This window comes from Saccoglossus kowalevskii, chromosome 4 (assembly GCF_978046115.1).
Source record: "Saccoglossus kowalevskii chromosome 4, keSacKowa6.1, whole genome shotgun sequence".
NCBI lineage: Eukaryota > Metazoa > Hemichordata > Enteropneusta > Harrimaniidae > Saccoglossus > Saccoglossus kowalevskii.
In genome coordinates, this window is record NC_140644.1 from 2789081 (window position 1) to 2930010 (window position 140930).

General features: G+C 34.7%; 6 protein-coding genes across 8 annotated transcripts; 2 read left to right on the plus strand and 4 right to left on the minus strand.

The window, feature by feature from the left end:
* Positions 1-7062: 7062 nt before the first annotated feature.
* On the minus strand, positions 7063-50701 carry LOC100375957 (delta-sarcoglycan-like). Its single transcript, XM_085497658.1, has 8 exons — positions 50658-50701; positions 28043-28252; positions 20581-20682; positions 18968-19055; positions 10871-10990; positions 9113-9185; positions 8130-8253; positions 7063-7438 (listed from the first exon to the last, which is right to left on the minus strand). Exons 2-8 carry the CDS (start codon positions 28241-28243, stop codon positions 7265-7267), a joined length of 882 nt encoding a protein of 293 aa, XP_085353784.1. The 5' UTR covers positions 28244-28252; positions 50658-50701; the 3' UTR covers positions 7063-7264.
* Positions 50702-50790: 89 nt separating this feature from the next.
* Positions 50791-63600, plus strand: LOC100376103 (dolichyl-diphosphooligosaccharide--protein glycosyltransferase subunit TUSC3-like). 3 transcript variants are annotated; one of them, XM_085497660.1, is made up of 11 exons: positions 50791-50931; positions 51454-51623; positions 52129-52246; positions 52356-52438; positions 54577-54634; positions 55135-55275; positions 56075-56164; positions 56557-56620; positions 60937-61011; positions 61365-61455; positions 62430-63600. In XM_085497660.1, exons 1-11 carry the CDS (start codon positions 50827-50829, stop codon positions 62443-62445), a joined length of 1011 nt encoding a protein of 336 aa, XP_085353786.1. In that variant the 5' UTR covers positions 50791-50826; the 3' UTR covers positions 62446-63600. The 3 variants fall into 3 exon arrangements, with proteins under 3 accessions (XP_085353786.1, XP_085353785.1, XP_085353787.1); XM_085497659.1 differs by lacking the exon at positions 56557-56620 and adding an exon at positions 60199-60262; XM_085497661.1 differs by lacking the exons at positions 56557-56620; positions 62430-63600 and adding an exon at positions 60199-60262 and having other exon boundaries at positions 61365-61459.
* A 2775-nt stretch (positions 63601-66375) lies between these two features.
* On the minus strand, positions 66376-73720 carry LOC144348397 (polyprenal reductase-like). Its single transcript, XM_085497662.1, has 5 exons — positions 73542-73720; positions 72064-72218; positions 69449-69637; positions 68272-68409; positions 66376-67003 (listed from the first exon to the last, which is right to left on the minus strand). Exons 1-5 carry the CDS (start codon positions 73718-73720, stop codon positions 66756-66758), a joined length of 909 nt encoding a protein of 302 aa, XP_085353788.1. The 3' UTR covers positions 66376-66755.
* A 6128-nt stretch (positions 73721-79848) lies between these two features.
* On the minus strand, positions 79849-83335 carry LOC100376256 (phospholipase A2 isozymes PA3A/PA3B/PA5-like). Its single transcript, XM_002733035.3, has 2 exons — positions 83138-83335; positions 79849-80702 (listed from the first exon to the last, which is right to left on the minus strand). The coding sequence occupies exons 1-2, from the start codon at positions 83220-83222 to the stop codon at positions 80242-80244; spliced, it is 546 nt and encodes a 181-aa protein (XP_002733081.1). The 5' UTR covers positions 83223-83335; the 3' UTR covers positions 79849-80241.
* Positions 83336-87558: 4223 nt separating this feature from the next.
* On the plus strand, positions 87559-99689 carry LOC100376410 (OCIA domain-containing protein 1-like). Its single transcript, XM_002733036.4, has 8 exons — positions 87559-87667; positions 89338-89410; positions 90209-90262; positions 91018-91065; positions 91573-91696; positions 91902-92074; positions 98608-98826; positions 99315-99689. Exons 1-8 carry the CDS (start codon positions 87578-87580, stop codon positions 99353-99355), a joined length of 822 nt encoding a protein of 273 aa, XP_002733082.2. The 5' UTR covers positions 87559-87577; the 3' UTR covers positions 99356-99689.
* Positions 99690-107790: 8101 nt separating this feature from the next.
* On the minus strand, positions 107791-125297 carry LOC102805961 (uncharacterized). Its single transcript, XM_006814316.3, has 4 exons — positions 125128-125297; positions 116783-117078; positions 115430-115490; positions 107791-109682 (listed from the first exon to the last, which is right to left on the minus strand). Exons 1-4 carry the CDS (start codon positions 125285-125287, stop codon positions 108355-108357), a joined length of 1845 nt encoding a protein of 614 aa, XP_006814379.2. The 5' UTR covers positions 125288-125297; the 3' UTR covers positions 107791-108354.
* Positions 125298-140930: the final 15633 nt, after the last annotated feature.

Here is a 140930-nt window from a genome sequence, read left to right on the forward strand (position 1 = left end):
GATTGAATCTAATCGTAAATTAAATATAACAAGGAATATGAGAATCTGTAAATTATGTAATTAAGATTTCGTTGACTCAGAGGCTGAATACCATTTTGCCTTGTATGTCCACGCTATGAAAATCTTAAAAAGAAATATTTACCTATATTTTATCAGTTAAATCAGGCTTATGAAAAAAAATCGTTTAATGCAGTTTGACAACTTATCTGTACTTTTGAAATTTTGAAATTTGTATTCTATGCTTCTAAACATAGAGACAATCTACTTGACCACTTGTGACTAGTAGATTCAACAATTATTTAAAGGAATCCCTCTTTATGTTTTTTTTCTATTTCTGATTTATTATACCACAGACCTGAGGCCGTTGTACTAATTCAATATAATTCATGTATTCATATAAGTAGTTGGCTAGAATTAAAATAAAAATGATAACATTTTCTTTAAATTTGCAATTCGGCTTTATTTTATGCTGTTTACAATATTCAAATAAAAATATGTGGCCACAAAGTTCTTTTCGAGCATGACACGAGTCAATCTGCCATGACATGATTTTTAGGTAATTACCGTTGGTTAAAAAAGTTTGACCATATCAAAATCTCGTTTTGTTACATTGTTTTGTTTAGTACCATTCTCAGTGTTTGAATTGACAAATAAAACAACAAAAACAGAATGGAGCTCTTTTCTTGGTTAAACATTATAACAGACCGTTCTGACATTCCGTGGACGAGTTGAAATATGTCATGTACAATTATAATGATATTTTATGGTATCCCGCAAAAACCAAGGTGGAAGTGATCGTAATTGAAACCCGCTGAGAAGCGAGTATTCTTGGGACAGATAACGGTAAAATATAAACCAACAGATATTTAAATTCACAATACCCATTCGCACATGTGTACATGACACCCGCCAAATAAACGCCGCCAGCATAATTGTACTACCTTTATATTATGAAGTGACATGTATTAAAACAAAACATATTTGAAGTGATTATTTTGAATGAAAAAATAACTCGACAACTACGTGTTCAGTGTGCGGACTATTCGCTTATCTTACGTTCATTGTACAGTAAACTTAAAACCTAAGTGACGATTAACTAAGTATTTTGAAAGTTTGTTAGGACTTAGACAAGGCTGAGTACTGAGCCCAATTTTGTTTACACTGTTTATTAATAATGTAATTGATTATAAGAAACAGTCGTGGTGTGATGGTACTGTGTTTGATTACGAGTTTTCCAATATTTTATAGAATATTATACTGCATATCGCACAAGTTTCTGATATAGCCATACATCATCAGAGTCAACTAAATAATTTGCGCAAGTGTTGCTTAGACAGTTAATGCAGTTTCAACTCTCAGACAACTCTCTTTAATAAACAAACGGTGTATGACACGTCTACAACTGATCGCCATGTGACACAAATGACGGATAATTTGCCGGCACTCTTGAATATTAATTACGTAATGTCGCTCATATACGACACTCGTACGACTTTCTCTATTTATCCGATACGGCAATAAAATTGACAATGAAATTAAATATGAAAAAAGCAACACAATATCTATTTAGTATGTATGTTTGACACGTATATTTCAATCAAAAAAAATCTGGCTAAATATTATCATTGCTGCTGTCACGACTCGGTTAGCCTTGCTCAACTGGTTCGTAACCAGTCCTGTTATTGGTTGTTGACAAATGCTGAACAGGCCACGCCTCCAACTGTGCCGGGCGTTCGGCCAAACCGTTAGGTATTCATAAATGGAGTCAATTTGTTTAGTTTTCAGCTGAGTTTTCTTGATTTATTCTACAAATATCGGTAAAATATAGGTAAGGCTTTGGCGAAATTTGAAAGAGCAACTAATATTCCCCAACCTGGTATTTTTTATAGATTTAATTTTCATTATGTTCGTTTGTTTTTTCCAGTTTAAAAAATATGAGCTGGCTTGTCTATTTTTTACACTAGATATCAGCCGATACCCCCCCCCCCCCCCCCGCTCATAGAGAGTGCGTACAGTTGATCATAGTTCCTGGGCCTCGGGCGCCCTAGAAACCTTTCCTCGAGTCAGCTCGAGGTGCCTCGAGGCAAGGAAATAAAAGAATAACTATTAAAAAAAAGTTATTTAGGACTACGTTTACCAAATAGTATCTTCTATATAGCGTTCAACAGCAGCTCGCGCATACATAGTACAGTGACGCGCGTCTTAGCAACGTAACGTTCTTTGGCGTAGCTCCGCTCCCGGGATCAGTAATTTAAACGCAACTGCTGTAATCTCTGTGCAAACAAATTTTGGCACGTGCATGAAAGTAGCAAATAGCGCCCTCTTTCCTATTACCTTTCATGGATAGACAAAGAGCAAAAAAATCACTGTGCTAACGCGTTCGAGCCCAGTACGGAGATGACCTATGTCAAATGCACCGGGCCGAAATCACGCCCTTTTTCAAATTTTGTTCCATTCAAGTTATCCCAGAAGTCGACATCTTTTGTCATTTTTGAGGCGATACTGTTTTAAAAAATATATCTATGTGGATTTAACAGAGAATTCAGCGAGATTTTTTAGTGCTGTTTGCGGTCGCAAACCGAGGTTCAAAATGTCCCTATTTTAATACGGGACTGAAGTACATGATGTTATTTACTATATAACACTTCGTGTTAGTGGCGCTTCTGTCAGGCTTCAGGTTTCGTGTCAAATGTATCCAGAAATAAAAAGGTCGAAGCCAGAGAGATAAACATAGTTGAACTCTGGTGACCTTGCCCTTTGTTATATAATATAATTCCCTTTATCATAGTTTGTTTCAATATAAATATGCATTGTCATAATTAATTTTGAATACAAACAAGTTTTGGGGTTGAACCAACAGTGGGGAATCAGTCTACCGAATGTCCTTAAAAGATGTAAATATCTTACAAAAACATTGGTGCCTTATTTGTTTAATTATTTTAAGGAACATAATTTCCAGCTTTATTGAAAGTAATTGAGATATTTAGAATAAAAATAAATGTTTCATTGCAAAAAAAAGTGCTGCATTTAGATGTGAATAGATTCATAAAACATGCAAGATAACAGAAAAATTTAGCTGGCTTTAGTTCAAGTATTTTGTACAGGTGTCTGTCAAAAATGAATGATTCACTGAGACAAATATGAACTGCCTCATTGTGTGACTACTGTATTATATGAAAAGTAAAAAAAAACACCCTTTATGAATAGCTATCATGTTGCAAGCTCTGCTTTGTATGCAAATCAACTTAAATAGTTGGTGTCCAGTGGAGGGAGAAGTCAACAGTACTGTTGCCTCCTGAGAAACTACATCTTCAAACACTGCAGTCTCTGAAGTGCATTTTTAAACTAGTATTATAAAAACTCTATCATTCTGTTCTAATAGCTGAAACATATTCCTGGGAGTTTTCATTTGTCGAATGAACTGTTTGTCAAATACAGAATACATATATTTTAGAATAATTTTCTTTTTAAAATGTGGATGAAATGTTTTGCTTCATGTATTTTTTATGTATTGTTTTTGATTTGATAACTTTTGACTAAACAGATTTTCTATTAGCTTCAGATCTTGATCAAAGTTTGGCACCCAGTTCATAGCAGTGCTTATATTGATTTTCTGACATCTTGTTTTCTGTAAAGATTTTATTGGTAGGTTTGCAAATGTGTATCCGACTGTGCAATCTCTCCATGAGTTGGTTTTGAAACCCAGTATGGGATTCTGAGATACATTACCAAGGATATTATTACAAGATAAATCATTTGCTTCATTGAACACATACAACAATGCATATTTCCACTGAGATCAGTGACCTTTGATGTGTATCACCAGTGATCAGTCAAGTAGAAACAGTCAAAATATTTTATCAGATTTTCTCAATTTTTGCATGATAGTTTCATACAGGACATCTGTTGTTCAAACTCAGGGAAGACTTTATACTGATGAATAAGGTGACCAAGTTTGGAATAGAATTAGTAAAGTTATTATGCACACAATAACAATTATTAACGACGACAACAACAACGACGATGACAACGCTGGACAAAATTTTTCCCTTAATATACCTTTCCCTTCCATCTTTGATGGTACGAGCAAGGTAAAAAGGAATATAGACTGGTCCAACCCACTGTTGGCAATTTTCTCCAGACTGGAAGTCGAGTCTAGCATTTACTGTGGCTGGCTAAGAAAACTGATTTGCTGTCATCAGGGAGCTTAAAAAGTGGTTGCTCAGTCAAGCACCAACTTGAAAAATTCAAAATTAATTTTTGTTCACCATTTACCATGGGAATATTGTATTCACCCTCAGCCTCAATATTGTCAACATGTACTGTTACAAGTGAGCAAATATTATGTACATAGTGGCTTCTTTTATTCAAATATTTTCATCAGAATTCTAACTCATGAGTTTCATGTGTTTCATAGCAACAGTTGCTGAGGTTACCAGGTGATGCACAAAACACCGATTGGTTCAACTGTGCAAGATATACACCAAGTCAATATGTCATACAAATGATACTAAGAACAAGTCAAAAATTAATGATTTATTAACATAAAAGAAGGCAGGAAACTCACAAAATTTTGATTAAAACCTTCGTTTCACTTTTACATAGGATTTCTCAACAACTTTGAACCCAACCCTTTTAGTACAAAACTCAACAACAATTTGTTTTGTTTAAAAAAGTACAATATTTATAACACTGTAAATCGTGTTATTTGTGAGATGAATTTATGCAGAAACTATTGCAAAGTGAAGATTGCAGCAGTGACAATTTCAGATTGTCTTTGATGAAATTTAGTTCCTGCGATATTAATATTCCTGGCTGCAAAATGGTTTACAATAGACTCTAACACTATTGGTAATTGGTCAAATAGAAAACAACATGATGGTGAGTGGGTCAGTCGATGTAAGCAGTGCCAGTGTATAACCATACATCAGTTGGTGTCGGTGTACAGCCTGAAGTTAGTCGTGCCACCGCGCAACCTGAAATCAGTGTTCAGTGTACAAAGTCAGCAGTATTGATTTTTGCGTGAAAGAAGCTACCAAATATGCACCATCCTATTGGTTGATTTGATCAATTACACAATACTGCAGTATGTATGCTTAATCTGCATTAATTGTGCGCAGTCTTTTACATGTTGTCATTGTCATACCATGGTCAAGTTGTGTTTTGCCAATATCCCTGAAGTAGCACATTAAGTACATACAGCAAAGATACCAGTATTCGGATTGGCAGGTCGGCTAGCTCTAAAGTTGGCCGATAACGGACAACTTCCTAAAGCCAAACTACCACATGTTGCCATGACTATTTCTGTTACATACAATGAACGCTGGAATGGATCAAATTTGAACAAAATATTAAAAAAAAAAATTTCCACAATTACTCGATTTGTAGAAATTGTTACATGTTTACTGAAGTTCAAGTCACTTGACACACTAATTAAATGAACACAATAACATCAATATTCATGATTGCTAGTATTTTAGAAAAATAACCCTCTCTATCTTCTATATATATATGAATTTTCCCACCCACCCCATGTGTTAAATTACAAAAACAGAAAATATATTGAAAAGCTAGAGTTGTGCTATACATGTTAGGCAGTGACAGAAACATCATTTAATATTTAATAGTAGTAGACAATGGAAATGAACTAAATAATAAAGCAAAGACTTGGTGAAAATGCTGAGGACACGTTGAAATGCTTTATACTGTGTACTCTATGGATATTATAAATGTACTTTGAGGTGAGAGCGCCCTCTATGTTAAGTTTACTAGACTGTACAAAGGCAAGAAACGATGGATTATTAAAAACAAATAAATATATAACCAACTGTTAAAACTAAGTTATAAACTCTTTTTTTTTTAGATAACTTAAAAATGAGGTAAGGTTTTCACAAAAGAAAAAAAAAATCATGCAGTAAAAATAAGGTTTTGAAAACAAGAAAATAAAAACCTTGTTTTGTTTTTTTTGACAAGGCCAGAATCTGTATTTGCTGCTCACCAACACAATATCAGAAATCATGTTTCTATCAAATAATTTCCAGTTATTTTTCAGACCATGTCCATTTTCGACACCAAACTCAGGATAGTCTTGTCCAAATTATTGACAATCTGCAGTTGTGGTCTCTAAAACAACATGTCCAATTGTGTGCGCGTATGGAGCATGGCAGATCACAGATTTTTTTTCAATTCTTTTTGATTATGTTTAGTTCTACAATTGCAAATATAAATTGCAACAAAAACATATGTTTTAATAAATTTAAAAAAAAAAATGAATCAGAATAAATATGGTACCAACTACAAAAATATTGAACTAATATAAATAAAAATATTGTTAGTATGTTTGATAATAAATCAATCTAAGCATTCTTGTCTCGAAATCACCACACCTTTTTAGTCAGCATAATGCATTAGTAACCCCTGCTGCCCAGATTGTCAATCACATGACTATGCACCATACAGGGGATTGGCGGATGCTGGAAGCTCATGAATATATATATAAAATAGCTTGCAGCTGATTGGTTCACGAGAATACAGAATGGGAAACTATAACAATATCATAAAAAATGCATTAATATTTAAATTTAAATCAATGATATTGCCATATTTAGTTTTTTTTTGTTCAATGTGCTACACAATAATATATTAATAATCAAAAGTATAATAGATAACAAATATCAGTATACTTGCCAAATATTCATGAGATAGACATAGATTGCACTTTGAGATGAGACAAAATAAGTCAGTGCATGACATTGGCACAATATAACTGGTACAAATTCAGTCATGTGACTAGATAGTTGACTGCCATAGAGGGCAGTATAACAAATCTCACTGCTAACTGTATGATCCAAATGAATGAATGAATTACAGTAAATATAATAACTAATCAGAAGATTAATAATTATTTCTGATCAAATCCTTCACATATTAGCATTAAGGAATACAAAAGGAATAATTTTTCTTTTTCCATCATCCACAATTTGTTACACATTAAAGCAATACAGTATTTCAAATATTAGCGTCAGTGGCACACAAACTTAAATTCACGTACCGGGTAAGCGGTTATTTTGGCATAAAGGTTGGCATGGCTGAAAATTGCAGTAGTGCAGACACTGTTCTTACCACCTACATCAGTCACCTAGTATCACAGTTTATTGTATGGCTTTGTAGAGTGTGTACAATGGTGGACTTTTTAATAGGGCTTAGTTAGTGTGACACCATGCAAGTGTTATATGAGACGTATTTAGTTCCACTAATATCTGGTTTAATTGCATATATCTTCGGATACTCGACAGCCAGACTCTGCATCAGCTATGAAGAGTTTGCCACTTAAACATGTACATAGTTCATATACATCAGGGTAATATGTTCCTCCTGTGGAGCCGGCTGAGGATTTCTGTAAACTTTTGAATTCTATATTTTTTGTATCTAATACAATCTGTGAAAATATATATAAATGATAATTGGTTTATACGTCTACACCATATATTTATACCTGTGCAGTATATAATTTATACTCCTAGACCATATATTTATACACTTGCACAATATATTTATACACTTGCACAATATATTTATACACTTGCACAATATATTTATACACTTACACCATATATTTATACCTCTGCAGTATATAATTTATACTCCTAGACCATATATTTATACACTTGCACAATATATTTATACACTTGCACAATATATTTATACACTTGCACAATATATTTATACACTTGCACAATATATTTATACACTTGCACAATATATTTATACACTTACACAATATATTTATACACTTGCACAATATATTTATACACTTGCACAATATATTTATACACTTACACAATATATTTATACACTTACACAATATATTTATACACTTACACAATATATTTATACACTTGCACAATATATTTATACACTTACACAATATATTTATACCTCTACAGTACATAATTTATGCTTTTACACAATATATTTAAACTCTTACACAATATATTTATACTCATACACAATATTTTTATATATATGTACACAAACAAGCTCAAACAGAATTTTTCCTTATGCATCTTATGTTAGCAATACGACCACGAAACAAAACCATCAATAAGTAAAGTAAATTGTATACTTACAGAGCCTTGTTTTGACTGAAGCCTGAGATCAGTACGGCAAGTAGCTGTGAAATCACCACCTTCTGCATCTAATTCAATACCCTCAGGGGCTTGCATGTATAAGGATCTAGTAGTGGATTCCAATCTAGTAATGACAATAAACAAAGACAATCAAAACTAACAATATCAAGATTTATCTACTTTGTAAAATACTGATTCAAATAGTAATGATAAGAAATTAACTTTTGTTGATTCATGTATTCAAGTAGAACCAGGTTTCTACTAGATTCAACCAGAACCAGGTTTCTACTAGATTCAACCATAACCAGGTTTCTACTAGATTCAACCAGAACCAGGTTTCTATTAGATTCAACCAGAACCAGGTTTCTACTAGATTCAACCAGAACCAGGTTTCTACTAGATTCAACCAGAACCAGGTTTCCACTATATTCAACCAGAACCAGGTTTCTATTAGATTCAACTAAAACCAGGTTTCTACTAGATTCAACCAGAACCAGGTTTCTACTAGATTCAACCAGAACCAGGTTTCTACTAGATTCAACCAGAACCAGGTTTCTACTAGACTCAATCAAATCAGAACCAGGTTTCCACTATATTCAACCAGAACCAGGTTTCTATTAGATTCAACTAAAACCAGGTTTCTACTAGATTCAACCAGAACCAGGTTTCTACTAGATTCAACTAGAACCAGGTTTCTACTAGATTCAACCAGAACCCGGTTTCCACTATATTCAACCAGAACAAGGTTTCTACTAGATTCAACCAGAACCAGGTTTCTAACAGATTCAACCAGAACTAGGTTTCTACTAGATTCAACTAGAACCAGGTTTCTACTAGATTCAACCAGAACCCGGTTTCCACTATATTCAACCAGAACAAGGTTTCTACTAGATTCAACCAGAACCCGGTTTCCACTATATTCAACCAGAACCAGGTTTCTACCAGATTCAACTTGAACTCTAAATATGTGCTTATATTAATACCTGAGTTCTTCTCTTGCTTCTGCTCTGATATGTGGTGTTTGTATTGCTCCTTCAAATACTGCACCTTCAGCACCTGTAAAGATATTATATTTTTTGAAGTCTGCATCAACAACATTTTTTCTCTTCAGTAGTTATCACATTAACAAGTTCCTGTGACTGAGTCTCCCTGCATGACAACTATACCATCTTCCATGTTCTACCTGTGTTTCTAAGTCTGTCTGCATAAAAACTATATCATCTTCCATAGCTTACCTGTGACTCTAAGTCTGTCTGCATAAAAACTATATCACCTTCCATAGCTTACCTGTGACTCTAAGTCTGTCTGCATAAAAACTATATCACCTTCCATAGCTTACCTGTGACTCTAAGTCTGTCTGCATAAAAACTATATCACCTTCCATAGCTTACCTGTGACTCTAAGTCTGTCTGCATGACAACTATATCATCTTCCATAGCTTACCTGTGACTCTAAGTCTGTCTGCATAAAAACTATATCACCTTCCATAGCTTACCTGTGACTCTAAGTCTGTCTGCATAAAAACTATATCACCTTCCATAGCTTACCTGTGACTCTAAGTCTGTCTGCATGACAACTATATCATCTTCCATAGCTTACCTGTGACTCTAAGTCTGTCTGCATAAAAACTATATCACCTTCCATAGCTTACCTGTGACTCTAAGTCTGTCTGCATAAAAACTATATCACCTTCCATAGCTTACCTGTGTTTCTAAGTCTGTCTGCATAAAAACTATATCATCTTCCATAGCTTACCTGTGACTCTAAGTCTGTCTGCATAAAAACTATATCACCTTCCATAGCTTACCTGTGACTCTAAGTCTGTCTGCATAAAAACTATATCACCTTCCATAGCTTACCTGTGACTCTAAGTCTGTCTGCATAAAAACTATATCACCTTCCATAGCTTACCTGTGACTCTAAGTCTGTCTGCATGACAACTATATCATCTTCCATAGCTTACCTGTGACTCTAAGTCTGTCTGCATGACAACTATATCATCTTCCATAGCTTACCTGTGACTCTAAGTCTGTCTGCATAAAAACTATATCATCTTCCATAGCTTACCTGTGACTCTAAGTCTGTCTGCATAAAAACTATATCACCTTCCATAGCTTACCTGTGTTTCTAAGTCTGTCGGCATAAAAACTATATCATCTTCCATAGCTTACCTGTGACTATAAGTCTGTCGGCATAAAAACTATATCACCTTCCATAGCTTACCTGTGTTTCTAAGTCTGTCGGCATAAAAACTATATCATCTTCCATAGCTTACCTGTGACTATAAGTCTGTCGGCATAAAAACTATATCACCTTCCATAGCTTACCTGTGACTCTAAGTCTGTCTGCATGACAACTATATCATCTTCCATAGCTTACCTGTGACTCTAAGTCTGTCTGCATAAAAACTATATCACCTTCCATAGCTTACCTGTGACTCTAAGTCTGTCTGCATGACAACTATATCATCTTCCATAGCTTACCTGTGACTCTAAGTCTGTCTGCATGACAACTATATCATCTTCCATAGCTTACCTGTGACTAAGTCTGTCGGCATGACAACTATATCATCTTCCATAGCTTACCTGTGACTATAAGTCTGTCTGCATAAAAACTATATCATCTTCCATAGCTTACCTGTGACTCTAAGTCTGTCTGCATAAAAACTATATCACCTTCCATAGCTTACCTGTGACTCTAAGTCTGTCGGCATAAAAACTATATCATCTTCCATAGCTTACCTGTGACTCTAAGTCTGTCGGCGCCAACAACTACCTCATCTTCAGTGGCTTGTAATAAAATTTTGCCATCTGGTGTTTCTACAAGAAATTCTTGATGATGCGACACAAGATCTTTAGAACCTAACAAACAGAGATAAAAAAAATACACTTAGTCAGTGACTTAATACCTTTAAATCAACACTAGTTTGCAGCTACTCATTTCAACAATTCAATGTGTCACAAATAATTCATGTAAACTGGCAACGTCAAAGCTGGTCTTTGAGGGAAATAGTCTGAGTAGGATATTTTTGACTTACACTGGAAATAATCTCTAATTACTCCTGCCAACACCAAGTTCATTTATTCAGAGACCTAGTGATTGTTGCCAAATTCTCCCTTTATTATTTATTTTTTACTTTCTTTGTTATAGCATATGCGCTAAAGGGTCTCACAGTCTGATGACATCACTGTAAAACCACTACCCAGAAAGCATTTGAGCTATTCTGTTATTGCATGTATAAATTTATCATGCGTTTACTATGACATCAAATTTAAATTAATTTTAATGTTATCAGCGGTGAAGTAACCAGGGAATTAATGTGGTCTAAGCTAAGCTTACAGTCTCAAACCAAAGAATTAATGTTATAATTAACATTAATAAATACTTTACTGTGAGTTGGTGTTTAAAAGATGATGAGTTTGCACAGTGACTCAAATCAGTTAAAAAGTAACCATGCTCAAGGGAACGGTCTCTTTGCAATGGTATTACACAGTCTGCAGCAATGGCTACAACACTTACACTGCAGCAATGGCTACAACACTTACACTGCAGTGAACTTTGCAATGGTATTACACAGTCTACAGCAATGACTACAACACTTACACTGCAGTGAACTTTGCAATGGTATTACACAGTCTGCAGCAATGGCTACAACACAGTCTGCAGCAATGGCTACAACACTTACACTGCAGTGAACTTTGCATGGGTATTACACAGTCTGCAGCAATGGCTACAACACTTACACTGCAGTGAACTTTGCAATGGTATTACACAGTCTGCAGCAATGGCTACAACACTTACACTGCAGCAATGGCTACAACACTTACACTGCAGCAATGGCTACAACACTTACACTGCAGTGAACTTTGCAATGGTATTACACAGTCTGCAGCAATGGCTACAACACTTACACTGCAGCAATGGCTACAACACTTACACTGCAGTGAACTTTGCAATGGTATTACACAGTCTACAGCAATGACTACAACACTTACACTGCAGTGAACTTTGCAATGGTATTACACAGTCTGCAGCAATGGCTACAACACAGTCTGCAGCAATGGCTACAACACTTACACTGCAGTGAACTTTGCATGGGTATTACACAATCTGCAGCAATGGCTACAACACTTACACTGCAGTGAACTTTGCAATGGTATTACACAGTCTGCAGCAATGGCTACAACACTTACACTGCAGCAATGGCTACAACACTTACACTGCAGCAATGGCTACAACACTTACACAGCAGTGAACTTTGCAATGGTATTACACAGTCTGCAGCAATGGCTACAACACTTACACTGCAGCAATGGCTACAACACTTACACTGCAGTGAACTTTGCAATGGCATTACACAGTCTGCAGCAATGGCTACAACACTTACACTGCAGCAATGGCTACAACACTTACACTGCAGTGAACTTTGCAATGGTATTACACAGTCTGCAGCAATGGCTACAACACTTACACTGCAGCAATGGCTACAACACTTACACTGCAGTGAACTTTGCAATGGTATTACACAGTCTGCAGCAATGGCTACAACACTTACACTGCAGCAATGGCTACAACACTTACACTGCAGCAATGGCTACAACACTTACACAGCAGTAAACTTTGCAATGGTATTACACAGTCTGCAGCAATGGCTACAACACTTACACTGTAGTGAACTTTGCAATGGTATTACACAGTCTGCAGCAATGGCTACAACACTTACACTGCAGCAATGGCTACAACACTTACACTGCAGTGAACTTTGCAATGGTATTACACAGTCTGCAGCAATGCCTACAACACTTACACTGCAGCAATGGCTACAACACTTACACTGCAGTGAACTTTGCAATGGTATTACAGTCTGCAGCAATGCCTACAACACTTACACTGCAGTGAACTTTGCAATGGTATTACACAGTCTGTAGCAATGGCTACAACACTTACACTGCAGTGAACTTTGCAATGGTATTACACAGTCTGCAGCAATGCCTACGACACTTACACTGCAGCAATGGCTACAACACTTACACTGCAGCAATGGCTACAACACTTGCATTGCAGTGAACTTTGCAATGGTAGTACACAGTCTGCAGCAATGGTTACAACACTTACACTGCAGTGAACTTTGCAATGGTATTACACAGTCTGCAGCAATGGCTAGAACACTTACACTGCAGCAATGGCCACAACACTTACACTGCAGTGAACTTTGCAATGGTATTACACAGTCTGCAGCAATGACTACAACACTTACACTGCAGCAATGGCCACAACACTTACACTGCAGTGAACTTTGCAATGGTATTACACAGTCTGCAGCAATGGCTACAGCACTTACACTGCAGTGAACTTTGCAATGGTATTACACAGTCTGCAGCAATGGCTACAACACTTACACTGCAGTGAACTTTGCAATGGTATTACACAGTCTGCAGCAATGGCTACAGCACTTACACTGCAGCAATGGCTACAGCACTTACACTGCAGCAATGGCTACAGCACTTACACTGCAGCAATGGCTACAACACTTACACTGCAGCAATGGCTACAGCACTTACACTGCAGCAATGGCTACAGCACTTACACTGCAGCAATGGCTACAGCACTTACACTGCAGCAATGGCTACAGCACTTACACTGCAGCAATGGCTACAGCACTTACACTGCAGCAATGGCTACAACACTTACACTGCAGTGAACTTTGCAATGGTATTGCACAGTCTGCAGCAATGACTACAACACTTACACTGCAGTGAACTTTGCAATGGTATTACACAGTCTGCAGCAATGGCTACAACACTTACACTGCAGTGAACTTTGCAATGGTATTACACAGTCTGCAGCAATGGCTACAACACTTACACTGCAGCAATGGCTACAACACTTACACTGCAGCAATGGCTACAACACTTACACAGCAGTGAACTTTGCAATGGTATTACACAGTCTGCAGCAATGGCTACAACACTTACACTGCAGTGAACTTTGCAATGGTATTACACAGTCTGCAGCAATGGCTACAACACTTACACTGCAGCAATGGCTACAACACTTACACTGCAGTGAACTTTGCAATGGTATTACACAGTCTGCAGCAATGGCTACAACACTTACACTGCAGCAATGGCTACAACACTTACACTGCAGTGAACTTTGCAATGGTATTACACAGTCTGCAGCAATGGCTACAACACTTACACTGCAGCAATGGCTACAACACTTACACTACAGTGAACTTTGCAATGGTATTACACAGTCTGCAGCAATGCCTACAACACTTACACTGCAGCAATGGCTACAACACTTACACTGCAGTGAACTTTGCAATGGTATTACACAGTCTGTAGCAATGGCTACAACACTTACACTGCAGTGAACTTTGCAATGGTATTACACAGTCTGCAGCAATGCCTACAACACTTACACTGCAGCAATGGCTACAACACTTACACTGCAGCAATGGCTACAACACTTACACTGCAGTGAACTTTGCAATGGTATTACACAGTCTGCAGCAATGGTTACAACACTTACACTACAGTGAACTTTGCAATGGTATTACACAGTCTGCAGCAATGGCTACAACACTTACACTGCAGCAATGGCTACAACACTTACACTGCAGCAATGGCTACAACACTTACACTGCAGTGAACTTTGCAATGGTATTACACAGTCTGCAGCAATGACTGCAACACTTACACTGCAGCAATGGCTACAGCACTTACACTGCAGTGAACTTTGCAATGGTATTACACAGTCTGCAGCAATGGCTACAGCACTTACACTGCAGTGAACTTTGCAATGGTATTACACAGTCTGCAGCAATGGCTACAACACTTACACTGCAGTGAACTTTGCAATGGTATTACACAGTCTGCAGCAATGGCTACAGCACTTACACTGCAGCAATGGCTACAGCACTTACACTGCAGCAATTGCTACAACACTTACACTGCAGCAATGGCTACAGCACTTACACTGCAGCAATGGCTACAGCACTTACACTGCAGCAATGGCTACAGCACTTACACTGCAGCAATGGCTACAGCACTTACACTGCAGCAATGGCTACAACACTTACACTGCAGCAATGGCTACAACACTTACACTGCAGCAATGGCTACAACACTTACACTGCAGTGAACTTTGCAATGGTATTGCACAGTCTGCAGCAATGACTACAACACTTACACTGCAGCAATGGCTACAACACTTACACTGCAGTGAACTTTGCAATGGTATTACACAGTCTGCAGCAATGGCTACAACACTTACACTGCAGTAATGGCTACAACACTTACACTGCAGCAATGGCTACAACACTTACACTGCAGTGAACTTATTGATATTACATGTACACAGTCTGCAGCAATGGCTACCACACTTACACTGCAGTGAACTTATTGCTATTACATGTACACAGTCTGCAGCAATGGCTACAACACTTACACTGCAGTGAACTTATTGATATTACATGTACACAGTCTGCAGCAATGGCTACAACACTTACACTGCAGCAATGGCTACAACACTTACACTGCAGCAATGGCTACAACACTTACACTGCAGCAATGGCTACAACACTTACACTGCAGCAATGGCTACAACACTTACACTGCAGCAATGGCTACAACACTTACACTGCAGCAATGGCTACAACACTTACACTGCAGTGAACTTATTGATATTACATGTACACAGTCTGCAGCAATGGCTACCACACTTACACTGCAGTGAACTTATTGCTATTACATGTACACAGTCTGCAGCAATGGCTACAACACTTACACTGCAGTGAACTTATTGATATTACATGTACACAGTCTGCAGCAATGGCTACAACACTTACACTGCAGCAATGGCTACAACACTTACACTGCAGCAATGGCTACAACACTTACACTGCAGCAATGGCTACAACACTTACACTGCAGTGAACTTTGCAATGGTATTACACAGTCTGCAGCAATGGCTACAACACTTACACTGCAGCAATGGCTACAACACTTACACTGCAGCAATGGCTACAACACTTACACTGCAGCAATGGCTACAACACTTACACTGCAGCAATGGCTACAACACTTACATTGCAGCAATGGCTACAACACTTACACTGCAGTGAACTTATTGATATTACATGTACACAGTCTGCAGCAATGGCTACAACACTTACACTGCAGCAATGGCTACAACACTTACACTGCAGCAATGGCTACAACACTTACACTGCAGTGAACTTTGCAATGGTATTGCACAGTCTGCAGCAATGACTACAACACACTGCAGCAATGGCTACAACACTTACACTGCAGTGAACTTTGCAATGGTATTACACAGTCTGCAGCAATGGCTACAACACTTACACTGCAGCAATGGCTACAACACTTACACTGAAGCAATGGCTACAACACTTACACTGCAGCAATGGCTACAACACTTACACTGCAGCAATGGCTACAACACTTACACTGCAGCAATGGCTACAACACTTACACTGCAGTGAACTTATTGATATTACATGTACACAGTCTGCAGCAATGGCTACCACACTTACACTGCAGTGAACTTATTGCTATTACATGTACACAGTCTGCAGCAATGGCTACAACACTTACACTGCAGTGAACTTATTGATATTACATGTACACAGTCTGCAGCAATGGCTACAACACTTACACTGCAGCAATGGCTACAACACTTACACTGCAGTGAACTTTGCAATGGTATTACACAGTCTGCAGCAATGGCTACAACACTTACACTGCAGCAATGGCGACAACACTTACACTGCAGCAATGGCTACAACACTTACACTGCAGTGAACTTATTGATATTACATGTACACAGTCTGCAGCAATGGCTACAACACTTACACTGCAGCAATGGCTACAACACTTACACTGCAGCAATGGCTACAACACTTACACTGCAGCAATGGCTACAACACTTACACTGCAGTGAACTTATTGATATTACATGTACACAGTCTGCAGCAATGGCTACAACACTTACACTGCAGCAATGGCTACAACACTTACACTGCAGCAATGGCTACAACACTTACACTGCAGCAATGGCTACAACACTTACACTGCAGCAATGGCTACAACACTTACACTGCAGCAATGGCTACAACACTTACACTGCAGCAATGGCTGCAACACTTACACTGCAGCAATGGCTACAACACTTACACTGCAGTGAACTTATTGCTATTACATGTACACAGTCTGCAGCAATGGCTACAACACTTACACTGCAGTGAACTTATTGCTATTACATGTACACAGTCTGCAGCAATGGCTACCACACTTACACTGCAGTGAACTTATTGCTATTACATGTCAACAGTCTGCAGCAATGGCTACAACTACTTACACTGCATTGAACTTATTGATAGACTCCAACTATGAATATTTTAATGAGCTGCGTATAGTTAAATATTTTTAGCTGTGAAAATAGAATTCTAAATGGAAATATTTTTTGTAGTGTCAATTAATCAACTGTCACCTCAACTATTGGGACGATCATTGAGTGAATCTGTCAGCAATATACATTTAAATAAATCTGGAATCTCATCTTTATATTTGAATACAACAATACATATTAGGTAGGCTGAAACACAAATAAATATTTCTGGTCACTCGACACAGCACAGCGCCCTCTGTTGGTGAACCTGCAAAATGTATACACTATTGCATATTTTAGCCAAAAAAAAATTGCCTCACAGCCCAATTTCAAACTCAGATTTGTTCAGTTTTGATTTAAATTGATTATAGACAGCATACTATGCCAGTGCTGTATACTGAAACATATCAGACAACACAGACATCCCTTTATAGATTAAATTAAATCACAGTATACATCATATCCACAATCCAAATATAAGGTTTCACATGAAGCTGTGCATAACATAGCGACTAAATGGTTGACTTATTGATATAATTACACTAAATATTTAAGTTAGATTTAGCAGTTTTAAAAACAGAGTAACATACATGCATCTACAATGGTATAGTTACTGATATCATAAAGATGCGATTCAGTTTAAGTCTAGTGAGACACCAACACTGATACTGATCTACCAATGACAGCCAGGTTTTGAAAACTACACCATGTACTATTTTAAGCCGTTGAGTAGACGCAACTGAACTGTAACTGAACTCACTTACCTAGAACAGTCTTACAGTAAAGTCATTGAAATGATAACAATATATTTATATGTTGTACAATTAAGTGTACACTACACATGCAGAACAGTGATATTATAACAACCTATATATTACCTGAAAGCTTAGATACATGTTTAGGTGAATAGAAGGGAGCCTATGCTATACCAATGTTTATATAAGGGATTACACAGTGGCCAATTTTACTACTGTAATTTTTTGACAAACACGCTACTGACAGATTTTCATGATTTGACGATTTAATGGCATTTGTGATGACAACATTTCTGAAAAGTCAGGATGACCTTTCATCTTTTTAGGCACCCAGTGTAATTTTTACTTTTACACAATGAATTGTGAAAATAGCAAAAATTTGTCTTTCAAAATTAAATCCATTGACAATATTTCAAAATATCTTTTAAATAAGTAGTAGTTTGAGATCAACTTCACAGAAATGTTTGAAGTGCACTCTCACTACAGCATTGGCTATATAGACGGCGCCCTCTGGAGATAATATTACAAAAAAATGCAGTATAATAATCTTGGCTTAAGTTGGTAAACATTGACTGATCACAGAAGGGATAATTTGTGAGTTAAAATCTTATAACCCCTGAATAGAAGACAAATATACATTTGTATTTTAGTAGAAAGGATACATACCTACAACAAGTCTACCTAAAACGTCACCATCTCCATTACGTGCATTAAGTGTAACATTACGCGCTGATTCTAGAGTTAAAGGTTGGTCCTAAAAATTGAAAAAGACAGACACTTAGTGATTTGTTCAAAACAATTAATTTTCTGTGAAGAAAATTTACAAATCCAGGAGGAAAAAAACAAATAATCAACAATACATTACAATACATAGTCCAATCAGTGAGAGAAAGGAATAACAATCGTAGTATACAGCTAAGTAGAGAAGTAAGAGTTTGAACGATTAAAATAGTCTCACTGTTTCAGCAGAGTCTTGCCATAATAAGTACATACATATTGACATAAAAATTATATGGAGAAACAAATAACCTTGGCTTTGTCTGCATCCTATTTAAATTTTGAACTTATCAGTGATACCGGTAGGGATAAATATTATATTACCCAAATTTTGGATTCACCAACTAGGATATGCTTCTGAATTAGTGGAGTGTTCCCCTTATGTCATGAAATGAACTAAACAGAGTTACACCCACGGTGCATGTACATATATACCAAGTATTATATCAATCAAACCAGCAGTTTTCAAGAAGTCAGATAACATTTTCACCAAAAATGACAAAAATAATCACTAAAATTAAAGAATTCAAGATATTGTCATAAAATTTTCAAATCTAGTAGAGGTTTGACAAATATACATATATAACAAGCAATCTGAGTAGAGGTTTTTAAAAGCAGAACATTTAAGACTAAAAATTACAAAAATATCGTCATGGAAAGGGAGTATGGTAATATTATTCTAAAGTGGTAATAATTAATTATGGTAAAAATAAACTGAATTAAGTAAATGTATAATGGCCAGGAGACCACACATGAAGGCATGACAAAAACTAAATAACATTACAGTAGCAACAGTAATAGTGATAAAATAACTGAAAGATAAAACAAAACAAATAAAAGACATCTGCTTTTAGCAAGTAACCATATATCACAATACAATGACCTTGATTTGAAAAACACATCAACAGACATAAATACTGATGGTTTTTAACCATCCAGCAGTCATGTGTCAGAATAAGTAATACTAGATCAGAGTAATTATAAACATAAAATGGTGACGTAATGTATGTGAACCATCAGCAGGCATGATTGATTTCTACCATGGATGGCTGGTACTTCAACTCCAGGCTGCCCTTATGAACTGAGGGAGAATTGGAGCTATAGCTCACAGACAGACAGACAGACAGACACAGGCATATAGATGCATGTATCATTGGATTTACACAGAATTTTAACAGTATAATGACATTTTGTCGGTAAAATGAACCCTGTAATTCCCATACTCCAATGAAATTCACTGCAGTGCTTATGGTTTAAAAATGACAGTGATTTGATTTATTGAACAATCCAAAGTAATTAGAGCCGGTCATGGTGCACTGAATAGAGGGGTTGCTGAACCCATCCACAAGGATCAACATTACATCAACAAACAGAAAAGCTAAAAATAACTACACTAGTAATCTCCCACTTCCAACACAGAATGATTCAACTGGAAAGAATTAAAGTCTTGTCACAATTGAGATCTTTTCAAAACCAATAAAGCATATATGGGAGACACTTACTTTTCTGGAAATAATCTCCGCAGCCGATAGTGGCCTCAGAAATTCACTCTCCCCCTCCAGACGCAGTCCTTTATCGGTTATTCTGAGTTTACCCATACCATCCTGTAAGATTAATAAGTGTAACACAATCAATAGTCTAGCAGCAGTGACAGTACTCAAACACTGCTGTATTTTCTTTTTTAGAATGTCCTGCATTTTGTGTGTACTGCAACAGATTAAGTAATTCCAGGAATATGAACATTTTTCATATCTGTCTACTGTAGAATATATGATTTTCGCTTGGAATTAATTGTGGTTATTTTCACTGAAGGAATGATTCAGTGAAAATAAAATCCAGCGAATATACCTTTTTTCCTATATTTTACATTTAACCTGTCAAAAATCAGTGAAAATAAATTCCAAACAAAACGCCCGAAAAATAAATTTAGCGAAAATTAATTCTTGCTAAAATAAAGTATTTTACAGTATTAGTGTAACAATCAATATCATACACATTATCGATTAAACGGGCATGGTTCACATTATTACAATTTTTTTAAATTTTTATTTTAACATTTTAAATCAAAAATTCACGTCATACACATGTAGTACAAAATAAAACACATGGTGCTCAGTGATGTAATGTGACATAATGAAAATTAATTTAGTTGTTGACCAAAACCTTCTTTTTCCAGCATTCTTGGTGCAGTCTACATGTGTCACATGATCATCTTTATTGTACCTCATGCGTGTTCAGTTTAGCTCAGTAACTAGACTGTCGACAGTCTGCGGGCCTAATGTAATTGTGTATCCTAGACATTCGAACGCCGAAGACGTTTGATGGGAAATGCGAACACAATATTTATTATCGGTAATAATAATAACAGATTAATATTAGATACGACCGACTGTCAACAGTCTACTGAGTAACATATGGATTAAAAAAATATGACAGAAAAACACAGTTTTGATTTCTTAACTGGTTAGAACTCAACAAAGTCCTAAAATAAAATTCTGTTGATGATTTCATGTTTATTTTGATAATTATGTAAATAGACATACAAAATATGGGGACCCCACAGAAAGTCAGACACTGCGGCATAACGTCTATTATAACCAATGTAATTGGCTTGATACACATTCCATGGCGAATAGATACATAATCATAATACAAAATATTTGAAATAACAGACCCAAAAATGTCATTTAGGAAATAAAAGATTGGTATACTAAGTTGAAGGAATAGAGCTTGACAAATTAGATATTGAAACAGGTTTCCTATTCACATACGAAACAGACCATAAGTCTATATAAAATAAACCTATTTCATTTTGTATGATATATTACAGATATAATAGTTACACATGACAAATAATATTCTCTGAACAATGATGAATATTGTAATAATTGTATTTAATCTTTCCTGATTAATTACATAACTCATATGTGTTTTAATTATGATATACATAGCCTAGAGTTTAATTGGCGGTAATAAATCATGTGTCTTAACCATACAGCTTAGTCCCTTGTGGTTGTACACGGCTCAGTGGTTAACATGTAATTTGTACAAATCAGTTTAACTCAACCACTGCTGTAGCTAATGCACTCAACAATCCCTATATCCATACAAATCTTCATGCCTTCAGCTCAGTGCACTATTTTACATAGGATGGTCCAATACTGTATGACACTGTGAGTTCAGTGTTGTTATATTAGAACTACCCTGAACCATGTTAGCCAGGCAGGCAAACCTTTAGATGCTATTCTGCCATCACGGTATGTACTGTGAATGCATAATTATCCACTGGGTTTTAATTATGCTATTTTCGATGATTAGTGAAAATCACAAATTTAAATGAACAAGTAAAATAAAAATAAAACTTAATGTTTCCTTGACAAAATCGTGAAATTAAAACACATTGAATATGCTCAAAACATCAAAATAGTGAAATTAAATGTCAGTGAAAATAAATGGTTTTACAGTACTGAATGTACTGCATAGCCTCCTACATTTCGAGCTGCGGTTAACAAAATATGTAGAATAAACGCCATGGAAACAAATAAGCACAAGCCAAACATGATAGGAGCAAACATGAAAATTTAGGAAAATATACAGAATATTTTAATGACAAGTAAAAATAGCTTGTTAAAAATACTTTTTTTAGATTTTATGATAAAACTTTACGGTTACCTTCTAATTCTCTATTTTTAAAAGTATGGTTCGCTGTGATATCCAATTTTAATGTCTGGACTGTCTCAAAACATGGCCTGTGATTGGTTGAATTTGACAGCTAATCAACACCACCGTTACCAAATGTCATGGTTTTTCAAAACAAACATGGTGGCCAATCCATGTACAACTAATAAGGTTTACAATTACGTATTAATTCATCGCTTCCATGCTCGTAATTGCAAACCTTTAAAGCTGCGATTCATATAATTCCAAAGGGTTGGATTATTGTTTACGTTTTCGCAATGTAAACATTTGATTCCTTCATTATATGGTCGCCCACAAACTGCATATACGTGAATGAAAAGCGTATACTCATAGTTCTGGAAAAGGTGAAAGCATGTGATGAAGTCTGACCATGTCAAAGTATGATGAAAGGCATTCCAGTAAACACACGAGTTTGTTAGGAATTATTGAGAAATGTGTTCTGTTTTTCCCACCCAGACCAAGTACAGTACACAGAAAAATGTATGTAGCCAGCTGGCTACATAATTCTTGGCTTGGCTCCCAAATTAAATAGCCTGGGAGCCTAACAATAAATTCTAATGTAGAGCGCTGATACGAACTGATGAGAGCTAAAATATTTCTACACAACATTTTCACACATGGAGTTGGATATTTCCTTTTTCACAACTTTTCCCTTTTAATCACTTATAATCAGTGAAATATTTTAAACTGATTGAAATATTAAATTAATTTATAATTAAATCTTTAGAAAAGCAGTAACTAATGCAAAATATAGATAATAAAATTTGTCTTAAGATTGTTGAAATCACTGGGCACTAGAAAATGAACGATATGTATAGTATCAAAACAATCAGACTTGCGGTTTTCAACAAGAAGTGGAAAATATCACTATTTACCAAAAATTACAAAAATATTCACCAAAATTAGAGAATTGAAGATATCATCATGAAATGAACAAATCTGAGTGAGAACCACATGTAGTACCTATATATGTAATATCAAAGCAATTGGACTTGAGGTTTTTAACAAGAAGTCGAAAATATCACTTTTTACCAAAAATGTCAAAAATATTCACCAAAATTAGAAAATTAAAGATATCATTACAAAATGAACAAATCTGAGAGAGGTCCACATGTAGTACCTATATATGTAATATCAAAGCAATTGGACTTGCGGTTTTCAACAAGAAGTCGAAAATATCACTTTTTTACCAAAAATGACAAAAATATTCACCAAAATTAGAGAATTAAAGATATCATTACAAAATGAACAAATCTGAGAGAGGTCCACATGTAGTACCTATATATGTAATATCAAAGCAATTGGACTTGTGGTTTTTAACAAAAAGTTGAAAATATCACTTTTTACCAAAAATGACAAAAATATTCACCAAAATTAGAGAATTGAAGATATCATCATGAAATGAACAAATCTAAGACAGGTCTACCCAAGGTACATATACACCAAGTATCAAAGCATTCAGGGTTGTAGTTTTCAAGAAGAAGTCCAAAAAGTAAAACATTGACACGGACGACGACGACGGACAATCACTCATATGATAAGCTCCGCTCGACAAAGTCGACAGCGGAGCTAAACAAGCAGCCTATCGGCTGAGATAGCTCCGCTGTTAGCAATGCACATTTCAATTAAAGAACTGAAGACATCATTAGAAAATGAACAATATGAATAGTATCAAAGCAATCGATCGGACTTACAGTTTTTAACAAGAAGTCGAAAATATCACTTTTTACCAAAAATTATAAAATATTCACCAAAATAAATAGAGAATTGAAGATATCATCACAAAACAAACAAATCTGAGAGAGGTCCACATGTAGTACCTATATATGTAATATCAAAGCAATCGGACTTACAGTTTTCAACAAGAAGTCGAAAATATCACTTTTTACCAAAAATGACAAAAATATTCACCAAAATTAGAGAACTGAAGATATCATCACAAAATGAACAAATCTGAGAAAGGTCTACATGTAGTATCTATATATGTAATATCAAAGCAATTGAACTATTGGTTTTTAACAAGAAGTCGAAAATATCACTTTTTACTAAAAATTACAAAAATATTTACCAAAATTAGAGAATTGAAAATATCATCACAAAATGAACAAATCTGAGAGAGATCCACATGTAGTACCTATATATGTAGTATCAAATCAATTGGACTTGCGATTTTTAACAAGAAGTCGAAAATATCACTTTTTACCAAAAATGACAAAAATATTCACCAAAATTAGAGAATTGAAGATATCATCACGAAATGAACAAATCTGAGAGAGATCCACATGTAGTACCTATATATGTAGTATCAAATCAATTGGACTTGCGGTTTTTAACAAGAAGTCGAAAATATCACTTTTTACCAAAAATGACAAAAATATTCACCTAAATTAGAGAATTGAAGATATCATCATGAAATGAACAAATCTGAGAGAGGTCTACCCAAGGTACATATACACCAAGTATCAAAGCATTCAGGGTTGTAGTTTTCAAGAAGAAGTCCAAAAAGTAAAACATTGACACGGACGACGACGACGGACAATCACTCATATGATAAGCTCCGCTCGACAAAGTCGACAGCGGAGCTAAACAAGCAGCCTATCGGCTGAGATAGCTCCGCTGTTAGCAATGCACATTTCAATTAAAGAACTGAAGACATCATTAGAAAATGAACAATATGAATAGTATCAAAGCAATCGATCGGACTTACAGTTTTTAACAAGAAGTCGAAAATATCACTTTTTACCAAAAATTATAAAATATTCACCAAAATAAATAGAGAATTGAAGATATCATCACAAAACAAACAAATCTGAGAGAGGTCCACATGTAGTACCTATATATGTAATATCAAAGCAATCGGACTTACAGTTTTCAACAAGAAGTCGAAAATATCACTTTTTACCAAAAATGACAAAAATATTCACCAAAATTAGAGAACTGAAGATATCATCACAAAATGAACAAATCTGAGAAAGGTCTACATGTAGTATCTATATATGTAATATCAAAGCAATTGAACTATTGGTTTTTAACAAGAAGTCGAAAATATCACTTTTTACTAAAAATTACAAAAATATTTACCAAAATTAGAGAATTGAAAATATCATCACAAAATGAACAAATCTGAGAGAGATCCACATGTAGTACCTATATATGTAATATCAAAGCAATCGGACTTGCGGTTTTTAACAAGAAGTCGAAAATATCACTTTTTACCAAAAATGACAAAAATATTCACCAAAATTAGAGAATTGAAGATATCATCACGAAATGAACAAATCTGAGAGAGATCCACATGTAGTACCTATATATGTAGTATCAAATCAATTGGATTTGCAGTTTTTAACAAGAAGTCGAAAATATCACTTTTTACCAAAAATGACAAAAATATTCACCAAAATTAGAGAATTGAAGATATCAACATGAAATGAACAAACCTAAGAGAGGTCTACCCAAGGTACATATACACCAAGTATCAAAGCATTCAGGCTTGTAGTTTTCAAGAAGAAGTCGAAAAAGTAAAACATTGACACGGACGACGGCGACGGACAATCACTCATATGATAAGCTCCGCTCGACAGCGGAGCTAAAAATGTTTTGGCTGTATTATTAAATGCCTACCATATTGAATGCCCATATTGAATATTGAATATTGAACTATTTTTATGTGATATGCGTCAAATCATTGGAGAGAGGACGTCAGCCGGAAGTCTCAATTGCTGTAGATGCTATTCTATTACAGGTCATAGGTTAACATTTTAATCACTGAGCTTACAAGAAAACCTACCAAAAACTCTATTTGCATAATTCAGTTTTATTAAGATTTACTAAACTGCCAGTATTACTGTATCTGCTCTGATCGAAATGCATACAAATTAAAAATTTCATTTGTTGTAGGTTAAAATATTACTAGTTTTGACGATACAAACACCTTTGTAATTCACATAAGACCATGTAAGCTACTAATACATAATTTTTCACTGTATTAGAAGCATATGTCAACATTTTCAACACCAGAATTTCTGGCCCACATTTGTCTGCACTTTCTTTTTAAATTCTTCAATATTTCTGGAAATGAACCTTAATTTTGGAGCCAACAGAAAAAAATTAAGTAAATTTTTAGTTTTTACTAAAAAAATGGCTATTTTTGTCCCAATCTTCTGAAGAAAAGTGCAAACTATAAATAGGACTATTTTGTGAATTTGTGATGAGAGGAGGGAACTGATGGTGAAAAAGTTAAAACTCTGCAAAAAATAATTCAGGATTTTTCACTTGGGAAAACAGTATTGTCAATCAAATGAGAGTTACAGACAGGTTACTGACATGTACATTCTAGGCTATAACACTATTAACAATACATTATAAATTATGCAAATCCCAAGACATGAACTATTCGAAAGTCATACAACTGTCAGTTACAGCAACGTGCACCAAGTGTTCAGTATTAATAATGATAGATCTTAAGTGCTAATGTCTGCCGAGGACTCGGTAAACGCGAGAGTCACATGACTTGTTTCTGTAGTATTTCATACATGTGTCCTGCGTTACCTTAACCTATGTAAACATCGTATTTTTTTTAACAAGCGTCTGTTTGCATATTAGGTCAATTACGAAGTCACAAGTAAACAATCTCACATCATTCAATGAAATATTATATTTTTATCGTTGCGTGAATTTAACATGTGCATGTTGAAAACAGATGGAGGGTATTCCCTAGGCATCGGATAAGTGTATTTTAAGGTCATTTGCAAGCAATTCAAAATAATAAGTATCGAGAGAGGGGAAAAATTTACAATGTTTTGACATCAACTTTACCCAGCACAAAATATTTATACATGTATGGGAAAAATCCAAAAATGAACATTCCAAAGGAATCCATTTTTAGAAATACAAATAGTATTTGTCAGAATTTACTAATAATTCCTGACAAACACAAGCACCTATTTTATAATTACATACATTTTTTTAATCCTGTATAACCAAACAAAGATTGATCTGTTTACTATAGAAAGCAATGGTAAATGGCTAAAAAATCACCATTTTTATTGATGTTTGACTTGTGTTTTTAGCGAAAATCAGTTCAATGACCATATTTATATTTGGATTTTATCATCAAAAACAGCATAAAACAAAATCAGACAAACTGGTTGAATGGCAGCCAACTATAAGTCCCTCAATGCATAATACCATTATTAATATTATTAGATCTTTTATACCTATAAGTAACTAACACTTTACATTACAGATATAATATTTTATACTCACTATTGAAAAATCCATAACTTTGAGTATCCATATTGTGAGCGCTAAGTTGACAATTATCGTAACCATTAAAAGAAGCACCAGTAAATAAAGGCATCGTTTTCTCCAACCATAGATACCGATTTTATAAATGACAGTCGCTTCTCTGTTATTTGGAGTGACAGGAGTATAACTACTCCCACTGGCTCTGCCCCTGCCTCCCATTCTGATAACCTGTCAAAACATACAATAGATTAGATAATTAGAAACAGCACATAAATAATAACAGGAATGATGTATTTATTTATTTATAACTTTTCTTACCATCTGGTACACATTAGGAAATTATATTAGAGTAAAATTCACCAAAAAGTGAATGGTATATACAGTGTGGTGGACAAATTGATGTACATTGGTGTTTTGGATGGGTACTTATATTATAATACCATACACTACCCGTTATTGAAACGCTGCATTCTCATTGGTTGATTGGTACCACATGCAGTCCTGTTTTCAGACGATAACAGGGCAGTGCTTGAGGTCAATTCAAGAGCATATGGACAAGACTGTGTCACTGTTTTCCAACATTTGTATGGACAGTTTAACCGTTTCACCACCAGACATTCTCACCCAAATTTGTCTGCACTTTTCTTTTTCTTCAATACTTCTGGAAATGAACTCCATGTAACAGACAAAATTTGAAACAATTTTCTATTTTTGCCCCAATCTTCTGAAGGAAAATGCAGACTATAAATGGGAACTGGTGGTAAAAAGGTAAACAAGAAAAGCACAATTATTTGTTCAGGTTTTTTACTATTAAGATTTCTTAATTTTTTTCATTTTCATCTGGTAATTTATGTGCAAATGTCAATATAAGCGTCTTTTTCCTTTTTCTCAAGCTACCACTGTTCCTATGTTCAATTGTTGAGAATTCATGGTAACATAATTGAAATAAAGACTCCACAATGGCCATTATTAACTTAAATTAAGTGATAACTTGGTTTGGATGATGACTAGGCTTGGACGTGTACATGTGTACGTCTCACCAATTATTGTGCACATCCCCGTACTTGCTCTGTTATCACACATTGATGGGCATCCTTCATTCCCTGAATGTAAACGTGATTTAATTGACAAGACAGATTTTTTCACAAGTGAAAGAAAATTGTTAATGTTGTAGCAGCGATCATTTTACTGGTACTTCAACAATTCACAAAAATTACTAGTAGCAACCACAGTATGCTAACACCAATAAAAATCAAAGAAAGCTTAGAAAGAACTCCCATGTGCTGAGAGTATTGGAGACACATTAAATATAATTACTTAGCTGAAAACTAATTATGCAAATCAGAAAATTAATATGACCAGATTTGAGTGTAAAACTAATGAGGTCTGCGCAATGTAACAGAAAATCTATGTCTCCAAGTTTAATTGAAATGTGATTAGAACCAAAAAATTATGAATTATTATGCTTATTAGGGAATTAATATGAACAGATTTTTACCCCAAACTAATTAGGTTTGTACATTGTCCTAGAGCATCTTTGTACTAAGTTTCATTGAAATGGAATAATTAGTACCGTGAAAACTCCAAAATTTCGACCCCTCTAAAAATTCGGACGCCTATTTATTTGCCGGGGTTCGGTGTTTTATTTACCTCCAAATTTTCGACTCCACTAAGAATTGCCGACTCATTCTTATTCGAAAATTGCGACCAGTTTTAGTTTTCCCCCAAACGAAAAAAAAACCGATGTGAGCGTTCAAACGGGACCTTCCTCGAAGGCATAAATCCGGGTTTCTGATTGACTGAGAGATTTTTATTTTATTGGTAACGAAAATATATTCTAAATAAACGAAGTTTCAAATAAAAACGAACACAAAAATCTCGGCATGCTGTGTTTCTGAATTGTTGATTATTACTGTACTCAGTAGTGATTATAATAATGTACACAAAATAAATTTGTTGAATGGTTATGAAATACAAATAAAAGTCAACTTAGTTTCATCGTAAGCGAATGATTCCGGTCTCGTATAAACGTTTGATGCTGTAGGATATCCGCCATGTTCTCTTAGGTCAAATAGGTCAAATCGCTAATTAACCAATCAAAAAGCTGGATGATGCCAACGTGTTCAAATTACCATAGCTTATTTAAATATGTTAATGTTATTGAACGCAATGCGGAAGAGATTGGTGTTGTAGTACGATATTTTGGCTTGGATTTTGATGCGAAAACGGCATGATTTTTTTTAAGTAAAAAAATTAGTTGTTTTTAAAAAATAAACTGGTCATCTGAAGAATAATTTAACATTGTTCACAGTGATAACAGCTCATTCTCGAAAGGAAGCTTACCCGCTCACGCTAGTCACGATAAAAATCATACACGTGTACTCATGAATAGACAGACGTCAATGACTACGGTAAAACTTACTCTATTTTAGCCGGCAGGATTGATTGAAATGTCCAAAAAATGACGCCAAAATACACCTTAAAAGTCCCATTTTATTTTCTTAAATCCCATTTTATTTTTTAATCCAAGGGCGAATTTACGGCAGAATTTGGTCCCTCAAATAAGGGACACGTGAGCTTTGATTCTAACCGGATACATTGCACTGGGTCGGGGAGATAGTTTGCTAAACTTCCATGTATCTTTTGTCCAATGGGTACCTGTACTTCGAACATTCGCAAGTTTTCCTAGGTAGTGCGAGACAGCTTTGTCTTTTGACCTATTAGTTTTGTGCTGACCTCTTCTCTGCGTCTTGATGTTTTGTTTTGCTTGTCATAATACTCACTGATTGATGACTTTGTTTAGATTTTGAGTTACAACTCGGCCACGACCTTTGCTTTTACCGTGAAACATGAGGAAGTTTACGTCAATTGACGGACATTGCATTTTTTAAAACTAATGAAGCACACTATCTATCATCCCCATTTTTTCATTTGCTGATTTCTATTCTGTAAAATTCGACCGTCCGAAAATGCACCTTAATTTTGACTCTAAAAACACGTCACATTTCTAACACCAATTATTTAAAACCGGTCGAAATTTTGGAGTTTTTACGGTGCTTTAGATATCAGTGTGAAAGCTTAAAATTGGTTAATTATGCAAATTAGGTAATTAATATGTACAGATTTTAACCCACAATTATTCAGGTCTGTCTATTGTCCTACAGCATCCATGTACATTCATTGATATGTGATGTATAGTACCTGAGATATCAGTGTGAAAGTTGGTTAATTATGCAAATTAGGTGATTAATATGCACAAATATTTACCGGAAACTAATTGGGTCTGCATAATTCTAGATTCATTGAAATGTGATGATTAGTACTTTAGATATCAGTAGAAAAGCTGAAAATTAATTATGCAAATTAGGTAATTAATATGCACAATTATTTACCCTAAAACTAATCAGGTCTCTGCATAGTCCTAAAGGATCTATGTACCAAGTTTCATTGAAATGCGATGATTAGTACTTGAGATACCCGTGGAAAAGCTGAAAATTAACTAATTATGCAAATTAGGTGATTAATATGCACAAATATTTATCGAAAACAATCAATCTCTGCATAGTCCTTGAGTATGTAAGTACCAAGTTTCATTGAAATGTAATGCTAACTACTTATATCAAATGCTGAAAATTAATTAATTATGCAAATTAGGTAATTAATATGTACTGATATTACCATAAAAACTATCAGGTCTGTGCAGTGTCATATGACATCTATGTACCAAGTTTCATTGAAATGTGATGATTAGTACTTGAGATATCAGTGGAAAAACCGAAAATTGACTAATCATTATGCAAATTAGGTAATTAGTATCCACGGATTATTACCAAAAACTAATCAAAACCTAGCATTAGTTCAGAGCATCTATGTACCAAGTTTCATCAAAATCCAATGAGTGGTTGTTTAGATATCAGTGGAACAGTCATGGAACCACTAAAAAATAGCTAATTATCATGCAAATTAGGTAATTAATATGCACGGATTTTTACCAAAAATTAATCAAATCTGCGCATATGTTCAGAGCATCTATGTACCAAGTTTCATCAAAATCCAATGAGTGGTTCTTTAGATATCAGTGGAACAGTCATAGAACAGCTAAAAAATAGCTAATTATCATGCAAATTAGGTAATTAACGAGCATGGATTTTTACCAAAACCTAATCAAATCTGCGCATTGGCCCAGAGCATCTATGCACCAAGTTTCATCAAAAACCGATGTATGGTTCTTGAGATAGCAGTGGAACAGTCGGACACACATACACACATACACACACACATACACACATACACACACACACACATACACACATACACACATACACACATACAGACACACTAACTGCAAAGACTCCCATTTTGTGCTTCGCACATGGGAGTCAATGAGTAAAACAGTCACTATTGGTCCAAGCTTTTTATTTCAAGACATTTGGACTATTGATGTGAGTGGGCATGATAAATGCTACACAGTTTCCATGTATAACTCATCTTAGTTGTGCATGATAACATGTTCAAAGAGTATCTAGTTTCAAGGAGTGTTCCACAGTTGCCATGTTACTGTACATGCTCTCAACAGAATGGGAGAAGGAAGGGGGAGGGGCGATTTAACAACAGGTCATTCATGAGCACCAGCACCATGTTTGCACCAGATGAATATCGTACATGTTAGTATGTTGTCCCCCCTAAGTACAGGGGTAAGTACAGATACAATAGGGATGTAAATGATATTTTGTCCATATTTCACCATGAATGAATGAATGAATCATTTTTTATGAAAAGTTTGCGAGCTTTCAAAGTAATGTTGCATTCATATAACACAGAATCAATATGTGCAGTACAAAATTTAAGTTGGTATAGTAAAATAGCTACCTAAAACTGCTGACCGGAAATGAATCTATCGGTACACCGATTCAACCTCATTTTATGCACATGGTAGCCAAGCAGTCAGTGGAACTTTGGAAACCCCAAACGAGTCTATTAGATTTGCAAGCGTGGAGCTGACATGCAATACAAGTCTAGACATGCATACTTACTTCAAATAATAGAAGTACATGTGTGAGTAATATGGTGTAACCACATTAGATTTATTAAACGTACATCTGCTGTTCTTTCAATACTAGATTGGTACATTTCAATACGAATATGTAAATGTAAATCTAATAGACTGGGTTGAAATTGAAAACTGTGAACTATTTTCATCAGTCGATTTTTCACAATATGTTACCTTGACGACACCAGTGAATGACAGTCACTGGGACTGGTTGTCTTAAATATCCAATTGTGTGATGTCCCTGACTCATAAAATTTGAGAGCATTTGTCCCTTAAAGCTACAATGCGGAAATAAAGTGCACTGGTTGATTTAGACAACACTGTCTGTCGTTTGTAATATCACCAGTACTAATTGTATGTACTGTAGAATCATTAAAGTTTGTGCATTTTTTATGTAGCATAATTTTACAGCCTTAAGAATCAAAATCAAAACTATCGATAACAATGATGCTTCTCAGTAGAATCCAACCATCAAATTAAGATTTAGGAACACCAAATTTTCATGTGTTTTGAATTCCACGATTTTTGCTTGTGAAATTAAAAACATGCAACATGCATGTTAGACACAAATACATTTCATACGGGTCTACTGCACCAATAAGCAGTTTATAATCGTGAGTCTGAGGGACTAAGCACGGGAATAAGTCACTAATAAAGTCATAGATTTATATTAAATCCCAACCCTGCATGGAATGACATACTTTGAGATACAATGTGGAAAGAAGTGATGATAAAACTACATGTAAGGAATGTTGATCCTAAAACCAGCCATCCATGTGAAATTAAGGATGGTTAATGTACTGAAGATAAGACAGCACTCATTTCATACCCAATAGACACACTGTAACACAAATGTAAACAGCATTTACTCCATTATAAGTGCACATGAACCAAAAAATTGCAGTAACGCATGCTGAGCTCTAAAGTCAACTCCAGATACCATTCTCTAAATAGTCTTTGCTCTTTCCCATTTGAATTGTTGCCAAAAATTCAAATTTTCCACCAAAATGTAACAGCAATGACATTTTTTGTCTGTTTTGGTTCTAAATTAAAATTAAATTCAGTGAATATTACAGAAAATGAGAACAAATTTACCCACATTTATGCGGGAACAAAATTTGGTGTTCAAATAGTTAAAAATAAGACTTATTTTGACACATATACCCCTGCCAACTTACATATGCCAGAGAAACGGTTGATGGCATTAATTTTTTCTCTAAAATCTGAAAATAACTGAAGAATGTGCAACCGCATTATGTCCTTCCTTCTTACATGTACCAAATTTAAATAATATCTGTAAACAGGAGAACATTTGTAAAAACCAAAATGGCAAATCATGATTTAAAATAAGACGTACCAGTAAACTACCATGTGTGATGTCAATGCCAAGTTTGAATGTTAACAACATGTTTAATTGTTGATTTTTGGACAAAGATGGCTGTCAGTCGGTCATTAATCAATGTAACAAAAACAATTTAACATGTACATGTATAAACACATGACTTGGTACCAACATTGAACAAAATTATTATGTAGTTTTCTTGATTTATTCTCCAGATATCGATAAAATATAGGTAAGGCTTTTGAGAAATTTGAAAGAGCAACTAATATTCTTCAAGATGGTATTTTTTATAGATTTTATTTTTTATTCTGTACGTCTGTTTTTTCCAGTTTAAAAAATATGAGCTCGCTAAAAACTTCATTCCTTGTGTATTTCTTATATTGGATACCAGCCGATACCCCCCCTCCATAGAGACTGCGTACAGTTGATTATAGTTCCTGGGCTCCCTGTGCTCCCAACAGGGATTAAAATAATATAAACTGTTGTGACAGATTTTTCCAAATTTCACAAGTGAGAGAAAGTCATGAATATTGTAGCAGTGACTGCTAGTATTTCAGTGACGAGACTTTCACAAATTACGCACATCAAAAACTAAGCGGTTCACATCACGTTCTCGTCAACGACATCTGTTGTACTGATTGCTTTAAACAATGAGTAAAGCAGTCATTGGTTCATATAAAACGGACTGACAAGAACATCAGGCAATGTACAGATAATGTATCATGTATAGCATTAATGTTTAACATCAATATTAAACAGCAGGCAGTAAGGGACAAACCAAAAAAAAAAATAGTGAGGGCAAAAATAGCACAACTAGTGAGTGAGAAGTATTTCCATCAAACCACTATCCCCTCAATGGTTTATAAAACCCTTCAAAACACTCCCATCTATTCCCCAGAGGTTGATGAACCCATCCTAATTAGACAATCATATTAGAACCGACTGATTAGTAAGTAAGCACATTATCCTGGTTACAAATTATACCTCACATTATACCATACTGTGAATTAAATTACTGCTAATTTTATCTCATTCCAATGTATAATACTCTGAGAAGCAGAAACATGATACAACATGATTTACAAGTACCATTTAACTGATAGGTAAAGAACAGCTATGAAGATGCTAGGGATAGTTAACACCTTTTGTAAAGAAAGACAATGGGCCAACGATATGCAGAGATCACACCTGATTCACTTACGAGGACTATTTTGATTTCAAGCACAAACTACCAGCTTACATGTAGCTTGATCAGTTAAGTGAACAAGTTCCAAACATAGCTCATCAATCTGAAAATCATCGATTTGAATCCAGGGGTGTCTCTGCTCTAAAAGTGTCCCATTTTTAAATATTGTGCTGGATGTTGTACTCTCTAGGATTGTGTCATAAACAAAGCAACGAGTAAACTGGCACTTTCCTAGTAAATGCATAATTGTCCGTTATCAAAGTTTAGTGGACTATTAAGACAAAAAGTAATATTACATACAATAAATATTCATTGTATCAATTCCCAAACTGGGTATTACAGGGTAATAAATTATGTGCATACCTCAGTGAACATAAGATCAGAAGCATGGTATCCACCTTTCTATAATACATGATGCAATTATTGGTTTGTATGTGATAATGTGCACTTTTAACCCTTTGAGAGCGAGCTATTTTTTCCCACAAAACTCAGTGCAAATATTTTCACAGACAGTTTTAGATATTGCTTCTAGTTTTTAATCAATTTTTATCAACATTTTAAGTTAACGTTTATACATGTATCAAGAGTGTTTTGCAGAATTATCACTTCAGTGGAAATAGCGAAAATAAATTCCAAGCCAAAATATAGTATTTTCAGGTACTCCGGTGGCCTAAAACAATTACAACTTGACAAGGCACTCTTGACAATAAGAAGTTCCCAAGATGTCATTATCTCCAACCCAACCAAACCCATAGTAGAAAAAAAAAACAATAGTCAAGAAAATTCAAATACTTGAAATTCAGCAAAGCAACACATATGGTATCTAGTGTCAAGTATACCCCAGTATATGTACATGATGCTGACTAAAGCACTCTGATGCACACACAATGACAGAGCTTGTCAAATACACAAAATTGTGCAGTCAGAACTATTTATATGTACTCATAATGCACATTAACAACTCGACCACAGTGTGTTTCAATGCTATTATTACATTTCGAACATAATGTTATAACCTTGTATCCACTTTCACCCAGACATTCCGTTATTCACACCGATACATTTCAAAAATGCATACCAGCGAGTTATTGTTACAGAACAATTCAACACTTTCTAAAATCATTACGAAAATAATTGACTTAATGCCATGCAGCAATAATGATCAACAAAATTGCATTACTAGTTTTAAACTGGGCATACATGTATGCAATATGATGGTTCTTCCATCAACTATGAAGTGTTCCACAAAGAGCATGTGCGTCTCTTGCAAGACGCTTGCAGGGTATGCATCAAGAAGGGCATCAAGTTCCAAGCGAAATAATGAAATCTGCTGCGAAATCATCTCTATTTGCCCGCAATTTGTCATGAATGAAACTATGCATGCTAAAGAGGTTATTACACAACAACCTTGTGATATCGCTGGGATAGTAGTGTAATAACCCCTAAGCATTTACTACTAGTTTGCAGGATAATTTTGGCAGACAGACACAATTACGCATGTAATGTGATGCAAATAATGTGAAGTCTGAAAATCTGACAATGGTTGAAAAGAGCCTAGTGTGTTATACTAATCCTGGCTGTCAATCTATGATCGAAAATGTCTAGTCTGTGTCAATCTGGCTGTAATCAGTGTTCTCACAGCAACATGGCTAATTTACATAACACTAAAACATATTAACTACCTCTATTGTATTCAGTTTTATTTTTTCTACAAAATTATAAGTAGGAGACTATTACATAACAGTTTCTAAGCTTTGCTGACATGGCAGTCATGACCGCCTGTCTATAGTGGCGTTCACGTTAGAGATCTCAGTACGTGCAGAGACTCAGGACTGAGTCGGCACGTGTCGAAAAAAACTCGTTCTCTGTCCCAATATATGCTTGGGACCGAAACTTGGCACGTGTCGAGATTTGCTGCCTGAACGCCCGGCACGAGCCAAAATCACGCCCTCGGTGGTAAGAGAACATACGCTAATTCATACTACATGCTGCAGCAAGAAATGATGATGACAGGAATGAAGATATACTAGTATATGTACGGATGCTGTAGTAATGAATGAAATGAATGCAAACCGTTGCAGCAATGCATATTTATGCGCTGCTGCAACCGCCATTTTCTTGCAATGCTACATTGACGTGAAAAATAATTGTTTTTGAATCTTCTTTGCCGTTCATGTGCACGATGACTTGTAATAAAAACTATAACAACAAATGGATACAATTTCAGTATAGCAATTATTATCATATGCGTATTGTTTTCCATGTTTGGGCCAAATAACAGATCAACGAATGAGGGCGTGATTATGGCATGAGCTGAGTCGGTCCTAAGTGGGTCCCGAATAACGTGAACGCAATTGCTGTAATCCCTCTGCAAACACAAAGGATTAAAAATTTCGGCACGTGCCGAGATCCCGTAACGTGAACGTACTATATGTGATGACATGGCAGTCATGACCGCCTGTCTAAGTTTGTGTTGACATGGCAGTTATGACAGCCTGTCTAAATTTGTGATGACATGGCAGTCATGACCGCCTGTCTAAGTTTGTGTTGACATGGCAGTTATGACAGCCTGTCTAAATTTGTGATGACATGGCAGTCATGACCGCCTGTCTAAATTTGTGATGACATGGCAGTCATGACCGCCTGTCTAAATTTGTGATGACATGGCAGTCATGACCGCCTGTCTAAATTTGTGTTGACATGGCAGTTATGACAGCCTGTCTAAATTTGTGATGACATGGCAGTCATGACAGCCTGTCTAAATTTGTGATGACATGGCAGTCATGACCGCCTGTCTAAGTTTGTGATGACATGGCAGTCATGACAGCCTGTCTAAATTTGTGATGACATGGCAGTCATGACCGCCTGTCTAAGTTTGTGTTGACATGGCAGTTATGACAGCCTGTCTAAATTTGTGATGACATGGCAGTCATGACCGCCTGTCTAAGTTTGTGTTGACATGGCAGTTATGACAGCCTGTCTAAATTTGTGATGACATGGCAGTCATGACCGCCTGTCTAAATTTGTGATGACATGGCAGTCATGACCGCCTGTCTAAATTTGTGTTGACATGGCAGTTATGACCGCCTGTCTAAATTTGTGATGACATGGCAGTTATGACAGCCTGTCTAAATTTGTGATGACATGGCAGTCATGACAGCCTGTCTAAATTTGTGATGACATGGCAGTCATGACAGCCTGTCTAAATTTGTGATGACATGGCAGTCATGACAGCCTGTCTAAATTTGTGATGACATGGCAGTCATGACAGCCTCTCTAAGTTTGTGATGACATGGCAGTCATGACCGCCTGTCTAAATTTGTGATGACATGGCAGTCATGACCGCCTGTCTAAATTTGTGTTGACATGGCAGTTATGACCGCCTGTCTAAATTTGTGTTGACATGGCAGTTATGACAGCCTGTCTAAATTTGTGATGACATGGCAGTCATGACAGCCTGTCTAAATTTGTGATGACATGGCAGTCATGACAGCCTGTCTAAATTTGTGATGACATGGCAGTCATGACCGCCTGTCTAAGTTTGTGTTGACATGGCAGTTATGACAGCCTGTCTAAATTTGTGATGACATGGCAGTCATGACAGCCTGTCTAAATTTGTGATGACATGGCAGTCATGACCGCCTGTCTAAATTTGTGTTGACATGGCAGTTATGACAGCCTGTCTAAATTTGTGATGACATGGCAGTCATGACCGCCTGTCTAAGTTTGTGTTGACATGGCAGTTATGTCAGCCTCTCTAAGTTTGTGTTGACATGGCAGTCATGACAGCCTGTCTAAATTTGTGATGACATGGCAGTCATGACAGCCTGTCTAAATTTGTGTTGACATGGCAGTTATGACAGCCTGTCTAAATTTGTGATGACATGGCAGTCATGACAGCCTGTCTAAATTTGTGTTGACATGGCAGTTATGACAGCCTGTCTAAATTTGTGATGACATGGCAGTCATGACCGCCTGTCTAAATTTGTGATGACATGGCAGTCATGACAGCCTGTCTAAATTTGTGTTGACATGGCAGTTATGACCGCCTGTCTAAATTTGTGTTGACATGGCAGTTATGACAGCCTGTCTAAATTTGTGATGACATGGCAGTCATGACCGCCTGTCTAAATTTGTGATGACATGGCAGTCATGACAGCCTGTCTAAGTTTGTGTTGACATGGCAGTTATGACAGCCTGTCTAAATTTGTGTTGACATGGCAGTTATGACCGCCTGTCTAAATTTGTGATGACATGGCAGTCATGACAGCCTGTCTAAATTTGTGTTGACATGGCAGTTATGACCGCCTGTCTAAATTTGTGATGACATGGCAGTCATGACCGCCTGTCTAAGTTTGTGTTGACATGGCAGTTATGACAGCCTGTCTAAATTTGTGATGACATGGCAGTCATGACCGCCTGTCTAAGTTTGTGTTGACATGGCAGTTATGACAGCCTGTCTAAATTTGTGATGACATGGCAGTCATGACCGCCTGTCTAAGTTTGTGTTGACATGGCAGTTATGTCAGCCTCTCTAAGTTTGTGTTGACATGGCAGTTATGACAGCCTGTCTAAATTTGTGATGACATGGCAGTCATGACCGCCTGTCTAAGTTTGTGTTGACATGGCAGTTATGACAGCCTGTCTAAGTTTGTGATGACATGGCAGTCATGACCGCCTGTCTAAGCTTGTGTTGACATGGCAGTTATTACCAACACTGCATATTTTTACTACTGATCACCAGGACCACTCCATAGCAGCCACTCAACAATCCAGGAACAAATATAGCTATGCACATATTGTACAAGCGTGTGGATAAGTGCAATATTGCAGTACCTAGCAACAACTGAAAGCTGCGGCTGTTACTGAAACAATAACTGGGATATACAAGCATCGTTATATTTTAATGACTATTTAATGCAGCTGTACCAATCAAGTCCCATAGAAACCAACAAACTAACTACAATACAAGGCAATGTTCTGTAAACAAATTTACATAGGCATAATTTGTACATGATTAGCAGTTGTTTTGTTTATTTCACATCAAAATGACTTTTGTAAGGCAGGTGGTATATGAGCCCCATAAAACTTATGGAGAACACATGTGCAAAGATGTATATAGAGGATATCTCAAAAGTGAGCCTACAATGTCAAATTTAATAAATTTAGAACATATGAAATCACTTCACAAGTTTAATAAATCTATGGTTACCTCCTGTGACTAATAGAGTTGGGTTATTTTGGGAGCCACCCATCTATTTATGGTGCTTGGTCCAATAATTACCAATTTTGGAGTCAATTAATATGTAGCTTTTACACAAACTGTAAGAAATGGGCACTAGACATACAGACTTGTGGACACACTAAGGTTGCGGGAATTAGAAATTGCGCCTCAGTTTATGTGGCTTTCTACATGGAATAGAAGCACATCTCCGATAGAAGCACACATATGATTGATTATGATTGACCGTCAATACGCATTTCTGTTGTTTATATAAGCCTAACAACAGAGCAAATACATTGAAAGAAATTTGAAAGTATCAGAAATATTCGCAATAATATAATTCCTAAAAATCCTTCCAAAAGAAATAGCAAACCAATTATTACACTTCTTTAAATACACAAAATTATACTATGCTATATGGGATAAATAGAATTGTTGAACATCTGCTATTGAAAACCAAATCTAGCATAGAAACGGGAGTGCAATGATCACCTTTTATACACTGTTCTTTAATGAGGTATTCAAATAAGAGCTCTCTCTTTCAGCATAGAGATGAGCTAATTAGTAGAACAGTGATCATATTCATTAATTTAAATTTTTTTTTTTAGTTTTTCACAATTTAAACGAATATGATCTTCATGAGTATCAGTAGCATCAATAAAATGGTACACAGTCACCAAATCAGTGACTAGTAAACTTGTATTTGTTTCTGTGTACAGAAATATATTTTTGCTTTCAATGTTCCAGTTTTTTTCCTATTTGTTAAGTGGAAAGAATAAATTCCTTTAAAGGCCCATACCACTTTTCAAGATTAAGTATGACAAATGGAAAATACCGATTATCTTGCAGCCATGTTACAAAACATGGACCATCTATATATAACTACATGTATTGGCAAATAAAGTTATTTTTACACAAGAATTGAAGTCCATTTTTTACTATACATGTTTAGATTTTATGATGAAATATGCATGTTGTAGACAAAATTTAACATTCAAATGCCATTAACAGAAGTGCTCATAAATAACTTGTAATATGACCTAAATTAACTTACTTTCATTCAGTGATTGTGTTAGCATACCTATCACTGCCGCGACAGTGTTATTATCTATGTATTTAAATCAGTACGAGGCACAGAAACCAACTTACATGTATTACACCGGAAGATGACAAATAGGAACATAATTTGCATACAATTAGCATAAGAAAATTCAGTTGTTTGATCAAATTTGCATTTTCTAAAAAAACACACGATAGGTGGATGCCAAAAGAAGTATATAGGCAGGGCATCAAAACCCAAATCCCTTGTGTTAGATAGTACGTGCATACATCAGATTGACATAATTCAACTACAGTTTTGTATAGTGAATTACATAGCTGTATACACTTCAGCTGTCATGTGTTGAGTTGCACACAAAGGTCAGGAGACAACATTCCTCAATAGATATCTACTATAAATGTACAGTTATTATTTCAATGTTTTCATGGGCTCATTAATGAACCAATGAGTTCTAATTCTAAGTACTCAAAATTAAAACACTTTAATAATCAAGTCTTTTATAGAATAATTTGAGTTCCCATTTTATACTACATGTATCAATACATTCATGTACATTCCTTTTGAAGACAAAATAAAAAAACATCACCATTCACACCCTGGCTGTCGGGAACATATGTAAATAGGATGGCTTACAACATGTATTTGTACTCCTAAGTGTTTGTACATGTATGGCCCAAATTACACACTTAAGTGGTCTGAGAAAATTAAACGGAAACACATCGTTACATTAAAAAGGCTTCCTGTTTTAGAGTAGGTGAGACCATGCCAATGCTGTTAGGATTCTTGTTGAAGAATCTTGTCAGTGGTGGTGAAGGTATGTCTAATACTGCTAAAACTGCCCTGACTCCAGTAAAATTCTGGTCTGTGATTGACTTCTTTGACTAGCTTGGGGTTAGGACCAGTTTAAACAATCCGATTTATCAAATGAAACTACAACTGATTAATCTGATCACAAAATAGGTTTACATAATCAGATTTATGTCATTAGACTAATCTGACAAAATTGAACATGCTCACTATTCAAATCTGAACAGACATCACATTCTTCAGTTTAGATCAGATTCATCAGAAGCTAAAGTTGCATCTTTGCCAGCCAGGGTTCATTTATTCAGCTGTTGCCTCACTATTATATGTTGAATGAAATAAAACACAGTGGCACTTGCTCTGATGCGTTACCATGGTAAAATAAACACAAGTCACATGTTGTGACGTGTTTCCATGTCAGTTAAGCTATAAGGTTATATACATGTAAGTCTATCGGTTTAAATTTGTTTAAAAACCCATAACAGAAACCCTGTATTCTAAGAACCCCTGTGAGATGGAAACCAATACATCGCTCTGATTGGCTTGTACATGCTCTCAGAATGGTATAGTATTCGTGCTAGTTGATTTTTGTATATCAACCATGTTTAGGATCAAAATATCATAACTTTGCCAACAAAATTTACTATTATCGGATCTGCGATTTCTGGTAAAATATCAAAAATGTTCTAACTTGTATGATTTAGATACACAAAAGCTGCATATCATGCATGATTTTTGTGATCTAATATTAAATTTAATTTGCTTTTAATTTTTTTTAAAGAGTTTCATTATTATTAAATCCTTTTGATATGAGGAAACCAACCCATTCATGCATATTTTTTGCTTTTAATAAACACAACCCACAGACTCACTTGGTTGTACTGTATTGACTGTGCCTCATTTTCAGTTATAACATTTTTGGTGAATTTAACGAGTGAGATTGAGCAATAAATACATGTAGTTCATAAATATAGAAACTTATGTGTGCTGTATAACATCAATAACAGCATGTGTTATTTCAAGTATGCCTAATATTATGTGTTTTTTACTGCAAACATGCAATTTCAAAAACATTTTTTTTCATTAAATTGTTTTTCCCAATTTGGCCAATAATTGTGGATAAAACATTCAGTTTCATTCAAGTCTCATTGTAATTTTGTGTAATTTTGTTTAGGGTGGCAATAAATTTTAGTTTGGGGGATAGTTATTGGAACAACACATACTGTATGAGAAATATGAATGACAGTTTAAAGAAAGTTTTCAACAAATATAATAATAATATAATAAATTGTTTAACGTTTTTCTTCAGCCTGGAATTATGTATCATGTATCTGAAAATAGTTAGATGGTGTCCAGTAGAAAGAAAAGTCATCACTACTATTGCCTCCTGAGAATCTACATCTTCAAACACTGCATTCTTTGTCTTTGAAGTGTGTCAGTATTATAAAAAGCTCTATAATTCTGTTCTAATAGCTGAGACAAATTGCTGTAAATTTGATTGTCAAAATGAATATACTAAGACAAAGAAATATTTGATTAAATGAACTGTATGTCAAATACAGAGTACACATTTTTGAGTACAATTTTCCTCTTACAACGACGAGACATTTTTCCCTGTAATATATTTTCCCTTTCATCTTTGATGACATGAGCAAGGTTATAAAAAGCCACTAAAAAAATGAATAATGTCAATTTTTTAATACTAATTGACCAACAAGTTTCTTGCAAGACAGTTTTGAGATGTTAAGCTTTATCCTTGCTGTAGGAAAATGCCCTAGAACAGTAGTCAAATCATGCTATTTTTATAATAAATAATATTAATTTTCTTCAAACTGAGTATGATCACCCCAGATTTTTATTTCATGTTCTTTATCTATGCATTTTGTCTCCAAAAAGGACATACATGTACCATGATAAAAAGTGATGCATGTTCAGACATAAAAGTCTTGCTACGTCACATATCCGACAATGGAACTGTTTTTGCTCCCCCTAGAGCTTTTCCATTCATTTTACTTATAAGGATAAATTTGTCGTTATATTCCTAAAGACACGATCAAAGCAGATTTTATTCCCTCAATACTCTTTCAGAATGAAGACAATTTATTTTGTTTGAGTGTCACTTGTACTAATGTAATCAGCATGCTCAGTCGTACTTGCAGAGAATAAAACGTAGTCACAATATTTTTTATTATACTGTAAACTTTTTTTTATTCTTGCTGGAATTAATTTCCGTTGAAAAGATATTTTAGTTATTTTATGTGAGGTTTATTTTCACTGATTCTTGAAGAGTTTAATGTAAAACATAGAAAAAAAGTTTATTTTGTTTGAGTGTCACTTGTACTAACGTAATCAGCATGCTCAGTGGTACTTGCAGAGAATGAAATCTAGTCACAATATTTTTTATTATACTGTAAATTTTTTTTTTTTATTTTAGCTGAAAAGATATTTTTGTTATTTTATGTGAGGTTTATTTTCACTGATTCTTAATGTAAAACATAGAAAAAAAGTTTTTTTCACCGGATTTTATTTTTATTGTTTGATCACTTCAGCAAAAATTAATGTAGTGTAAAAATAGTGTATTTAAGACCACAACTTGACTATCCATACTCCTACACCACTTATGAATATTAATTGCACACCACAAATGTAGACCTCAATCCAAATAAAATACAAGCAATACCTAGATGTATGCAGTGGGACACAGGGAGAAATCACATCATATACTGTAAAACATGTCTTTTTAGCCAACATGTCATTTTAGCTAATTTAGCTGACCTGTAATTTCGCTTATTCAAGATGTTGCTAATTTAGAATAAAGTATATTCTCACAATGAGACTGTTGGCATTTTAGCTAAATTAAGATTTTGTTAATTCATGCATTGAGTCACTGGCATGTAGCTATTTCAGTGTATTTTACAGTATTCTATTCAAGTTTTAGACTATGGGAATATTGAAACAGTAGAGGGGGAGGGGGAGGGGGAGGGTAAGTGAAATAAATGGATAGTTGATGAGAAAATGACGACACACATCTGTCAGCTGAAATCTTAGAGTACATACCTATTATAGGTGATAAGTACTATCACGCTGAACTCCTAATAAAAGTTCAATCTCTACATGTTGTGTGAGGTTATGCATTACAAACTATAGCTGAGGTCCTACAAGGTTAATACAGTTTATCGTTTATTTATCAAGACATACAGAATAGAATAACACCGGTAAAATCAAGAAAAATTGATAATAAAATTTCGGATAAGAAATTAATTTGAATTGCTAAATTTTGCTTATTTCCTGATAGTTTTGGTCGATTTCCTCGATAATTGAATTCATAGTGTTTATTTTTTGCTCATAAAGTCTGTTCTCTATCAGCCACATTTCCTCTTTCATTTGTCTGCAATATTCACATACTGGTAATCTCTGTTTAACTTGTTTTTTTGGGTACATTGCACACATCAGCCCGGTTCTGAATTGAGCATTTGCTTTGATAAATTGATAATACACTATGTAATGTTCCAGTGATAGTCTTATTATGTACAAATTGGATTCAGACTTCACTTTCTAAGGCGAGTGATCACTCCATTTGCCTATCATTTGCCCAAATTAAGACCCAAAAGAGCTACCGGTAATTATCACACTCCCAAACCATACTATTTTGTATTTTGCACAGCTCCTCTCATCAATCACATTACTGCATCCTGAAAAGCCATTTTTAGCACACCATCCATTTTTAAAAGCCATTTGTGCTTTCTTTTTCATTGTTATTGTTCTACTCCATCTACCCGTGTACTACAAATATTTTGAGATAAAACCCATTCAGAATTTTATAATTCTTTGTACTTGCTGTATTTGTAGACTAAAATTTGATAGGGGACCATGTGTGTATTTATGCCTGGAAAATATCAACAATCAGTGAAATACATAGTTAAAAGTCAGACAACATGAAACATTGACAGACGTTTAATGTATTACAAGTGTTTATATAAACTATCAATTCAAAACTGACATCTCACTAATGGATGTCACTCTCACCATAAAACACTAGCAAAATCAATTCTAGTTCTATTTAAATACTAAACTTCATAAGCAATATGGTTATTTTTATATTGCGTGGGAAATTTCACAGCAATCTTATCTTCAATACAGCAAATCCTGTCTCTATTTTCATTTTCTCATGACTTAAATTACAAAGAGATTAAATAAATCAGCACAAAGACATTTCTAATCTGAATTCTACCATGGCAGATATGGTTTTGAAATCTCAAAAACAATAATATGAAAATGATTGATATAAAACAGTTGCACAAAAATTGAAGACCACAGCTGATTTATAGCGGTACAATAAAGATACAATCTTACTTGAAAAAAAGATATTCTGTCAATCTGCCTACAAAACAACCTAACCAACACGAAATGGACAAAATGGTTACATGTAGAGTCTATTTGTAAGCAATCTAAGTGTTATTAATAAATTTATACAGAGGCCATCAGTTCAAAGTTGAACATCATACAGTCACTTGCAGTTTTCCTAATAATTAACATACATTGTAGCATTCAATACACAGTAAATAACACAAATATGTAGAGAACAGGAAAAGCTATCAATGACAAAATCAGCTGTTTGGAATTCACATTTCTGTCTGTGAAATGTTTATAAAACCTATGAACTAAAAACTGACTAATGGTTTTCACTCTCACCATAAAACAAATTTTAAAATAATTCCGGTTATATTTAAATACTGAACTTGATACATGTAAGCAATATGGTTATTTTTAGATAAATTATCAATTCTTTGAGCCTGAAATTTGTAATGTCAGTCCTTATAGAATAGAAAAACATTAGCTGAATGAATGAATGAACATTGTACATAGGCACACACTGGAAGCATTGAATTATACCCAATAGCAATCAATATTATGAAGTGTTTTTGAATGGCATTAGATGAAACATACCCGGACATGTTACAGGTCTCTGAGTTTGGAATACCTCAATAATTATTTAATTTCTTGCTCTGCATGTGTGCTTGATGAATGCAGTGATTGTATTTCACTCACTAATTACTAGTTGACAGCAAGTGAATGAACCATTCAATATTTTATACAAACTAGGTCAAGGACCTGTCACATGACCACAAATTACACTCACCATGGTAAATAGGTTTCTTGATAATGAGACAAATTAATTAATTGTTTACAATCTTTTGGGATCATATCCTCTATTTGACATGGTAGAAAGGATCTCATTGCAAGTAGTCAGATAATAAAAGCACATATATCTATTTACAGCATTGCTAGTGGAGTACAGAGTTCAGTTTGATGCATTTAAAAATACATTGATTGCAGTGGACAGCTGACGATTCAATGGTTATATTTAATATAAACATATGTAACTCAACCAACGGATATATGATTGAATTTTGTATAGCACTTCAAAGTTGTAATATCTCCCATGAGAGCCACAACAATAACAAGTTATCCTCAAGAATCTGTCTTATTTGCATAACTGGTTTATTATTACAGATACTGTATTTGCTCTATTAGAGGCGCATCTCTAAGAGAAGAGCACATAAACCAAAAATTGCATCTATGCTTGATTATTGAAATACAGCTTTTATGAACGGTAGCAGCAACTGTAAGCACACGAGTTATGTTACTCATAATGTTCTATAAACATGTCATAGTTACATATACAACAAGTGTAAAATTCATTGGTTGTCTACTTAAGATTTGAACACAGGTTACTAATGACTGTAGCGTTTTAAAAAGCTTATGCGAAATTCAAGTGTGCTCGCTATTAACCATGACAATGCTTTAGGAAAATTAATTGCCACATAATGTGATGAAAAATATTAATTTATTTTTTGGCGAAAAATAACAATGTTATCATTATTTTTAATGTCTATGATGATTTTTTTTGCACCACTGGCTGTGACTGGCATAATATTGATAAGTAATATCAATTCAAGATAAAATATCAATAATGAATGAATAATATTATAGAAACTCACTAAATTAAAAAATCTGATTCATATCAATAACAATATACGATTTTTTCAGCCCAACATGTAATCGAGCAAAAAGTTGAAAATATGAGAAAATATTTTCACCACATTCTGATGGAATAAACAAATACCCGGTATAAAATGAACATTTTGCAATCAAACATTTTTTTAAATCAAATCGTTGACTGGTGACCCATTTTTTTTCTTTTTACACACAAGTATGAAAAAGATGACTATAATCTTCAATGAAACTTTTAAACTAGCGGTCATGTATTTATGAAAGAAGATTCTTATTGGCAACTTATTGGGTCAGAAGATACTTTTTGCTGAACTCGAGACCATCCTGCATTTAAAAATCAACAAATGAGATTGAAGAAAATAGATTCCAGACTTCCAGAATTTGCAGAAAATCTTGTTTTATCCTACTTCAATAATTCCACAAAAAAAGATATAATTCACACTCAGAGTTCAACATTATAAAAACTGAGCTATGCTTGAATCTCCAGATTCATGATTCATCTTGTAAAAATACAAAAACCCAAAAGTTATGGGTACTTGAAACGAATAAAAATATTACAAAAATACTTTAAATAGGCATTGCCTGTCTGTCAATAGTCATTTGAGAGGCCCCAACATCACACTATTTATAATATCAAATAGATTACCACTATCTACTGTCTGACTAATTATCTGTGATGGGCAAAAAGAAAAAGAATTATCGTATCATGGGTGACATTGGGGGAGAGAAATTTATCAACTAAAAAAAAATTGTCTACACTAGTTCCTGTTTGATTGCTATTGATGTTATGGGGGGGGGGGGGGGTTACTAACAACACACATGCTGTTGGGTTGCTTAGCATTCCAAGATATGCATCAATGGGTTAGACATAAAACATTCCACACACATATTGATGGTGTATCATAATAAAAACAATTCATTCCCCACAGTGCCAATGTACTCAATGGAATACTCATTCCAATATGGCACTATGGGAAATTATCACAGCTTTGAAAATAATCTGTCAAATTTATTTGCTGGTTTACTAATTGTTCTCTCAATTAAGTTTCCATGACACAGAAATATTCAAGACGTTTTAATTTCATTTATTGGATTTGTTTAAAAGGTTTGTTTTCAAGTTAATTTAGCCTATTCGCTACAGGTATTCTTTATTTTCATTTTGAAACATATCCCTTCTTCGTCGTCAATAAAATATGACAGTAATTTATTCATATAACACTCCCATTCCGTTTAGTTATCTCATACAAATCGAAAGGCATTTGTATGTAGCTGGACTAGTGAATATGACACAAACCACATGGCCGACAGTAAACATGATTAGAATTCTGAATGCTATAAAAATAATTCTGAATAATGAAATGAAGGGTATGATTCAAATCTGAATTAATAGATCTGTATTCGTTAATTAACAGATTGTTTAAAAGAATAAATGCATGTTATGTTGTTGATTGGAGATTAGTCATTTTAACCATACTGCCAGTGGTTATAATTTGGCAAACTGACGGGTGATCGACAAACTAGCTAATATACCGAGCGTTCGTAGTTTTGTGTCACCAAAATATACTTTTACATTCAATATCGGCATCGAACAACGGCTAGTAAACGACATAATACGGGTAACACGACAAAGCATCTGTATTATAGTTGCACAAAATTACGCGGAAAAAGTCCAAGGTTGGATGAGCCGCACGAAGCAGTAAAACTAACCGAACGTAAACAAGCCGCCGAATTCTTTGCATAGTAAACTGAAGGGCTAGGAAGACCACACAGTTCAGTGGACAACGACAACAAAAACACGAACTCTGCCCAGAAATCGGAAAAGCTTTAGTGACTATGGACTGGTACCAAATTCTTACAATCACATAATGTCCCACAATCAAGGATCTAGTATAAGTGCACTCAAAGCACCGCTGAAAGCGTTAAATATACAAGAAAAGGGAAACTTCACTGACCTGCACACTCTCACGATCAACTCTCTGGTGCGGGCTGTGAAAATGATATTTATACCGCGTTTTTCTATTGGTCGAAAAATACAGGTCAGTTTGCAATTAACCAATCGACCTCAATCTTTCTTATAGATGATTAAGTGGACTGCGCATGCGTTGATGGTACTTGAACAACATGGCGGAATCAACGAGTACCGGGATATGGTTCTTTTTGTTATTATTCGTTATAGTTAATATTATTGCTTCAAACACGCCACTCGTAGATGCCAAAAAGAAAGAAGTAAGTTATAAACCGATCTGTTTTAATTGTCGATAGTTTGCAATTCTGTTACATCGAGATTCGTTGAACACGTAGTGTACGCACAAAACTCCAGATGTACAAATTTCATTGGTTCATTCATGGACAGTGTTGATATATGGTGCCTCCCATTGACTGGAATTATTTTTGTTCTTCAAATAAATATATTACAATTTAACTGAGAAAATTTTATGCAGATCAACGAGTTTGATTATACCTTTATTTTTGTGGTATCATTTTTGTAGTGTTGTTTCCCAATTTTATAGAATCCTTCACCCTCACAAGACTTGTTTCACTTTCACTGATAAATTTTGTGCAGAGCAAGATGCATATGCAATTTGAATAGTATTGTGATTTTGAACACCATGTGTTTCGTATTTGGAATGTGTGTGTCTGTATCCCCTGTGGAATGCACAGGGGAGAGCATTGGAGTTTGTGATCAGAGGAAGTGAATCTTTCTGCAATTATAAACTATTTCAGTTTTCTCTCTGTGTGTTCTTGTAGCAGGTACTGGGGGATAGAGTTAAGCAGCTAATGGACTGGAATATGAAGAGATCTGTTATCAGACTAAATGGTGACAAATTCCGGCAATATGTGAAAGCAACGCCTCGAAACTATTCTATGCTAGTAATGTTCACAGCTATGCAGCCACAGAGACAATGTACAGTGTGCAGGTAAGTACTAATTACATGCTGGTTACAAATCAGTATGGTGCTCAACACTTTTCATCAGTAAGTCTTGATCTAGCCTGACATGTACGCGTGAGTAGGCCTGACAGTAGGCTAACGCCTGACAGAATAGTGTATGTCATGTGAATATTGAGAATTCGCAAAGTTCACACCTTCTTTCAATGAGTTCAATGAATATTCATTTTGGTGGTCATGGTAACACCTTCAATCAAAGCTGTGTTTGCATTGTTGGCAAATATCACAGACCGTTTTCAACAAGATGATAAATATTATGTCAACAAATAAACTCTGTCATGAATTGTTACTCTTTGATGGCTGTCACTATCTGACGTTCCTGCAATTTGATTAGTACCAACAAAAAATCGTCAAGGGAAGTGAAAAACTACATCGTTCTATCAGGCTTGTATTGGGTTTGGAGCACCACAGAGGGCGCCACCTCATCAGGCTAGTCTTTATCTATTTATCAAGTTTTTGTTTTCTTTCTTATCAGACAAGTTAATGATGAATTCCAGATCCTTGCCAATTCATGGAGATACTCACAGGCTTACAGCAATAAGCTATTTTTTGCCAGTGTAGATTATGATGAAGCCCACGATGTGTTTCAATCTGTAAGTATAAAGTTACTTTCTGGTTTACTGTAATAAATTGTTCTTTGCAAGTGTGGAAAATAAGATTATGATGAAGCCAATCCTCAATTTCATCACTTATTTATTGTAGCTAAAACTGAACTCTGCGCCTGCTTTGATGCACTTCCCACCGAAAGGAAAAGCAAAGAAAGGAGACACTTTTGATATCCAAAGGTAAGAAACGGCACTGACTACAGTTCTCTTTTCTCTGCAGCGTTGTTCATGTAAAATTATTCAATGTTTATTTACATTAAATGAGTTTGATTTTCAATTAAATATGAATACAAGCTATGATATAATATATCACTCTCACTGAATAGACAGAGGCAATGCTCAATCAGTGCATTCAATTAATTGACACTGTAAGGGTAGCGCCGATAGTATAGTTTCAGCATCTCATCAAATGTAGTGGGACTTTCAATATGCAAATCAGTGTGCTCACTTTCCAATGGTTGATGGTAAAGTCATACACAAACTCTGCTGGAAATGTTCTAGGAATTTTACAATATTTGCAAAAGAGAATATTACAAATATAGTGGTTTCTGATTGGTTTATTTTGGTGCCTGCCTGCTGTAAGTTGCTAGTTTTTGATGAAAATGACTGAAAATGAATCTGTATATTATAAATTAGTCATCTGGTGTACATTGATTACTAGAATCACAGACTTCTTACATATCCTAAAATGGTAAACTTATAGTTGTAATTTAAATACCAACCTTACCATCACATGCACATATATTATTAAAAGGTTAAAATTACCGTTCAATAATTACCAGTTACTTTCCCTACCATTTCTAACAACACCCACTTTCCTCACTCAATGACAGTTACTATGCAATAATTATATTGGCTATTCAATTCGATTATATTGGCTATGCTTTTGACAATGCAATGTCAAATGACTAAAATCAACCAAGTATAAGCCAGTGTTCTTCACAATCCAAAATAGCTGGTGGGCGGCTTAATTAGCATAAATTTGCATATCATTTACATACAGCATTCTAGCATTTATGTCATGAACTGCAATACACACTAAGTTATTTACTATACTCTTTTTAATTTAATTGAAACATGTTACATTTTTTTGAAATACAAACAGATTGGCCACTATCAATATTTACAAAATTGCAAAAAGTTTGAAATCGTTGATTTATACGTTCGCAAATTATTCTATGTTCATGAAATGCAATTCGAGTAACCAAGAGCAGGTACAAAACATAATTGAGTTATAATGTAGAAAATATACAAGGTGATTTGACCTCGAAGCCAAAACGGACGATTTGTCAAAACAAAACCCATTTTTATTTGTGGCATCAGTACTCACCGGTAAGATGCATTTATGCATGTACGGTCACGATACGTTGCGTTTTCACACGTTGTTTTGGAATTCAAGAAAAAATGATAGCAATCGCCAAAATAAGAGAATCTGCCATGTTCTCGATAGATTAGACATGAAAAATGGATAAATTGAAAAAAGGTACGTGGAAAAGATAACTAAAATATTATTCAATTACGAATACTCGCGGTAAACTAATCCGGCAGGAAGGTTTGGTTTTTTATTACCGCTTTCCGAATTCAGTACACGAACACCCAGAATGCGCTGTTCCCCTATGCAACTTAGATACTTAATCGTTACAGCGCCAACAGAGGTGGGTGCCCGATGGTCGTTGAATGGGGTAGGCCAAAAGGTCACCAGTTTGCCTTCTCCATGCTGTTTTCACGATGAAAATCGAGCGAACGTTGTAAATACGGCTAGAATTTTAATTTTTGTTCAAGTTTACATGAAATCTGCTAATATATTTGTTTATTTTCTGTGCATATACATTTCGTTCGTATTTACTTCTTTCTTTTGTGATCGGAAGGTGATTATTAAAAATACAGCTGTAAATTGAAACCACTGTAGTTGCGTATCGTGAGTAATAAGTGGCAACAATGTCGGCCGACAATGAATTCAGGCGATTGACACATTGCAATGAATACACTTGATAACTGCTTGCAGACTTCCAGTGGTCATTGTTTATGTTTGGACTCTTGAAACAATAGCAAAATAAAGGGTTGGGTACTCTTTTGTTTAGCCTTGGGAAGAACAATGCAAGCTTTTTACAAATAATTTCAGCTGGATGTACGTTGGTGGGCGGGTGTTGAGAGTTACTGGGCGGCCGTAAAACTTGATGGGTGGGCCGCCCGCCTAAAACCCCTTGTGGAGAACACTGTAAGCACAGAGTAATATCCATTGTTCACTGGAAGAATATTGTATCTCATTGGTCAGTGTGTAATGATAATACTAACAGTGTTGCTGTTCATATTTGTAGGCTTGGATTTGCTGCAGAAGCAATTACTAAATGGGTCGGTGAGAGAACAGATATAGTGGTATGTACATACTTACGATATATGCAAATACCCTAAATTTATTCATTTTTTAATAACTTTTGCTTCCAGGGACTGTAACACAAAAGAATGCTATTTCATGGTGCCATGAGACAATAGATTCATGAATTTACATAATAGACTAATGAACACTGTCATGCGATTTATGACCAACTTTCTCAAAAATTAAGAGTAGGCTTCTGCCTTAAATGAGTCAGAATAAAAATGTGTCAAGAATATATAAGAGACAAAGAAAGTCGGAGACAATATTGCAATATTGCCGATGCTTATAATGAACACGCTTGAGGTTGATTACTTGAAGGTGTCATGCTATTTCTCGTCTGGTGATGATAAACACTTGCTTCTGATTATTGTTTCAGTGAATCACCAAACAAAACAATATGTTGCTACACATATTGAACTGTTGAGGTGAAATGATTCCCACTGTATGCTGGATACCTTCTTATCACTTGTCAAAACTAAATGCTGATGGTTGCTTTCAGATCAGAGTTTTTAGACCACCAAACTATTCAGGGACAATTGCTCTAGCGTTACTCTTTTCTCTCATTGGTGGATTACTGTATCTTCGACGGAATAACTTGGAATTCTTGTACAACAAGACAATGTGGGGTATTCTTTCATTGGTGAGTTTTCATTATGGATTTTCTATTCTCAATTACAGCTGACACTAGTTAAAACATCGCCGTCTGAAAGCCTTCACAGATGAATAAAAAAAATACAGCATCATCAGGCGAGATGTTAACTAACAAACATTCCATACAATTCGAAAAGCATTACATTTTATATAGGACAAGATCCGAATAATAATCCAGGCTTGTAACAATGAAAACAATTTTTTTCTCATAAAGCATCAAGCTTTCCCTGATTTGGTATACATTTTAAAATGAATATTAATCAATTGATTATTCATAATGATACAATGTTGTTGAATATTTAGTGCAACCCACCTTTAGTGCCCTGTTAAGAAAAAGTCTTATTGTAGCTGGAATAATATGGAGCATGAATTTAATTTGCTGTAAAATGACTAATTTTCACTAGGTTTAAATTTCACTGATTTAGCATTTCAGGCATATTCAGTGGGTTCAACAAGTCCAACATTTTATAAAAATATTCCCTTTTTTCTTTGAGGTAATCATTAATTAATGTCACCTGATCCAAATATTTATATTTTGCTATGACAAAACACTAAAGAAAAGCACATTTAAGCTCCTTCATAGATCCCAGTGATTAATTGAATAATGTATGTGAAACCAAATGGTATCATGTTTTGTGTAATAATTTTGTATTGTTTTGTAGTCCTTACCTGTGTTGTCTGTGATACATACATTTGGCCATTTGTGTAGTCTATCTGCGTAAATTATTATTTCTATGATATACGCTATTCAAACTTTGACAATGTTTGCTGATAATTTTATTTTACAGTGTATCGTCTTTGCAATGACCTCAGGTCAGATGTGGAATCACATTCGAGGCCCACCATATGCTCATAAAAACCCACAAACAGGACAGATGGTAATGTATACAATGCTTTTTGGACAGTACTTATTGTAATATTCTATTCTTGGGTTTGGTTATTTACTGGTGAATTATATTTTCTTTCTACTCTATTGTCAGTACTGTAAAGCACTTCAATTTTTGCGGGAGGCAAATTTTTGCAAATTTTGTGATTCAGTGAAAATAATAAAATTTTGTTTGAGTTATCATTTCTCTTGAGCCCTGCAACACAGTGTTAACGGCTTTTGAAAAATGTTGCTTGCATGAATGCCATAAAATCATTGAATCACGAAAATTGCGAGTGGTGAAAATTAAAATGGTTTACAGTATAACAACAAGACTTGCACCGGTCCATCTAGATAATTGTATGCTGATTGATTTTTAATTTAATTTCTATCTTGGTTTTATAGAGTTACATTCATGGTAGTAGAAGTGGTCAATTTGTTGCCGAGACTCATATTGTTCTACTGCTCAGTATCCTTTATTGACAAGTCTCGTCAATAACATATACCCCTTATCTTCCTGAAAGGTGATCATACCCCTTATCTTGCTGACAGGTGGTCATACCCCTTATCTTGCTGACAGGTGATCATACCCCTTATCTTGCTGACAAGTGATCATACCCCTTAACTTCCTTAAAGGTATTCATACCCCTTATCTTCCTGAAAGGTAATCCTAGTCCTTAGCTTCCCTAAAGCTGTTCATACCTTTTAATTTCCTTAAAGGTGATCACACTCATCATATTCCTTACCTTCCCTAAAGTTTTATTGTCGGGAAAAACTTAGTTGAAAGCCCTTTTGAATCTCAAATTTGAAGTGTATTGATTATTACTAAATTTTGTAATATGCCCTATCTTTGAACACTTAAAAGAGAATGCTGTATGTGATCTAATGAGCTGATAACATTGTAAGATAATAAAACTCAATCACAACTGAAACTAGGGAACTGCTCAATGATTGTTCATCTACTGACAAGGAAGATATTTTATGAATGCTGTAACTGTTACTTTTATTATTTATTATTACATAAATTTTGCTGACAATACAACTTTAAAAGTAGTCATATCCATAACTTTCTTCAAGGGTGATTGTGCCCCCTTAACTTCTTCAAGGGTGATTGTGCCCCCTTAACTTCTTCAAGGGTGATTGTGCCCCCTTAACTTCTTCAAGGGTGATTGTGCCCCCTTAACTTCTTCAAGGGTGATTGTGCTCCCTTAACTTCTTCAAGGGTTATTTTCCCTCTCAACTTCTTCAAGGGGGATTGTGTCCCCGTTAACTTCTTCAAGGGAGATTGTCCCCCTTAACTTCTTCAAGCGCGATTGTCCTCCTTAACTTCTTCAAGGGTGATTGTCCCTCTTAACTTCATCAAGGGTGATTGTCCCCCTCAACTTCTTCAAGGGTGATTGTCCCCCTTAACTTCAAGGGTGACATGCCCTTTAACTTTCTCAATGGTTGACATGCCCCTTAACTTTCTCAATGGTTGACATGCCCCTTAACTTTCTCAATGGTTGACATGCCCTTTAACTTTCTCAATGGTTGACATGCCCCTTAACTTTCTCAATGGTTGTCCTATTCTCTGATATTCCTTCTAGGTATAATTAGTGGTGTGTTGTGCTGAATATAATTTTCTACACATAATATTAATTTGTACTAAAAAATGACATAATTGAAATACATTTGTAACTCCTGTGCATGGTGTCATTATTTAAATGCCCCTTGTCTGTTTTCACAACATTGTACAAGATTCATGATCATCACAAACTAATCATAGCTATTACAGTAAGTCTCAGAAGTATTGGGCAGCAAGTTAGCAGCTTGCTCACTCACTAATTCGCTGACAACTTTAGTTTTGACAAAGCAGATTTGCCTATCACAAACAATTTTGTATACTTTTCATTCATGTAAATCCTCATAAACATATTTAAAATACTTTATTTTCGTTTAGAATTAATTTTCGGTATTTTCGCTGAAGGAATGATTCAGTGAAAATAAAATCCAGCGAATATACCTTTTTTCCTATATTTTACATTCAACTTGTTAAAAATCAGTGAAAATAAATTCCATACAAAATAATCAAAATGTCTTTTCAGCGAAAATTAATTCCAGCTAAAATGTTATTTTACAGTACTGTTCTTTTAAATATTACTACCAGGGTTTTTTCTAGAAAAACAAATATAAGAGTGAGCACACAGTAATTAAAGGTCCTTGAACCTCAGAAATTAAGACATTATGAACAGTAAAGTATTTTGGTAAGAGGGCGCAAGCCCAGGGTATGAGGGTACTGCGTGCACTCCTGTTCCACTGTTACATGTACAAGCATTTGATGATAACCAAATGAAGGGGAATATTCAAATTGTAGGTCATCCTGCTTTGAAAAATGTTAGTTTCTTTGTGGCATCTCATGGTTACCACAAGAAAGACGTGATAAATATGCCTACATTATAGTATACAGCTACTTGCAAACGCACCAGTCAGCTTGCCTTCCTATATTACAGGGACCCGATCTACTTGTAGAAATAGATGTTCCCTCATTTATTCATTTACTGTTTGATACACCTGGCATTCTGAGTTCATCTACTGTTTGATACACCTAACATTCTGAGTTCATCTACTGTTTAATACACCTAAAATTCTGAGTTCATCTACTGTTTGATACATCTAACATTCTGAGTTCATCTACTGTTTAATACACCTAACATTCTGAGTTCATCTACTGTTTAATACACCTAACATTCTGAGTTCATCTACTGTTTAATACACCTAAAATTCTGAGTTCATCTACTGTTTAATACACCTAACATTCTGAGTTCATCTACTGTTTGATACACCTAACATTCTGAGTTCATCTACTGTTTAATACACCTAAAATTCTGAGTTCATCTACTGTTTAATACACCTAACATTCTGAGTTCATCTACTGTTTAATACACCTAACATTCTGAGTTCATCTACTGTTTAATACACCTAACATTCTGAGTTCATCTACTGTTTAATACACCTAAAATTCTGAGTTCATCTACTGTTTGATACACCTAACATTCTGAGTTCATCTACTGTTTAATACACCTAACATTCTGAGTTCATCTACTGTTTAATACATCTAGCATTCTGAGTTCATCTACTGTTTGATACACCTAACATTCTGAGTTCATCTACTGTTTAGTACACCTTACATTCTGAGTTCATCTACTGTTTAATACACCTAACATTCTGAGTTCATCTACTGTTTAATACACCTAACATTCTGAGTTCATCTACTGTTTAATACACCTAACATTCTGAGTTCATCTACTGTTTAATACATCTAACATTCTGAGTTCATCTACTGTTTAATACACCTAACATTCTGAGTTCATCTACTGTTTAATACACCTAACATTCTAAGTTCATCTACTGTTTGATACACCTAACATTCTGAGTTCATCTACTGTTTAATACACCTAACATTCTGAGTTCATCTACTGTTTAATACACCTAACATTCTGAGTTCATCTACTGTTTAATACACCTAACATTCTGAGTTCATCTACTGTTTAATACACCTAACATTCTGAGTTCATCTACTGTTTAATACACCTAACATTCTGAGTTCATCTACTGTTTAATACACCTAACATTCTGAGTTCATCTACTGTTTAATACACCTAACATTCTGAGTTCATCTACTGTTTGATACACCTAACATTCTGAGTTCATCTACTGTTTGATACACTGAGCATTTTGAGTTCATCTACTGTTTGATACACTGAGCATTTTGAGTTCATCTACTGTTTGATACACCTGGCATTCTGAGTTCATCTACTGTTTGATCCACCTAACATTCATCTACTGTTTAATACACTGAGCATTCTGTGATATAATAGTACCAATGAATAATGATATAGAGTTAATTTGTTGTTGCAATATAACAATTCAACTTTAGTATGTGAATAGGGAAGGGTATCACCTTTAAGGAAGTCCTGTTTGAATGGTTAAGACTACTAACATATCACTGTTTACAGATACACATGAGGTGTGTAGTCATTGACTTCTCTTTTATGCCTTGTCATTTAGAGTTATGTTCATGGCAGCAGTCAGGCACAGTTCATAGCAGAGACACACATTGTCATTTTGCTGTGTATCCTTTATGTAAAATGTTCAACACAGCTGTCATAATGCCATCTGAGTCTCCATGGTGATACTAGTAAGTCGCAGTTTGATTTGATTCATGGCAAATTTATTAGTACGTACATCATAGAAAAGGCATTTGATTTGTGGTGGTGCAAAAATACTGTTCAGAAATTTGACACTGTCCGAATTGGACAAGATGTGTTAAAAAAAATGGTCACAACCACTACTAGTGTTTTTTCGTATTATTGCAAGACCACCTTATGATTGCCAACAATAAAATTTTCAAATGAATCACCAAAATCGAAGATTGCCAATCACCCAAATCAAAGATGGCTTCTGATGAATCCCCCGAATCACAGATTGCTACTGCTGAATCACCCAAATCAATGATTCCTAGTCAAATCACTAAAATCAAAAATGGCTTCTGCTTGATCACCCAAATCAAAGATGGCTACTGCTTAATCACCCAAATCAAAGATGGCTGCTGTTAATCACCCAAATCAAAGATGGCTACTGCAAAATCACACAAATCAAAATCATTCAAGCTGAATGTATGCACCACTGACACAATCTCCAATTCACTTGTTTTCATTGTAATTAAAGCTAATTGTTCGATCAGTTTAATTTGCACTTTTATTTCACATACTGTGGAGTTATATACCTTGACAAAGATATTTTCAGATGCTGCTATTACTTTTGGTATTGTATTACTCAACGAAAGTGTTACTCAAAAAGGTGATGTCGGCAAGAGACGAAGTAAGTCTTCATTTATTACTCCCTTTTTATATAGTGATAACTAAGCATTACAGAGTGTGATAATTTATTTGGACGACCAAATAAGGGAATACTAAAATAGTAACATGAGGAGCTCTTTATAAGTGTTGCAGCAATAAGGTAGTTTTGAAGAGCTTTGTTCCAGCAGTAAAAGTCTTTGGGATTGACAAAACATTGATAAGTCACAGTGAAGTAAGCTTTTGAATGTTCCAAAACTCCTGAAATGCAGTACATCTTTGTACTGGTTTAGTTCTTCTAGTTTGTGTTATCTGTTTTACAGTAACATTATATAATAATATCCTAATATAATATCAATAATGTGTTTGTTATTGCAGTTGTAACAATTCTAGGTCTTGCTACAGTTGTGGTATTCTTCAGTATATTATTATCTGTTTTTAGATCTAAATATCATGGTTACCCTTACAGGTAAGTACATCTATTGTTATGTTAATTACATACCTGCCAGAAATGTTAATATGAACCTAAATATCATAATTTAAACAATGTATCTATTGTTATGTTAATTACATACCTGCCAGAAATGTTAATATGAACCTAAATATCATAATTTAAACAATGCATCTATTGTTATGTTAATTACATACCTGCCAGAAATGTTAATATGAATCTAAATATAATTTAAACAATGCATCTATTGTTATGTTAATTACATACCTGCCAGAAATGTTAATATGAACCTAAATATCATAATTTAAACAATGTATCTATTGTTATGTTAATTACATACCTGCCAGAAATGTTAATATGAACCTAAATATCATAATTTAAACAATGCATCTATTGTTATGTTAATTACATACCTGCCAGAAATGTTAATATGAATCTAAATATAATTTAAACAATGCATCTATTGTTATGTTAATTACATACCTGCCAGAAATGTCAATATGAACCTAAATATCATAATTTAAACAATGCATCTATTGTTATGTTAATTACATACCTGCCAGAAATGTTAATATGAACCTAAATATCATAATTTAAACAATGCATCTATTGTTATGTTAATTACATACCTGCCAGAAATGTTAATATAAACCTAAATATCATAATTTAAACAATGCATCTATTGTTATGTTAATTACATACCTGCCAGAAATGTTAATATGAACCTAAATATCATAATTTAAACAATGCATCTGTTGGTATGTTAATTACATACTTCCCTGAAATTTTAATATTCAACAAATATTTTATATTTTTTGGTTAAAAGTTATATTTTTGACTTCTTGAAAACCGCAAGTCCAATTGCGTTGACAATTTATATATATATATATATAATACATGTACAGTAGATATCTCAGGTGGACCTTACTCAGCAAAGTTAATTTCATGATATCTTCAATTTTCTAATTTACATTTATTTTATTTATTTGCAGTTTCCTCATCCGATAGAGAAGATGTTTTTTTATTCTTAACTGAAATTTAACTGTCTATGCTCCTTTTGTTAATTACTGCAGTAAATGTAGTATAATGAGTTTTTTTTTTTTTCATCTGCAGATGAAATGTTGCCATTTCTTGTTTTATGTTCTCAATGTCACATTCACTAACAAATCAGTACCCCTCCCCCATTCTTTTTTTTTTTTTTTTTGATAAATAACATCAGTACTCATTCTATAATCTAATTTGTGCTCTTCCACAACTATTTTTATTTGCTTGTACAGAAACATTTTTGAGTTAAGGGCAGAAACTGCAGTGATCTCTTTATTAACATACCGGTACTATTATGGTAATTTGTTTATGTGGGTGCAATATTTTGTTATTTCTTTCTTTGGTGTGTATTTCATACTATGGTAATCCAATCATGATTCATGATGTATTGTTTTATTATCCTACATTTCTCTTATTACGATATTTGCGTTATTAGTAGCACTTGCACTTAACATAAAAGTGTGGTGTCTCACAGCAAAACATTTTGTATTATTGTGACATTAAAAACAATTTTTAGTTTATATCTGCAACTATTAGCAATGGTTTCTAATGGAGCAAATACGGTATATATACTGACTGAACATAGGTCAATGTTAAAAAGAAAATTGCAGCTATGTCCTTTTATGTTGAAAGCTGCTATTGTATGCGTCATAAATTTTGTGAAGGGAGGTTTTAAAGGAAGTTGTGTCAGTCCCTAGGATTGCACCAGGTGTTCACGACAAGATTAGGTTATTTATTAATTTTGGGGTAATCATATTTTGAATATTGTAAGTGCCAGCATAGTTGCGAGGTCCATTCTGAATTTGACCTGAACTTTGGAAATTTTAGTCAGATTTGCATGTCGGTCGTTTGTTGTTATAGTCACGATTGATTCTATTTTAGCCATTTCATGTTAGGATGTTTTCTGTACAGTACAGCTAGAAGTGTTGCCGATTACAGTCCATTCAACGTTATTTTTGAATCGTGCAATTCTACATGTTGCATCCAAGATGGCTGATATTTCACCCTATAAGTAAAATCATCCAGTTTCTATAGGTTGAATTCAAGATGGCTGATATTTAAAAATAAAGCACTGTCAATACAAACTTCTTGTAATAAACTAATCTGATACTTACATAAGGATGAGCACTTTTTTATTGTCTCAAGACCCGAGTTTGTGTAGCAGCACAAAATAAAATGTTGCAATTTGAATACATTTCTAGCAAAGAATTTGTATGGTCTTACAGATGCATTCTCGTTGACAAGCTTTGACTGAACTGCTATTCAGATTTTATAATGTTGAATGTAATATGAAGTTGTATCACATTAGTCACAAGTTTGAAAGCATTTGCAGTTTCTCCTTTTGGAGTTCTATTGCTAACGTGCAAGCATTAATGACTGATCTCAAAGTAGGTAAAGTTGTACCCTCTCCCCCAAGTTTTATTGTGAACATCCATCCATCCATGCTGTGATTTTGACATTTTGGAAATCTAGCCAGGTGTTTGAAGATAAACACTCCATTGCGAAAATAGATAAATATGTGCTGTGGCCCGGATCTTTGGTCTCAAGGGGGAGGGGCTCAATGACTGGCATTTAACTGTGGTGTAATCATTCTCTCAATGGTTGTTGGACTTAACTGTGGTGTGATAAATATTACAAATGTACCTCATATTCATAGATAATTTATTTCTGTAAAATTTGATCATAATTACAGTGGATGTCAGAAAACTTTTACATTGACATTTGTATTATCACTACTTGTATTTACCCTAAACTGTCTAATTTTGAAGTAATTTATAAAAGTACAAATGAAGTAGCATAAACATATCTTGTCAATTTAGGGAATTGTACACTAGATAAAGACATCCACTATGAATGCAGCAATATTATATACAAGCATCGCAAAATGTGTTAAATACAGTCATTTCTGAAGCAATGAAACTTGTAACTACATTACCAGCAACTGAACAAGTTTAGCATTTACATTACATTGTGTCCTGCAATAAAACTAGTTAGCGTAGATTCAAGCATAATTTATTGACTATTGTGGATTGCATTAGAAACAAAATAATGCACATTTTATACTAAATCTGAATTCTTCATATTGTAGAATACTTTATTTTCGCTGGAGGGATGATTTCGTGAAAATAAAAATCCAGCGAATATACTTTTTTCTTATACTTCATATTCAACTCATCAAAAATCAGGGAAATTTCTTCCAGCGAAAGTGAAGTATTTTACAGTATTACAGAACCTTATTTTCTAAATAATCAGTTTCTTACTCCAACTGTAAATTTTAATGGATACCCTGGTTGTTGGGAAAGCTACCAACTACAATGTACTGTATTTATGCAATTTATTCTCCAATTAGTTGACAATAAGTTGGAGCACACTTTACTAGACGAGCTCTGATTGGTTGCTGACAATAGGTTGGAGTACGCTTTACTAGACAAGCTCTGATTGGTTGCTGACAATAGGTTGGAGCACACTTTACTAGACGAGCTCTGATTGGTTGCTGACAATAGGTTGGAGCACACTTTACTAGACAAGCTCTGATTGGTTGCTGACAATAGGTTGGAGTACGCTTTACTAGACAAGCTCTGATTGGTTGCTGACAATAGGTTGGAGTACGCTTTACTAGACAAGCTCTGATTGGTTGCTGACAATAGGTTGGAGTACGCTTTACTAGACAAGCTCTGATTGGTTGCTGACAATAAGTTGGAGTACGCTTTACTAGACAAGCTCTGATTGGTTGCTGACAATAGGTTGGAGTACGCTTTACTAGACAAGCTCTGATTGGTTGCTGACAATAGGTTGGAGTACGCTTTACTAGACAAGCTCTGATTGGTTGCTAACAATAGGTTGGAGTACGCTTTACTAGACAAGCTCTGATTGGTTGCTGACAATAGGTTGGAGTACGCTTTACTAGACAAGCTCTGATTGGTTGCTGACAATAGGTTGGAGTACGCTTTACTAGACAAGCTCTGATTGGTTGCTAACAATAGGTTGGAGTACGCTTTACTAGACAAGCTCTGATTGGTTGCTAACAATAGGTTGGAGTACACTTTACTAGACGAGCTCTGATTGGTTGCTGACAATAGGTTGGAGTACGCTTTACTAGACAAGCTCTGATTGGTTGCTGACAATAGGTTGGAGTACGCTTTACTAGACAAGCTCTGATTGGTTGCTGACAATAGGTTGGAGTACGCTTTACTAGACAAGCTCTGATTGGTTGCTGATCCTGTGAGATCTGTACAAGACTTATCAAGAAGTTGGTCACACACCAAGATTAAAAGTGACCTGTGGCCAACATGCATCAGATTTCAATTCTGCTGGGTCTTGTTAATCACATGACAGTTTGTTTGACTTTGAGGAAATCCCCTGAGATTTGCCGTATTATAAAGAAACTACAGCTGGGTTTGAACTCTGGCCTTGAAGAACAAAGTCTATATATTAATCGCAGAATTTGATGGGTTGAAAAACAAAAAGCAAACAAGCTGCTCTAAGATTGGTGTGTTTGTTAAGTGTTAGGGTTAGGTAGCCAATCAGGCACAATCTTGTACGAGGTTTGCATTGAATCCTATTTTAGAGTTTTTATACCATATTCCATCTGAAAATGATGCATATGGCTTTTTCCCCCCTGAGTGAAGTTTTTACTTGAGGTAGTATAAAATACTTTATTTTTTTCGCTACTTTTTCATGAAGGAATCTTAAAGCAAAGAATCCCAAGGACTTTTGAAATATTTACATCCTCACTGCGCCCAGATTATCAATTATCAAAAAGATTGACCATATACTAAGCATATGACATTGATATAACCATTCAATTTATAGTTTTGAAGTCAAATACGACTTGTCACTCATCCCTTCTGAAATGCCCATAATTTGATATTCTTGTCAAAGTATCAGTGTCTATTATGACTCGTGAATGGAAGCACTCTATATTTTAATAACCTCTTACAAATTAGATGACCAATATTTATATATTAACCTTTTCACCACCAGTTCCCTCTTTTGACCACCAGTTCCCTCTTTTCATCACAAATTCACAAAATAGTTCTGTTTATAGTCTGCACTTTCCTTCAGAAGGGACCAAAATAGCCAAACTAAGAATTGACTAAAATTTTGTATGTTTGCTTTAAAATTAGGGTTCATTTCCAGAAATATTGAAGAATATAAGAAAAAAAGTGTAGAAAAAGTGTGTGAGAAAGTCTGGTGTTGAGAAGGTTAAACACTCCAATTCAGTAAAGACTGAATTAGAAATCTTTTTTTTTTGTGGTTGACATTGAATGGAATTAATAAATCCAGGGAATTATGGCCTTTCTGTTTGAGGGATAATCTTCAAACTTCTCAAGATACCATTTATGATAAGCTGCTCCAGCCGCCACTTGGTTACTAACAACAAACATCATAACCAGCCACCACATAATGTGATGATAACCAAGTACTGTGCCAATAACAAAATATATTATAATCTCTGCAAGGTAGTGAGGGTTACTGACGTATTCAAACCAGTCTCCATGTGGTATCTTATGACTGGTGTCTGAAAGATGAAAATTAGTGAGTGTTACTGACGTATTCAAACCAGTTTATATGTGGTATCTTATGACTGGTGTCTGAAAGATGAAAATTAGTGAGGGTTACTGACGTATTCAAACCAGTCTCCATGTGGTATCTTATGACTGGTGTCTGAAAGATGAAAATTAGTGAGGGTTACTGACGTATTCAAACCAGTCTCCATGTGGTATATTATGACTGGTGTCTGAAAGATGAAAATTAGTGAGGGTTACTGACGTATTCAAACCAGTCTCCATGTGGTATATTATGACTGGTGTCTGAAAGATGAAAATTAGTGAGGGTTACTGACGTATTCAAACCAGTCTCCATGTGGTATCTTATGACTGGTGTCTGAAAGATGAAAATTAGTGAGGGTTACTGACGTATTCAAACCAGTCTCCATGTGGTATCTTATGACTGGTGTCTGAAAGATGAAAATTAGTGAGGGTTACTGACGTATTCAAACCAGTCTCCATGTGGTATCTTATGACTGGTGTCTGAAAGATGAAAATTAGTGAGGGTTACTGACGTATTCAAACCAGTCTCCATGTGGTATCTTATGACTGGTGTCTGAAAGATGAAAATTAGTGAGGGTTACTGACGTATTCAAACCAGTCTCCATGTGGTATCTTATGACTGGTGTCTAAAAGATGAAAGATAGTGAGGGTTACTGATGTATTCAAACCAGTCTCCATGTGGTATCTTATGACTGGTGTCTGAAAGATGAAAGATAGTGAGGGTTATTGAATGCATTCTCTAAACACTAAGTAAAATCTAAGAGCATTTTCACCACTTTGCAACCATCATGGTAAAAACAAAGACTGAAACTTTCAGAAAACGATACTTTGGAATCGTTGTTGACTCTCCTGAGATTTGAGCATACTATGAATGACTGTAACGCTTCATAAAAATTACTCACTATTAATTGAAATTTTAATTATATCAACAATCTGCTAATATGTGTCCACATGCACTTACATGCCTTAAATTTAATGCCTCATTTGTAAAAGATTTTAGTTCCGTGAAATTACAGTTTACTCTTTCTATTTGGCACTCCGAGTTGGTCATGTGATAACAAAATTATGACCTGATATCACTTATTTATACATTGGTTGATACAAGTGGCACCATGGGAGGACTGTACATTATCTAATCAACTTCAGTTCAATGATAACGTCACTTGTATCAAACATCTCTAGAAACAGTTGATATCAGGTAACCTCATAATACAGAATATGAAAGAGGTTAATTTACCTGAAGCTGATTTTCTGAGAGCAGCAAATATTACACCAGCCGTGTATTGATGGTAGGAAGCCCATAGAAATAATACAATGCCCAAAATATGACGGTATTCAATGTAATAACCCATCTCTTTAACACTACTGAATGGCGCTGTAAAAAGAGGTTTATTAATAATACAGGTCTTAATGATATGATTGACAAAATTCAATGAATCTGCCATTACCAAAGATAATTTACATACATGTTAATATTTAATATTATTTTAAACCAAAGTAAGTAAATTTCTAAATTGAAGCATTAAATATCTTTTTAACCATTTATTAATTATATTACACTTATATTAAAATCATGTGGGATCTTGGTGTGTGTGTGTGTGTTTTTTTTTGGGGGGGGGGTAAATTAATAGGGGTGAAAAGGACATTCACTTAATAAAAATAAAATAAACAAAGAAAATTTTTTTTTTTTTTATGTTGGTTAGAGCAGCTGGCATTTTTGGATTTTGCTTTCATAACAGATCTGTTAGAAATCCAGCATGGGATACTTCACACTATGAATTTTGTTTTCATAACAGATCTGTTAGAAATCCAGCATGGGATACTTCACACTATGAATGTTGTTTTCATAACAGATCTGTTAGAAATCCAGCATGGGATACTTCACACTATGAATTTTGCTTTCATAACAGATCTGTTAGAAATCCAGCATGGGATACTTCACACTATGAATTTTGTTTTTAATCAGGTTGATTGTGATCATCTAGCTATGACCAAATAACTACAGACATGCTACTGACAATTTTTTTTACCGCTATTGCTACCTTAGGGATTAGATGTACATATTTAGGTACTCTAACTCAATAATGTCTTACTTTAACCTAATTTGTAAGTATTGTCACAGAAACTCTGAATTTCTCGTTTTTTGGGAGTGAGGGTTTTAACTGATTTTATTTGTTGAACTTTAGTTTCACACTTGTTGATATTATGAAAAAATATGAAAGAAAATACAAAGCAACATGCACGAACATAAAAAAAAACTTTATAGTGAAATATCATGGAACATTCAAAATTGGATCAAGAATACCTCACATTTGACTTTATTTGAATATGTTACAAAAAATGTATGTAACAAATTTAGAAACACACTATCATAAAACCAAAATATGAATAAAAACAATATTATCGTTACTTACCTGCTTGTGACAATGGTGGCCCTTCAGCCAGGACGCTAGGTCCCAAACATGGATAAAAAGTCATACCCAGGAGATAGTGGATAACATTCATTTTGGAGGATGTTTTACTGATGAATTGACACTCTAAAAACCGACGTGTTCCTTGAAACACTATCATACACATGGCGATGAATACTGACACATGTGAAACTAGAAAAAAAAAAACAATTATTCAAATAATGTTCTAGCAAAATTGATTCAATAAATATCAGTACTGGTAATACGAATAGAGACTTAACAAAATGCAGACAGAAAATGTATAATTTGATTCAGATAACGGTAATTTGATTTGCTGCGGTCCACTTCGCCGACAGTGGTACTATATGGTAGTGTGTAAAAATTATTACAGAGTTAGTTGCATGCACACTTTTTTACACTTTGAGTCAACTTCAGGTATCATTCACAAAATAATTCCATTTGAAGTCTCCTTTTAGTCCACAAAAAACTTTCAAACTTTTTGTTCAAAAACTAGATGCAATGTCATATTTTGCCGGTTTGATCTGAAATTGAGATTGAATTCAGTGAAAATTTGAGTGGCAAAGAGATTTGGCTTTTAAAGTTTTAAATGACCTTGATAACTTCCCAGAGAATGAAAGTACATAAAAAGACATCTCCAAAAAACATTGAGAATGAAGGTAGTGAAATTAAACATGTTTTCACTGCAATACTGTATGCCCACCTGTATGTTATATTTCAATGAGTGTATTAACATATTCAGATTAGCAGCACATTTTCATGTTTTCTTTTATGAATAGAACTTAAAGTGCCTGTGCAATGCCCACCTTCACGTTTCCCATTTTAGATCTGTGTCCCACTGAAATGGGCAGTTATTGATTTTTTTGCTGAAAATGATTACTCGTATCCAAGTAAATTTGAGATGTTTCTCGCGTTGTAGCCACACCCACCTATCCTGAAACGGTCGACTGTTTCCGGATTTCCGACTCTCGCCGAAAGTGCGCCACCAAATGCCAAAATGTGAGAGGAAGTCATACCCCTGAGCCGTAATAACACTGGTCATTTCAGTATACATTTTTCGGTCGGCGTTTTCGGTCACTTGCCCTCATCGTGAGCCGACGCGTTCACCTATTTCAACAAAATTTCAATTTATTTCCACACGGCTGTCATTTATTTAGTAACTGTGATTTGTCATTTTTTTAATTATTTTATAGTGATCACTATAGTCTAATGTTTCGAATGTCGAAATATGTTCTCTTTTATTTTAATTTTGAAAGTTTTACTCAGACGATCGATGAAATAAAACAGTGTAGTGACGTGCCTAGTAACCTATTTTGTCCAGCGACAGTGTACAAACGTGTGCCGGTGATGATCACACGGTGACCAGCTACACCAGAACGGACATATTTCGCATCTAACTCAACCCCATGCAACAAAAATTGATTCTATGTGTTCATTATGGTCCATTCCTCCTCGACGAACAAGTACATAAGTGATAATTTAGTCATAGTCAAGAAAACTGCACAAGAAATTTGCCGTATTTACATGTATCGACAATGCAAGCTGCCATGCGACTTCCCCTTCTGACGTCACAAGGGGAATTTCTGTATGCAAATAAGAAGCTAATGAGGAGCCTCGTTTTAAAATACACAAAAATAAAGTTGCCGTAGATTGAGTTTAAAACACATTTTTTCACTTAAAAAAATAATTCATGCTTAGAAACATAAAAATTAATAATATTTATGTATCAATGGATAATTTTATGCGTGAAAATAGCAGCCATTTCACAGGCACTTTAATGCAAATTATCATAATGTTCATAAATTGGCCAACTTGAAATCATCGCTAATGTGTGAAGATACGGTCACAAATGAGTGGTCACATGACTGCTATATGCCAGCTATGATTTTTGACTTTCATGGAATCTGTCATGTAAAATTGAACGAGTTTATTTTTATACATGAATCTAAATCAGCCAGTGAAATATTGACGCACTAATGTTGAATGCTACCAGAGGTACATTACTTGGGGTTTGCAACTCGCATAGTACTGTATGGTGACATCATGTCAAGATCCCATTCAAGTCACTTCTCGTAGATAGCGAGACTGAGGCTACGACCTTCTGACATGACACATATCAATGTTCAAGGTTTGTAATGAAAAAATAAAACTTTTCTTGTCGCTATCATAGTGCAAAATGTAATATATCGAAAATGTACAGAAAATATAGTTCTCGTAAACCGTCATACCGTGGGCAGCTATTTTGATCCACCTGGAAATCCCAGTATCCTAGTTACCTCGGGCATGCGCATTCGCATTTTTCTGAGTTGGAACGCTTATGCGAGAGCGAGATTGTGACGGGATCTTGGTATCATGTCACCGTAGTTACAAACCCCAAGTAATGTACCTCTGATGCTACTAACCATACAAGTGGTTACAAATTTACATAAAATTTGCATACCAGAAACAATGTCTCATAAACAATGAGATATGGTCTAATTTTTGCACAGAAATTGAGCCTGACCATTATGCAGACAGACGCAATAGGATTCAAAACTGACCTTAGATCAAAGGAAATACCAGTTTCTCAATTATAACATCTATTGTAGCACAGTGCATACCTTTTGGATTCTGCATGAGTGGATAGTCCGTGATGTAGACCAATGTTTTACTGAACCACTGAGATGGAGAGACATCCATGAAGTAAGCGCAGTATACCACATAAAGAATATAACCATTGCAGATCATTGAACACAAATAAAAATGTTTAAACCAGCTACAAACAAATAAGAAATATTTACATGGGATGCATAATTTGAAAATGCACGTATTACACACTTTGCAAATAAACAAAAACATTACGTAAAACAAACATTAATCAGATCCTTCACAAATACTCACTTATTTGTATTAGAATTTTTAAAAATGTAGGTTTAAAGCGGGAGGGTTATCACCTGCACACATGCGGGAATTGAGTCCCAAGTGACGATAACAACAAACGCTAAAAACTCAAAGGCTCATGGGCAGTTGCTTGTTCGTAAACAATGACACGCTATGGCCATCTGACGCATGCGCAGGTGATGACTTTAAATGGTTTGGGGATTTTTATTATCATCTCATAGATCATGTGACTTCCTTAATTTGCATGAGATCTTCATTACATTTGCATACCCTTGACCTCACAGAAAAAATATTACAGTGTATTATTAAGTTTCTTAATTCATTAAGCCAATGAATGAAAATTTGCATTTGGATTAGATGGAGTTTTCAGCAGCATCAAGTGACTGAAAACGGTTGAATGACCATATCAGAAAATCCAATTTTTGTCTTGCACATCAGAGTCATCTACAGATTCCTCTCATCATCATCCGAATTTACTGGATATTTTTCTTATGTCGAACAATATGTACAACCTGAAGTTGAATCTGATTACGACAGCTGTAATGTTTAGTATATTCTGTATGGGGGAGGGGCAATTTAATTACCAAAAAAAATTCTTCTCGCTTTGCGAAAATTGAAAACTTAATGATGATGGTTTTAACATGCATTAAAGGTTTATTAGATCCATGAATCAAACTACAAAGTAGAAAAATAACAATTCCAATTCATTGAAATTCAAAATTTTAGGCGCAGGTTTCAAATACCTCATTACACCAAGAACATCAACACTTTTTGAAGGAAACAGACTGATAATGATAATGAAAATGATAATTTTTGTTTTCAAAATTGTTCCAGTTGTGTAACAAGGTTTTTGTACTGTCAACAATACAACATTTATCAAAATAATGACAAAATAACCATTTAAAATCAAATATTGACCTCGACAACACAGGGTCAGTAATAAATGTAGTGATTGTTAGCATTAGAAGGCGCTGTGGCGGTGACGAAAACACACATGTTGGAAACCTGTGAGGTCGGGCCCAAGGTTTGATAGAAAGGAAAATAACAAATCACGATTTTCATAATTATCGAACAAATATCACTAAGTTAACTTGTTTATTTGATTGGTTTTCTTTCTGGTTCCGCCCAAAAGCACAACGCAGTGGCAGATTGAGAACCGATTACACCATGGAGCTAAAAATGATCAGATTAAACTTACCGTTTCGGAACATCTAGATATTGTTCAAGAGTACTGGGTTGGCCTTTACTGCGAACTTTGCCATACATGAGAAACTCCCTCAGCTTTTTGGGCATGGAAATATTAAAATACGAATAAAATGTCAACATGAAACCCAAGATACACACGCCCCAATACCATATCAACAACGAAGCAGCCATGTTGAAGAAATGATCAAAAAATAAAGACATTCTGTCACTAGAGGGGGCTATTTCGAAAAAAAATGCATTAAAGCAGGGGGGGGGGGGGGTTACATCAATCATTGATCTTAAGTAGTCAATAGATTTGCCAGTAGTTTTTTTTTCTTTTTTTGTTATCTCATAATTCATGCTTCTATAGAATACTTTAATTTGAATAAGGTCCCAAGTTTAACATTTCGTTGCCAACAAGTGTCACTGCAACACAAAAATCCACACACCAAAGCAATTGGGCAAAGTGACTGCCACAAAGCAGTGAAATCCAATATTTAAGTGACGTTTGAAAGTGGCGACAAAAAAAGATATTTCAAGCGTCACGCAGTGTAGCAAGAAATTATATTTCGGTGGTCCAGACGGAGAGGGCGTAGCTTCATAGAGGGCGCCGTACTATACACCAAAGGGTGGCGTTACGTTAGTGGTGGTCATTCTACGCGTTTCCACAGTGTAAATATCATCTACATTTTGTTCAAATTTAATGTTCATATATTCAACTTTAACCCTGTATATTTTTACCAATATTGCTATGACAATGCTTGCCCGTCACCCTCCCTCCCCCAGGCGCATTTGGCACCGTCACCCTCCCTCCCCCAGGCGCATTTGGCACCGTCACGGGTGCAGCTTTCTAGAGTATGTTCGCTCACAATAATGAAGGTTTTGAGTCTCTGATTTTTTCTGGGCGGCTTTGTTCGCTTCTGATGCGGAATTTTGCTTCATAATATACTGTGTAGTTATTTTAATGTAATTTGACAGAACAATGTTCTAAACGTATCGTCACGTTAACTAAAATAAGTTGCAAACAAGCCTTGTTTTCTTTCATGTATGTTACTTTTGTTTGTGGATTTAATTTCATATATCGCTTATGCTTATAGTATTAATAGATTAAATGTTTGGCAACGCTATCACACAACTTGAAGTATTTCGTCGTTTAAGCCGGGTTGTGGAACCAAATTTAAAGACTGCTACGGCATTCATGTATTGAAATTTAATTTATTTTGCGATTCGAACCACTAGCTCCCTTCAACATTTTTATAGTAGAAGCAAGTCAGCGGCGATCTATTGAATATGATAACACTAGTCCACTCAGCTGACGTACAAGTGGTAATATACTAAATACATAAACGAACTTATAGTGAAGTCTGTACGATTTGTTATATGGGAGTCGGCCAGAGGACTGTGTGTCTTCCCTCGTAATAACACCATTATATGCCAGTTTATTGTGTACTGAGACACAAATCCAACGACTGTGCCGCGGTTAATTAGAAACTCTCCCCTCAAGCCCCGCCGTCAGAATCCCCATATCCCTTCCCACAAGACTCATTACAGGCCCATTTATACTTTTTTCGTTACCCGTTATGAGGGCTTTTTAATTCCTGGTGATGCGTTCTCGGGATTTGTAATTCATGGTGATTCGTTCTCAGCTAATTTCTCGATCTTCGTTATTGGGTGTAATGAATTCCCGGTGATACGTTTAGTCTAGTTCTCAAACTTTTAATTTCGCGTTATGCGTTCTTTGAGTTTATTTCCCGTTCTCTGTATTGTACGCTGAATTGCGCCACCAATAGTTTAAAATCGGTACACCTGAGTGTTTTTTATACACTCGTGTACTTGTAGTATGAGTGAGTTCTTCCTATTGGTCAATTCTCCCGGTCGTTTCGAAATGTATGGTGATCTTTTACCAATCAAATCTACTGCTAGCGAATTGGCTAACTGCTTGGGTTTTGATTAAACAGTTGGCTTTCGAATTTCGCTGTTATTATATGAGTGGTAGGCGAATGTACCGGCGACTGACTAACTATGCCGACCCTACTTTAGGTCATTTTTTATTATCCAAGAAACGTTCCGAGCGCCTGTGGCTTGCTGGTGTGTCTAGGAAATACTTGAGGTTTCATGCACGTCTTTCGATGCTAACAAGCTTTATTACATGATAAATTATAGTTTTCGTCTGAATTGTCCTATTGTTTATTGATTCCTTATTACGTCATAGTTTTCCAATGGAACATTAAAAGGTTCACAACTGTTAATAATGTATAGTAGATCAAGAAAAAATGTCAAAGCGTTTTTCTTCTGTTCTACAGGAACGTATATTATTAGAAGTAATTTTGAATTATTCATTTGAAAACAATTTTTAATGTGCAAATTATTTTCATACTTATGAACCCCCTTTCCCTCATATTTACTGATTTCTATTTATTTCTAGATCACCAGTTAAAGTCATTATTTGGCTATATATGCAATGTACAAACCTGATTAGTTTTAGGTTAAAATCGGTTGATATTAATTCCCTGATTAGCATAATATAGTATATTTGTTGGGGTTCTAATCTCATTTAAATGAAACTTGCTACATTGATGGTCTGTTACATTGCACAGACCTTATTAGTTTTACACTAAAATCTGTTCATATTAATTATCTGATTTGCATAATTAGTGTTAAGCTTTTCCATCAGTATCTCAAGTACAAGTAATTTTTAATTGATTTCTAATTTCTCCATTACTCAGCACACGAGAGTTCGTTCTAAGCTTTTTTTAATATTATATTTGTTTGACAAACTATTTTTCGTCATCTTTACTTAATTTAGTTGTTTATTTTGCATCAGTATGCCAGATCATTTTCAAACACAATTAAAGAAAGTTTGAAATGATCATATAATTGGTCAGTCTATTACTTCAACAATCCCTCATCGTTTTATCCACCAGCCACAAACCAAGTTTCATTTTGAGACATTCGAAAGCTCCAACCATTACCTGTTGTACGCATGAGAAAAGAGGATCAAGAGAAAATGAGAAATTGGGCTGTTGACAATGGGAAATTTGTTAGACAAAGATAAATCCGACAAGAAAACACAAAGTATAAGGCACGTACATTGTTACTGAATCTGTACGAGAAGGAGATACCAATTGGTGAAACATTGCATAAAGAGAGACATGATTTGTCAGATGGGTCAGCTGTTTCGAAGGACACATCTGAGAAAATCGATGAGCAGAGAGACGAATATAGTAGTGATGAAAACAGTGGTTCGGAAACTGAGGAAGTAGATAACACGAAAGAAGTGACATTTCATGAATTGCTGAACAAAGAGAAGCAGTGTGTGCAAGATAGGCTGGCACTTAAACAGAAAGAAACTGCAGAAACTGTTTCACAAAGGGACGACTACAGTAATGACGAGAACAGCGGTTTAGAAACGGAGGAGATAGACAGTTTCAAACAGAAAGATCAGTTAAGAAGTGTATGTCTAACTACTAGGTCTTACCAGCAATCAAAGTTAATGTCAAATATCTTCAATAAATGCTTTTATATTCAACAACCATTCCTGGTGATTGGTGAATAGGTATTTGGAATTCCTGGTGATTGATGATTTCCCTCTTTAAATCTTGGTGATTGGTGATTGGGAGGGGGTATAAATGGTACCTTTCTACCGAGTCCATGGACAAAGTAAATTTGATTTATGCAATACTGTTGAAGACTTCTTCTTTCTACAAAGTCTGACATCATTAATACTAATATCAATATAATCAATACTTGTAATTGTTCAATATCACCTATTGTCAAAGTAATTACACGAATTATGAGCGGGAAAATGACCTGTTATAAAGAATAAAAAAACGCTTTTGTAAAGGTAAACCTTTCAATTTAGGTTGCGCCCTCAACGCTTATATGGTGTCAACATTACGTAGATGGGGGAGGGCGGTTTCCAAAGTCTATTTACTGTATTTGTAGTGCCAAATCACTCGAAAACAGTAGTTTTTATTGACAGTCGACCACAGATCTAAACATACCCACCTGAAAACGGCGTCTCTCGTACCGAGGGCCATGTAGGTCTGTGCTTGCAATGCATTTACCATTCCAGATATTGTGATGTGATTTATACCGTACGAATTGTGGGCATCGTGACGTAGTAGTTTGCATTCTGAAGTTGAGTTCACAAATTGTGAAATGATATCTGTATATATCCTTGTAGTGTGATAGTTCAGCCATTAGTATTTATAGTCTTTTTTCATTACGGTGACATTGAAAATGTTATCAAAAGGGTCAAGCACCGTCGACTATCAGCTGGCTTAATAATGGTAATATAATATATGCGACGAATTTTATTCCGTCATTGTAAAAATAATTTTGGAAATTTAAAGATGCTTTACATCACGTAAATTATAACAAATGTGTCCACATCAGATATATAAAAAATGTTAAATTTTGTTGTCAAAGATTTGTGTTTACGAAGATAAGATCCATTTCAATCATGCCACCTGATAAGAAATGTCAACAATCTTTTAGTTCCAGACAACACAGTCAACATGACACTGTCTATGTTTTTCACGATATTCTCGGGAATGAATTTATTTTGGTAGAGTTGTGAAAATGTGTATTGATGCGGACATTTTACCAATTTGAAAACCAGGCGACTAAAATCTATGTCATTTTTTTAAATACGCGGATATATCCTTTTTTAAGTGATTTAAATGCACGATGGGCAGTTCTTAATGTTTTTGAAAAAAATATGTGAATATATGTCAGTATTACATAATAACCACATTTTCAAGCAGCACTGTAAATTTTCAAGACAAGCAACTTATCACAGCTAGATACCATGACAACACAACATATACAGCTTGACGAATTCAAATTGTAATTCAATATCGGAGAGTGGTCGGAGCCATGGAAACAACTGGCTGGACATATGTATCCTTATTGTTGCTAATACACCAACATGCCAGTCAGTCTTTCAGATGACCGTAATTATAGCATGCTAACGCAATTTGCTCACAATTATGTTCTTGTGCTGACCTTATATTTTAAAATTAATTTAATTGATTTTATTCTGCAAATTTTAACTGTTTAACGGGCAGTAGTCGTCGCGCTACGCTTGCGCGAGATATATGGGTCTCATATAAACAAAGATGGCGACTGTGGCTGTTGCGCATATCAACGAGTAGACGTTACCAAGATTTAATTAGATATTTTGTAGGTTATTGGAAGGTGTTGAAGGAGTCACCGGCGGTAATTTGTGCAGGTGACGCCCAGGTCAAACCTAATATATGTGATTTCCATTAGAAGGGCGCACTGGATAGTAGGAAAATCAATGTTTATCAACACAAATATCGCACATGCGTGGCGTGACAACTGTCGTCCTTTAAATGAATGATACGATAAGCATCGACAATTTTGGATTACTGAATTACACAATGACAATATAACCAAAAACTAAAAAAAAAAACTAAGAATATACAGAACCTGGTTTCAAGGGGGTGATGATTTGTTGAATATCAACAAAAGCGAATTAGGAAAATACTACTAACAAAATTAATTTTTGATCATTGTCTTGAACTAGAATTGGGCGGGAGAACAACCCAAATACACCAAATGGTTCTGTAAATTATGTAAATCTGCAGTCGGTGATGAAATACATTACGCAATTCAGTGCCTAAAATTTAATACTTAGAGTTATATTGTTTTGATAATGCTAAGAAGCAAAAACTTGGAAAACCTCAGTGACATCACAGTCACTCTACTCGTAGAGTAACTGTGGTGACATTGACAAATTTGTTTCTGTCCTCGAATTAGCCTCGAATTAAATTGCCTTTAATTAATTGTATAGATGAAACTCAAATTAAAGTGATTCAGTGATTTAAAGTGATTATGTAAATTGTATACCCCACCCTGCAGCAGCAGCATTTTCAGCTATTTTTATATATTGTATTTTTGCTGTACTGCATTGCCATTACAAAAATTACAGTCTGGATATGATGCATTGTTGTTATGGTAACGTCAGGCAAATGTAATTTGCTCTATACAAATAAATAGCCATGGAAACATGGATGCAAAAGTGATAAGAATTGTGTTATATAGTTTGTAGAAATACATTATGATTCTTGAAACTTAACATAATGTGACGTCATGTCATAATAATGGGCGGGAGTGTGACGTCGCGTCACCCGGGGAGTGTGACCACAGACCATTATAGAATGCATAGTCTGTTGGTTCACGTTGAATCAAATGTGAGTTCCACAAAACAATCAATCAACGTACTTTGAATTTTGTTTTACTAATTGTCTTTTAAAGGCAATGTCAAGCATAATAATACCATGAACAACACCTTTTATTGCTATAGCAACGTATTTATTGGCATTGCATAGACATGTGTGACGTATAAGAACAGTACAGAAATAGAAAAAAATTAGTGTTTAAACAAAAATCAATCGAAAAATTACTTGAAGCTAACCGAATATCGAAAAGATGTGCTACTATACCGAATGTTCAAAACGCTCTACATGGGACTTTTGAAACGAAAAAATAATGTGTGACGAAGCATGTTGATACACAACACGACGCTCTGTTGGACGAGCAACGCAAAACGTTTTCAACATGTTTATGTGTTTACGTGTTTTGGTATAATTCCCGATATTTCAGTTCCTTCATACAGTACAATATCCGGCAGAGATGAAAAGCAGCAAAAAAAAGCAGTACATTTTAAAATATGTCATCTATTATCAAAACGCGCCACTGAAACTATTGTCAAAATTAGCCTTTAATTCTTTTTTTGTTCTAAGACAAGAGAGACCGAGAAAACCTTTCTCTGCACACACATCTTCTAAATCGAAATTTAAGCAAGGAACTTGTAATTCCGAGAAATAAATCTGCCCGATGTCTCGACCCACAGTTGTATCCAGTCCTTTGAGGCAGTTCAGGAACTCTTCGTCGCAGTTGCAGTCACTTAGCGTGTATGGAAAAGGGTTGAATGTGTTGAAGCCAGTGCGAAAGGATTCGATGTATCTCTCGCAGTGGTCGTGTTGTCGGCAGCATTTGTCTTCTTCTTCGTACAATCCTAGGTCATCCTCGCTTTCCGCTGCGTCTCCTTTCCCGCACCACTTGGTCCCAGGGTAGATATAATTCGCCAAGTCTCGTCTAGTGTCACTTAATTCGTACTGGACACCAGGGTCCATTCCGACATCTAAATATAACAGAAATAGTATAATATCATACAAATGGTTCAATTCAACAGTACGTACATTTGTACTTGGGTCATAATATACACCCGGTGTAGGTGTAGAGTAAGCGATGTTCGGATACCACGGTGGCGGTATGCTATAATAAGTCACATCGCGGAAATTACACAAGTTCGACTGCGTATCACGGTAGACCGGCTCCACTGCAGTCGTGATGATGTTTGTTTGTTTTACGACAAATAAGCAAAAAACTAATGGATCAACCCCTTCACTTCGCAAAGATGTTGAAAACAGACAGCATCGCACGTCACAACAACAAGTGGGATTTATTTTAATGGGGAGAGTTCAAAGAATATTTCTTGTTTTATGTACACGTATTTTACCCCGACTTCAAGTCCTCGCCGACCGGGAGCTCAAGTGCTTAAGTCCATCATGTTGACGAATCATATTGTAAAAATCTTTCGATTTGGTCTAACCATCATCCGTTCAGTCCCTTGAACAATTCAAAATCACGCGACGCCCGAAATACACAGCTGATTTATGGCGCTATGCCAGAGGTTAACGAACTATTTATGAAGGTTTCACGTTGTTTACAATATCGGTGACTGGCGGGCGGAGTTGAATTGATTTCTTTTACTTTAACAGCAACAACAAGTAGTCAAAAATGTTGTTATTTATTCCTAGGAACTGGTGAGATCCGAATTTGAATTCAAATAGTTATTGTTTTCCGTTACACATAACCAACCTTGACATTTCCAAAGCCATGAAGTTAAAGTAAACTTTTTTGAGCCATTGCCACGTGCCCATAATTTTGATCTGGTAATTCCCTATCAAAGTCACAGCCTTTGTCCAGTGGAAAATACCACCGTACAAGTTCTTTCAACTGTTAACATCAATCAAAATATCGTACGATATTTGTGAACAGAAATTTTGAGACCTTTTAACTCCGTGATGAAAACATAACCTTTGACAGATATCTCATTGTATGTTGATAACTCGGGGGACACACTCCTATTACTGCCTTTATAGGGATTCAGCTGCGAACTGGAGAAAACTAACATGAAATTGTTTTTAGTAGCAATAATATACGATAATGTTTATTTTTCTGAATTATATCTACTCCTTTTCACTATATAATATTTGTTATAGTGGCATCTTCCCATGACGTCATCGTTCTCGTGATTATGCTGCCAATCACACATGTGCGTTTACCTATATCAAGAAGAGGCATATGACGTTATGCTGATGAAGCAAATTCGCAGTGAAGTTCGATTTACAAAGGCAGAATTTGTTATGCAGAAAAACAACAAACAAGATGCTCTCTGACTGGTCTGACTGTGGTGTATAAGAGCTGTGTAGCTAACGTGGTCGTTATCTTAGGTAGCGTACAACCAGGAATTTCAATTGAAAAATACAATAGCTAAAGATATAACACACACACACACTTCTGGTGTCCAATGTCCACTTTGGTCACCCCAGTACTCCCATAGTTGGCCAAGCTGGTCTTCAGTGGCGGATCCAGCAAAATGTATTGGGGGGGGGGGGGGGGGAGGGGGCTTCGCTTAACATTACGGAGCGAAAATCGCAGAGAAGCTATGCGTAATCCAGATGATATGAATCGTCATGCGTTTCGAGGGGCATGCCCCCTCCGCCCCTCTGGACCCGACACTGCTGGTCTTTTAAACCAGCAATCTTAAGATTTTGGGGCATTTTTGCAAAATCTTTCGGGGTTCAGTTTACAACTGGCCGCGGAGCAGTACTACTCAAAATTATGGTGAATAACCTCAACTCCCCAGGTCAACCAGAGACTAATTCATCACTATTTACTACCATTACATGTACAAACCGAACTCGCTAACGTACATGCAATATTTGTGTGTAATGCGAAAAGAACAATGCCAATTTACATACTAGTACAATCGCCTATATATACCATTAGTGTACACATGGAGCTCAATGGTATACATGATGTAAGGCTTGGGATAGTTGTTATGTGTACGGGATGTGCGCCGACGACGGCGAGAAAAATATCATCATGACTTGTGTCTGCAGACAATTTTCTCAACAACATTTATTTGGAATAATCAGATTTTTGTCTACGCCATTTATAAAAAACAATTCTGACGTCATAGCTATATCAATTAACGAGTTAGGCTTACGTGTAACCTTTGTTGTATTTCTCTGTATTATGCCTTATCTCATGTTTCACTTTGCTTATTACTCTATCAACATGTTTTTTCATCACAACAAATTATTCTAGTAAATTATTCACGTTCTTTTTTGTGCCGTACGTATTTTGACTCGCGCTTATACTACATCAAGGTCATGTGACCCCGCGAACAACACCAATTATATAGAGAACACGGTTAATGACCCACCTCGAACCCACGAAGCACGTGGAATAGAACAAACTAATGTAGATGTAACATTAAGTACTTACTTTTCATGATACTGCCACCAGCCACAGTGAAAATGCAGGCAATAAAAGAAACGACTAGGAGGAAAGCTCCAAAAGTTGTCATCATGGTTACTGTCTTGGATGTTTTCTTGATATGTAAATACAAGCAAATGCTGGAAGCAGAATTTAGTCTGATAGGTTTGGATGCTCGTGTGATTCTGACGTCGACCTCTGCTGGTACAAGTGTATATAGGGTGTTTGGAAACATCCAGGGGGTGCACTCCTATATTGCAAATGGCCTTAATTGACCACAGCTTTGCTACAATTTACGCCAACTCCGAACACTGTTTTTGGTGCTATTTGGCTGGTGTAACAATATAAATAGCCTATCAAGATTCGGGAACGTAAAAGAAGATATTATGATTTATAGAGATGACTTGCACGTGCTGATATATACACAGAGCACAGTTAACTGCAAACGCATCATGGGTGTACTAACATGGATACAGGAATATGCAAACTCATCATTTGTAAATTTCAGGATACGCGGTGTCCCTACTTTGTTGCTAATCGCCGATCGGCGAAAAAAAAAACACGCCAAAATCGAAATATAATATTTTTTTATTCGTGTTGATCAGAATTCCGCATTGTTACGCGGTTGTTGCAGAAATACTAGTTTTTTCTTTCCATTTTGTGTAATCGCGATTTGTTGTTTCACTAATAGTCGACTGTTGAATCAATACCGGGGATGTAGAAACCTTAGATGCTATGCTATTTATAGGTAAATAGTGCCTGTTTACCGTCATGTTATTCAAAGTTTTACGCACAATGTCTTGCAGAAATGTACATGCAGACATGGATGATCAATTTCGTCAAACCGTAACCGTAGTCACACAGCAGAAAATGAACCAGAGCGCCAAAAATAAGGTATGGGTAGTATTTTTTTTATTACAGTGAGGAATTTACAATCAGTAATTTTAATAAAATAATATTACACACGGGCCATGAATTTGTAATGAGTATTGCCTACATTTTTCACTGGAGTCCGTATACTGTAGACTACTTTACTTTTGCTTGGAATTAATTTTCGCTATTTTCGCTTAAGGAATGATTCAGAGAAAATAAAATTCAGCGAATATATTCCTATATTTTACATTAAACTTGGTGAAAATAAATTCCATATAAACAGCCAAATAGTCTTTTCAGCCAAAATTAATTCTAGCTAAAATAAAGTATTTTACAGTATTATATCGTGCCATTGCAGAATTATACGTGGGCGGGACCTTCTCTGTGGTGTGAGTATGATGACCTTGTCCTTTCGTCCTCTCTCAGGTCATCGATTTATCGAACTTAATCGATGATGAAGGTGACACAATTCGCACATGCATAGCTCCGTGGTCGTATTTTTAGTCACAGGCGTCGTACGATTCGGACCACGTGGTATATTTCCGCTTTGACCCAATCAGGCGTGGTATCTGACGCACGTGACATTTATATAATACACTAATAAATTAACGGAAAACAATGTACATATGTAGATTATTTACACGTCTACTTGTTAGGCTAAAAAAAGAATTGTTTCTGGTTCTGCTGCGTTCAAGCAAGCGGTGCGGTAACGCGCCTGTTCCTTCATTTAAAAAATAATATTTTGCCAGATACCACAAAAAAAAAAAAGGTCTGAGTGAGCCTTAAGTTGAAAACTGCCACTTCCGCTGACCAGCAGCTCCAGTCCGGGATATAAGAACTATATCATGAGAAGCAGCGAATTTTTTGATCTTATGCAGTATATTGTTTTATTATTAAGTCGGGGGGAAACAAATGATTCGATGAAAAGTTGGATTATATTGGAGGTTATATTTACCACCCAAACAAAAATGCGCCAGGTGCAACAAACTAATAACTATATATTATAAAAATTTGCAATAATAATAAAGAAGCAGGCAGTTTATATATATATATATTTCAACTGTTTATGTATAAATTTATTCTCTTTAAATATAAATCCGTATTTGTATTTGCTATAGAGATCGTCTTGTATTATAATGTCGAAAAAAACTCCATGGCAACGGTGCAGTTGCAAAAAGCCTAATGGCCATGTGGATATCTCCTTCCGAGTAATTTTTAATAAAAGCGCCGTGACCCGAATGATACTATTTAAGCTGTATCATACTACGCTCACAGATCAAAGCATCGAACGATACTGTAATATAGTGGTATCACACGTTTGTAAACTTTCTCGTACGCTTCCAGTGACTGTCGTTGTTATGTAGTAGCTGAGAGCACGGCGTTGCGTTATTCTCTAGCATACACTGTGTGTCATACACCAACTTCCGGATAATGTGAAAAACAAATCGAAGTGTATGAAGTCATCATTGATTGCCTTATCCGATGACGGAGGTTAGCAGGACAGAAGCCGATAGAAATCAGCATGTTTGGTAGCGCAATAAAAACAACGGTTTGTTTTTACCATAATTTTATACTATCAAAACAAAAAACAAAAAAACAAAAAAAAAACATGAAAAAGCGACAGGATAACCGTCTCCAAATACGAAATTAACACGAATCTTCGGATCTTACACAAGTCTTAATTTTCTACGTGTTTATTTTTTTTCTGCTGTTTTTATTTAGACCACAGAGTCTTTCTAGTGCCCAGATGGATTGCAACCCGGAGAACGTAAGCTTTCGATGGAAGATTTGCTGTCATTTGCTGCAAACCGACGAGAGTGGAGAAACATGGTCGCATTGGTGGCTGTGTAATCGTCTTAGTTGCGAGAAGAATAAAAAAAAAGTTTACAACGATAATTTATGCACACTCAAATAATCAAATACCCGCGGAAATATGTTCATCACAAGTTCCTACTGGTGTGTGTAGTTCAGCATATCCAATATTTCCATAGCGGCGTAAACTTGGTGAGTCACTTGTAGTTAGAAGGACGATAATCACGGGTTTCGTGATTTATAAGGAATTCTGACTATCTGTTTGTATGACGTGTGTCGTGTGCTGTGTTTATTGCGAGTTCTTGGAGAAACTGTTGAGTTTAGACCGTCGTGAGACAGGTTACTTGTGCCCTACTGACTTGTTTCAGATCGAAAATTCGTCGATTTTGTATTCAGATCGCCAACTAAAAGGAATGTTCCATACTGGTGTGTCTACGTCACAGATTTGTATCATGATGACACGGACAAGACAAATATGCATCTATTTACTTTACATTGGTTGAAGGGAAGTGTCGTGTCACTAAGGGACTTTGGACAAATCCCATTTGTTGTTTGAATATCAGTTGAAAAATAAATATTGAAGTCAATTACAAATAAATAACCATATTCCATACATACATAAGATAAGATGAGCGTGTTGGTTGGCCGACTTCTGACACTTGGTGGCGTATTTGTTATTTCATTTGGATTCCACACAGCCAATTTACGTACAAGTAGCTATTTCTCATTAAGTCCCTAAATATATATTAAATACAAATTCACATACAGCAATTAAAAAAACATGACACAAATAAAAACAAGAAATATGTTACTTAAATTCAGAATAAATATCATAATATATCTTATTAGTTAAGATGTATGGATACTATGTACTGGGTACATGCCCGTATATAAATACGCAGATTAGTTGATTTACGGTTTAAAGTAGGAATATAATTTCATATATTCGATGCCATATATTTTCTGTGACAGCCTGCATGATAATAATTTTAGCACTGGGTCTTTTATTCTAGGAGTGAAGTTTATTTAATTCGTGGAAAATGTATACATCATCTATGATTAGTTTATTTTTATTTTATTTTATTTTATTTTATTTTATTTTATTTTATTTTATTTTATTTTATTTTATTTTATTTTATTTTATTTTATTTTATTTTATTTTATTTTATTTTATTTTATTTTATTTTATTTTATTAAACAAATTTATTTATATAGTAACAACATGAATTTATAGGCGGTTTGACTACGATGTTTTCACGATGAGGCGTGAATGTTCATATACATAATACTATATAAAATGAATCTACCCGAGAGCATTCAGTTTGTAGATGGTTACGCTCGCAAACCAGCTTTCTACCGTATTTAGAATTGCTCTAGTTGGTCTATTCATTTATTTATTCAGTTTTTTTTATACAGGGTGGCCCAACTCAGCTATAAATATATGCTTTCCCATGCGGTCCTGTAACATACAACTGACATACAGCAAAAGTGTTAGTAAATACAATAAATTAAAAAAAAACACAGTAGATTTATTTAAGTTACATTTAAAAATATTCAGAGTCTTGCAATTACAAAGACTTTCTGGTTAAGTATTCTACAGTTTAGCACCTTGATATTTGAAAGCCCTTTTATTCATTGACGTCTTTACGGTCAGCCAAAAATTATGGCCAATTTGTGACTGAAGTCCTGGTGTTAAAAACAAAAACAAAAGGCTTTACCAATTCACAATCAATGTAAGAGGGCGCTCCTGTACAACCATTCAATATGGCGACCAGTCATCCCGAAGTGGGAGCGGACCACGGTCCTGGCGGGTCACCTGGACCACCTTATTCCCGCAGATTCTCAAACAAACAGGTATAACATGGCATGATTCATATTATATCGATGCATCTATGTTGATAATGTAGATCAATATGTGATTGAGGACGTGCAAACATTGACCCCGAAAAAATGCTCTGAGGCGCAACCATTAATACATACATGTACAGGGCAGTAACCTCGGTTCTTGTGCGAATCCAGAGTTATGGGAACCTGAATTAGAAATTTGTAAAGTTCACTGAAATAGACATGGATTATTTAATATATGTTGATTGTTTTCAAGCGGAGGAAGGACTGTACCTTGGTGTTGAGAACTGAGACAATGTAGATGTGAAGGGAGTTATAAAAGAATTGATAGTGATGCCAGACTTTGGTAGTGAGAGGATTCATTTGACATGAGGTTCAAATGATCCTCTCAATAAATGGAAGTGTGTGTAGATGTAAATCCTTAGACTTGGCCTCGGTTTTCAATGTCAACAACGCTCAGAAAATAGCTACAGTTTACAGATTAACAAACACAAACACTTTGTACTAACTATGCCATGTATGCCACTGTCAGGCATGCATTATGCAATACATAATAACGACCTGAAGCATGTGCACTACATACTTAATATAATAAGAAGGTTTTGATGTAAACATATCTCATGAATATTAGGAAATGCCGCAAGCCTGTATTTTCGGCCTTGACCTCCACCCTGTCTATTGTGGTTATTAGAAGACTGTACACACTTTCTACCATACTAAACTGGTAACCAGGGTGTTAGCCAGCCACCAGTCCACGCACCAAACACACTGGCAACTTTTTCCCATTTTTTTGTTTTTTCCTATTGTTCTTTGATAATTTTACCAAAATATATTAAAAACCATCTACATTTTCATGAATTGTTTTGGACTGGCAGTTTCAAATTCCTGGTTAGTAGTCTGCTGGTCACCAAATTTAACACCAGGTTGCTGCATCTTATACTAGTCAACCTTAGAAAGTCACTAACAATTTATACAGCGCCACCAGTGGCTGTTCCAGGGTCTGTGCATCTAACAGACGTATTATATAAATATAATAGTATGCCAGTGTATAATTATGCACACCACACTCCTATTTATACACACTTCATAATTGACGCTTGTTGACGGTAGCTGTGTTTACAGCTGCTTTCCTTAGATCAATATGAAGCTATCTGAAAGATTGAGTCTGATTGGCTACCCAACCCTAACACCTAACTGTCAGACCAATCAGAGAGCAGCTTGTATATACCTGAGGATTGTCAAGATGCGATACTCATCGGTGCAACTGAACGCTCCATTTAAAGTCGCAAAAATTACGAGATGATGACAAGACATGCATGTATTTCAAATACTAATGCAAATTATTGAGTTTGTGCGTATCACATGTATTTTGTGATTTCCGATAAGGAGATAAACTCACTCATTCATTAAACTTTCCAAGCATTTGCTGCATCCTGTGATGCCATTGATCAGAAATAAGATTGATTGATGTAGAATGAGATCTTCATCACATATTACTATAAATGGTTGTCTGAATTGAATACTCCTTCTTTATTAAATCGTTCATTTCATTATTATTCATTTTTTTGAATAATGTATAGACTTGATTTAACCAATCTAGAACTTTTCTATTTACATAATATGTAAATAATGCCAACAGTAATGTACAATGACCAAACTACTGCTTGTTTTTATTGCAGGCAGCTCCGTATGTTTTTAGTGAGGAAGAGAAAATGGTTCTGAAAGAGTGTTCTAAGATGAGTTCCATCAGAGGTAGCTAAATTTTTATTTACTTGTAGTATTCAACATGACATTCATCGTCTGTCTTATTTAGTACACATGTGTGACTGATTTTCATTTTTAATGGGACATTGGTTGCTACTTACGATGTCAGTATGAATCTTGACACAAGTGGTTTACAATATAATGATCAATTTACAACCAAAGTGCACACATGCACACCAAGGGTCAATGTTGTCAATGAATACTGATATGGGCTAAAGCTGTGTGTTATGTTTCAGTATCTACTGTAAAATACTTTATTTTAGCGGGAGTTAGATTTTACATTGATTTTTATGGAGTTAAATGAAAAATGGATTCTATTTTCACTGATTTCACTGACTTCAGGGAAAATAGTGGAAATAGAATCAAAGTGAAAATAAAGTACTTCACAGTAGTCAAAAAACACAGGTTTATTTATGTTTATTAAATAATGCCTTTGAACACATGCATTGAAAGCTTATTAGGATTGACTAACAACCTCTGAATCAAAAAACACACACATTTCCCGATTGTACCATAGGTGGCACACTTCACAGGTACCAAAAAATTGTGAAAATAAAAGAAATGTACAAGGTGCAGGATGCAAACTGTGCACATGATTGTTTTGGTCATATCATCAGTACACCAAAGCTGGGCTACCGGGATAATGCAGATTTACTGTGACATTCATTTGACATAATCTTGTAAATTAAAAAAAATGATATCAAATTTGTTCATAATCAGGCAAAAATAGTCTGTGTAGATTTGCTTATTTTGTAATTATTGAATGTTTAATATTATTGTTTTCAGCTGTATTTGGATCTGCTTGCTTTGCTAGTTTAGCATTTTTGCTGGTCAAGTCAGGTAAGTTTTCACTGTTTTGTTGTTTAAGATTCCCTGCTAGCAGTTAAATTACACAGATGATATTTATAATGAATGACCTGTGTAGTATTTTTCATATAATAAGCCTTTGGGTAGGAGCATATGAAAATAAATCTGATAATATGAGGCAGAATGTGTGAACATCAAGGATTATTAGTTCATGTGTGAGTTAAGTGTGATTAAGATGGCGTGACAGATGATTTGGAGTCAAAATGAATCCAAACATACATTAAAAGTGGAACTATGGGGTGTTGTCAAAAAAATGATTGTGTTATCCATCATTGAAGATGTTTTTACCATGAATGAGCTGTCATGCTTGCTATAGATAGATTACAGCTTTATTACAACCGTGTAGAAAATTTTAAATTTAAGTTAATAATGCATAGCTAAAAAGTAAGTAAGCAAAAGTTGAGTAAATAAAAAAAAAATAAGTGTGATTGACTAGTCTTTTGTTTGTTCATTTATGCAGTTACTCAAGTACTGTACACATAGAGGGCTATAATAGTGTCTTTATGTTTTGATTGTAAAATATATTTAAACTGTTTTTCTTTATCCAAATTCAAGAAATTTGTTATAAGATTGAGATTCCTTCCATGGGGTTGAGGAAGTTGGAAGTGGAAGGATTGGGAGGGGGGGGTGAATATGGAAGGTGTGGAGGAGAGGGGGTGTGATCTGTGCAAGAGGTGAGTGTGAGAGGGGATAAATAATAGTATCATAGGTTTCTGATTCTCTTCTAGGTAAAATATCAGCGTCACCAAAATACGGACCAGTCCCTAAGATGTTGTGTAAGTACTGCTATTTAAACTTGATGATTTGAGACCTATGCGATCCTATTCAATTCAGTAATTCAAAATTTCAGATTAATTTCAAATTTTTCCTATCAGCAATGAATGGAAAAAGTCTGACCATGGCATTTTTGTTTTCCCATTTGTAAATTTTTTTTCTGGTTTCAATAACTAATTTGCATCCAACCACTTTCACATCCTATACCTTTCTAATTATTGTGAAAACTTGACTTAGTTCTATTTTGATATGACACCATGTCAAAACAACCCCCTACAACATAAAATGCAGATTTCTCCTGGTTAGTTAATTCCTATGTATACCAAATGCAACTGAAAAAGTTGAGAAACAAAATTAAAATAAATTTACTGTGAATGTGTGCATTTATTGTTTAAATACAAATAAATGACAAAGATTAAATGACACAATGACTAGTACACTCTGATTGCAAGATATAGACTTCATGCAAAGTTAGTAAATTGTCGTTATATGCCATAATTGTTTCACAGATGCATCATTTTTTGGTTATGTTTTTGGTAAAATATCTTATATAAATGAATGTAAAGAAAAAATGATGAAGTTGGAAAACTCGCCTTTAGCAGAGGCGATCCGGAACAAAAGAAGTTTTGAAAGGTATTAAATCGTCATTCTGTATCTACCAGTACACTCCAGTGAAGGTGGTAGTTGTTTTGCTTTGATTGAAAATGAGACAACTTCACTCTGTTATCAATTGTGTCATGACATTGTGGTAATATGCACATGCACTTTTAATGGACTGGATATTTGTTTTAGAGATTGTGTAAAGCATTAGATTGGCTCATATTATGATATGTTTTAGTCTGAGGCAGAGTGATTCACAACAAGACCAGACAGAGTATGGTGCTACCTCAAGTGTATTACAGTATGAAAGTACCAATGAAATGCCATTATCCAGTCCTGATGTATTTACCAACATGGATGTAGACCCTACCAAAGAACCCTCACAGAGAGATGATCAAAACACTGTCTCAGGTATGAACAATGTAACAGGTATAACTGGAACAATGTAAAAGGTATAACTGGAACAATGTGACAGGTATAATTGGAACAATGTAACAGGTATAATTGGAACAATGTGACAGGTATAATTGGGACAATGTGACAGGTATAATTGGAACAATGTGACAGGTATAATTGGGACAATGTGACAGGTATAATTGGAACAATGTGACAGGTATAATTGGAACAATGTGACAGGTATAATTGGAACAATGTGACAGTATAATTAGAACAATTTGACAGGTATAATTGGAACAATGTGACAGTATAATTAGAACAATGTGACAGGTATCATTGGAACAATGTGACAGGTGTAAATGGAACAATGTGACAGGTGTAAATGGAACAATGTGACAGGTGTAAATGGAACAATGTGACAGGTATAATTGGAACAATGTGACAGGTATAATTGGAACAATGTGACAGGTATAATTGGAACAATGTGACAGGTATAATTGGAACAATGTGACAGGTATAATTGGAACAATGTGACAGGTATAATTGGAGCAATGTGACAGGTATAATTGAAACAATGTGACAGGTATAAATGGAACAATGTGACAGTATAATTGTGACAATGTGACAGGTATAAATGGAACAATGTGACAGGTATAATTGGAACAATGTGACAGGTATAATTGGAACAATGTGACAGGTATAAATTGAACAATGTGACAGGTATAATTGGAACAATGTGACAGGTATAATTGGAACAATGTGACAGGTATAATTGGGACAATGTGACAGGTATAATTGGAACAATGTGACAGGTATAATTGGAACAATGTGACAGGTATAATTGGGACAATGTGACAGTATAATTAGAACAATGTGACAGGTATAATTGAAACAATGTGACAGTATAATTAGAACAATGTGACAGGTATCATTGGAACAATGTGACAGGTGTAAATGGAACAATGTGACAGGTATAATTGGAACAATGTGACAGGTGTAAATGGAACAATGTGACAGGTATAATTGGAACAATGTGACAGGTATAATTGGAACAATGTGACAGGTATAATTGGAGCAATGTGACAGGTATAATTGAAACAATGTGACAGGTATAAATGGAACAATGTGACAGTATAATTGTGACAATGTGACATGTATAAATGGAACAATGTGACATGTATAAATGGAACATTGTGACAGGTATAATTGGAACAATGTGACAGGTATAAATTGAACAATGTGACAGGTATAATTGGAACAGTGTGACAGGTATAATTGGAACAATGTGACAGGTATAATTGGAACAATGTGACACGTATAATTGGAACAATGTTACAGGTATAATTGGAGCAATGTGACAGGTATAATTGGAACAATGTGACAGGTATAAATTGAACAATGTGACAGTATAATTGTGACAATGTGACAGGTATAATTGGAACAATGTGACAGGTATAAATGGAACAATGTGACAGGTATAATTGGAACAATGTGACAGGTATAATTGGGACAATGTGACAGGTATAATTGGAACAATGTGACAGGTATAATTGGAACAATGTGACAGGTATAATTGGGACAATGTGACAGTATAATTAGAACAATGTGACAGGTATAATTGGAACAATGTGACAGTATAATTAGAACAATGTGACAGGTATCATTGGAACAATGTGACAGGTGTAAATGGAACAATGTGACAGGTATAATTGGGACAATGTGACAGGTATAATTGGAACAATGTGACAGTATAATTAGAACAATGTGTGACAGGTATCATTGGAACAATGTGACAGGTGTAAATGGAACAATGTGACAGGTATAATTGGAACAATGTGACAGGTATAATTATGACAATGTGACATGTATAAATGGAACAATGTGACAGGTGTAAATGGAACAATGTGACAGGTATAAATGGAACAATGTGACAGGTGTAAATGGAACAATGTGACAGGTGTAATTGGAACAATGTGACAGGTATAAATGGAACAATGTGACAGGTATAATTGGAACAATGTGACAGGTATAATTGGGACAATGTGACAGGTATAATTGGAACAATGTGACAGGTATAATTGAAACAATGTGACAGGTATAATTGGAACAATGTGACAGGTATAATTGGGACAATGTGACAGGTATAATTGGAACAATGTGACAGTATAATTAGAACAATGTGACAGGTATCATTGGGACAATGTGACAGGTGTAAATGGAACAATGTGACAGGTATAATTGGGACAATGTGACAGGTATAATTGGAACAATGTGACAGTATAATTAGAACAATGTGACAGGTATCATTGGAACAATGTGACAGGTGTAAATGGAACAATGTGACAGGTATAATTATGACAATGTGACAGGTATAAATGGAACAATGTGACAGGTGTAAATGGAACAATGTGACAGGTATAATTGGAACAATGTGACAGGTGTAAATGGAACAATGTGACAGGTGTAAATGAAACAATGTGACAGGTGTAATTGGAACAATGTGACAGGTATAATTGGAACAATGTGACAGGTATAATTGGAACAATGTGACAGGTATAATTGGAACAATGTGACAGGTATAATTGGAGCAATGTGACAGGTATAATTGGAGCAATGTGACAGGTATAAATGGAACAATGTGACAGTATAATTGTGACAATGTGACAGGTATAAATGGAACAATGTGACAGGTATAATTGGAACAATGTGACAGGTATAATTGGAACAATGTGACAGGTATAATTGGAACAATGTGACAGGTATAATTGGAACAATCTGACAGGTATAATTGGAACAATGTGACAGGTATAATTGGAACAATTTTACAGGTATAATTGGAGCAATGTGACAGGTATAATTGGAACAATGTGACAGGTATAAATTGAACAATGTGACAGTATAATTGTGACAATGTGACAGGTATAATTGGAACAATGTGACAGGTATAAATGGAACAATGTGACAGGTATAATTGGAACAATGTGACAGGTATAATTGGGACAATGTGACAGGTATAATTGGAACAATGTGACAGGTGTAAATGGAACAATGTGACAGGTGTAATTGGAACAATGTGACAGGTGTAATTGGAACAATGTGACAGGTGTAATTGGAACAATGTGACAGGTATAATTGGAACAATGTGACAGGTATAATTGGAACAATGTGACAGGTATAATTGGAGCAATGTGACAGGTATAATTGGAGCAATGTGACAGGTATAAATGGAACAATGTGACAGTATAATTGTGACAATGTGACAGGTATTAATGGAACAATGTGACAGGTATAATTGGAACAATGTGACAGGTATAATTGGAACAATGTGACAGGTATAATTGGAACAATCTGACAGGTATAATTGGAACAATGTGACAGGTATAATTGGAACAATGTTACAGGTATAATTGGAGCAATGTGCAGGTATAATTGGAACAATGTGACAGGTATAAATTGAACAATGTGACAGTATAATTGTGACAATGTGACAGGTATAATTGGAACAATGTGACAGGTATAAATGGAACAATGTGACAGGTATAATTGGAACAATGTGACAAGTATAATTGGAACAATGTGACAGGTATAAATGGAACAATGTGACAGTATAATTGGAACAATGTGACAGGTATAAATGGAACAATGTGACAGGTATAATTGGAACAATGTGGCAGGTATAATTGGGACAATGTGACAGGTATAAATGGAACAATGTGACAGGTATAATTGGAACAATGTGACAGGTATAATTGGGACAATGTGACAGGTATAATTGGAACAATGTGACAGGTATAATTGGGACAATGTGGCAGGTATAATTAGAACAATGTGACTGGTATAAATGGAACAATGTGACAGGTATAAATGGAACAATGTGACAGGTATAATTGGAATAATGTGACAGGTATAATTGGAACAATGTGACAGTATAATTGGAACAATGTGACAGGTATAAATGGAACAATGTGACAGGTATAATTGTGACAATGGGAAAGGTATAATTGGAACAATGTGACAATGTAACAGGTATAATTGGAACAATGTGACAGGTATAAATGGAACAATGTGACAGGTATAAATGGAACAATGTGACAATTATAATTGGAACAATGTGACAGGTATAATTGGAATAATGTGACAAGTATAATTGGAATAATGTGACAGGTATAAATGGAACAATGTGACAAGTATAATTGGAACAATGTGACAGGTATAAATGGAACAATGTGACAGGTATAATTGGAACAATGTGACAGGTATAATTGGAACAATGTGACAGTATAATTGGAACAATGTGACAGGTATAAATGGAACAATGTGACAAGTATAATTGGAACAATGTGACAGGTATAAATGGAACAATGTTACAAGTATAATTGGAACAATGTGACAGGTATAATTGGAACAATGTGACAGGTATAATTGGAACAATGTGACAGTATAATTGGAACAATGTGACAGGTATAAATGGAACAATATGACAGGTATAAATGAAACAATGTGACAAGTATAATTGGAACAATGTGACAAGTATAATTGGAACAATGTGACAAGTATAATTGGAACAATGTGTTAGTATAATTGGAACAATGTGACAGGTATAAATGGAACAATGTGACAGGTATAAATGGAACAATGTGACAAGTATAATTGGAACAATGTGACAGGTATAAATGGAACAATGTGACAGGTATAATTGTGACAATGTGACAGGTATAATTGTGACAATGTGACAGGTATAATTGGGACAATGTGGCAGGTATAAATAGAACAATGTGACAGGTATAAATGGAACAATGTGACAAGTATAATTGGAACAATGTGACAGGTATAATTGGAACAATGTGACAGGTATAAATGGAAGAATGTGACAAGTATAATTGGAACAATGTGACAGGTATAAATGGAACAATGTGACAGGTATAATTGTGACAATGGGAAAGGTATAATTGGAACAATGTGACAATGTAACAGGTATAATTGGAACAATGTGACAGGTATAAATGGAACAATGTGACAGGTATAAATGGAACAATGTGACAGTTATAATTGGAACAATGTGACAGGTATAATTGGAATAATGTGACAAGTATAATTGGAATAATGTGACAGGTATAAATGGAACAATGTGACAAGTATAATTGGAACAATGTGACAGGTATAAATGGAACAATGTGACAGGTATAATTGGAACAATGTGACAGGTATAATTGGAACAATGTGACAGGTATAAATGGAACAATGTGACAAGTATAATTGGAACAATGTGACAGGTATAAATGGAACAATGTTACAAGTATAATTGGAACAATGTGACAGGTATAATTGGAACAATGTGACAGTATAATTGGAACAATGTGACAGGTATAAATGGAACAATATGACAGGTATAAATGAAACAATGTGACAAGTATAATTGGAACAATGTGACAAGTATAATTGGAACAATGTTACAAGTATAATTGGAACAATGTGACAAGTATAATTGGAACAATGTGTTAGTATAATTGGAACAATGTGACAGGTATAAATGGAACAATGTGACAGGTATAAATGGAACAATGTGACAAGTATAATTGGAACAATGTGACAGGTATAAATGGAACAATGTGACAGGTATAATTGGGACAATGTGACAGGTATAATTGTGACAATGTGACAGGTATAATTGGGACAATGTGGCAGGTATAAATAGAACAATGTGACAGGTATAAATGGAACAATGTGACAAGTATAATTGGAACAATGTGACAGGTATAATTGGAACAATGTGACAGGTATAAATGGAAGAATGTGACAAGTATAATTGGAACAATGTGACAGGTATAATTGGAACAATGTGACAGGTATAAATGGAACAATATTACAAGTATAATTGGAACAATGTGACAGGTATAAATGGAACAATGTGACAAGTATAATTGGAACAATGTGACAGGTATAATTGGAACAATGTGACAGTATAATTGGAACAATGTGACAGGTATAAATGGAACAATATGACAGGTATAATTGGAACAATGTGACAGGTATAATTGGAACAATGTGACAGGTATAATTGGAACAATGTGGCAGGTGTAAATGGAACAATGTGACAGGTATAATTGGAACAATGTGACAGGTATAAATGGAACAATGTGACAGGTATAAATGGAACAATGTGACAGGTATAAATGGAACAATTTGACAAGTATAATTGGAACAATGTGACAGGTATAAATGGAACAATGTGACAGGTATAAATGGAACAATGTGACAGGTATAAATGGAACAATGTGACAGGTATAATTGGAACAATGTGACAGGTATAATTGGAACAATGTGACAGGTATAATTGGAACAATGTGACAAGTATAATTGGAACAATGTGACAGGTATAATTGGAACAATGTGACAGGTATAATTGGAACAATGTGACTGGTATAATTGTGACAATGTGACAGGTATAATTGGTGCAAAGATCCACTATGACAGGTGGGAAATGGTACAAATAGTCAACTACGTTGTTCCTAGCACACTGTCAATTGATTTAATCTGTATTTTTTCAGCATTTGGTCCTATCCCATTGCCAGAAGATGAAAAAGTCATGAAACCAAAAACTTATGAAGAATTGAGAAAAAAACACCGCCAAGAGTCGCGGGCACCATCTAGCTATGGTTATGGTTTGTTTCCTGCTTCCTCTAGAACACCAGAGCAGTCTACTACAGCAGCAAAAAAGTCTAACGAATTCAACTCAGATGAATATTTTGGATCTCCTTCTACTGCAGGTATATTTATCTCTGCTTCACATACTACCCGTCTCTTTCTCTGCTGCATTACAGTAGGGGGTTATCTCTGTCTATTTCTCCTGCAGTCCTGCAGGTTATTATCACAGCTGCAGGTTATTATCACAGCTGCAGGTTATTATCACAGCTGCAGGTTATATTATCACAGCTGCAGGTACTTATCTTCAAGACTTGACTGAGCAGGTACTTGACTGCATTTACCACCATACCACCATGCAGTTACTTGTAGTTTAGTGTGCATGTAATCATCAGACGTCTTTTGTTCTGACTGTGTACACAGGCAAAATATTAATATTTATTTTAACTGGTATTCATCCAACGAAAATATGTGGGATACTGGGCAAGTTGTTTGCTCTCTGCCTGGAGCATCTTTTGCTGGTCAAGTAATCTTTGTTTTGTTGGAATGGTTGTCATGCTTGCCTAATAACCTTTTGTTTTACTGTTTTTTTTTTTATTTGTTCTCTTTACAGGAAAGCATGTTAATAAGTATGGAGATGTCATAGATGATTAGACAGCTGGTCAATGTAGTACTTGATGAAACTACAGAACTTAGCGCAGCATTCAGAATGAAATTTCCATGTCACTCTACACCTGTGATTGAAGTGACAAAATGATATCGAACCATTCAGTCAACTAAATCTTTTAATACATCTTTTAATGGGTAGGTGGCAATCAACAGGCATTTGGGCTTTTCATTATATCTCAGAATTGATTGGAGTATGTGTCTCATGACTGAAACCAAATTGAAAGTGGAAGCAATATGATAGATATAGTTTATTTTCACTGCGTTTAGGTTTTGCAGTTGAGTAAATGAAATGTTTCAAATAAACTAATTTTGATTTAAATATTTTCATGACTCCTCTTCTCTCCATGTTTAGAATACATGACAAATATTTGTTAGGTTCGTCAGTTATCTTCAGTTTTGCATGTATATTTCATTATTTCAAGCTTGATAGAATATTAGATGATTTATTTAATTATGAAATCTAACTGGTCGCAACTATTCCAATAAATGTTTGATTCAATAGAATTATTGGCAAACATTGCTTTTAATATAAATCTTCATTTTCTGTGCATTATGATGCACACAAAAAACAGCCCTTGCAATTCACATTACTGTTCAGCACAGTAAGAAAGTGTTGATTGTGATAAGACTACCTATTTAGTCCAACATTCTGTTTTTGTTTCGCAAGTTTTAACATTTTGTCAATAGAATAAATTGCATTTTTTTATGATAATGATATGGGTGTCAAACTGCAGTTTTGATTGGTCGCTTAAGTTGCTGTTCATTAAATGTGCACAACTGTATATGTCATAACTTGCAACTTACACATATAAAAAAAGTCAGGAGAGACAACAGTGACATTCAATGTCCAGAACTGTCGCCGGGCACAAAAAAAAAATGTGCACAACTTTGCATCATTAAAACATTGTCAGAGTAAAGCAAAAACTCTATTTACATGTGATACACAGAAATCCTGTTCTATATATAAATAATGGTGCGCCCTCCATTGATACGTAATGTGCGAGTGTAACCATACCAATCACAACCAAAGTGATTTTTCGAGGACTACGAAAGTGATGTAGATTTGTTTTATCTGTTGAGAGGTACCATTGAAACCTTGTGTTTGCGCTCTTGATTACTCAAATGCAGGAAAATTTACACAGACAAATCAAGTCTTAGTGTAAAAAGTATGTGTATTCAAACTAACAATTTGTTGTTACACATGCAACATTTTGTGCTCTGTTCAAAGCAGAGTTCAGTGGTTTTACTGACTACACTACTGAGCAAGATCTGGACTGAGAACTAGAAATGCCCGATTTGAATGAATTTTTGGAACTCTATCATGAAATTGATAGATGTTTTATAAAAGCTTGAATGTGGCCAGTCAAGGTGCGATGGACATGAACTCTCAGTACCTCGAATACTGTTTGATTTGGCAGTAATCACGTGACTTTCAAACTTCCAGGGTCGACACATTTTGTATTCTACAGTACAAACTATGCACAGTGCATGGTGTTTTTTGCTGAACGGCTAAATAAGGTGCAATGAACTGTCAGTTCAGCCATCATAGAAGTATAGTCATGTCTGCCATTCTCTGTATTTTCACCTAATAAAATTATAGAAATGCAGTATTCCACGTCTTTTTGACATTAAATGTGTCATCTCCATTCAAACTTGTGTTGTATGCAAATGTATGCAATACTGATTGGCCAATATGTTAAACCTCGAAACCTACCAGTAATGTTAGAAATACAACTTGCTACCTTTTATTACATCTCAATACTTTGGTGAGATTATTTTTATTTCACGGTTTTCAGCGACTAAACCGCATGGAACTAAGTAATAATAAAATTTAACATTCGCACTTACCGGTACTCAAATTTCAACATATTTTGGACAACCCCTTACAACACTCGGAAGAGCGTTAATCAGTTTTTCGGCCGAGTTATGCAAATGTTGACCTTTTCTTGTGATGCAATGCGCGAAACAGAGAAAACGTTCCAAAGACGCACACGTTTTGTATTCAAAGTACTGAGAATTGGCACCAGTTAAGGTCATTCTGAATTCAATCTGGGGCAGGGACTAAAAAAGGTAATTATGCAAATTAAGTATTTATTATGGACCAATATATCAAATTTCATTGAAAGCTCTTGTGGTTCTTGAGACATCAGTGGAACAATCATGCAAATTAGATAATTAATATGCACATAGCAACAGATGACACAAAACATATGCAACATATTAGTTTATTTTCTTTGACAAAACAAATACAACATTTATATTACTCTAGTTTTTTACAATATAATATATAAAATATTGTTTGCACTCATAACACAACTACAGCAATCAATACATGATATACTTCCCATTGTGATATATTACTAAAGGTGTACACTTGCTTGCATCCCTAAATAAAAATTCTCTCTGAAACGAGAGGATATCAGCCAAGCCTTCGGCATCATGTGATAAATATTTAACTGATAAGACCTTCAAATTCAATAAATAGTATGATATGGATTTAAAATATTCTGTTCCCACTCTGCATTAATTAAAACCAGATGATGCACTTAAAAACATGTAATGAAACATAATTCCGACCCAATAGGGAAGGATACCCTTTTTACGTCTGCAATCAGACCCCCATAAACAACCTTTCAAATCATTGTAGACATACTTTTAGATTGTACTTTGAATGTAGATGTTGGTAATTGCAGATTACACTAATATACGCTTTGGTAATGAACATGGAACTGGATTAAACTCGCATTGGAAAACTAAATTAATCTTTAAGATCCAATCCCAAGGATTGAGTACAAGTTTCAGAGATTATAAATGAATATACTACAGCATTTGCATTTCAAAATGTGTGTCCGCTTCGCTAAATATTTCAGAAAAACACATTTGGTGTTTTAATTTGAGGTATTTCATGGATTTGGAAACAAATTTAGCCAGAGAACTGTTGACAGTCTAATGTGTATTAACATTATTCTTTGCTACCAAAACATTTCTGTTTTACAATAAATCATTTTCTATTGTTCTACCAAGATATTAAAACAGAGTTATTTAAAAATGCTCCAAAATAAGTTATCCACGTTGTATTTTTAACCAACACAAATTGGGGAAGACGTAACACTATTTATATTAATTGTAGCCATTAAGGTAAATAAATTGAGATATAAATGTATGACCAAGACTTTGACCACAGAGGTAAACAAGTTTAGAAGCTTGGACACAACCTAGACTTGCACCACTGAGGGCGCCAAACAAGTCCAGTATTTGGAAGTAGTCGCACAATTTGTAATTGAACCACCAGTAGTGATGCAAGTAAATTAACCATATAATTTGTTTTTGTTCTTTGTAATTATTTAGCCATATAAATCACATCACTTATAAGTGATATATCTGAAAGACTTTGTTAACAGTACATTACCCGGGCTTGTAAAGTAAACAAGGACACTTAATTCAAAAGCCCAAATATCTGAAATGTCTTGGACTGATTAAAATAATGAAGTAAATGTTTGATACAATATTTAGAAGAGCATTTAGGTGGGCCATGTACATGAATTTTGTGTTTAACATTATCACATCATGTTGTATCAAAAATTATCACTCAATGTCAACAAAAAATGATACCATTGTATAAACAAGCAGCCTATCGGCTGAGATAGCTCCGCTGTTAGCAATGCACATTTCAATTAAAAAACTGAAGACATCATTAGAAAATGAACAATATGAATAGTATCAAAGCAATCGGACTTACAGTTTTTAACAAGAAGTCGAAAATATCACTTTTTACCAAAAATTACAAAAATATTCACCAAAATAAATTAATTAGAGAATTGAAGATATCATCACAAAATGAACAAATCTGAGAGAGGTTCACATGTAGTACCTATATATGTAATATCAAAGCAATCGAACTTGCGGTTTTTAACAAGAAGTCGAAAATATCACTTTTTACCAAAAATGACAAAAATATTCACCAAAATTAGAGAATTGAAGATATCATCACGAAATGAACAAATCTGAGAGAGGTCCACATGTAGTACCTATTTATGTAATATCAAAGCAATTGCACTTGCGGTTTTTAACAAGAAGTCGAAAATATCACTTTTTACCAAAAATGACAAAAATATTCACCAAAATTAGAAAATTGAAGATATCAACATGAAATGAACAAACCTAAGAGAGGTCTACCCAAGGTACATATACACCAAGTATCAAAGCATTCAGGCTTGTAGTTTTCAAGAAGAAGTCGAAAAAGTAAAACATTGACACGGACGACGACGATAAGATATGATAAGCTCCGCTCGACAAAGTCGACAGCGGAGCTAAAAATGATAATTTTTTCAAATATTTAGTTTGAACAAGTGCCATTAATTTTTTTTCTTTAAATATACAAATAAACCATATTCATTTGGTTTTCCAATTCACAAAAGTATTTGATTATAAGGGTGTTGCTTCTATATGAACTATGTGGTGACCAGGTTGGATAATGGTTTAACTTTTTCTGCACTTTTTTCAATATTTCTGAAAATAAACAGTAATTTTGAAGCTAACAGACAAAATTTGAGTCAATGTTCAGTTTTTACTCAAAAAAAATTTGGCTATTTTTGTTCCTAATCTTCTGACGGAAATTGCAGACTATAAACATGATTACCGGTATTATGTGAATTTGTGATGAAAAGAGGGAACTGGTGGTGAAAATGTTGAACGCTAAAATTTGTCATTGTTGACTTCCTTCAAAGTGATATTTCAGAGTATTTTGAGGTATAATACGGAAGTTGAGAATTTCCATCATGTTGTTGATATGAATAACTGTTAAACACTGCCAACTTTTAGTATCAAAATAATGTGTTCTGGATTTTTTAAAAACTTTCTGTAACTTAGAGATAACAAAATATGCACTTGTGTTAAAATATTTCAGACTTATGACTTTTGCTGTTCAGAAATGTGGGTGGAAAAAATATGGACAGTGGGTTGTATTGGATTAATCTTTGATTGTAAGCAATGCTCTGATTGGCAGTTATACAAGTCATGGTAGTTGCATGTCAGCAATGCTCTGATTGGCAGTTATACAAGTCATGGTAGTTGCATGTAAGCAATGCTCTGATTGGCAGTTATACAAGTCATGGTAGTTGCATGTAAGCAATGCTCTGATTGGCAGTTATACAAGTCATGGTAGTTGCATGTAAGCAATGCTCTGATTGGCAGTTATACAAGTCATGGTAGTTGCATGTCAGCAATGCTCTGATTGGCAGTTATACAAGTCATGGTAGTTGCATGTAAGCAATGCTCTGATTGGCAGTTATACAAGTCATGGTAGTTGCATGTAAGCAATGCTCTGATTGGCAGTTGTACAAGTCATGGTAGTTGCATGTAAGCAATGCTCTGATTGGCAGTTGTACAAGTCATGGTAGTTGCATGTAAGCAATGCTCTGATTGGCAGTTATACAAGTCATGGTAGTTGCATGTAAGCAATGCTCTGATTGGCAGTTATACAAGTCATGGTAGTAGCATGTAAGCAATGCTCTGATTGGCAGTTATACAAGTCATGGTAGTTGCATGTAAGCAATGCTCTGATTGGCAGTTATACAAGTCATGGTAGTAGCATGTAAGCAATGCTCTGATTGGCAGTTATACAAGTCATGGTAGTTGCATGTAAGCAATGCTCTGATTGGCAGTTATACAAGTCATGGTAGTAGCATGTAAGCAATGCTCTGATTGGCAGTTATACAAGTCATGGTAGTTGCATGTAAGCAATGCTCTGATTGGCAGTTATACAAGTCATGGTAGTAGCATGTAAGCAATGCTCTGATTGGCAGTTATACAAGTCATGGTAGTTGCATGTCAGCAATGCTCTGATTGGCAGTTATACAAGTCATGGTAGTTGCATGTAAGCAATGCTCTGATTGGCAGTTATACAAGTCATGGTAGTTGCATGTCAGCAATGCTCTGATTGGCAGTTATACAAGTCATGGTAGTTGCATGTCAGCAATGCTCTGATTGGCAGTTATACAAGTCATGGTAGTTGCATGTAAGCAATGCTCTGATTGGCAGTTATACAAGTCATGGTAGTTGCATGTCAGCAATGCTCTGATTGGCAGTTATACAAGTCATGGTAGTTGCATGTCAGCAATGCTCTGATTGGCAGTTATACAAGTCATGGTAGTTGCATGTAAGCAATGCTCTGATTGGCAGTTATACAAGTCATGGTAGTTGCATGTCAGCAATGCTCTGATTGGCAGTTATACAAGTCATGGTAGTTGCATGTCAGCAATGCTCTGATTGGCAGTTATACAAGTCATGGTAGTTGCATGTCAGCAATGCTCTGATTGGCAGTTATACAAGTCATGGTAGTTGCATGTAAGCAATGCTCTGATTGGCAGTTATACAAGTCATGGTAGTAGCATGTAAGCAATGCTCTGATTGGCAGTTATACAAGTCATGGTAGTTGCATGTAAGCAATGCTCTGATTGGCAGTTATACAAGTCATGGTAGTTGCATGTCAGCAATGCTCTGATTGGCAGTTATACAAGTCATGGTAGTTGCATGTCAGCAATGCTCTGATTGGCAGTTATACAAGTCATGGTAGTTGCATGTAAGCAATGCTCTGATTGGCAGTTATACAAGTCATGGTAGTTGCATGTCAGCAATGCTCTGATTGGCAGTTATACAAGTCATGGTAGTTGCATGTCAGCAATGCTCTGATTGGCAGTTATACAAGTCATGGTAGTTGCATGTCAGCAATGCTCTGATTGGCAGTTATACAAGTCATGGTAGTTGCATGTCAGCAATGCTCTGATTGGCAGTTATACAAGTCATGGTAGTTGCATGTCAGCAATGCTCTGATTGGCAGTTATACAAGTCATGGTAGTTGCATGTAAGCAATGCTCTGATTGGCAGTTATACAAGTCATGGTAGTTGCATGTAAGCAATGCTCTGATTGGCAGTTATACAAGTCATGGTAGTAGCATGTAAGCAATGCTCTGATTGGCAGTTATACAAGTCATGGTAGTTGCATGTAAGCAATGCTCTGATTGGCAGTTATACAAGTCATGGTAGTAGCATGTAAGCAATGCTCTGATTGGCAGTTATACAAGTCATGGTAGTTGCATGTAAGCAATGCTCTGATTGGCAGTTATACAAGTCATGGTAGTTGCATGTCAGCAATGCTCTGATTGGCAGTTATACAAGTCATGGTAGTTGCATGTAAGCAATGCTCTGATTGGCAGTTATACAAGTCATGGTAGTTGCATGTCAGCAATGCTCTGATTGGCAGTTATACAAGTCATGGTAGTTGCATGTCAGCAATGCTCTGATTGGCAGTTATACAAGTCATGGTAGTTGCATGTCAGCAATGCTCTGATTGGCAGTTATACAAGTCATGGTAGTTGCATGTCAGCAATGCTCTGATTGGCAGTTATACAAGTCATGGTAGTTGCATGTCAGCAATGCTCTGATTGGCAGTTATACAAGTCATGGTAGTTGCATGTCAGCAATGCTCTGATTGGCAGTTATACAAGTCATGGTAGTTGCATGTCAGCAATGCTCTGATTGGCAGTTATACAAGTCATGGTAGTTGCATGTAAGCAATGCTCTGATTGGCAGTTATACAAGTCATGGTAGTTGCATGTCAGCAATGCTCTGATTGGCAGTTATACAAGTCATGGTAGTTGCATGTCAGCAATGCTCTGATTGGCAGTTATACAAGTCATGGTAGTTGCATGTCAGCAATGCTCTGATTGGCAGTTATACAAGTCATGGTAGTTGCATGTCAGCAATGCTCTGATTGGCAGTTATACAAGTCATGGTAGTTGCATGTAAGCAATGCTCTGATTGGCAGTTATACAAGTCATGGTAGTTGCATGTAAGCAATGCTCTGATTGGCAGTTATACAAGTCATGGTAGTTGCATGTCAGCAATGCTCTGATTGGCAGTTATACAAGTCATGGTAGTTGCATGTCAGCAATGCTCTGATTGGCAGTTATACAAGTCATGGTAGTTGCATGTCAGCAATGCTCTGATTGGCAGTTATACAAGTCATGGTAGTTGCATGTAAGCAATGCTCTGATTGGCAGTTATACAAGTCATGGTAGTTGCATGTCAGCAATGCTCTGATTGGCAGTTATACAAGTCATGGTAGTTGCATGTAAGCAATGCTCTGATTGGCAGTTATACAAGTCATGGTAGTTGCATGTCAGCAATGCTCTGATTGGCAGTTATACAAGTCATGGTAGTTGCATGTAAGCAATGCTCTGATTGGCAGTTATACAAGTCATGGTAGTTGCATGTAAGCAATGCTCTGATTGGCAGTTATACAAGTCATGGTAGTTATTTCAAAATAAAAGCTCACTTCAAAAGGTTAAAAGTCAAGGTATTGGACGTCTTACAATAATATGCTAAAAAAAATGTACCATCATTAAAAATGACATAGCATCTGACATATAAAAATATTGCGTAATATAATTACTGGTACACAAAAGTAGTATTTAGTACTGCACATAAACATAACACATCAACGATAATAAAAATATTGCGTAATATAATTACTGGTACACAAAAGTAGTATTTAGTACTGCACATAAACATAACACATCAACGATAATAAAAATCCTGACAAGTGCAAGACATTAAATCGTCATGGTAACTGTAAAGCCTGGTATCGAGCACCATAAATGTGGCCGAATGACCGACATGTAAACTGTATTTATATATGCGCCTTGTAATTAAAACTGAATGTTCAGGAAGTAGACAGCTTTTTGGCAATATAGTACTTTTACAAATTCTTAGTACTACGACTGTTGATTTTTGTATTGAATTAAATATTTATAAACATGATAATGATGCAGAAGATTTCTGATAAAAATAGAAAGTATTATTTCCTAAACACATCTTACTATGTGTCTGTATATATACAATATATTCTTATCAAAATATAGCAATCTTCCCTCCCAATGGTGACACAATTTGATGTGCACGTATTTTTACTCGATTTTCGATTACTAGATTTTCCACACTTGTACTTTCTCTGCTACAACACACCAATTTGCATGGTCGTAATAGCTCTGCAAAACATACAGACTTTCTACATGCTCTTCAACCAGATTCACAAGTTCCCCCTCTTTAAAAACATGATAATAACGCTTACAAGTTGAGGGGTCAGCCGTTACAAGGTTTTCTGTGTCATTTTCAGTACCGTTGTTTATATTCTTCATCTTGTCACTATCATCATTGTCCTCCACTTCTCCGTTACAAGAACAGAGATCAACCTGAATACTTTCAGCCGTTTTGGTTTTATGTTGTTTACTGAAATGAATTCTCTTTTCAATACAGCTTCCAGAGCTGTCGCTATCGACCGAGGAAACACTGCAGCCGTCATCTGATATGCCTAACGATTTCTTTTTAAGCGAGAACCTCAGTGGTTTGTATGTTTCACCTTTTGCAAAAGCCTGGCTAATCTTGGCTATCGGTGGTGTACACCTACCTTGACGTAGTCTGAGTAACTTGGGTGAAAATCGACTACTGATATTTAATAGCCAACTTTCACTTTTAGTTTTTCTTAAATATGATATTTCATTATCAGTTGAGTTGTCGGAGGCATCAGATATAGTTGCATCACCAACCTTTTTTTGTCCTTTCCAAACATGATTTTCTGATTTTTTAGTTTCATCTTCATCCATGCTTTGATCTGACCCACCCTCATTTTTTGAGATTCTATTTAGAGATTCTCCATTGTGGTTTGGCAAATCTGTTGCTTTGTTGAATCCATTTACTAATGATTTTTCACCAATTTGAGATTCATTAGATTCTGCTTTGCCATCACCGATACATTCAGCCGTTAAACGCTTCACGTCGTTAACTACCTTTTGAATAGTCTCCGACTGATCCACAACAACCCATGAGTCATCAGCAATCTCACAACTTCCTTTTACAACATCATGCTCGTCTTTTTTTTCTGATAGGGTGCTTTCACAGGTTTCCATATTCAAACCGTTATCTGAGTTTTCACTTGGCACATTATCGGGACAGGTCTCTACACTTTGTTCACTATTAGTACTATTTTCTCTCTCATAAGACATCCTTCCCATTGTTACACCGCTATCTGAATACGATCGCTGTGGAAGTCCACATTTTTCACAAGAGTCAGGGTTAGTGATTTCTCCATTGCCTTGTCTGCATTGTGTGGGTTGTGATCTGACACCTGGCAATTCCTGGTCTTGTTGTTGTCTCGGTTGTCTGTGTGGGGATTGCCTTGGCATGTCCTGGTCATCATCGCTGGTGGAGCTACAATAGCTTGAATTCTCATTCTTCAAATCTTGTAAACGTCTAGCTGTTGAGAAATTACGAGATATGCATAATTGTTTTAATATGCAGGTATGTATTAGTCAATATGGCAACACTGATTACCTTTGAACTACAGCAAATTGCACAAGTACTACGGTACTCATATGAGTATAGTGGTCATGAATTAGAAGACAGTAGTTTATCGGTTTATTGTGTACAGTCATAGAACTATAGTTTCATAGTACTGTAAAAGGATTAATTATTCACTGGGTTTTAATTTTGCTTATTTCGCTGACTGGAAAATGCACTACCGTATTACGCCGGGCACGCGCCCCTCCCTGGGCAAGCGCCCACCCCCCTATTTTCACAAAAGTTACATGTTGGGGACATCCTCGGTTAAACGCCCATGGTGATTTTTAGCCAAGAATGGGATCAACAATAAAGTATTATTTGTCAAAAACGAACGCGTTTGATTTATTTAAATAGTGTGTTTGTTATGGTAGTTCTCTTTTGGGAGTGTGTGGTGGCCCTGAAAAGGGCCGTTTAGTTTGTGTTTTTACGTAAAAACTCATTGGAACTTAACGGCGTGAGATGAACCACGCAGCATGTGGCGCATACGTTCTGCTTTCTCTTCATTCACGTAGAGGTCAAAATACGCGTTCTATTTTTACGTGTTAAGTTTGGCTCTTCCGTTTCACCCCCTCCGGCATGTTCTACTTTCGCAGCCTAATCGCAGGTTTTTCAGAAGACGTCGAAAAAAACACAAGAATAAGTAGAAATGTTCCTGTTTTGGGCGGATTATTGATAGAAAATAATGTCTTTATTACAAAAATGCTGAAAAACCGCGAGTTTTTGCCTTAGTTATTTTTTATTGGCGAAAAACTGCGAACTCGGCAAATTTGGTTGCACAACTTCCGCTTCCCTTTATCATATACACCCAGCGACACCGGTGCCAGCTGACTGCGAACGGGAGCTAGCACTTTTGAGACATCACGTCGTAAACTTGCTACTTTCTTTCCATCCTTCATCACAGCTATGGCATTACGGTCATGTGGATTATTTTTCTGTCGTTGAAGAAAAAACATTTTGCCGACCTCAAGCCCATTACGATAACCATAAAGAGGCATGCCGACGATGGGAACTTCATCATTCATCAACTTCATCATCGTTATTTTTGTGCTGTGTGTGGGTGCGTGAATAAATCATGTTAATGAGGTCGACCAGAGTTTATTAGTCCCCGTTCGGACGCAGTCCGAAAACGGGGACTTATGTTTTGCCCTGTGTGCGTCCGACCGTGCGTCCGTGATCACCTGTATCTCCAACATGCATGGACCGATTGAGTTCAAACTTCACTCATACATCACACATTATATGGGACATATGCACATGCATTTTTTTCATGATCTGATTAACGATAGCCGAATAGCGGCCATTTTAAGGCCGAAAATGCATCAAAATCGCACATTTTCACCATTCCGGACCCGGATCTCAGTTATGCATGGACGGATTTTGTTCAAATTTGGTACATACATTAAACATAATAGGACCTTGATGCACGTCATTTTTTTTTTTTGGATCGGGTTCGAAATGGCTGACTGGCGGCCATTTTGTTTTAAAGAATTCAGTTCTGGATCCGTATCTGAGACATGCTTGGATTGATCGAGTTCAAACTTCACACACACAAGGTACATCATGTCACAAATATGTATGTGCATTTGTTTCATGATCTCATTAACGATAGCCAAATGGGGGCCGCTTTAAGGCCGAAAATGCATTGAAATCGCACATTTTCACCATTCCGGACCCGTATCTCAGTTATGCATGGATGGATTTTGTTCAAATTTGGTACATACATTAAACATAATAGGACCTTTATGCACGTCTTTTTTTTTTTCGGATCAAGTTCGAAATGGCCGACTGGCGGCCATTTTGTTAAAGAATTCAGTTCTGGATTCGTATCCAAGACATGTCTGGATTGATCAAGTTCAAACTCCACACACACACATGGTACATCATGTCACAAATAGATATGTGCATTTGTTTCATGATCTGCTTAACAATAGTGGAATGATGGCCATTTTAAGGCCGAAAATGCATCAAAATCACGTATTTTCACAATTCCAGAACCGGATCTCAGTCATGCATGGATGGATTTTGTTCAGATTTAGCACAATGTGTTGTACATATGCAGGTGCATTTCGGTCATGATCTGCTTTGAATGTATATGTCACTCAAATATGAACGGAACGGGGACGTGTCATTGACAATGACTTGTTTTCAGTCTGTTTTTGACTCCCATGTGCGAAGCACAAAATGGGAGTCTTTGCAGTTAGTGTGTCTGTATGTGTGTGTGTATGTGTGTATGTGTGTCCGACTTTTCCACTGCTATCTCAAGAACCATACATTGGTTTTTGATGAAACTTGGTGCATAGATGCTCTGGGCCAATGCGCAGATTTGATTAGGTTTTGGTAACAATCCATGCTTGTTAATTACCTAATTTGCATGATAATTAGCTAACTTTTAGCTGTTCTATGACTGTTCCACTGATATCTAAAGAACCACTCATTGGATTTTGATGAAACTTGGTACATAGATGCTCTGAACATATGCGCAGATTTGATTAGTTTTTGGTAAAAATCCGTGCATATTAATCACCTAATTTGCATGATAATTAGCTATTTTTTAGTGGTTCCATGACTGTTCCACTGATATCTAAACAACCACTCATTGGATTTTGATGAAACTTGGTACATAGATGCTCTGAACTAATGCTAGGTTTTGATTAGTTTTTGGTAATAATCTGTGGATACTAATTACCTAATTTGCATAATGATTAGTCAATTTTCGGTTTTTCCACTGATATCTCAAGTACTAATCATCACATTTCAATGAAACTTGGTACATAGATGTCATATGACACTGCACAGACCTGATAGTTTTTATGGTAATATCAGTACATATAATTACCTAATTTGCATAATTAATTAATTTTCAGCTTTTGATATAAGTAGTGAGCATTACATTTCAATGAAACTTGGTACTTACATACTCAAGGACTATGCAGAGATTGATTGTTTTCGATAAATATTTGTGCATATTAATCACCTAATTTGCATAATTAGTTAATTTTCAGCTTTTCTACGGGTATCTCAAGTACTAATCATCGCATTTCAATGAAACTTGGTACATATATCCTTTAGGACTATGCAGAGACCTGATTAGTTTCAGGGTAAATAATTGTGCATATTAATTACCTAATTTGCATAATTAATTTTCAGCTTTTCTACTGATATCTAAAGTACTAATCATCACATTTCAATGAATCTAGAATTATGCAGAGACCCAATTAGTTTTTGGTAAATATTTGTGCATATTAATCACCTAATTTGCATAATTAACCAATTTCCAACTTTCACACTGATATCTCAAGTACTAATCATCACATATCAATGAATGTTTATACATGGATGCTGTAGGACAATAGACAGACCTGGATAATTGTGGGTTAAAATCTGTACATATTAATTACCCAATTTGCATAATTAACCAATTTTAAGCTTTCACACTGATATCTAATGTACTAATTTCCATTTTAATGAAACTTAGTACAAAGATGCTCTAGGACAATGTACAAACCTACCGGTAATTAGTTTGGGGTAAAACTCTGTTCATATTATTTCCCTAATTAGCATAATAATTCATAATTTTTTGGTTCTAATCACATTTCAATTAAACTTGGTACATAGAGTTTTTGTTACATTGCGCAGACCTCATTAGTTTTACAATCAAATCTGTTCATGTTAATTTTCTGATTTGCATAATTAGTTTTCAGCTAAGTAATTTCAAATTATATTTAATGTGTCTCCAATACTCTCAGCACATGGGAGTTCTTTCTAAGCTTTCTTTGATTTTTATGTATCGCCATTTGGATATGTTTATGTATTCACAATAGTTTGTAAACATTTCACATCAGTAATAAAAGGTTTATTTGTTTCATAACCCTGTCTGCTATTCTTCAGCAATTACGATGCGATGTATCAATACGTGCGTGAACAAAATTATGCTAATGAGGTCATCGCCATCTTGGATTACAAGCGATAGTTTTTCCCGGCTGTTTTGACTTGCACTGATCCCGGTTACTAACAATGTAACCGTGCATTGATTACAATACTTACCATACTTTGTAGCCAATTTCAGTGAGTAATACAACTTCATTCGCTGACATAAAACAAGTTTTATTCTTGAAATTCGACCCTGTGTCTTAGTGTTCCCACAGTTCTTGACCGAGTGCTCACGTTTATTGAAACCTCGCATAAATCAAGAAATAAGTACGTGTACACAGTGTATGAAAGCGTTCCTTTATTTGACCTTATCATACAATCACAAAAACAACTTTTTAAAATCTTTTTTGGGGTGGTCCTCGGATTTTCATGATTTTGTATGTTCAGACCCCTGGGCGTGTGCCCGGGGTAATACGGTAAATTAAAACCCAGTGAATATGTAAAATTTAGCATAGAGCACATTATCTAAATGATAAAACCGTGAATTTAAAAACCCACTGAATTAGTCATTTTACAGTAACATGGAACAGCATTTTTGTGTTTGTTACATGGTTGTTTTTTGGGAAAGTCATCCTAATATTTCTGACACAATGTAAAACAAGCAGCCTGTCAGCTGAGATAGCTCCGCTGTTAGCAATGCACATTTCAATTAAAGAACAGAAGATATCATTAGAAAATGAACAATATGTAGACTTGCTGTTTTTAACAAGAATTCAAAATTATCACTTTTCACCAAAAATAATCATCAAAATTAGATAATTGAAGATATCACCACGAAATTAACCTGTGGTTTTTAACAAGAAGTCGAAAATACCACTTTTTACCAAAAATTACAAAAATATTCATCAAAAATAGAGAATTGAAGATATCATCATGAAATGAACAAATCTGAGAGAGGTCCACATGTAGTACCTATATATGTAATATCAAAGCAATTGGACTTGCAGTTTTTAACAAGATTAGAGAATTGAAGATTTCAACATGAAATGAACAAATCTAAGAGAGGTCTACCCAAGGTACATATATACCAAGTATCAAAGCATTCAGGCTTATAGTTTTCAAGAAGAAGTCTAAAAAGTAAAACATTGACAAGGACGACGACGGACAATCACTCATATGATAAGCTCTGCGTAACAAAGTCGACAGCGAAGCTAAACATTTTTTAAAAATATTTCAGGATATCATCAGTCACCACACGTAATTTGTTCAGGTTATGTCTTATATATTAAACAGCCTACAATTTGAGATATGACATAATATCATAAGTTTGCCAAAGTAAGCATTTACTTTATATGTAATTAAAAACAAGTCAACAGTGAAATATACTATAAAATGCATGCACACATGTAAGCTATGAGAATGAATATTCTGTACAATGACAAATTCATATAGAATTATTTATGCACAAATGAACATTGATATGTGGACCATCTACACATAAGATTTAACTAGACTGCTTCACGACATAGCTATATAGAATACCATGTTTTTAGTTTAACTAATTCACATATTTCAGATTCAAAACAAAACGTTTTGAGTGATTTAAAGCAATTTTTATCATTTATAATTCCTAACTCCACTCCCTGAGGCATACAACATTTGATGAGTTTCTGAGAAGATGATATTCATTGACAAATAAATGGTTGGATGACAGTTAACACAGCATCATCTCAATAGGTCATCAGATATTATTGGTTCAATAAGGTACAATTAATGATAGCTGATATTTACCTTTGTGTTTGTGATATCGTGGTTGTAAATGCCATGGTACAAGGACGTCCTGCGAGTCAAACTAAATCAAAGAGAGAAAATTATTATTTTAAGCTGACATGATTCAAACATTGATGTACTCAACAAATCACCCACTGAGACAGTTTTATCCCCACTCTAGTTTGCTATCTGTGGCGGTTTTCAGCTGGCGATGTAACAGGAACTACTAGTATGCAACTTAATTTGTTTGTACAATGTGGCTGTGTTTACCACAGTTTCCTCTGTCTGATTTCCTTGCTCCCATTTTTCAGGAAGCTGGGGTAGACTGTGTTAGGAGGGATCAAATAGAATGACCAAAACTAATGGATAACATTTTTTCGGATGTAACTTTTGAGTAACGTTTTATTTTGTGACTGCTTTTTACCATTCAGCATTTTGCTTGTATTTCACATTTTCAAGAAACCATGAAAACACAATTAGTAAGTTTACAGGGCAATTATAAAATATCAAAAATATAAGGCCAAAAAAAAATAGATTTCTGATTTCATACATTTTCTGTGATGAATAAATTATATTCAATTGAAAGATCAAATCAAATAAAAACGATGCACGTTCAACATTTTGTCAGTTGATCAGGGCTAGGGTGTGTGCATGATTTGTGTTGACATAAAGAAAGAAATTCACCCATGATATAAAAAAATCAGATTCACCACTATTCTACTCCATATTTTGGGTGATTTTCACAAACGCATGTCCTTATCACTTACAATAAAACTCACAAGAAAATCTGGTCCATGTGCATCAAGTTTGAAATGGGTTGCTCACACATTTTTGTTCAATGTAATTCAATTCAAGAAAATGTAAAACGATTAAAAAAAATTGTTTTGACAAAGGAAAAAATAAACCGGCATCATATTTTCCAGTGACAATTCTATTTTTTTGGGGGGTGGTCTAAGAAGCCATCCAAACTTTAGGATACCATATTTGCTATATTTACTTTCATAAATTACACAGGTGTTTCTATAGACAAAGTAAATAATATTGGAATGATTTAGTAATCAAATGTGTCCTTTGGTTTACTGTAAAATACTTTATTTTCGCTTGGAATTATTTTTCACTATTTTCGCTCAAGGGATGATTCAGTGAAAATAAAATCCAGCGAATATATACTATTTTTCCTATATATTACATTTAACTCATCAAAGATCAGTGAAAATAAATTCCAGCTAAAATAAAGTATTTTACAGTATATGCGCTTCTATTGGAGATACACATATATGGTATTAAAGTGAATTAAGCTAAGACTGTACAATTTACAATACTTTCAATTTAACTTAGAATACAATTAACCAGAATATGGTAGATGTATCTCACCTTGCGTTGTTTTTGTTCCATAGCCCATACATAAACCATGAGCTTGCCTCCAGGCCTTAATATCCTGGATAACTCTTGTAACGCCTGTATTCGTCTTTCAACAGTAGCAAAGTGATGAATAACAGCAATAGATATAACTGCATCAAAACAATTATCACGATATGGTAGTCTGATATTGTCACATACCATCACTTCATAGCTGTTTTTATTTGCTATGTCTACCAGTCTTTCACATCTATCTGACCCTATCTTAAACGTCTCCCCGTTAATTGGAAGATATCTTCCATTTCCACAACCTGAAAGTCAAACAAACCCGTTAATTGGAAGATATCTTCCATTTCCACAACCTGAAAGGCAAACAAAATGTAATGATATACATGAACAGATTTTTTTGTTTTTTATTTTTTTAAATATTTTTTTTGTGCCGGGCGACAGTTCCCGACATCGAGTGTCATCTCCTGACTTTTTTGTTTGTATGTGCAAATTGCAAGTGCTGGTGATGACACATAGTGTATTTTGCCATAGAAGTCATATTCATGCCTGGGACTACATGACAGGGCTGTGCGGCTATCTCCCTGTCAAATGGCAATTTGTAATGCGCTATCTTGGCGTCAACCAGGCCCGATCGAACACAAGCACCTGCGGACCTGCATGAACAGATTTGAATATTGTAATAAATGCACATAGTTTGAACAAAATCACTTTAAAATCATTCTCATTGTGTCAACACAGGTGGCGCTATTCAGCACAGACCTGTGTCTTATGACGCATAACTAGCATCTGAAGGCTAAATATACATCCGCTACCATTTTTCTCAGCGTTTCTGCCGCGGAACTATATAAAAGTATTTTTCTTGTTTTGAACACATCCTCCCCCGATTTTTAGCAAGATTTAATCTTTAATGAGTTGATCAATTAAAATAACACACAACACTCATCAGAATATCTTATTTTATTAACATTAAAATGCATGTAAATTGGAAGGTCAAAGGTCTAATTTTTCTCAATATTTCATTGACACGCAGATCGCCGCAAACCAACCGAATAGCGCCACCTGTGTTGACACAAAGTGGAAATAGTTCCGACCACTTTTCCCATAGTTCCACGCGCGGTATGTGTCAGATTGGTTGGTTTGCCGCGATCTGCATGTCAATGAATCATTCTTGAAAACTTATTGATTTTATTTTAAATATTTTATTTGATAGCCAAAATTGGTATTATCTCATACTGCAGACACTGCCATGCAAGAAAATGCAAATCATCATTGTACAAAAAAAAGAGCACAAACGATTTTAGTCGTGAATAGTTCTTCCACTAAACAGAAAATTAATCATACCCCAACCAACTTTGATTTCTCGATTTTCAGGGCCACAGACCAGACTAGTTCATCAAAAAACTAATTTTGTAGTCATCGCCTTAAGAATATTAACAAATTATTAGCGTTATGATAATTACTTTGTATGTTCCGGTGAAATAAAAATGTCATTTATAGTATTTCCTATCATGTTTTAATAGTAATTATTGCAATAACATTTTGTCATATGTCACCTACCAAATTATAACTACCGGTATACATACATACCAGTAGTAGCTATGAAATATTGACAGTACTATTTTTATCAAGCTATTAAAAATATTGTAGACAGAAATATCAACCATCTGCCTACTTTGAGCAGACAATAAAGCACTTAGAATATTATTAAATGTAAAGTAATGCAGTTAAAATAGAAAAAAATTATCATTTTAATCATAGACACAACTTCCATTTAAATTTAAATTCATTTTGTGGAAAAAATTAATTAATATATACATTCTGAAAAATGCAGGCAAACAGAAGCCTGGTTAAAGCGGGAGGGTCGTCACCTGCACACACCCGAGATTCGAGTCCCAAGTGATGATAAAGCACGCTAAAAATGCAAAGGCTCATGGGTAGGCACTTGTTTACAATGACACGCTATGGCCATCTGACGCATGCGCAGGTGACGACTCCCTCGCTTTAAACGAAAGTCTATCAACAATACAGAAAAAAAAAATCACGTCTTATCTAATCTAGAACATATAGTAAAAGTCAATTATAATATTTCAATAATCTATTATGATATATCTATGCTTACAATGAGTAATGGATTTCAGTATACAAGAGAGAGCAATTTTATTTTATATATCGAGGCAATCTCATGAAATAGATTACAGTGTAATATTGAAGTAGAAATATTATAAAAGGACAATTTCTACATAAGTGTATACTACACTAGGTTATTAAAAGTATACCACAAAGTGTGCACAAAATACAGTACAGTGATCGTAACGATGAACACGTAGCAAATTTTAATATTCAAATCAAATACACATGACTTGACATAACCTGACGATCTTGGCTGATTTGTATATTCAGATCAAATACACATGACTTGACATAACCTGACGATCTTAGCTGATTTGAATATTCAGATCAAATACACATGACTTGACATAACCTGACGATCTTAGCTGATTTGTATATTCAGATCAAATACACATGACTTGACACAAACCTGATGATCTCGGCTGATTTGAATATTCAGATCAAATACACATGACTTGACACAAACCTGACTATCTCGGCTGATTTTAATATTCAGATCAAATACACATGACTTGACACAAACCTGACGATCTCGGCTGATTTGAATATTCAGATCAAATACACATGATTTGACATAACCTGACGATCTTAGCTGATTTGAATATTCAGATCAAATACACATGACTTGACACAAACCTGACGATCTCGGCTGATTTTAATATTCAGATCAAATACACATGACTTGACACAAACCTGACGATCTCGGCTGATTTGAATATTCAGATCAAATACACATGATTTGACACAGACTTGACTATCTCTGCTGATTTGTATATTCAGATCAAATACACATGACTTGACATAACCTGACGATCTTAGCTGATTTGAATATTCAGATCAAATACACATGACTTGACACAAACCTGACGATCTTGGCTGATTTGAATATTCAGATCAAATACACATGACTTGACACAAACCTGACGATCTCGGCTGATTTGAATATTCAGATCAAATACACACGACTTGACACAAACCTGATGATCTCGGCTGATTTGAATATTCAGATCAAATACACACGACTTGACACAAACCTGATGATCTCGGCTGATTTGAATATTCAGATCAAATACACATGACTTGACACAAACCTGACTATCTCGGCTGATTTTAATATTCAGATCAAATACACATGACTTGACACAAACCTGACGATCTCGGCTGATTTGAATATTCAGATCAAATACACATGAATTGACATAACCTGACGATCTTAGCTGATTTGAATATTCAGATCAAATACACATGACTTGACACAAACCTGACGATCTCGGCTGATTTGAATATTCAGATCAAATACACATGACTTGACACAAACCTGACGATCTCGGCTGATTTGAATATTCAGATCAAATACACATGACTTGACACAAACCTGACGATCGCGGCTGACTATCAGACGATTTGAATACACAGATCAAACTTGATTTAAACCAGGCTATCACAGACGATTTGAATACTCAGATCAAACTTGACACACACCTGACCATTTCAGCTAATTTGAATACTCAGATCAAACTTGACACAAACCTGACTATCAGACGATTTGAATACTCAGATCAAACCTGACTATCACAGACGATTTGAATACTCAGATCAGACCTGACTATCACAGATGATTTGAATACTCAGATAAAACTTTACACAAACCTGACTATCAGACGATTTGAATACTCAGATCAAACTTGATTTAAACCAGACTATCACAGACGATTTGAATACTCAGATCAAACTTAACTTAAACCAGACTATCACAGACGATTTGAATACTCAGATCAAACCTATCACAGATGATTTGAATACTTAGATGAAACTTGACACAAACCTGACCATTTCAGCTAATTTGAATACTCAGATCAAACTTGACACAAACCTGACTATCAGACGATTTGAATGCTCAGATCAAACTTGATTTAAACCAGACTATCACAGACGATTTGAATACTCAGATCAAACTTGACACAAACCTGTCTATCACAGACAATTTGAATACTCAGATCAAACTTAACTTAAACCAGACTATCACAGACGATTTGAATACTCAGATCAAACTTGACACAAACCTGACTATCACAGACGATTTGAATACTCTGATCAAACTTGACTATCACAGACGATTTGAATACTCAGATCAAACCTATCACAGATGATTTGAATACTTAGATCAAACTTGACACAAACCTGACTATCAGACGATTTAAATACTCAGATCAAACCTGACTATCACAGACGATTTGAATACTCAGATCAAACCTGACTATCACAGATGATTTGAATACTCAGATCAAACCTGACTATCACAGATGATTTGAATACTCAGATCAAACTTTACACAAACCTGACTATCAGACGATTTGAATACTCGGATCAAACTTGACACAAACCAGACTATCACAAACGATTTGAATACTCAGATCAAACTTGATTTAAACCAGACTATCACAGACGATTTGAATACTCAGATCAAACTTGACACAAACCTGATTTGATTTGAATATCCTGATCAAACTTGACACAAACCTGACCATTTCAGCTAATTTGAATACTCAGATCAACTTGATTTAAACCTGTCTGTCACAGACAATTTGAATACTCAGATCAAACTTGACACAAACCTGACTATCACAGACGATTTGAATACTCAGATTAATGATTTACCTCATTTACCTTATTTAAATGAAGTCCATTTAAGTAAAATAAAAGAAGCATGGTTTCTGAAAATAGATCACTTGATGTACCAAGAAAGAAGGTCACTTAGATTTATTTTAAAAACTATCACTTTTAATTTCCTGTGTGACCCCTTAAAATTGAATTACATTTCCAATTTATAGAAACATAACTTGTGCTTTTGTTTGAATCGTAGTTACTGTATTGTACAAAAACATTAATTGTCATCGACAATTGACTGAGTGTGTGTGACAACATTGCAGAAGGTTAAAACTATGCATGAAATGTCATCAGGTAAACAGTCACTGTATGATTAAGATGGTGTAGAGACATTATAGTTAAAACTATGCATGAAATGTCATCAGGTAAACAGTCACTGTATGATTAAGAGTGTGTAGAGACATTATAGTTAAAACTATGCATGAAATGTCATCAGGTAAACAGTCACTGTATGATTAAGAGTGTGTAGAGACATTATAGTTAAAACTATGCATGAAATGTCATCAGGTAAACAGTCACTGTATGATTAAGAGTGTGTAGAGACATTATAGTTAAAACTATGCATGAAATGTCATCAGGTAAACAGTCACTGTATGATTAAGAGTGTGTAGAGACATTATAGTTAAAACTATGCATGAAATGTCATCAGGTAAACAGTCACTGTATGATTAAGAGTGTGTAGAGACATTATAGTTAAAACTATGCATGAAATGTCATCAGGTAAACAGTCACTGTATGATTAAGATGGTGTAGAGACATTATAGTTAAAACTATGCATGAAATGTCATCAGGTAAACAGTCACTGTATGATTAAGAGTGTGTAGAGACATTATAGTTAAAACTATGCATGAAATGTCATCAGGTAAACAGTCACTGTATGATTAAGATGGTGTAGAGACATTATAGTAACTCAAATATATAACCCTATAGGCATGTCTAGCAAGAGTTTGAATATTTTAAATATTTGTTATCGGATTGTGTACATGCTATGTGTTTTAATTATTCAATTGCTGGTAATACATATGTGGATTATGGTATTATCTGAACAGGCATCACAACAGTGTTGATTTCTGTATTCATACAAAAATCTAGAATTTCTGCTTGAATGCATTTAAGATGTTTGTGTGGGAATTTGTGTAATCCAACGTACATGTAGGCAATACTGATTTACCCAAGTGACAAGAACAAACTGGTCACAGATTGATATGCAGCGCAATTAGATTTAGTACATGCTTTATGACATCTTATTAATGGTATCAGTTATAAGAGATGCTGTAATGTAAACAGAACTTTGAGTTACAGGCAACATAGATTTTTGTTTGTTTAACGTTCCAATTTAGTAACCCGAATTTTAATTATAAGTTAACCGAACTTCGAATTATAAATCTACATCGTTAAACAAAACAAATAATCTATGTTGCCCATAACTTGATGTTCGGTTAACTGTTTAATTAAAGTTTGAGTTATTAAATGTGGACGTTCATCAAAAACAAATAATCTATGTTGCCCATAACCCAAAGTTCTGTTAACTGTTTATCGAACATCGAGTTACAATTTGGGCGTGGTTTTGCAAAAGTGACGTGGTTTCTAAAATATGGGCGTGGTCATTTTGGTAACTCAATCTTTTCATAACTCGATGTCCGTAACTCAAACAATTATTATGCAGTATACTTCACCAACGATTTCCTGACAATAGGTGATTTTCCGTACAATTGCGAGATCTCGCGAGATGCATGAAAGACGCGCGTCAAAGTCTGCCGAAAAAAACGAACGATTTGATTTTGAAGTAGAATTTCTTTATTTCGTAGCTCACATCGACCGGCCAATCTTCGACAAAAGAATATTGCTTCCGAATACCCTTACTTAATCGAAATTGACTATCATCAAATGTGGACAGCACATTATATTAAGCATGGAAATGTCCTCCAAAATACTTTCGCGTTTGTCGAATACCACGCGATGTTTGACGCCACTACGATGCTATGACCTTTGTTTGTCCTGTTTTTACGTTCGATTTCACTCATAACACGTGATTCTCGCAGTGAACGGAAAATGGTCCATTGTTACAATCCTAACTATTAGTTAAATTATTGGTAATGTTGGCAAATTAAGTGAATAATCTAGTAAACATTATGTGAGTAATAATATACACAAAACTTAATGCTTGAAACTAGTGTTGAGTTTCTTGTATGCCGCAATCAGCAAACTTTGTGCAAAGGCAGCATCTGTATAGATTTCCATCGAGTGACTTATTAGTATTCCCATGCATGTTTGAATCAAGTCAAACAGGTAAACAGGTTACCTATTATCTATAGTGATTAATTCAACCAGAACCCGAGTACAGGTAGTACAAAACTACAGCCTAAGGCATGCAATTCAATACTTCCTATATCTTGAAAGTCAAACAGACAACAGACTGTCATAATCTCTTATTACTGATGCATGATCTGTATAGTCTGATCAAGCTTAAGATTAAATCTGACATAATTTTTTTTCGCACAAGTATTTATCTTCATATTAAATTATGATTAATTTACAGGACCAGCCTTACATAAATATGAAAATTAACAAGTCATTCCACTGAATGCTACGTATTATATTACTATAATTTATAAATATTATAAATTTTACAATTCAAACTGAAACAAAAGGTTTCTATTAGCTGATGGAATAACACTGGAGCATTTGTAAAAGACGTCATTGCAAACTGACTTCAGTCAGTAAAATTAATAAATATTTATCAAGTTGAAAAGTTGAAAATAGGAAAACAAAATTATTCAAAAAGATCATTTTATTTATGATATTCTTATGTTGATCAGCACACTGGATGATTTATTTTAATATACAACTAGCAACTTGTAAGAGTAGTCAATAATACATAAATGTCTATTATACAGTATCATCAAAGAATGAAAACATTGTAACATGTTTCATAATCATCTTGGCTGTTTAGGCAAGATATTTGCAGAAAATTCAAGAAACAACTGTTTGGGTCAAAAATACAAAAACGGTTAGCAAAAGAAGACAACTGCTGATTATGTCACGAAATGAACAAATCCAAAGGCTCATGCACGTTCATTAATTTAGCAAGGGAATACGAGTATTATTAGATGTCAGGCAATCTAAAGACATTTTCCAACACATATACACATATTATATTCATAGTTGCAGAAAAAAAAAAAATCACTGCTGTAGTATTCAAAGACACGTACATGTATTTGGAGTGAGTCAATCTAATTTGGTGCTATTATTAACCCTAAGAGCTGAAAAGAAACAAAAATGTTTCACCGGAATTTGTTGGGAATTGTTTACAACAGTTAGATTCAAATGGAACTGATCTCAATTGCCGCTAATATTTTTTTTGTAAAACTTGCCAGCAATATCATCTGGACAATTCCACAGTGACTGACGTTACATTCAGAGGGGTTGGAAGTTATTTCAGTTGTCTTTATTACTAGAGTATTGCTTTGTGGTATTTGATACTGTGTTATTGAACAACACTTCCAGCCAAGCCCCCCCCCCCCATGATGTCAAATGGTTGACCCCTTACTCACCTATGTCAGCTATAATACTGCCAGGTTCCAACTGTAGCAGAAACTCTTTGACTCTTGGCCATGCTTTGTATCTTGTATCAGTGAAATGAGGAGCTATCTTTTCATAGACGTCATGTACATGTGCCTTCTCTAAGGCGATGGACTTGGCTTGACGATCCATCTACAAAACCACTCACCACCCACCACTTTACACATACTGATTATCTGATATTTTAGTAGAAATTTCATCTGATTTTAGAATTAGCCATCTGCAATAAAAATATTGACATCGGTGTTGAGTGTGTTTGTCGTGTAATGCTGCACTATTCAATCAGTATAGTTGACGTCACTGTGAAAAGCAATCAGTAATATGGTACAGGCAAACAGACACAGTTGGAAATAGGATTTATACATAAACATGTACAAATGAAATGCATCCCTAAACAAACTGCAACATCTCAAACATCATCAACATTAGGATGAAGATATGCTTTTAAAAATAGAAACTACTTATATATGCAGAGGGTGGCTAGTATAAGAAAAACAAATTTGTAGAGAAAATGAAATTACATGAGTGAGGTACAAAATATGTGAAAAAAGATACAAATACTATATCTGTGCAACACTCACAAAAATATTGGTTCAGCCCTTAATATAGATTACAAGATAGACAAATACTATATCTGTGCAACACTCACAGAAATATTGGTTCAGCCCTTAATATAGATTACAAGATTGATGGACAAATACTATATCTGTACAACACTTACAGAAATATTGGTTTAGCCCTTAACATAAATGTTACAAGATAGACAAATACTATATCTGTACAACACTCACAAAAATATTGGTTTAGCCCTTAACATAAATGTTACAAGATAGACAAATACTATATCTGTACAACACTTACAGAAATATTGGTTTAGCCCTTAACATAAATGTTACAAGATAGACAAATACTATATCTGTACAACACTCACAGAAATATTGGTTTAGCCCTTAACATAAATGTTACAAGATAGACAAATACTATATCTGTACAACACTCACAAAAATATTGGTTCAGCCCTTAATATAAATGTTACAAGATAGACAAATACTATATCTGTACAACACTCACAAAAATATTGGTTCAGCCACTAATATAGATTACAAGATAGACAAATACTATATCTGTACAACACTCATAGAAATATTGGTTCAGCCCTTAATACTGATGTTACAAGATTGATGGACAAATACTATATCTGTACAACACTTACAGAAATATTGGTTTAGCCCTTAACATAAATGTTACAAGATAGACAAATACTATATCTGTACAACACTCACAAAAATATTGGTTCAGCCCTTAATATAAATGTTACAAGATAGACAAATACTATATCTGTACAACACTCACAAAAATATTGGTTCAGCCACTAATATAGATTACAAGATAGACAAATACTATATCTGTACAACACTCATAGAAATATTGGTTCAGCCCTTAATACTGATGTTACAAGATTGATGGACAAATACTATATCTGTACAACACTTACAGAAATATTGGTTCAGCCCTTAATATAGATGTTACAAGATTGATGGACAAATACTATATCTGTACAACACTTACAGAAATATTGGTTCAGCCCTTAATACTGATGTTACAAGATTGATGGACAAATACTATATCTGTACAACACTTACAGAAATATTGGTTCAGCCCTTAATATTGATGTTACAAGATTGATGGACAAATACTATATCTGTACAACACTCATAGAAATATTGGTTCAGCCCTTAATATAGTTGTTACAAGATTGATGGACAAATACTATATCTGTGCAACACTTACAGAAATATTGGTTCAGCCCTTAATATAGATGTTACAAGATTGATGGACAAATACTATATCTGTACAACACTTACAGAAATATTGGTTCAGCCCTTAATACTGATGTTACAAGATTGATGGACAAATACTATATCTGTACAACACTCATAGAAATATTGGTTCAGCCCTTAATATAGATGTTACAAGATTGATGGACAAATACTATATCTGTACAACACTCATAGAAATATTGGTTCAGCCCTTAATATAGATGTTACAAAATTGATGGACAAATACTATATCTGTACAACACTTACAGAAATATTGGTTCAGCCCTTAATACTGATGTTACAAGATTGATGGACAAATACTATATCTGTACAACACTTACAGAAATATTGGTTCAGCCCTTAATACTGATGTTACAAGATTGATGGACAAATACTATATCTGTACAACACTCATAGAAATATTGGTTCAGCCCTTAATACTGATGTTACAAGATTGATGGACAAATACTATATCTGTACAACACTTACAGAAATATTGGTTCAGCCCTTAATATAGATGTTACAAGATTGATGGACAAATACTATATCTGTACAACACTCATAGAAATATTGGTTCAGCCCTTAATATAGATTACAAGATAGACAAATAACAAATCTGTGCAACACTCACAGAAATATTGGTTCAGCCCTTAACCTTTTTACCACCAGACTTTCTTACCCACTTATTCTGTACTTTATTCTTATATTTTTTAATATTTCTGGAAATGGACCCTAATTTTGAAGCCAACAGACAAAATTTGAGTAAATTTTTAGTTTTTACTCAAATAATTTGGCTATTTTCTCCCCATTCTCCTGAAGGAAAGTGCAGACTATAAACAGAACCATTTTGTGATGAAAAAAGTGAACTGGTGGTGAAGAGGTTAATACTGAAGTAACAAGATGGACAAAACTCACAGAAACAATCCAAATTGGCAATTTGTACAACTATCAGATATCCTCAACTGAGAGTTGAACTGACGTCATGGCAACAAACTTCAATCTCCTATGACACAAATAATTGGACTTAGAGTCTAGAGAACTGGAACCAGATAAATAAAACCCCCAAATCAATTTGACTGATCAATATCAAGCTAGAGAAGTAAGGATTCCTGATGTGTGTGTCACTACAGAAAGACAGGATCTTAATCATTTTCCAACACCCACTTATATGATGTTTTATACACAATTTCTATTTTGTAGTATTATGCATGTTATAAAATAAAGCTTGCAAGACAAAATTGCTTTGTTCTAGTGTTTGTAATATGTCTTCTTTAATGGAATTAAGCTCACACAACGTATAGCACTAACAGAGGAAATGAAACACCCTTGCTGATAAGCTAGTTGTATCCATGTGGTGCACAGAGAGGAAATATTAAAGTAAAATAGCATATCTATTAAATAGATTACTTTCCAATAATCCTGCTCAAAATCGTGGAATTGATAGTTTCTCATCATCATTTTTAATAACAAAGTTATTAAGAAACCAAGTATTCTATTGACAATTTCTCAGAAATGGTAGCGATATTAGTGTTTTGAATTAATGAGATATTGACATGAATTGACTTTATACGACGTCAACAAAAATATAATAAAATGTGTGGTTCCAGTAAACAATGCACAAGAAATACAGGTAGGTTAGGTCAGATTTTTTTTTTCCCATTTTTTCTTTTATCCTACATTTTCTTTTTGTTATAGCTTGCCGAATATGCTGATGATGTTTACATTAAAGTGACTCCAATTTGGTCAAATTTCTAGATACCAGATCCATTGAAGTCTCAGTGAAATCTTGTGTGATTTAGCACCATTTTTCATAGTTTGTCAAAAATAATTTAGGGTACGTTATAAATTTTTACGCTTACATTGAACATTGACCTGTTTTCAAAAATATAATTTGCAACAATAAAAATGTAATGTGATTTCCCTTTACCATTATAGCAGTATAGATGTTATACGTGCCTAATTGTCTAGATTGACAAATTAATCTCAACGTTTAACAAATCCAAATGCACAAAACACAGATAATGAGAGACTGATTCGTGATCATGGTTTGACCATAGCAAAGATCCTTGAATTGGCTAGCTGCATGAGGTGAACAGCACAACTCAAAAGATGATATTGATGGAATCACAATGAATTTTCAAGAGCAATTGCCATAGGTGTGATCTGGTTGTCATGATAGCAACAATTTTGGGAATGATTTTTAAATTATAACTCAAAAACTTGTAGATGGATTCTCATAAAATTTTCATGAGGCTTGTGAAACTGCATTTATTGAAACAAAATGTCCACCAATCAGCCATTTTGAACTCAATCCACAAACAAGTCATTGTCAATGACACGTCCCCGTTTTGTTCATATTTGAGTGACGTATACATTCAAAGCAGATCATGACCGAAATCTCAGACCACTTTCAGTGGTCCGATCCGAAATGCACCTACATATGTACAACACATTGTACTAAATCTGAACAAAATCCATCCATGCATGACTGAGATCCGGTTCCGGAATTGTGAAAATACGCGATTTTGATGCATTTTCGGCCTTAAAATGGCCATCATTCAGCTATTGTTAAGCAGATCATGAAACAAATGCACATATCTATTTGTGACATGATGTACCATGTGTGTGTGAAGTTTGAACTTGATCAATCCAGACATGTCTCGGATACGGATCCAGAACTGAATTCTTTAAAACAAAATGGCCGCCAGTCGGCCATTTCAAACCCGATTCAAAAAAAAAATGACGTGCATCAAGGTCCCATTTGTTTCATGTATGTACCAAATTCAAACAAAATCCGTCCATGCATAACTGAGATCTGGGTCCGAAATGGTGAAAATGTGCGATTTTGATGCATTTTCGGCCTTAAAGCGGCCGCTATTCGGCTATCGTTAATCGGATCATGAAAAAAAAGCATGTGCAAATGTTCCATATAATGTGTGATGTATGAGTGAAGTTTGAACTTAATCGGTCCATGCATGTTTGAATTGGCCGCCAGTCAGCCATTTCAAACCCGATCCCCCCCAAAAAATGGCATGCATCAAGGTCCTATTATGTTTAATGTATGTACCAAATTTGAACAAAATCCGTCCATGCATAACTGAGATCCGGGTCCGGAATGGTGAAATGGATCATGAAAAAAATGCATGTGCATATGTCCCATATAATGTGTGATGTATGAGTGAAGTGTGAACTCAATCGGTCCATGCATGTTCGAGAAAGGGGTGATCACGAATGCACACAGGGCAAACCATAAGTCCCCGTTTTCGGACTACGTTCGAACGGGGACTAATAAAATGAGTTGCATAAAATTCCTATTATGTTCAAGGTATATACTAAGTTTGAACAGGATTCATCCATGCACGACTGAGATCAGATTTCGAAATTGTGAAAATGTATGATTTTGAGACATTTTTGACCTTAAAATGGCCGCTTTCAACATTCTTGAATTTGATCATGAAACAAATGCATGTGCATATGTTCGATATGATGTACGTGTGAAGTTTTAACTTAACTGAAGCATGTATGAGATTTGGCTAGATACGGATGGACAGACACATACAGGTCAATCAATAAGTCCTTGTTTTAGGACTTTGTTATAACGTAGACTATTGAGTATCAATTATATTTTGCTAGTGATTGCCAGGATAACAGAAATTTGGGGAAAGATTATATATTTATATATATTAAACTCAAAAAGATATAGATGCATTCTGAGATTTTCAGAATGGGGACCAAGTTGTTGATCTTGTTGCCATGAAAACAAAAATGTTTACAGTACCTATTCGTTGCCAAATAACTAAAAAAATAATAAAAGTATGGGAATTTGGAAGAGATCTGGAATGGGATTTTAAGGAATTCTTCACCCTTGCCTGATAGGGTCCTTCCTTGAGTGAACAAACCTATTCAAGACTCAATTCAGTCCTACTTTTCAAAAAGAATTAGAAGCTTACATGACTATGATAAATGTATCCAATAGGGCAGATGTATTAACGAGGATATCTAATTTGCATCTATATTGAAAGTTTGTACTCTTGAGGTGTCTTCTAGTTTACATTAGATATTCCGTTTAACACAAATTAATCTACATTATTACTATTGGGTGCCACAAGTTAATGAAAATATCCTTCACAAGGGACTACATGTAATTTCTATTACATCTCTTTTTGTTTAACTCTTTGAATGCCATATCTTTTCTTGTCAAAATGTTTGTGCCACGTTTTGAACAATTATGTATTTTTCCATAATTTCGCAATTAATTTTGAACCAGATAGTCATTAATTACTGTTGGCTACAGGTCTTGATAAAAGTGATATGAAAAAAATTATTCAGATTTATTTTGTGGAAGTTGACAAACGTTGACTTTGGCACACAAAGAGCTAATTCAAATCAAAGTGATAGAAATGTGAGTACTAGTGTGTATGTGTATTTATATATATATATATATATATAAATATAAAAGAGTAAAAACACTTGATAACCGAAAACATAATTTCAAAAATCACCTAAATGTGCCAGCATACTGTAAAATACTTTATTTTAGCTAGAATTAGTTTTTGCTGACAAGATTTTTTGTTCTGAATGGAGTTTATTTTCACTGATTTTTGAAGAATTTAATGTAGAATAAAGGAATATTTGGTGGATTCTATTTTCACTGAATCATTCCTTCAGCGAAAATTAATTCCAAGCGAAAATAAAGTATTATACAGTATTATTATACCAATATATATTAAAAAGCAAAACTAATACAACTCAATTCTTATTTGTATTACTTTCTCCTGGGAAAACTACATAATGGTATATCATAAAACTATCAATACATGATTGCAATTATTACATATTGACTGCAGGTTACTTATCTACCATAGAATATAACTGGTCTCTCACATAGGGGCTGGAGTGGTGGGGGGGGGGGGGGAAGAAACTTTAAAATTTGTCAGGCAGTTAAGGGGTCAGAAAATTATATTTGAAACGTACTGAAGGGTCCCTATTTCAATTTCTATTTTCAATGACTGGTCTATTCACTTGTATAGCTTCTTGATCAAGAAATCACTTTTCATTCTATGCACCAATAATTATAATTATAAATGTAAATATTAAAAATCATATTCTCATCAGGGATTGCCCCCTGTAGATAAGTTACAATGTGAATTATTATGTTTGATGTATGCATACATGGTATGAATGGTAAGCGAATGAGAACTGTCTATGCACGTTGGAGATCCAGTTGAGAAATGGCAGAAATGCTTGATTTTGATACAATTTTTGCTCTGATAATAAGGCTCTGGGAGAGCATTCATTAAACAGAATGGTAACCAGTTGGTAATTTGTAAATCCAATATGAATAACAAAATGATTTGCATCAAGATCTCGTTATATGTTCACGTTTGAATGAAATTAGCAGCCTGTCGGCTGATATAGCTCCGCTGTTTGTGATGCATGCTCTGAAAGCAATGACTAAGAAGCAATTTAAACTTAATGCTAGCTGCTTTAATATCGCAAGACACCAACTTTCTTGATTTTGTTGCAGAGAATATTTCACTAAAAGTAGAAGATATCTTTACAAAATGGACAAATCTAATAGAGATCTACCCAAGTATCAAAGAATTTGGACTACTGGTTTTGTCAAAAAAATATGTTTTTTGATGAAAAGTTACGAAAATATTTGCTAAAAATGAAGAATCGAAGATGTTGACAGTAAGTGAACAAATCTGGCAGAGGTCCACCCAAGGTACCTACAAATAAAGTTATAAAACAATCAGGTTAGAGGTTTTCAACAAGAAGTTGAAAATAAAATATTTACGAAAAATGACACAAATATTCACTAAAATTAGAGATTTGAAGATATCGTCATGAAATTACCAAATCTGACAGAGATTCACCCAAGGTACCTACAAATAAAGTTACAAAGCAATCAAATTAGCAATTTTCAAGAAGAAGTTGAAAATAACATTTTGACCAAATTACAAAAATATTCATTAAAATGAGAGAATTGAAGATGTTGACAGGAAGTGAACAAATCTGACAGAGCAAATAAAGTTATAAAGCAATCAGGTTAGAGGTTTTCAACAAGAAGTTGAAAATAACATTTTTACGAAAATGACACAAATATTCACTAAAATTAGAGATTTGAAGATATCATCATGAAATTACCAAATCTGACAGAGAGGGTTAGGTACACTTTTTTACTGCTTAAAATGGTGAGTTTTTAATATTTGGGCCTATTAAAAAAAATAAAAAAAACCACGACACGATATTTCATATTTTTCGGTCAGTCGCTGAGAGCAACAAAACAATTTTTTTGTTTGGCCTAAGACAATTGAACATATCCAAACGAAATGAACAAATCTGAGAGAGAACCACACAAGGTACCTTTCTAGAAAGTTTCACAGCTATACAGTTTGTGGTTTTTAAGAAGAAGTCGAAAATGTAAAGTTGCAGACGACGGACGCCGACAGACAATCTGTAATACTATAAGCTTCGCTCAGCGGAGCTAAAAATACTTGCTTTTGACATATTTTTAGCTTTAAAATTGTACATTTCTGAGATATAGGCAAAGATCAACATATGCACAAAGATAATCTGTAAATTCCAGATTTTGGAGAGGAGGGGAAAAAAAAGTCATCATCATGAATTGAACAAATCTGTTATTACATATTATTTGTCAAAAAATGTTGAAACATTCATTAAAGTTGGAAAATATGAGAAAATCAGAAAAAGAACTACCCAGATAAATAAAATATAATAAAAATTAATCTGCCTTATGGTTTTGGGAAAGTATGAACACATCACCACGAGGTGATTATTAATGGTCACAGAACACAATTATGTAATAAAGTACAAATATAGCAAATACATGTATGGTAATAACAAAATATAAATGTAATTTTTCACTATTATCAGAAGTAGACACTGCTTGGGAAGTGCATCATTACAGATCGCTCCCATCTGTCTGACAAACATGCATCGTTATATGGAATTTGATGCCCAAAATTCAGTTTTGTACAGCAGAAATACTTTACTGTAGTACATTTTAAACAAATGGCCACCAGTCGGCAATAAATAGTGGGACAAATTGTCTCATAAGGTATGCACCAAGCTTGAATGAAACCATCCATAATGTTAGGTGACTTTGTGATGAACTAAAACATGAAGGAAGGGCAATCCATTAGTCCAAGTAATTTTACACTAGTTTGACTTTGAGCGTTTGTTTTGCATTGATGTATATTTAGATTAACATTAGTATGATTTTGAAACATTGTAGTCAATCTCATAAACTTAGTTTCATTACAAAAAACAAATCACATAGCAGCATGCTTAGGTGATACCTTGAATACAATTGGTATCAGTTAAATTGTCATATATTTCCATATACAGCAGACTCAACTTTGGGCCATGGTGAAATCCTGCAATCTCCCTCCAGCAAAATTGAATTTCCTAAAAACAACAACACCACTTAACCATTTGAGGAACTGTAATATATATACACATACTCAATCCTGAAACAGCCGGTTGACTGTAATTTACTTGCATGTCTTTGATAATCTCAGCATGATCGTAACATGACTTCTCCCATGTGCCGATTGCTGATGATTCGTCAAAGCAGCATAATTGTTGAACATTGTATTAAATTTTACACAGTTTCAATGAAATCTAGCATCCATTCTTAGTTTGAATGTCTTCCATACATATGCATGGTTTACTTGTACAATTCAATGTGCAGTATAACTTGATGACTCAACTTTAGACACTCCTTTTACACTGTCTAAACTGTCTGTTGACGTATTGTATATGCTGTTGATTTTGAAACACTTTGTTTAAAAACTTTTGAATGATTTTTCTGCTTTCTACATTTTCAAGCAAACTCCATGTGGAATTGCCAATCCCTTGTGAACTGTGTAACATGGTGACCGCAGCTGAACAAAGTGATTACGCTGTGAGCATAATAACATGTGTTAGTTGTAATGTCTATTTCGGCAACACCATTATGCCAAATATCATGTCAAAATTGATCAAAACATACTTCAATGAACAACGAACACCAAAATATAATAGACCATTTTCCGTACACTGCGAGAATCACGCGTTATGTGTGAAATCGAACGTAAAAACAGAACAAACAAAGGTCACAGCGTCGTAGTCGCGTCAAACATCGCGTGGGATTCGACAAACGCAAAAGTATTTCGGGAACATTTCCATGCTTAATAATGTGCTGTCCACATTTGATGATAGGCAATTTCGATTAAGTGAGGGTATTCGGAAGCAATATTCCTCTGTCGAAGATTGGCCGGTCAATGTAAGCTGCGAAATAAAGAAATTCTAGTTCAAAATCAAATCGTTCGATTTTTGCGGCAGACGTTCGACGCGCGTCTTTCATGCATCTCGCGAGATCTCGCAATTGTTCGGAAAATCACCTATTCATTTCATAGTACCAGTATGCGAGTAATATTCAAAACTTATTCACGGAGAAGATGATTATATTAAAAGGGCGGTAGTCGTCGCTCTGCACATGTGCAAACAGGTTGACAAACATTGATTTTCCCACAAACCAATGTGCTCTCCTAATAGAAATCACAAGTATGAGGTTTGACCTGGGCGCTACTTGCACAAATTACCGCCGGTGACTCCTTCGATACCTTCCAATCACCTAAAACATACCTAATTAAAGCTTGGTAACGTCTCAGTTTGTACTCGTTGATCTGCGCCATCTTTGTTTATAATTCACGTCTTTACCCTTTAACAGTAATGCCAAAATATAAAGACAAACGAAGCGTAGCGACAGTTGTGCCAAACACACAGGAACTAAAAATGACAAATGTATGACAAATAATTTTTAAGAGACAGTTTGATGAATGAATATTTTCCAGCATATTGACAAATCCGATGTGCATACTTCCTAATGATACGACTCAAATGTCATTGAAAAAATACAAATATAAATCAATAGAATGTCATTATCACTAGTTACATGTATTAGAGTAGAATGCTACTTAAGCATTTTAGAAATGAGCACATACAGTATTTTAACGCATATACTGCTAACAACATTTCCTTTTCTATCTCATTGTAAGTATAACAACAGTAAGTAGACTTCCTAAATTCACTGTCATTCTGTTTCTTTCAAATAATATGCAGAAAATGACAATTTAGTAGCAGTTTTCACAGACCCTAATGAAAACGCATTTCTTTATTAAAAACCCACTATAAATAATGTAAATTTATAGTACTTCAAGACAAGAGTTCATTGTAAGACACATGTCAATGTTTTGCCATACGTCAAATTAACAAAAGGGTATTTTCAAAAATTTTGTACATGGATTTTCACATCAAACACCATGTGTGTCAATATTTTTAATATTCACTATTCCAATCAATGTGATATGGAATAAAATGAATATATTGTACCAAATTTTGATATTAAACAAAATGTAAAATTAATAATAAAATTTAATAATAATTATTATACATATGTGCTATATAACATGTAGTTTTTTTTTTGTATTTACAAACTCCTATATTATCATATCTCCTCATAGTTTGTCCAAAATACATAACATTAAGACAAGATTTGTTCTCGCATATAATGAAAAATTTCAATTTATAATGAAAATAACAGACAAAACCTCAATAAATCATGTCACACAATTCATCTTCATGGCATTCCAACAACGAACAAAAAATATGTGATTTTAACTTTTTATATTGTATTTACTTTTTATATTCTTCTTACTAACTTGTTATATTTCATTTGTATTGATAATCTATTGCTTTATCCTGAAAGAAACGTGTATTTCTAAAGATGCAATAAATAATTATTATCTACTGAGAACCAAAAAAATTAAAATTTACAGTTTCATTCGTAAATAATCTGCATGTGCCTTCATTCCAAATCGTATCTGCACTTGTTTGAATGTTTCCTCTTATATTTACATGGGGTAAATTCAGTCAGCAACATTGATATGTTCAAGTTTACTGACATGTTCAAGGTTATACTGACATCAAATTCAAAAACATTGCTTTGTTTACATTGGATGAAGAAATGCTATGATGCGATACAAAAACATAATTCTATCACTGAACACAAATGTTTGCACAGACGGAAATGTTTTTTGTTGCCATGTCAGGCTATAATCTCATTAAATTTGTACAAGCAGAAAAAAAATGTATAATAAGGTTATTACAAGAATGACTTGGACAGTGTAGAGTTGCACAGACATTCACTCCACATTGGTCAAAAGGATTGTTGTACTGCCTTTGTGCATTATACTTTGCGGTATTCTAATGATATCCCCATATTATTAGCTTAGGATACAATATGAATGGACATCAAGAGAATGTAATATAATATTGCAGAATAAGCAAAAAAAGACTTCTAAAAAAACAAGCCATTGAGAATATTACAACGACCCTTTCTTTGTGTCAAGTACAAATGAATGGTTTGCAAAGGTAAAACAAAATGGCTGCCAGTTTGCCATCTTGAATTGAATGATGACATAAATCAATTGTTATTCATGAGCCAGGTTTGAATCTAACTGGACATCATAAATTTAAAATATGAGCAGAATTTTTGCAAGAAAAAAAAGATAACTGTCAGTTTTCCATCATGCATTTGACTATTACGGTGTAGACTAATTTTTCGTTGACATGCTGGTACACAATAGCATACATACATGCATGCATTGGGCTAAAACACATGCATATTGTGTTGATGTTGCAAAAGTAGTTTCATCTATGACGCAGAAAGGGCAACTAAAAAAAATATCACCCCTGCTCTACAACATCATGTAGCGATTCACACAATGTACGTATTATAATGTAAATACATTATCATCTATGAGAAAATGATTAAATCTTGGCTAAACAAACAAACACTAATTTGTTGATATATGGGCGAAAGAATTGAAGACTGCAGTGATACATTAAATAAATAATTTGTTTATCATCTTGAATAACGGTTGTAGTTTGTGCATTTCAAAAATCAATTGACTTTATCAATCAACAGGTGATCCATTAACGCAATAACAGTTGTACCCTTGGTTTCCATGGCAACATTTCCGCTGTCGTTAGAAATCAATTTTATGTCTCTGGTTTGTGGTAAAAACAGATTTTTTTTTTGTATCAATAGATCTCATATCTTTGTGTGTTGATTTCAAATATCTTTTAATCCTATACATACATATATCAGATACGTATTTCAATCATTACTTATTGATTATAGTTTTCAACTGCAAATAATAGAATTGCAGAATTGCATTCATTTTTCTTGATAGATGTACTTACATTTAGTATGTTAATTTCATGCCTAATATTCAAATGCCTATCAACCTTGGCTTATGATGTCCATCAATGTCCCAATATGTCCAAATTTCTGTCTTTTTATATGACTAAGTTCCAGAATAACGAAGGTTTGCTTTGGCTGAATTTTTCAACATTAAAAAAAGCTGCCAGACTGCCGTATCTTGAAATGAATCACAAAACAAATTACTGGTATCCCAAATGGTATGATGTGAAGTGTCATCATGATCGACTCAAGAATTACAAGACGCAGGTGCAGACAGATGGATTAAGCTGATAATCTAAGTTCTTGTTTTTTGTCAAAAAGGGTTTGAATTAATAGTTAATACAGGATAAGTGATTTTCAGGGTAAAAAAACTGAGACAACATGAATTCCATTTCATATGAAACCAACAGTGTTCTCCCCAGAAAGTTAAACCACTATGACAGTAAAAATTTACATACTAATTTGCATATGCAGAAATTGTGATAATTAACCATCTCAATTACACAATGCACTAAATTATTGACTTACAAAACTGTTATTTTTTCAAAAGTGTTACAACTATTCACATGTTTTAAGTTTTCTTAACTTGATTTATTAAACTCTTTGAGCCCAATTGTCAAACTTTGGCACCAACTCCAAAATTATTTTGCATACAACCCTTTTAATCAAAAACTGGGAAAAAATATTTGATATTTTATAGTGACAATTTTACAAAATGTGAAAATACTTCCACTGAATTTTCAAAGGGTTAAACAGTCAGCAATGGCACAATGGAAATATTACTGTAGTAGTCAGGATAATGACTATAGCAAACTCAGACCAGTGTGTTGATAAAACAACGCACTGTGGCAGTATCCACCACACTGTTTGTATCAGGGGAGAACATTCCAACAGTACAGTATTTGGTGCTATGTGGGACCAGAAAATAAATATGAACTTTCCCAAACATTTCAAAAATATGTTATTACTCATCCAAAATACTACAAATACAAGCAAGAACAATTGCCTATAAAGGGAATCAGATATTGACTGGTACCTTTTTGAATACATCCGTTGACCACTTTGGCACAATGCCTTCTTCCACAGTAATTATAACCTACCTGTACAACACGTATGAACACATTACTCACAATTTGGCTAGAAATTTACAATTTTTAATGTGAATATCAATAATAATTTTTTTTAGTATTTAAGTAAAACATTTATTTCAGGCAGATTATTCGCACAATTTACAAATATAGTGGTTTTGAAAGCAATTAAGCATTGCTCACTTTAAGCAAGCTGACAGATAGCTAAATATTTAAGTAACTTGAATGTTCAGACTTTACAACAACACAACTATCACATTTTCTAAATAATGACTACCAAAAGATGAATTTATGTTTGATTGAGAACGACATTAATTTGTATTAAAGTAAATGATTGCACTTCCCACATTTATGATTGGATGGGAAGAGATTAATTTCTTGTGAAAATCATTAAACAAATTGAAAATGGTTGATTCTCAGGGGATGTAAATAAAACAGGTGGCAAGCTATACATACAAAGGCCAATACTAATACAGAAAATTAATTTATAATCAAAACTCACTCTCCAGACCCCTATCATAAATATGTAATTACGATTTAATTAATTTATTATTATTAAGAATATGATTTATCTTACAATAAATTGACAATCATTTTACATCAAATAATTTCCTCATTAATTTATACCATGATCCAAATTTTGTAGTTTATGTAGTAATTATTCAATATAATGTAGACAATTATTATATGTAGTATAATATGTGTATATAAACACAGACACAGACATCATTGTGTTTTTTTGCATCATTGGAAGCAACATATTTGCTGTTGTGTAGCATAATCCACAACATACATATTAATCATTCAATACAATTGATTTTACATTGACAAAACACAGCACAAATAAATTTATATTGCCGAAAGATAATGCATCATATTTGCATGAAGATTGAAAAGAAGTGGAGATAAAATACGATTCCAGGAATTTAGCCAGAGTTATGACCAGTTTATTAATACAGTACAACAGATGAGGCTAAAGGTTGTTCTATATATATGTAAATAAATCCTTTTCTGGATTTTTGGGCTACAGTTTGGGACCAATCTTTCATTTCTGGTTTTCATATATAACAATAAAAAGGAGTATAATTTATTATGTGAAGCTTGTATTAAAAAGATAACAATTTTTAAATTCTTACCCACAACTAAATATTACAACTAAATCACTTTGAGCGCTATAATTTTTCTCAACAAAATTTTGATTTGACCCGTTTTATGTATTTTTTGTTTGCGGTATTTTTGGACCAAATACACACAATTTATTATTGGTTCAAAGTTTTAATCAAAGTTTTGAAAAATTCAGAAAAATTTATGTGGGTTTAAAATTGCTGGAAATCAGAAGACCTGAAAACTAGGTATGATAGTACCGGTAGTCAATAAATATACAAACTTTATCAAATACAAGTGTGAGACAATCCAATAATTGAATGACACAAGGAGAAAAGAATTACGTAGATACGCCATACAAACAAGCAAATATCATAAGAAATAAGTAGGCTTTATCAAATATTATTTTTAAATACAATGTAATGGTTTCCAGAATTATAGAACTTATGCAACCAACCTTTATCAGTATAAAGCATCACTTTAAT

What these genes read in the sequence shown, in the direction of transcription:
- LOC100375957 (XM_085497658.1), bottom strand. Translation starts at nt 28,243, where the DNA reads ATGGGAGGCAGGGGCAGAGCCAGTGGGAGTAGTTATACTCCTGTCACT. An exon ending in CGACAGACTTAGAGTCACAG is followed by an intron (nt 9,186 to 10,870) that starts GTAAGCTATGGA and finishes ATATCTTTACAG; the next exon opens with GTGCTGAAGGTGCAGTATTT. An exon ending in TTCAGTCAAAACAAGGCTCT is followed by an intron (nt 7,439 to 8,129) that starts GTAAGTATACAA and finishes ATATTTTCACAG; the next exon opens with ATTGTATTAGATACAAAAAA.
- LOC100376103 (XM_085497660.1), top strand. Translation starts at nt 50,827, where the DNA reads ATGGCGGAATCAACGAGTACCGGGATATGGTTCTTTTTGTTATTATTC. An exon ending in CCCACGATGTGTTTCAATCT is followed by an intron (nt 52,247 to 52,355) that starts GTAAGTATAAAG and finishes TATTTATTGTAG; the next exon opens with CTAAAACTGAACTCTGCGCC. An exon ending in ACCCACAAACAGGACAGATG is followed by an intron (nt 56,165 to 56,556) that starts GTAATGTATACA and finishes TTGGTTTTATAG; the next exon opens with AGTTACATTCATGGTAGTAG.
- LOC144348397 (XM_085497662.1), bottom strand. Translation starts at nt 73,720, where the DNA reads ATGGCTGCTTCGTTGTTGATATGGTATTGGGGCGTGTGTATCTTGGGT. An exon ending in GCCACCATTGTCACAAGCAG is followed by an intron (nt 68,410 to 69,448) that starts GTAAGTAACGAT and finishes CTCTTTTTACAG; the next exon opens with CGCCATTCAGTAGTGTTAAA. An exon ending in TCTCAGAAAATCAGCTTCAG is followed by an intron (nt 67,004 to 68,271) that starts GTAAATTAACCT and finishes TTCATCTTTCAG; the next exon opens with ACACCAGTCATAAGATACCA.
- LOC100376256 (XM_002733035.3), bottom strand. Translation starts at nt 83,222, where the DNA reads ATGATGACAACTTTTGGAGCTTTCCTCCTAGTCGTTTCTTTTATTGCC. An exon ending in TGGTGGCAGTATCATGAAAA is followed by an intron (nt 80,703 to 83,137) that starts GTAAGTACTTAA and finishes TGTTATATTTAG; the next exon opens with ATGTCGGAATGGACCCTGGT.
- LOC100376410 (XM_002733036.4), top strand. Translation starts at nt 87,578, where the DNA reads ATGGCGACCAGTCATCCCGAAGTGGGAGCGGACCACGGTCCTGGCGGG. An exon ending in TAAGATGAGTTCCATCAGAG is followed by an intron (nt 89,411 to 90,208) that starts GTAGCTAAATTT and finishes TATTGTTTTCAG; the next exon opens with CTGTATTTGGATCTGCTTGC. An exon ending in ACCAGTCCCTAAGATGTTGT is followed by an intron (nt 91,066 to 91,572) that starts GTAAGTACTGCT and finishes ATTGTTTCACAG; the next exon opens with ATGCATCATTTTTTGGTTAT.
- LOC102805961 (XM_006814316.3), bottom strand. Translation starts at nt 125,287, where the DNA reads ATGGATCGTCAAGCCAAGTCCATCGCCTTAGAGAAGGCACATGTACAT. An exon ending in CAGTATTATAGCTGACATAG is followed by an intron (nt 117,079 to 125,127) that starts GTGAGTAAGGGG and finishes TTTGACTTTCAG; the next exon opens with GTTGTGGAAATGGAAGATAT. An exon ending in TGGAACAAAAACAACGCAAG is followed by an intron (nt 115,491 to 116,782) that starts GTGAGATACATC and finishes TCTTTGATTTAG; the next exon opens with TTTGACTCGCAGGACGTCCT.